At 30.2% G+C, this 144,179-nt stretch overlaps 6 protein-coding genes and 1 long non-coding RNA gene across 23 annotated transcripts in view; 3 read left to right on the top strand and 4 right to left on the bottom strand.

Annotated features, from left to right (window-relative positions):
• The first annotated feature begins 15,558 nt into the window (after positions 1 to 15,558).
• Positions 15,559 to 68,383, top strand: LOC126857315 (pituitary homeobox 1-like). 2 transcript variants are annotated; one of them, XM_050606620.1, is made up of 7 exons: positions 15,559 to 16,484; positions 28,326 to 28,367; positions 45,756 to 45,846; positions 47,743 to 47,866; positions 66,402 to 66,576; positions 67,117 to 67,368; positions 67,874 to 68,383. In XM_050606620.1, exons 1-7 carry the CDS (start codon positions 15,998 to 16,000, stop codon positions 68,035 to 68,037), a joined length of 1,335 nt encoding a protein of 444 aa, XP_050462577.1. In that variant the 5' UTR covers positions 15,559 to 15,997; the 3' UTR covers positions 68,038 to 68,383. The 2 variants fall into 2 exon arrangements, with proteins under 2 accessions (XP_050462577.1, XP_050462578.1); XM_050606621.1 differs by having other exon boundaries at positions 67,192 to 67,368.
• A 10,676-nt stretch (positions 68,384 to 79,059) lies between these two features.
• On the bottom strand, positions 79,060 to 114,323 carry LOC126857309 (disheveled-associated activator of morphogenesis 1). 3 transcript variants are annotated; one of them, XM_050606606.1, is made up of 13 exons: positions 97,455 to 97,777; positions 96,849 to 97,088; positions 91,391 to 91,498; positions 86,160 to 86,468; positions 85,402 to 85,626; positions 84,577 to 85,174; positions 84,226 to 84,500; positions 83,620 to 83,952; positions 82,900 to 83,375; positions 81,978 to 82,414; positions 81,605 to 81,732; positions 81,220 to 81,390; positions 79,060 to 81,088 (listed from the first exon to the last, which is right to left on the bottom strand). In XM_050606606.1, the coding sequence occupies exons 2-13, from the start codon at positions 96,990 to 96,992 to the stop codon at positions 80,822 to 80,824; spliced, it is 3,471 nt and encodes a 1,156-aa protein (XP_050462563.1). In that variant the 5' UTR covers positions 96,993 to 97,088; positions 97,455 to 97,777; the 3' UTR covers positions 79,060 to 80,821. The 3 variants fall into 3 exon arrangements, with proteins under 3 accessions (XP_050462563.1, XP_050462565.1, XP_050462564.1); XM_050606608.1 differs by lacking the exons at positions 96,849 to 97,088; positions 97,455 to 97,777 and adding an exon at positions 113,922 to 114,323; XM_050606607.1 differs by having other exon boundaries at positions 96,849 to 97,777.
• A 487-nt stretch (positions 114,324 to 114,810) lies between these two features.
• Positions 114,811 to 123,708, bottom strand: LOC126857306 (uncharacterized). Of its 2 annotated transcripts, none has more exons than XM_050606601.1 (16): positions 123,464 to 123,708; positions 122,809 to 123,304; positions 122,071 to 122,369; positions 121,697 to 122,001; positions 120,845 to 121,537; positions 120,248 to 120,499; positions 119,870 to 120,188; positions 118,799 to 119,623; positions 117,975 to 118,490; positions 117,632 to 117,843; positions 117,223 to 117,361; positions 116,718 to 116,995; positions 116,123 to 116,491; positions 115,620 to 115,970; positions 115,313 to 115,466; positions 114,811 to 115,196 (listed from the first exon to the last, which is right to left on the bottom strand). In XM_050606601.1, exons 1-16 carry the CDS (start codon positions 123,669 to 123,671, stop codon positions 114,967 to 114,969), a joined length of 5,646 nt encoding a protein of 1,881 aa, XP_050462558.1. In that variant the 5' UTR covers positions 123,672 to 123,708; the 3' UTR covers positions 114,811 to 114,966. The 2 variants fall into 2 exon arrangements, with proteins under 2 accessions (XP_050462558.1, XP_050462557.1); XM_050606600.1 differs by having other exon boundaries at positions 120,248 to 120,502.
• Positions 123,709 to 124,180: 472 nt separating this feature from the next.
• On the bottom strand, positions 124,181 to 131,248 carry LOC126857310 (uncharacterized). The gene is made up of 3 exons (XM_050606609.1): positions 131,111 to 131,248; positions 126,672 to 128,697; positions 124,181 to 125,075 (listed from the first exon to the last, which is right to left on the bottom strand). Exons 1-3 carry the CDS (start codon positions 131,111 to 131,113, stop codon positions 124,744 to 124,746), a joined length of 2,361 nt encoding a protein of 786 aa, XP_050462566.1. The 5' UTR covers positions 131,114 to 131,248; the 3' UTR covers positions 124,181 to 124,743.
• Positions 131,249 to 132,309: 1,061 nt separating this feature from the next.
• On the top strand, positions 132,310 to 133,288 carry LOC126857330 (uncharacterized). Its single transcript, XR_007688480.1, has 2 exons — positions 132,310 to 132,484; positions 132,936 to 133,288. It is a non-coding gene; the product is annotated as an uncharacterized LOC126857330 (long non-coding RNA).
• A 2,298-nt stretch (positions 133,289 to 135,586) lies between these two features.
• Positions 135,587 to 139,209, top strand: LOC126857318 (venom serine protease 34-like). The gene is made up of 8 exons (XM_050606638.1): positions 135,587 to 135,676; positions 136,550 to 136,764; positions 137,066 to 137,275; positions 137,439 to 137,637; positions 138,171 to 138,365; positions 138,435 to 138,586; positions 138,715 to 138,871; positions 138,965 to 139,209. The coding sequence occupies exons 1-8, from the start codon at positions 135,667 to 135,669 to the stop codon at positions 138,988 to 138,990; spliced, it is 1,164 nt and encodes a 387-aa protein (XP_050462595.1). The 5' UTR covers positions 135,587 to 135,666; the 3' UTR covers positions 138,991 to 139,209.
• A 1,121-nt stretch (positions 139,210 to 140,330) lies between these two features.
• LOC126857316 (octopamine receptor beta-2R-like) overlaps positions 140,331 to 144,179 on the bottom strand; it is a 43,013-nt gene continuing 39,164 nt past the window's right edge. For all 13 annotated transcript variants that reach the window (XR_007688479.1, XM_050606624.1, XM_050606623.1 and 10 more), the window contains one exon: positions 140,331 to 144,179. This exon is cut by the window's right edge. The gene's annotated coding sequence lies outside the window, so the exon portion shown is untranslated.

The following is a 144,179-nucleotide window of genomic DNA, read 5'->3' on the forward strand; positions in this document are numbered from 1 at the left end:
TACTTTGTATACTTGCTCTTTCTTTTTATTAGAGATATAAAATTAGAATCATTGCGGATTATATATATTTTGACATTTTTATAATCGACAAAACTAAGAAAATATTTAATTATTATTTTCGAAATTATTTTGAGCAAATGTAAATCACAACCAGATTTTTCAAAAATCTAACGCACACTGTGTTTTAAAATAAGCAAACTTTAAAATCTTGAAAGTAATTTTTCTTATCCTGAAGTACGTATTATTCGTATTTTTTAATTTTTGAAAATATAAATATCTTTAGTCCTTTTAAACAGAGTTAAATAAAATACTAAACTTCTGGAAAAGTATTAATAATTAATTCTTTTTTTAAATGGAATTAATTATAAAAAAAACTGTCTTGATTAGTACTATTGCTAATTAATATACTGTTTATATTACTAAATATTTTCACACAATATTAATTATTAGAGTAATATTATTAGATGTGCATTAATTTCGATCATATGTGTGTCAATAATATTCCAACATACGACTTAGAGAAAACACTTTTTGTAATGTAAGCTTAAACCAACCATCCCAAACCGAACTTAATTCTAATGCGTGTTTCTCGGACAATATTTTTTCACCCACAAAAAGATAAAAGCGAGAGACAACGTCGCGCAAACCTAACTAGCGTGCTTCTGTGTATGACACTACACTACACGTCGAGGCTACTAGAGCAGAGAAGTGCCACAAGAATCTCCAAGTTTGTTAGTAGAGGCCTGTTGCACATCCTCGCTAGCCTCGGGTTACGTTGAAAAACCTCGGCGAGGTTGTATAGGGCTGGGCCCATCACGTCACGAGAGAAAGAAAATGTCGGAAAGTGTCGAAAGCGACAGAGATCCTCTTCTCTCGCCTCTCGAGGTACCTACTTGAGTCACGACACATCGTCCGAGGCTCTAATCCAACTTACACAAAATCATTCTTAGCAACGATTCGGCCCAAGATTTTTCCTGCAAAATATTCACCTAATGCTCTAAATATTCATAATTCATAAACATGGCAAATTATCAGGAAAGTAATTATTGAAAATGCCGTTGTCATTTTCCATATTTTCTTTTCCATAATTGTAACAATAATGTAACAATAATGTTATAAATTTCGTCCGTAACAAAAAAAAGAAAAATAATTTTGATACACTTTTCGGGTAAAAAAACACGAATTCCGCAGTTATTTTTATCACTATTTTTCAAACTTATGCGGCGTAATTCCATGCAAACCAAAACACATAGAAAGCATTAAATCTTTTTTAAAATTAATATCAATAAATTTTATTTTAAATCGAATTATGTAATTGGACATTTTTTGCATCTAAAAACGAATTTCACTTGTAAGTTAACATATCATATCAGAATTTCGAAATTGTATGAAATTAAAAGTACAAAAAGCAGATTTTAGAGTAATTTTAAAAAGAATCAGTTACAGAAACATTTACTACATAAATTTAATATTTATAATTAAATAGAATAATGCAGCAAGAGGATCACGTTTAAAAACAATTGTCAACATACTCGAACAACTAATTCTTTGTTATAATACAAATAAATCATGTATTAAATTTTTTTCTATGCAATAGCAAAAATATATGCGTTCTTTTACGTTTCACTAAGAATCATATAATGATAATAATAACGAGAAAATAATAAAAAGAGAATCAACATAAATCGATTGACTCACAATATACGTCGAACGTATGAGAATCGAATCAACATTCGCTATTCGACAGTTTCTGATTCTACACCCAATCTTCGTGACGTGATGGACATGCCTGATTGGAAGTGATGGTGCGTAATGGGAACGCAGAAGTTGTTCGGGGAAGATGCAATTATACGACTGACTACTTGATTAGTTATTAGGGAGCGCTCGAAACTGTCGAGAGCAAAGATGACGTGGCCTTCCTGTCTTCAATTTTCACGCACTCTGTAATGCTATTATGAAGTGCGCATTACAAGATATAAATGCGCGTATTAATGTAAAAAAATATTTCATTACAAATTGATTGTAATAATAGAATAAATACGTATATAATTTTTTAACGTAATTTTGAACAAAATTGAGTTAAAATTTAAAATTTAAATACATAATTTAAGAGAAAAAATGGCAAAAAGAGAGAGTATTCTACTTATAATCATCATAAATTAATTTTCTATATAGAAAAAAGTCCAGAGATTTTAAAGATTAAAAAAATTAAAAATGTATATAATCATATCTAATAAATAATGCCGTACAATTTCAAATGCATATAAATTACATTTAAAGTCGAATTTATAGAGAAACGTGTATCCGCAATTTTTTTTTTCCATAAAATCGTTATTTGAATAAATATTGGAGAACTAGCGATACACGATTGCGAAAGACGCTGAAAGAATTTTATCGCCTCAATATGTACTTTATCATTATCCTTATCGCCTTACCGTTACGACAAAGATCTCAACAAACGACGATTCTCTCAAGTGTCAAAGGTGAGAAAGCGCGAGTCCTGGGCGCAGTTAAGGCATCTCTTTCGCGCGCCTTCTTTCGTCCTTCACACATTCGCACCTGGATCTTTGATCTTGGGCAAACATGGCCGCTGTAATTTTGTTGTTAGGGAGGCGTGGCACGTGTGATACCATCGTGCCAGATGGGGTCGCGCGAACAAGAAATGCACACTCTTCGGGAGGTTCTCCACCCCTAAAGAGGAATCGCTCGAACGCAACGTAATTTGCGCATAGACATATACGAATGCGTATGTGGACGTGCACTATGTGCATGTATCATACACGTATATTGGTATGTCGATTGTACGCGTGTATGTGCGCTTATGCGCACGCGCGCCTACGATTGTAGTTGTACCGTGGCGTGCATAATTATTTCTTAGTGGAGGCGTGCAACCCATTGCTGCAATTAAAATGCCGAAGAAAGAAGCGCGAGATGCGATAATGAGAGCGGCCAGAATACGAAGTCCCATTAGATATTTCCGCATAGATATCTGAGCCGGATTTAAAACGGTGCCGCTAAAAGATGATGTGGTAAAAAAAAAAAAGGACGCGTCGGGCGTCGATGAAGAGAACCATAGAATCATCACATTTTGTGGGTGCATATCTTCTTTTATACCGTAGACAATGAAATCAACGATTACAGGTAACTTAATAGGATGTTATGCTTGATTATTCGAGGATTTCATATGTTTTGATAAAAATTGTTTTATAGTAAAAAACAATGTTGATATTTGATTTATCAATTACGTATTGATGTATGAATGTTTTCTCTCAAATTGAATCAGTAAAAATGTCAGTGATTAAAACAGTGATGAAATTTTATCAAAGATCAATGACTATTTCACTAATTTTTTATGAAAATATTTACAATTTGCTTCTTTATCTTGTGTTTCACTGATTACGGCATTGAGATTTTGTTAAAAAAATTAATCATTCAATAATATAGTGTAAATTTAGCAAATGTAGTTTTTAAAGTTTTTTCTATTTATGTTTGATTAATATTTTTTTTAAAGAAGCTTCTACATATATAGAATAAATCAGGTATAATTAAATATCTGTATATTGAATTGGATAAATCGATATGTGATGTGTAACAAAAATTATGTATATATATGTTCAGATAAATATTTAATTATTTAAAGAAGATATAATTAAAATCAAGAAAAAAATATTACTATATCTACATTATGTGGATCTGCGATTAAAACGGTTAAGCCCTACAAATAAAAAAAAAAATATATAAACTTTGAATCTATTTCTATGTCATCTATTTCTATATCTTATCAACTTCTTTTTAAGCAAAGATTTTAATTTCATATCGAAAGTGTAAGACAACAGATTCTTGTCTTCTACAGAATTTATGCATAAGTGATAAACATATTATCTTGCAAAAATTATTACAGAATCATACATGCTACATTTAAAATATAGATAAAGCAATTTAAAGTAAAATGAATAAAAAATTTTTAAGTTTAGAAAAGAAAGCCAAGTGCAAATTCTTTAAAATATATCTTGTATAGTTGAGGAATTTGATTGTTTAAAATAAAATTCAGTAGAAATTAATAATATGGAATTAATAATATGCAAAAAAACTAATGATGATAAAAATGCGTAGTTAAAAAAAAAATTTCATTAACAGTTTTGGTTATGATAATGGGTACTCATCGCGAATTGTGAGTGCAACGTGGCGTATCGTCGGATTGTCATCGGTCTGATTCGCGACACGGCGGCAACGGGCAGCACGGCAATCGGAAATTAGAACGCCACAATTGCTCACGCAGAGAGGAGGATCGATTTAATAACTGCGAGACCGTGACTGTCGAGAAATCGGGAACATGGAACAACTTCGATCGGTCATAGCCCGAGGCGCCCATAGAAACGCGTTGTCTCCGAATAGGGCTAATCACGTGGACAGAAGGACTGTGATTGTTGCCGTATCGCAGTCGCTATATCCCCTTAATTGGATCGTATAATGAGCGAATGACGTATCAATCCCCGGCCAATACCAGGCGTGCTTAGACCAAGATCTGACACGAGCGACAAATCAGGCCAATTGACAGCGCGCGAGGATGAGTGTCCGCTTGGTCAGCTCGTGCCGATGCAGAATTGAAACGGAATCGTGAAACAAAGTCGTGATGCGAAAGCCCTGAAGATGCTTTTTTTTTTTTTTAAGCCCGATCCCCGTACATACTGTTTTCAGCATGCATGGGGTGATATTTTGGGGGAAGGAATTCTAAAAATAATCTTTTCTAAAAATTTTCGAAGAATTAGATATTCTCTCTCTATTGTGTTGTGGAGAATTGAAATTGATCTAGCAAGGAATAAATTCTGTGACTATAAATTTGACACTTTTCACAACGCATTAAAATAGATTCTCCATTTTACCAATAGAGATAAATGGCAAATGCTGTTTCCCAAATTGGTAAGAAAAATATATCAGGATGAAAAGAAATGTTGAATACGAAATACTTTTGAATGAGAGGATCTCGTCGAGGATCTCAATTAAAAAAAAAACTGTCGTATTTAAAAGCTGTCTTGATTGCAAAGATTCATATTTTTCATCGGTAGTGTAATTTTCGTCCGGAAAATAGCGATTTTCTCTTCACTTGAGACCAAGTTACAAAAAACTTGAGATAAACCATTCGAGAAGATCACATCTCACCGATCTATTTACATGTATTACGCTTGAAATATATTTTTTTAAGTTAAAAGAAAATAGAAAATTTTAAAGTCAAGAAACCAAAAAAATTCACAACCTGATTCAGGACTCTATCTATTATAAAATATAGTGAAAATTAAAGAGTGATCGATGAGATATAATATTTTCGAAAGATTTATCGATTTTCTCGCCTATAACATTATTTATATCGGATACGCATGCAGATCGAAAGAACAATGAATACATTAAGTGTAAAACTTCACAAAGCGACATCAACGAATCAAGAATAAATGGTCGATCCGGCTAAAGGAACGCTCGCGTCTTCCTTCCAAGGAGGTGCGAGCGTTGGATTGGCATAATCTCTCAAATGTCTCGTTTCCAACGATCGCGCGATGTCGTTATGGAAGAAATGAGAGAGGAGGCTGGTACATAAAGGCCGCAGAGGCACCGTGGGAAAGCCAGAGCCTTAAAGTTTAATATTTAACGAGGGTGCTCTCTTCTCCCCTTTTCGCACCGACGTTCCTCTCTCCTTCTCGCTCGCGATCGGCTGGTGAAAAAAAGTATTACGTAATTTCTTTTGAAGCCGTATCCAGTGCGCCATTAAGAGCGACCGCGATCTCCTCGAACTTTGATGAACTTTAGAATATTCGCCTTAGCTTCGTGGCTCGTGTTACTGTCTCATTGTTAGAGGCGCTTTTACGAACAAGTTTCACGACTTCGTTTTCTGATATTGATGGATAATTTCGCGATATACACCTTCTAATCGGAATAATGGATATATTTCTGTGAATTAAAAACGAAGAAAAGAAAATGTATAAGACATTTGTTATATATATGTTTCTGCTAATTTTCTTCTAAATGAGATGATTTTCTCCGCAATCCAATTTAAATATGTTTAATATAGCTATTTATATAAAAAAGCACTTTAAATATATTTCTTCACACATTTTTTAAATTTATTAATATTTTTATAAAATATATCCTTTTTTTCATTTAATGCAGTTGTATTAATGGACCCATAGAGTTTCAAGTTTTCGTAGTTTAAATAGAGATAAAAATTAATATTTGACATGCAAGCAATATGCAAAAATATACTATAATATAATATTAATATACTAAATATAATATTAATTATAATAAAACAACAATGATAAAAACTAAAAAAGTTTTTTCTTGTTTACATCAAATTATTATCATTAAACGTTTAAATTTTTTCGCATAAAAATAATATTTGAAATGTGTGACTATGAATATTTTAAAATTGTGTATTATAATTAGAAGAAATATAAATACAAATGCGTAATTACGCATAATAATAATCTTTAATAATTTATATTTAGTATAATTAAAAAAATAATTTTTTATGCAACTAATATACACGCCCCGTTTGTTTAAATGATAAACTAATAATCGTTTGAGTAAACACGTAGCAAGCAATTCTACAAAATATCTAATTATGCTAAACAAATTGTTATTTACTGCATATTTTGCTGCACGAGTTTAAGGAAATTTCAATAACAAAGCTTTTACAAAAAATAAAATATGCAAAATTATTGACGACAAAATATGATAATCCTGATGTGCATCAGAAGCAATCGAGGGCGCGCAGTTGTACAATAATTAACGAATCACGCTTTTTCCATCCATTTTACAAAAATCGCTTTTACAGAGATGTTAATCGAACATGTAACGAACGCTGACAAACTGATCGTTTATCGCGAGAGAGAAAATATTCAAATATCAAGCGTCAAAGTGATGCAAATTGTTACATTGTCCGCGTAAAAATCTTTCCCATGATCAGGGCGCGCACATTTCGTGTAAAATAAATATTTCCGAGGAAGTAGAGTTGCGTTAAAAATTATGGCTCAACTATACTTAATAACGCCTTAAATATATCTCTATTGTGACAATCGCATGACTAGTCAACTGTTTTACGTATATGTATGTATATATGTACATATACCCTTCTTCTCATCACGCTACTGTTTAGTTTGACAAGTACCCATATATGGGACCTTTAATAAAAAATATTATGAATAATATAAGGCGAGTTATTACGTAATTGAATAAAACACCGAAATTCAGTTCATTCTCTAGCACGCAGACGGCAGCACATCCAGAATTACCGACCAGATATCTGCTGCCATCTATTGTATTCCTTTTAAACTTAACGTTTCATAAAACAATTATTTGAAATATTTAAATATATGTGTGTGTTTGTGTGATTCAGTGTAAATTGCTCTTAAACATTTTTATATATTATTATATGTATTTCTTTTTTAGATTGTTTGAAAATGTTGTTATTATAAAGCGAGACAATTTATATTTCTAATGATTACAAATTTAATATAGTAAATAAAAATGTAAGCTTATTTATATTAATATAGAAGCAATAAATGTTAGCTATATTTTCTTTTCAAAAAGGTTTAATTTCAAGAAATAATATTAACTTATAAAAAAAAAATAATATTAATTTAACCAGTGAGAGAATAATTTATATATATTTTAATAATGTCAATATAAATTATATTAAAATATATATTATATATTTTAAATTATTTATAATTAAAGCAAAAAATATATCAAAAAAATATAGAAAACAATATAAAAATATGTTGTGTAAAAATAATGTCAGGTAATGGTGAATCTCTAAATTCAGAATTTAATTGAGATCGATGCTGTTATCAAGAATTATCACTCTTTTTTCAAAATCTGACAAAAAATTGTCATTTCTGAATATTGTTCGTTAGAGTCGATGCAACGGAGATCGTAGTTCACTTTTCGAAAACTAGACTAAAGGAGGCACGATATTGCGCCAGTGTGAACATCGTGAAAATCTCAAGTGGCCGTGGATACTCGAGAGCTCATGGAGCGAAGATTAAGAGAAAGACTACCAGTTAGAGGCGATGACTGGCTGACTTTTTTGAGAGGCAAGAATTATCTTGTCGTTCTTCGGATGATCCTCTGGGTGGTCCGCGATTCTACCTCTCTCTCTCTCTCTTTTTACCTCTCTCTCTCTCTCTCTCTCTCTCTCTCTCTTTCTCTCGCATCGGAAAGTTGCAAGATGCGAGGCCAGCATTAATGAACCGTTTTATTAACAAAAGAAACGTGAGAGAAGCTCACATCTTAATCATCGATCACATAGAATATAAACATAGCTATAAGTAATCATACAAGTTAGTTGGATAGAAATTACACACCATAAAAAATAAGTATTATCGAAAATTGTATACACTATCAGATCTCAAATAACCCAACATGTTCAATATTATTAGTTATAATTTATAAATAATAAAAAAAAATCATATTTCTCATAACTCTCTATTATAACGAAGAAAGACTTTTAATCATTTCTTTATAGAGAGAGAAAGATAAAGAGGAATAATTTAAAGATTATTAATTTTTTAATATATAATACAATTCTTTTAATGTTGTATATTATTAAGTAGCACACGAAACAATATTATCTTCGATGGATAAGGTAAAGTTGTTATAAAATATCGATAATATTAACGAAATTCTCGATATTATTCATTCTCAAAGTATTTATTGCGATTTAGGAAGGCGTAATAATCTGAATGGCGCACAATCGAGTATTCATCGTGGTGAAAACGGGACGAGCAAGTTTTAATGATCGGACATCCTTCGCAACAGTTATTCAACTCAAGGACACGCTAAACCGAAAGAGATCCGGCTCGTCCGAAGAAAGGGATCCGTGGAAGGAGAAATGGCAGGCGTCCTTCCTTCAGCAAAAGATACTTAGGATTAATCAGGAATGCTGTAATTGAATTTAACGTCCGAATTCAATATTTTCGCTTACAAAGAGCTGAGAAAGAGAGAGAAAGAGAGAGAGAGAGAGAGAGAGAGAGAGAGAGAAAGAGAGGGCTATGTAGATAAGGGTGTGGGAGAGTCCATGTAATTGGAAAAGCTTGGGATTAACAATTTTGCAAGACTCGGCGAAAATGTTCTCGAAAAGAGGATTGGTAAGGCAACGAGATCCTTTCGCCGGAGCCTTCGCGGTACCGCATTTGAGTATGTTTGTGAGAACGTTGCATGTATGTGCGCAAAAGAGATGGATATAGTTTATCGATATTGGCGGGTGAGCTTCTTCGGCGAAATCTGATTTGAGAAATTAATTTATAAGACTTCTCCTTTACAGGAGAATAAGTTGAACAAGTTGGCTGAAATGGCGATCATGCAGAAATTTATCATAAACACGCACGTAAATATATTTCTTAATGAGAATTTGCAAATACGTATATGATTTATTTTGCTGACTAGAAGAAAAAAATGATAAAATTATGGTAAGAATTTTTAAAAACGAGGGAAAACTAAATTTTGACATGTTATAATTTTTAATAAGAAAAAATTATGAAAAAATTTAACATAATAGACTACAATATATCGATTAATTCTAAAATTCTAATATGTTAATTGTGTAAATAAATAAATGTTTAATAGGAGACATTCAAAAATAATTATATTCAATATTTTTTAAAGAAATATTATGTGTCTCTATTATGTAATACTTATGTGTCTTTATATGTATGTTTTCAAATATAAAAACTTATGCAAATTCACGCAGTTAATCGACAATAAATTTATCGTTTATTCCCGCTGCTATTCGTTTTATTGTTAATGATATATCTTTATAAATTTGATCTACGCTGCTTGATGTGAGTGCAGCTCATGTATGTATATCTCATGCAATGTAGACCAGCAAATATCCTCTCTCAGTGGAACCAAATTGTGCTCTTTTAAAGTTTAAACCTCCTTCAGTAAGATTATACAAGCAACCGAGACTCACTTAAATACTCGTTTTAGTGTATAACCAAAGATTCTTGTAGAATTTACTGAAAACAAGATAATGCGAACAAATGCAGATTGAAAAGCAATCTGGAAAAAATTTCTGATACAATTTAAATTGAAAGCTCTGCTTCAAATTTTAAATACTACGATAATATACAGTGTTCAAGAGACATTGTTATATATACACACAAACTAAATTAAAAATAAAACGAAAAAATAAACATTATATATGCGAAATATAGCTAACTGGACTCTCCTTTCATTTCACTAAATATATAGTTCTATGTTGCGTGCGAACACGGTGCTTCCGCCTACGGTCTGTTAATTTATCTAATTATGATAGCAGGATAATTTACTCTAAACGACAGGAAATTCAAGCCAAATTGCTCTGTCAGGAAGTATAAAATTAGTTATAATACTTTAGAAAAGTCAAAATTTTAAGTAATGTAAGACCATCGCTGAAGCACTGTTAATATTACCGTTAATCCACGCTTAAATTAATTATAAAAATAAAAATCCAATAAAAATAATTAAATTAACAAAAATAAAATATAAAAATAAAATTATACAAATAATTTTACTTTTCTTTTAATTAACATTACGTCAAAGTTTTTTCTATGATCAAAAATATAAAATCTTAATGATAATATTAATAATTTTATAGACGTTACTGTATATGCATATGTATAGGCATATATGTGTGTATCCATAAAGGGTGTCCATAAATTTTTAAAATATAATACTATAACAGAAAAGTTCTCAACAAATTAAATAATAAAAGTATCTAGTAAGTAATTTTTTTAGTTTAAGCAATAATTTTTGAGTTATAGAAGCTTAAAACTGTTGATCACAAGGTACGTTTAGACAGCTGTCTGTATGTGAGTCAGTGTGTGCTAGTTTAATGTACACATGTACACATTGTGAGTATTTCGTTTCTATTATGTGAAATAAATTTAGAGCTCGTGCATTTGCAGAAAATTATGCCGGCCTCCATATATATGACAATGTAACATGTAACAAAGTGCAATATGTTAAAGTGCCAAGGGTATATTCGAGTAGTAGCTTAAACATCTTCCTAAACAACGATGCATCAACAGCAGAAACTTTCCCCTTCCCATCAGTTAGCGCTTTCGCAGCGCAAAGTATACAATAATCTCTCTTGCTACTAGTAGCGAATAAGGTAGGGTCGCGAATAAGGGTCTCGCTCTTTTCTACACGTCTTTCTTAGACCGAGAAAACGAACGAAGAAGTCGGAGATTTTTCAACGAAACAAAGCTACGGGCGCGAGACATCTCCTTTGGGCTGCAAAGAGGCTTGCAGCAGAACTCCCGTCCATTTACGTTCTCCGGCGCACAACTTTGCGCTATTGTGCTGCGCTACAATTGCTTTCTGTGACCATTTACGTATACGTTAAATACTGTGCTTGAATGTCATTAGAGATGGATATCCGTCTTTCGCATGCGTTGATTTAAGGTAAAGATCACTCGTAATATTAATCTCGAAAAAATGTTATAACTTGATTATTATGATCAAGTTTAGAATTTAACTGATTATTATAGAATAGTCTTATATATACTTATATTACTTGATTATTATAGTATTATTTCTTTTACAATATTCTTATTATTATTATTATAATTAATTTATTGTGATTTATTTATTTCAAAACCATCGTGCATCTTTTTAATGACAGATTTTCTGATTAACTTGAAGTAGACTTTTTTTTTTAAATGTTGAAGTCTGTGTGTCGATTATTTGCAAGTTATACATGATGATAAATAATCTCTATATAACAAAAAGAAACTTGCAATAAAAAATGATTTTTCTCGATATTTTTATTAAAAAAATAAATTTTCAAATTGATAAAAAAATCTGCCGTTAAAAAGATATCAAGTGATTTTGAAACATTCTTGTATTCACTTATGTTGCGTATAGTCTATATCATATAAGTGACATTGGACTTACGTTTATGCAAAATTTTGAAGTTCTGTATATGTATGCATATATGTATAGCTACGTAATAAACAAAGTTAACTTTTGTTCAGAAGAATAATTTATGAATTAATAATTTATGATAGAATATAAACTCTATTTATAATGACAACATTATATATATATATATATATATATATATATATATATATATATATCTGTGAACAAAAATCTTGCCAAAATTGAGAAAAATGTAAAAATATATGAAACAAAACAGAATATACAATACAATAATATGTATATATATATATATAAGTATACAAATAAAAAACAAAGGGTAAAAAGATAAAAATTATAAGAAAGAGAGGAGAAAAGAGAAATAAAGCTAGATGAAAAAACGAAGGAAAAATCTCATTTTTCAAAAATGGCTTAATTTTGATTACGGAGTCGACCGCGTTGGGGAGACTTTTGAAAAAATACCGTCTGATGCTATCGGAAATCTCGTCGGGGATCAGAAGTTTCTACCCTCCCTACCACCTCTCGTTAGCAGCCGCTACCACCACCTTCCTATGATCGAATTGGCGGTGTTGGAAAGCTTGCGAGAAGAATCGACCTTAAGCAAAACGGCCTTAAGGGCGTGTATCCATACTCGCTCACCATCGGAGTGAGTTATAAATCGATTTGTATCCTGGCCAATGAGGGTTGGAAGTGGCGTATTCTGATTGGCCGGTACCCAGACCACTCCCACAGTATTAATAAAGGTTTCGAACGAAAGCCAGTTTCACAACGCCACAATCATTGCTTTGCACGATGCAATGTGCATGTGTGTAGGTCAACAATACTAAATATGTAGATATAGTATCTCTACATCTCTACATCGATAATAATTTAAATTACAATTTTATTTAAGCAAAGTTTAAAAAACATATATACTGTAAAAACTTTATTTGAAATTGAAATATTTAAGTCAATTACGTCATGTTAGATTTAATATGTCGTATTTAATTTAAATATTTAAATATTTCAATTAAAATAATAGTAATCAGTTGAGCACATTAGTAAACAACATTTTTCTTCTCAGTGTTAAATGTTATGAAAAGTAGCTTCAAAATAAAATCTATTATAATCATTGATATTCGTAATTGTATTACTGATGCATTATTTAACAATAGAAACAAGAGAGCACATATTTGTAATTACCTGGAAATACCGATAGCTTATGATATAATGGCAGTGCAATGAATACAATCTACATCATTTTCAGCTCATGCTATCAATTAATTAAATAAACAATTTCATCACATCATGAATCCATAATCTGATAAATCTAACCATTATCAGATCTGTGCTAACAACAAATTAATAAATTATTTGTCTAGTTAATGTCATATGTTATATTAAAATTCTAATTTTTTGTGACGTTCCTCTTTTCACGATACATTGTTATACATGATGTACATGAAAAATTGTATAAAAAATATATAAAATAAATAACAAAAATGCATAAGATAAATTTTACTCATTTTTAGCTTCAACTAAATTATGAATTATAAAAATAAAAATATTATTTTTTTATCTTGCACATTTATAGTTTAATTAGAAATATTTGTGTGTGTATATATATATATATATATATATATATATATATATATATATATATAATATTAGCAACAAAAAAATCAATAAGTAATAATAATAATAATAATAATAAAATACTAATAATAAAAATATTAATAAAAATATTAAATACTAATAATAATAATAATATTTGCATAAAGATAATGATACAATAAAAAGAAAGATTGAAGAAAAATATAAGAAGTCACAGGCAGGCTCTTACTTTACCACCTCATGATCCAGACTCGTGTTTATTCACGGCTGGCTCGCATCGCTCGAGCTCTCCAAGCATCTCACGATCGTTGCCGAGCGCGAAAAATCCCTCTTTTCTCCATGGTGAACCGCTCCACCGTAGGCGTAGCCACGTCGAGGCGTCAACGTTGCTAGACCCCACCTTCCTGCTGGTAACTAGGGCTATGTCTACTTGGCTGGCCGTCTCAAAAAGCCGACCAATCCGCGATACGAGACGGCCACTGCCGACGCATAAAGTAGCGGAGGCGCCTTTGTCGCCCAGGTACGCAAGGGATCGCAGGACGGAGGGTGAAAGATCTGGGGAGGGGTGGGGAAGCAAGTCTACGGGCACGACGGAAGAGAAGGGCCAAACGAGTGGGGCGAAACACCACCCTCCGCGCGCGCCAAAGGGTACCTATGTGTGTGGGTGCATGTACCATTCGTACAGCCGCCCCCGGGGGGGGTTTCCTTTCTTCGTTACCCGTCGCGCACAGTCGAGCAACCCCGCGCTGCTCGACGGCTCAGTTGCTTAACACCGCGAGGACGACACGGTTGCGCCACGACGGCGAACACGCTGCTCTCATCATCGGGACCATCCCTTCGAAGCGATCGTATGCCGCGATTTATTGCTACGCTCCTTCGAAAATGACCAAGTCGCGATCGGGTGTTAATTGAACAAGAGTTCATTGCGTGCGCGCTTCATCGAACGAGATCTCTCTTGGGATTTGGACAAACATGTCTTTAGGCTCGTATATACACCTGGAAAATATCTGAGAATCATTCCAAGAAAATACCCAACAGCTCTAACAAACGTGATATCAATCGCTGAAAAGGGATTATATAGACATAGGAGCGATCAAAATCCTGGATATCATCTGTGTTAGAGATGTATGCAAGACATACTACTTGTCGAGAGTGCCGATGAACTTCAAAACTCGCGAAATAGTGTCAATTTTGATCTTCAGATCGTCCTGTTTGCGCGCTTTGAGAAACGCGGACACAATCACCAGGTTTGGGTACGGTGTTTGGACGTCGGTGTCATCCCTATCGTGTCCGAAAAAGAAGTTATCACCGGTTATCTTTGAAATCAATCTTTCTCTCTCAAAGAAAATGAAAGAAGATAGTTTTGCAGAGCATGGAACAACTCACTCAAGCTTGTACGTGCTTTTATGAGTGAAACTTGACTATGCGCGATACTCTCTACGTGTGTTGTTTAGTGTTAATGCCAAAAAGAAGAGACAAAGCTTCGAGTTATATTGAAAAGGCCTCGCGTACACGCGCACAAAACAGTGTCGTGACAAACGACGGACAGAGCAATCTGTACCTGATCACAACGAAATATTTATTTCAACGAAGTGGAGAACACAAGAGCAAGTAAAACTTATACAGCGTCGCGATATGAGCGAAAACAAGTAGGATTTCTTGCATCCATTTAACGAAACCTATTGTTTATATTTACCGACGGTCGACGAAATATTGACAAGAAAGATTTGCTAACGATATCTGTTATCACAACGAAAATAAATCGAATCAAATCGTATTCTGTCATCATAAAGCACCGAGTTAATAAATTCGTTACAAATATTAAGGAATCTTGGTTTTCATAAATATGTATGAAAACGTCATATAATTTATTAGATCTACGTATCTAGGCCTCCTTTCATGCCAATCACATAATACGATTTCAAGAGAATAAAATTTTCAATGGCCTTAAAGCAAATATTTTATAATTTTAGTGAAATACTTGTATGGCAATAACCGTCGCACAGTGATGTTAGGGTCTATCAGTTTTGAAACCGTTATTGCGTTTATTCTGGCAATTTTGCAACGAATCTTACTGAAACTAGCATCAACTTTGTAAAATTGTCAGACATTTTACAGTATATTCACTGATTTCTGTGGTTAATTTATAATCTAATACGAGATTAAGTTAAAGTCCAAGAAATAAACAACGATTCTCTTTGATCGAATTCCTGAACGTCGGAAGAATATTCCGAAGAAACCGAACAACGATCCAGGAGACCTAATCTTTCTAATCAACACGAAGGCAAGATAAATAAGTTCGTTCTCTTGAATTTACACTTTGATGTTGGCTAGCGGTTTTGATCCAATATCCGCCTGTCAGCACTTTCATTACGTGCCTATCGTGAAATTTGAGGATCAAGGATCGACGCAGATCACTTGGTTCCCGTGAACAAGCAAATGAGAATGTCACTTTGAACCCGTGCAATCTCAGTCAAAGGATTCGAAGATGCCGCAGCAGCAGCAACGATCGGCCTTCGCGATTCAAGAGCTGCTGGGCCTAGATGGTACCGGAAATAGAAGCGGAACCGATCGCGGGGGATCCCCGCAAAGTTCGCCGCCCGCCGGTGTCTCGGCCGTTTCCTATGCCCCAGCTGCGCCTCATCACTCAAAATTATGGGAATACATGCCCAGTTTAAATCATTTAGGCAATCTGGGGAATCTGGGAAATCTGGGCAATCTGGGCAATCTCACGGCCTCAAGGATGGCCTACCTGAATGCGCAGGCGGCCGTGGCGGCTGCCTTTCTGCCGCCACCCCATCCACACCCAGCCCACCACGTACCGCATCATCAGGTACATCAATCGGGCCAACTTCCGGCATCGCCGCCCGGCGTCAACCTGCATCCTGCGGCACATGCGCAGCATGTACTTCCCGGTACGGCTGTAACTACGAATCATCATCAACACAGCCCGACTCAACACACACCACCTCATGGTAAGTTGATGATTTTGATTTTGCGATTTCTAGCAGTTATCATTCTATTAAGGCCGATGGGTGAATAAGTTTCAATTAAGAGAAGACGATGAGAATGATAATTTGTACTTATGTTGTGTGTGTAAATAAATAAATAACATATTCTAAAATTTCTTTGATATTTAACATTTTACATGATTTGATGCACGCCAACGGCGTAATGATGTTCATAGCCGCTTTTTTTGCTCATGATTCTTTGTCTTACGCGATTTAAAATCAATATACTGCCGATAAATCAATTCTGCCCAGAGCTTATAAATGGCGCTGCATAACGTATGCTAACTTAGAATTAAACACATCCAGTTGGGCTTACGTCTCTTTTTTTTTATTTAATATAAAATCAAATATCTAAATATTAGTAATTATTGTATATAATTTGAGAAACGTACGATTATATTTTGAACATTATATAATGACACATTTTCATAACTGTTACAATACGGATAAAATATTACTTAACAATAAGAATAATCCCTGAAGAAAATGTTAGATTCTTATGTCCATTTAATATATTCTTTGATTACCAGCAAAAGCAATCTTTTTGCATAATATGCTATATTAAAATATAAATTAATAGCTAATCATAACATAAATGTTAATGATAAAAATATTTAAGACATTTATTTTTGATCTCCTTTATATTATGGTTAGAGTACAATTTGCATAAAAAATATTTAAAAATGAAAAATATATATAATCTATTGAAAATTGATGAAATTGGAAAATAGCCGATTATTCCACATAATTATCACACAAAAAAATCTAACTTTAATCGATCATATCATCATCATAATATATGAGCAGTCCTTTTTTAGGCAATATATTCATTCTATATCATAAAGTGCACGTTAATTATGAACAAGATTGAACTTATGACCCTCTGTTTTATAAGCAAAGTAAATTAATAGGCGTATCGTCGTTCTGGCATGAAACAAGCACTTAACTGCCACTTACAGCTATCACTTAACAGAGAGCCACTCAAGATCGAGTTACCGAAAATCGACACATCTTTGTCGCGCGTCCATCCACGCGCGCCGTCGGCATTGTACGCGCCAAGAATTCCGGGGGAATTTTCGGAAAAACTGTATTCAATCGGCAGCTGCTCTTAGCTATCTTACATTCCCAATACACACAAACGCCCAACCGAGTGCACTCGAATGTCCATCACTCGATCAAAATAGAAAACTTTTATTTGCCGGCTATGTTGATTTGCCACTAAATTGAGCACAAACTGACGTATTTAGTGAGCGAAAAGTTGAACTATTACGTGTTGTAACTTGAAACCATTTCCTCCCTGTAGTGTGTAAACAAATAACAATAACAAGAGGAGTCCGTTTACATATTTTATAAGTACATATATTAGTTTTCTCCGCATATTGGCTATTTTTATTATCAGAATTTGCAATATTATTAATAAAACACATAATATAATATTGGCATGTAATAGTAAAGATAGTGTAAATGACCTCTCTTGAAAAGAGAAGCACTACTTTCATGGTGTTAGAAATAAGAGAAAGAGCAAAAAAAGAAAGTGAGAGACAGAAGGGATAAAAAGGAACGGGAACACGTTGTGGGAATTGATTTATTTTCGTCAGAATAATTCTTAACGTTATGAATAATTAGTGGTATAATGAGTTGAGTGTTAGGTAGGCCTGCAATGTCTCACCAAAACACAAAGAGCATCGACAAAACTGGCTGTCCGTTATACAACTGTTCTCAACTTGCCTTGATGTGATATTGATATTTTAAATGTAGAGAATATGAAATTAAATTAGAATTCTCTATTATTATTATTAAACTATTTACGTAAAATATATTATCTTATAATATTTGTGTGTGCGTGTATGCATATCTAGTATGACACTACAATATAAAGATAATATTACATCCTCGATTATCAAAAAAAAAAGTACATAGAATATATATATATATATATATATATATATATATATATAATATGAAGATTTGTATTTTAAGTACATACAAAAAAGTTTTTTCTTAAAGTGTGCATTAATTTCTTTTTCTATCATATATTTCATGTGTAGATAAACGCTATTTAATATCTGTTTTATATAGTACCTTAGGAAAATTTCATTATTAAATTATTTTATTATGTACACAAAAAAATGTATTTATTTAATTAGTTAATTATTTAATTTATTTAATTATAAATATAATTAATTAAAATTTTTTTTTGTACAATAAAAGTCATGAACATATGTAGCATATTTTGATTTCTCAAAATCTATACCTTTAACATGGTATATTATGTCATCATTTAACATTGGAGATTTTGCGATGTAGAACGAATTTTGAGAACGATTTTCGGGTGTCGAGTTCCAGACAGAACACACAAAGGATCTACCATTCCATTCAAATGTCACTCTGGCACCTCGTCTCACAGCATTTATTTGATGTGCTCCATTCGTTTGTTTTTGTCTTAAAACTTAAACAGGCTTAAAGACGAGAGCACAGACTAAAACTTATTACCGTTAGATTTTACCAACTGTTTAATTTGTTTTTAATAATTATATCGATTTTTGTGTTAATAATTATGTCGACTTATAATTCTTTTCAAATTTATCAAAATAAATCCAAAGATTTGTGTGTCTAACAATTTTATTACATGAATCTTTGATCAAAATGCAATGTCAAATTTATATAGAGAAATCCTAAAAATAAAGAAAACAATCAGGAGTTATATATTTATACAGAGTGATTAAGAAATTTTTAAATTACATTGTGATATATTAAAGAATGATTTCACCAACATTAGTTAAGTTTAATTACGTTAATTATTTCTTAACATTCTCTTCCTTCTTTTCCTTTAAAAAAAAATTAGATCAGACTTAATAAGTTAATATCTAAAGTATTAATTAACTACAAAAGTAGTTATAATCATATAATTTTATTTATAAAGATTATAATAAGATTTAAAGAATATCTGACAACAAAATACATAATTATTGGCATCTCTATAATTATTTAAAATCAAATAAAATTACGATAAACTATAATTTTCTTAATTTCTTAGAGAATATGACACGGTAAAGATTATATTCAACTAAAAAATATGTATTTGGTTGTCGCCCTGGAAACTTTAATATAATGTCACGTGAGAAAGAAGGAAGAAAAAAATATACACGGGAAAATTCTCGCATAGAAAAGCAAGCTATATAACGATGATACCAAAGACGAGTAAGAAAGGAAGAGGAGGACACGTGTGTGTAATAGAAAAAGGAAGAAGGCGCAGGGAAGAGGAAGTGCGTGAGCGGGCTTCTCAGGCGTTGATAGGCAATTTAGTTGATTGCCGACTTCAAACGATCCGAAAAAAGCAGCTTCGAGACGCGGCAATGCGACGCTTAAGAAGTGGAAGGCGCGAATCAAAGGCGATCGCAAATATCGGAATTTTTAAGGCGATATATATCCTTCCTCTTTCCTATAGCTTTTGTCTTCTTTGTTTTATTTATGTCAAATATACATATATAGAAATTTATCATTTTTTATTAAGCTTGATATCTCCTTGATAATTCCTGAAGTTCCTGCACGATGTAATGTCAAAATTCGAAAATTTAATATAATATAATATAATTAATATTAATATAATAAATTTGACATAATTTATCATAGTTGAAGAAAATATTTGCTATCTAAAATGGAATAAATTTGTGCCTCTCGTGTTTATCGCGCATGTCAATGTCGAAAGTATCACCGGAAATTATCGCATTCGTGTATCCGCGTATTTCTCCCCTAGGTAGTCAGTTGTAGACATTCGTCGTCGGTTCTCGCGCAGTCATGTCTCTGACGAAATGGTTTCCTCTGAAAAATCCGCGGAGCGGAAAGAAGGAGCGGAGAGAATGGCAAGCGCGCGATACGAACATGGTGTGCGGCGCGTTTGTAGGAACAAATCGATACTGATTAGTACTTGAAAGCGTGGGGGTGATCGTGTGTCTTTCACATTTTTATATGCACGCCGCTTGTATGCATGTGTACGTATGTTTGCTGCTTGTTCGATGTCGCGCGATAAGAGCGCGCGATAGCTCGAGAGCAAGAAGTCTTGAACAAATTAGCGGGTTTACAAACTCGTCAGTGTGCTTTGTTTCCGAGAAAAGTGCCGCGCGTCTCTACACATAAGAGATCTTCGCGACGCGCCGACTACGTTTGCATAAATTTGTGCGCCCGAATTTGTGATTTTTTGCACGGCCACGCGCAAGTGGCTCGTGATGCAAATTAGCGTGATAAAACTAATATAAAATAAAATTCTCGCGCTCTTGATAAAGTAATGTTTTTATTGATGTGGACAAAAATTTAGTTTCCGAAAACAATGTCAGCTGTTCCACTTTATATAAGATAAAAATGATATAATTCCACAAATAAGATATAATAATAGTTAATAATAATGTATTATTTATTTTATAAATAATATTTTTTCTCTAATTTATATATAGGGTTTATCACACATAACGGTATCTGCATGATTATAGAGGTATTTGCGATAATCTGAAGAAAAAAGTTAAAAATAAAAATTTATCTGCTTTATGCTAATTGCAATTTAAAATAAAAAAATTTTTTGTGTGCAAAAAAAAATTCAAAGTATCTTAAGCTTTTGAGCAAAATTAGAAAATATGATTTTCTTTTTATAACATTGTAAGAAATATTGAAACAAATTTAATGATTATCATTCTTCGTGAAAAATATCAGTTTTTAAATAAATTATATATACTATGCGTGGCAGATTTTAAATTATTTGAAACTAAAATAAATTAAATATAAAACTTTTTTTATTTTTCTTTTTTCAAACGGAATATTATATTATATTTCTGTAATTATATCCTTTGATAGTGGTTGTTAAAACTAATACAATAACCTATGATATGGGGTTATTTAAGATCATTATAAAGGTCAATTACAAAAAAATAATTAAAAAATTTAAAAGATATTCGAAATGATGATTACATCAATATTGTATATAATATCATAATCGTAATTGTTGAAAACTACAATAATGTAACTCTTCCTAATTACTGATTATATATTGAAATATATTAATGTTTACTCTATTTGAATATTGTACGTATAAATGTATAATTGTAAACATAAAATGTATAAATGTGTATATCTATAAAGTTTTTATACCGATAAGATGTAAACGCGTTTCTTTTTTTGTTGTTTAATTGCTTTTTTAATGAGATAATGAATATAATACGGAAATACAGCTAAAAATTTCATTAACCTAAGAATTTTTACGGCAAATAAAAAAATACAAGTTTCGTTTTTAGAATATTTTTCAAAATCATCAGAAACAGTTCTAACGAAAAAAAAAAAAAGGAAAAAGGAAGCAATTTATTCATACAGAGACAGTAGACAAGAATCTGAAGCTGCAGAGTGGCGTCTAAAAAAGAAAATAAATGGCATTTTCTCTATAACGGAGGATATCTTGCATTTTTTTTTTGATATAATTCAAATATATTCCGAGGGTTTTTCATTAATTTATTTCGCAAGAAAATGCAACGCAGTGGCGGTAGCCTGTTTGGCTTATGCAATTGCGCGCGCGCGCGCGAATGCAAATTAAACGAAATTAAACAGTTAATTAAAGTACTGGCGCTCCTAGCGAAGTTAATTGAGATTCTTGGGAGATTTGTCGCGCGGAATGTCTTAATTTAGTCCCTTAAGCGCCCTAACTCGCCTTAACAACTTAGAATAATTGGATAACATTGCCGAGGCGCACTCACCGCTAGGAGGAGGAAAATTTTAGTCTTTCAACATGAACATTCCTTTTTTTTTTTTTTAAATGCGTCGCAATTTGCCTTATGCGCTCAAAGTGATCTTGTTTCAATTCTTACCTCGTAAGAAAAATTCTTAGTCGCTTGTGATCAAAAGTGAAACAAGTTTTGAAATAAATTATATTTATTCTATTTCTGTTCTATTTTATTTTTATTTTATTGCCTTGCTTCTCTCTTCTACTTTTCTTTACTTCACTGAAAATAATAATATTTTTGGGTTGTCAAATTATGAAAGCATCTGAAAAAATTCCTATTTTCAAATACATGTAATAGTATATCAATGCCATACATATCATTTTAATAATTTTTGTTTATTGTGAGTGTAATTAGCAGATGTTAGAATTTTAACTTTATATGACACACAAACTTACATACATGTAAGAAATAAGTAATGAAATTACAATATATAAACCTGTATACATGATATAAAATTATTTCAATAATAACGTTTGTAGAATTCATTATTTTATTTTTCCAATTCTCATATAACGAAAGCAAGAACTCCGTATACATTTTGTAATGCACATTTTAATGATTACATTTTAGTTCGCAGCGTATAGTTTTACCGCAATTATTATTTTTAATAATAATTAAAATACAATAATTAAAATGTTTCTTTTTTTGTCCACCACAAAATCTATGCTATGAAATAGAAGTAAAAAAATTTGAAAATGTTAGTTCTTTTTATTAAAATTATTTCAAGAAAAATTCAAGAATCTCGACATTCTCGCTAAAACAAGGATTGAAAATCAAATTAATCATAATAATCATATGTACAAGTTGCTAATTTGAATACCTCGTATATCTTTGTTCATCATAATAATCTAATTCGCGCGTATTTTCCCCTATTGATTGATATGAGTTTTTCCGATTTGGGCAGAGAAATAATTTTCTCTCATTATACTCTTGTCGCGCCATGTCAATCATTTGACCCTCGCCGCAGTAGTTCATCTAATCGCCTAATCGTATAATCCGCTTCGACAAATCAATTCGGGTCTCCGACCGAAAGCGCCACTTCACGCTCTATAGCTTCTGCCTGGTAACTATGCCGATTATCGGCACACGGAATTTTGTCGCGGATTATTCAACATAATATATTTTGATGCAAAATGACATAAAGCCCTGAATTTATTGATGATGTGACACCATGTAATATCTGTAATATCAAATAATAATTTTGAGTTATTTATAAATTTACAATATATAATTCGCATCATTCAAAGATGTAAGATAAAGCGATGTAATTAAATAATAGCGTTCAAGACACACTTATGATCAAAATCTGTCTCGCCTATATAAAAACGTATGTAATTATTTAAAAGCACAATCGCAAAACGCTCATTAGGTATTTGAAAAATTAGTTATACGGTCAAGTATATCTGCAGATATTTATTACAAAATTTATAATTTATTAATTATATTAATTCCCTTATCATATAAGAAGGTTTAAATCAATAAGTTACATTATATGATCGTGCAAAAATCTATCGGGCGAGCGAGGAGAGCCGCGTTCAATCGTGAATTATCAGTCTGGCGTCGCGACGTCGACGAGCAAACCGGTATCGATCTATTGTCCCCCGGTAAAATCATGCGCGTTAACGGGGTACGTCCTGTCGCGCTAAACTTGTCGGCATTGTTTCAAGGCACCGCGTACATACGGCCGACTATCAATCGGCCTTTTCGCGCGGTGCACTCATCTCGTAAATTCTCACCCTTTGACACGCGCCCGATACGAGTCCCGAGAACTAGCATGGACCGAGGGTGGGGAGAGGGAGGGGAAGAGCACTAGCTATGGCGTCGGCGCGATAGTGGCAACCCTCGACTGGCGTAGAAGCTTTAACCCCTTGGGACCTGCGGGACGTTAATGAAATAACACGGGAATTAGTCTCGGACATTACCGACAAACTATGTCCATTACCGTGCCCCGCGCGCGAAAATATAGCGTCCCACGAAAGCTGAACTTTGGGGGTTGCTGCACCCCAGGATGAAAAATTTTAAAAATTATATTTAAATCTGCAAGCTTTCTTTTTTAAAACAGGATAATTCTTTTTATATTGTGTACGCGTCAAATTATATTTGCATATATAAAAGTTTTTATTCGAAATTATAATACTAATTGTTATTATAAAATTTAGTTAATAAGTGCATTTTATATATAATTATATTGTGAATTTTTTTATTTTATTAAATTCTAAATGAGAAACGTATGTGTGTGTGTGTTTAAGGATATTACAATTACCTTCATATAGACAAAAAAAATAAACAATTTATTATAATTCTTATTCTCCCTTTATTATATAATTTTATTTTCAGATATAACAAAAAAGATATTTTTTGACATAATAATAAATAATAAATATAGGAATATAATTGCAGATTTTTAAATAAATTCGTGAATAATATATAAAAACATTTTTTAAATTGTTCATAACTTTATTAAAAATAAATTTACTGGTTATATGAAAGCAATATTAATGCCGTATCTTATTGAGGGTTGAAGGAGGCAAACTAGAAGGGTCACACGTTTAGATGGATTTAATCTACCCAAACCTAAATTATTGATGAGTCTCGATAAGGCAATGGTGTTGGCTAGTCTAGCAAAATACAATAATGTACACAATACTTTAAGCAATTGATCGATATTAACAGCTGTTCATATAAAATTCTATTTCCATTGCTCATGACTTATTCATATATGATACTACGCGCATACGCGTGCACATTCCGCGGACACCATGTACATATCGTTGCTGAGCTTTCAAACGAGCGCGGGTAAGTCGCTCAAATTGGTACGGATTTCCAGCCCAACACCTCGATTGTCCTCGTTAAAGAGTGCTTTGCGGGCATACGTGAATTCACGCCTCGAACACACGTACGTCGTCGTCGTTGTCCCTCTCACCCTTCATCACCTCTTACCACAACACGTTTCCTCCGCGCTTCTTTTCCCCAATCTCCTCTCTTTCTCGCTCTCCTCGTCGCTTCGTAAAACTTGTCTCTTTCTCCCCTGTCTGCGAGATCCTTTCCTCGGTAATCCCTACTTTGCTAGTACATATACCACCCTTTCCGTTCATCCCTTCGTTACTCATATATCTCACTTCCCTTTTTTCTCTTTTTCCCCTTTCTCTTTTTCATTCTCTTTCTCTTCTTCTCTCTCCTTTTCATATATTAATCTTTCCATTATGTTTTGCGCTTTTGCACTTATTTATTTTTTAACTTTCTTATTCTCTTCTTCTGTTCTTTTATCATCTAATCTTTTATGTCGTTATCATTTTTTTTCTTATTATCTCTTGTCATATAATTTTGTATTTTCTATGGATACACATTTTTCCTTTCTTATTCGATTTCCTAATAAAATATCTCTCTTCTTCTTATATTTTATTCCAGTTAATAATATATTAATTTTTTACCTCAGTATTTTATTCTTATATCCTTACTTCCTTATTTTAGATTCTAAATATTCTAATATTTAGATTTCTAATTAATAAGACAGTCATAATAGATAATAATTTTGCTATCAGATTTATTCAACGATCTAAAAAACTTTTAGTTTGAAAAAATATAATTAAAAACTTTCTATTTGTGTGATATAGATTTTTAATGATACAATTCGCAATTTCTCAAAATTGTGACATGATGAAGCAATTGGGAAACCGAATCGTATATTCAGCGTTTAAAAAACTAAGCAAAATGACTTATTGTTAATCTTGCTTTTATGTATTCGCAGAAAAGGTATTTGTGAGAAGTGTGTTATTAAAAATTCTCAAATTTTCAATAAATAACGAGAGAGATATCCCAGATACTGTGCAGCAAACATAAAATTACGAATAGCGACTCTTCCGAGAGAAATCGCATGTCACGTTATCGAGAAGACACGTTCGAGTAGCGTATTGAATGGACCGACGTGTTCCGCAGCCGTCCGCGTGCACGCCTTCTTCGACCGTAAAAAAGACCCGTAGAGAAGACGCCTTTCAAGGAGTAACCGCAAATCCTAGTATAATACTAATAGGACCATAATAGGGTCAATAGAGCTTAGCCGCGCGACGACAATAAGATCTTGTCAAAATACGCCGGGTAACACGAGCCTAGGAAGCGGATTTTTCTCAATGGGGGTCTCTGCCTGGTCCCCCTCTCTCGCGTCAACCGGTACAAGGCGATGCGCATTATGGGGGTTTTCAAAAAAATCTGAAACCTTCCACCCGGGTGCGCGATTGAGGTTTAAGTTTCACCGCGTTCGGCAACCGCCGATCCCGTGAAAGAAGAACGAATAGGAAAAACCGAAGAATGCCATATCAGCCTATAACACGCTATTCGGATTTCAAGTGAACAATTCCGCACACGATATATGTATGCGATTTATGTTGAATGCGAGCTCGATTTCCGGTGGCGTTTTCATTTTCAGATTATCCGCGTTATCGCGTATGATAACCTTTCAGCTAATTGACGATATTGTGAAAAAAAAAAACAATAACGTTTAATGAGACAATTGCGTTTCCTCTTAATATTAGTATGATTTTTTAATTTATCCTTTAGACCAAATCTTTCGAAAAGATTATCTTCGATCGACTTCATCGATCGTTTTGGTTTTCATTTATACTTTCCTTTATGTGTAATCCTTATTTCGAATAAAATGTTACAGATTTATGCGAAAAATTATCACACGGAAAATATTAATAATTTTGACATGATATGTCAAGATCAAAATTTTTAAAGCTGATAATGGAAATATCTACATATATTTATATATATATTTAAATAGAGCTTGAAATATATGTGATTTGCACAATTATTTATAATTATATAAAGTTATGTTTTTATAAGCGCGAGAGAGATTCAGTGTTTTAATAAACGCAGATTAAAGAATATATATATATATATATATATATATATATATATATATATATATATATATAGGTAAAATATATTTTCGCGCGTAAAAATTTTACATTTACGTTTCTATTTCCAAAATGATTTCCTTCAAGGTAATATACCTTGGTTTTCGTGAAACAAATAAGTTAGGCTTGTTAAACTTCTCGTCAATGTATACCACACCTTTCCACGTTAATTTATCAAGCAAACGCGCAAACCCCGGGTCAAGCTTGGCATCCCCATTTTAAGACGCCGGCTCGTTAAAGTCATTTGAGGGAGCAGTTTCGCTACCATCATCGCCAACCTTCCCTTCGTGAAACGGAATCTATCTCGCAGCCGCCAACAAGCCCCAACTTTCTTAGAAGCCGGGCAAATCTTTTTCAACCCCTGTTTTTCGCCACCCCAGGGTCTACGCCGCGAACGACTTTATTAGAAAATGGCTGCGTCGTGAAGCATCTTAATATACGGTGTTTATTTTCCTTCTAACAACTGTCTTTGTACTATCGCATCTTGCGCTTTTTTATTATACATAAGTGATTTAATAATTAAAATATTATATCAATATATAATATTTCTCTAGTAATTAAAAGCGACATATTTGAGCAAAACTGTAATGTATGTTTTTGTAGATAGAAGAATAAAGAACATTGAGATTTGAAATATCTTAGTAGGTAGTAATTAAATAATTAAATAATTGTCAAGTTAATTTCTCTCTTTTCTCTCTCTCTCTCTCTCTCTCTCTCTCTCTCTCTCTGTTTCTTTTGCACGCTCGTTAATTAGAGTTCGCGTTAACGTATGCTTATTTAAAGACATGTCAAAAGTGGTTGCACTCTATAAATTAATTTCTTGCAAAAATGTAATAAAAATTAATTGTATTTAATATTATTTAATATTTTCTTTTCACATTTATGATTAATTAATTATACCTTGTCATGATAATTTATATTTGTATGTACATACGACAAAAAAATGCTATTTAAATGCTACTTATTACTAATTATATATATATATATATATATATATATATATATATATATATATATATATATGCCAAATTTTATTGTGTAAAAAATAAAAATTATCAATTTTCTTTCTCTCTTTTTTTTCATTGTTAATAAATGATATATCAAAATTATATTTTTTTCTATTTTAGGATTTTCGCAATCAAAGGGATCATTTCCGAACACGAGTCCAGGTAAGATTTTTATAAAAATATTTTAATATCTTTAAAAGATCTTAATATATTTCTAATTGTAAGATAATACTGCAATAGCAAAGCATGATGATCTTACTCATTGTCAGATGTATGACCCAAATAATTTATATGTAAAAAACAAATATGTTCTAAATAATAAATAGTATAATTAATTTTAATTTCTCATAAATATTTATAATAATGCACACGGATCATATCTAGTGAAAGAAATCTAATAAAGTATACAAGTTACATAGACAATAGTAGTAAATTCATCTAGATAAAATGTAGGTATATAGGTGTAAAAATATAATTCTCCAGAAAATCGTAACTCCCTCAGAATTTGACAAGATAACGATAAAAAGATATGCCGACATAACATTTTTATGCGCAATAACATCCACACGAAGCTTTTACGCGTTTTCACGGGACGTACGGAAATTTACCAGACTTCCTTCTCAAGGCAGCAAAAGTGACTGCCAAAATCGTAAACTCATTCGTGTCGTCGCGTCGAATTTATGACGCTTTTCAGACGCGAGAGCTGTGAAAAATTGATCATACCTATATTATGCGTACGGCATATACTTGTTTCTCTTTGTATAGCAAAAAGTAATATTTTCGAGTCGCATACTTCTTTTACAAGCGTGAAATTATGCAAGTAGAGAATTTGCATTAGTTACTTATATGTTAGTAATATAATTATGTTACATAATAATTTATAGTTTTCATTTTTTTGCAAAGCATTATTTTATAATTTGTAGGGGATATCAATTTTCTTCATGAATATCAAAATAAACGCGGGGAATAAGATGAAAAATAATATAATCATCAGGAATAATACCGGTTCATCATTCTAGTAATAATTCTTCGATAATGAGTTCTACAGATGCCATAACCATTATCGCCATATGATGACATCATGTGCACACTAAAAGAGAAAAAAAAACTCCTTACATATTCATGCGCGCGATGATTTCGATTTTTCCGAACCATTAAGCGCGGCCCGTTTGACCCGCAAAGCGATGTCGTTCGAAATAAGATACGACAAGTTGAAAATGATTACCGAGGATGAGTTTCGTATCTAATGGGGACGTGTTTCTGCATTACTTGCTATGGATATTCACTGTCACATCATATAATCAGTCAATTAATTATTATTAGCAATTCTTGGCCATAACACTATTTGGGTATAACGATTAATCTTTCAATATTACTAATATTTTTATCATCATTGACAAAAATTAGATTTATTAATTTCGAATATCTATTATCTCAATAATTATTTATTAGAAACAATGTTGTTCGTCAAACTGTGTGGATCGTGTCATCTTTATTTAATTATTATAATGTTTTATAATTCTATTATAATTGTATTTTGATGTTAAAAAAATTGATATTTAAAAAATTTTAATATTAAAAAAAAATAATAAAATGAGATTTCTATTATTAAATAATATTATTAAATAATTATTTGAAATAAATTTATATCGAAATATGCACGCCTGAAAATTATTATTTTTAATTCTGGAGAAATAAATAGCCCCCAACACACACATCATTTAAGTTATATGAGAAATATAAACGTGAGAGGTAGAAAGATATATCCCAAAACGTGCAGCACCCTTAGAGGCGATTTAAGATTTGACAGCAGGCGTGGAAACGTACTCGAATTTCGAGCGAAAAAAGTCTCCTGTTACAGATTAGCGTTTCAATGTGGGTGTATCCACAGCACCATCAATTTCTCAAAATATTTTGACGTAAAATACAATATATCTATACGAGCCGCGTTGATTAAATGGAGTTAAATTGATTAGATATTAAATTATTAGATATTAAATTGTAGTGATTCTAAAAAAAAAATGTCTTATTTCATTTCAAATTAATTGAAGTGAAAATTTTTGAAGTAAAAATCATAAAAATATGCATTTGACAAAAATTATTTAAATTTATGAAAAATATGTTGAAATATCTTTTAACCTCCCTCCTCGTAATGTATCTCAGTTTTTCGTTAAATAATTAGAGCGCGAAATTTTTCACGGTGTTCACGTATATGCATACACAAACAAGATGCCACGTCAAATCGATGTCGAGTGAAATCTGCGTTTCTTCTCGCGGAAAAACTGACAGGTGCCGGACAGCTGGATTCCACACATATCGTGTTTTTCGCGCATCTTCAATTTTCAGCGGTCTTTTCCAAGTAGCACCGTCGCTATCGTCGGAGAAAAGAGCGGGAGGGGAGGGGAGGAGACGAGGGGAGATAACGCGTCTCCTTTTACCCGCAGAATTCTCCGTGGTATTTTCCTTTGCCGGCAAATTGGACTATTACGAGCTCGCAGAGCTCGTACCTCAGAAGCGCATTTTCGTGAGAACCGCGTATTTTCTCGCCCATCCACTATTTGGGAAATCCTTCACACTACGTTTCGCTTCCGTACTCATTCTTTCTCCCTCTTCTCTCTCTCTCTCTCTCTCTCTGTCCGTCTCTCACCTAACTCTCTCGCGTCTCAAAGTGCTGCGCACAGTTGTTAAAACAACCAATTCCGACGAAAAGCCCCTTGTTACCGGGTGTCTGCCGTTTTGCCGCGGGGTGCAGCTTCCATAATTCTGACGGAAGACACTACGGACTTGTAAAAGAAGTCGCCGTGTGCTCATAAAGACGCGCGATGAAAATTGCTTCACCTGATAAAAAAAAATTAGGCCGTAATCGTTACACTTTTACGCTAAATGTTTTCACAAGCCGTGACGTTTCTGCAGAAAACGATGTTTAATCAGTCATTGATATATTTATCGCGTGATTTTACATATATGTACTTGCGATACATGACATTTCACTTGTTCTAATATAAATTTTATGTCTGTAAAGATTTAATATTATTTAAGGATTTGGTGTTTTAAAATGATTTAGGAACACTGATTTAAGGACATTATAATTTACGCAATAGATTAAATACGTTAAAGGTTGAATTATCTGAGGTATATGAATAGAGAGATGCATTAGTGTTTTGTCAATGTATTTTGCTATCGGAATACACCGCATCAAATGGTAATGCATATTTCCAATTATAATTAAATCAACAAGAATGGCTCTCTAATTATTCGTAGCGTTATCGCGACGATTAATAATTGCTGTCATAACTTTGAATTAAATTCTATGGATTCCGTTCAAATAGGATAATGCCAAAATATTACATATGTGTATATATATATATATATATATATATATATATATATATATATATATGTTATACGTTTTATCAATATATGCTATTATGATTTATTAAATATTATTAAATATTAAATAAAATTATTATGTACACACGTGTGACTCTCTTGATGCGTCATTACGCATGCCGTATATGAAACACACTATTGCAGAATACTTTCAAATGGGCCACCGATTATCCTATGGAAAGGGGGCCACGCGCTATGGAGCGTTTAGAGGAGCCCTCCCGTACTCCGATCCAATCATCTCATTTCCTCTCATATCGATTTCACCGTCCGCTAGAAATTTCTTTCGTGAAAAGAAACGCGGAGAACAGACACGAGGAGGGGAGCGACGTGGCAGGGAATTACGGTGGTAACTCGCGACGACGGACGATGAGGAAAGAGAACAAGAACCTCGGGTTTCTCTATAAACGATTTTGAAATTGTGTGCGTCTCGGGCACGAGACCAGAAGACGGGGACAAAGAGGAAAAAGGCGGAAGCGCCAGGACAGGAAGGGACGGCGAAAATCGAAATTGGGAGTCGGCATATATAGAACGCTCTCGGCGAGCGGGGCAAAGGGAGGGAGGAATGGCTCGTATTTTTCTTCCATGAAAAATTAAGTGCGTTCAGCCATGAAGGAGCTCGTGCCTGATTACTAGCGCCGCTCGAGTGTGGGAGCCTTGCCAATATTTTCGTCGTCGTCGTTGTCCTCGTAAACGCCGTCTTCGTTTTAAGGGTCGCTACCCTAAGCTATGCACACTCGTGTGAAGTTCTGTGGACGTACGCGCGGCTCGCACGATAGGCAAAATTGACTCAATCGTCGCCTGTCCGAGAAATAAGCTTTCCTTTATATCTTGAAGCACGCACACGAAGCAATCCTTATAGAAATATTTTTGACTTCGAAACTTTTGAAAATAGTGATGACAAAAAGAAGATTTTTGCATTACACAATACTTGCCTTTTAAAATTATAAAAGTTTTATATATATCTTTAATAATACATCTCTTTAAATCTAGGCAAGGGTTTGCAGATGTTTTTTTTTTCCTTACTATTTGTGTATGCATAAAATCTATATTGTCTAATGAAAATTTTGTCAGCTGATTAATTCTTTATAGATTAATGGATATGACACTTGAGATGTGGATAGCTTAAAATAAAAAGTAATTATAAATTAGCAAAAAGCAAAAAATATATTCCACAACACAGTGCAAGTTTAATCAAGATATAATAATAAAAATTAGTCAGCATTTTTTTTTATAGCTACATTATGAGATTTGCATGTTAAAATAATATGTAGTAAGCGAATTAAATTCAGGAGAAAACGATTCATCGATATAAATAAAATTGAGTCCAGTTGCTTGCTTCAAGTGTCATTTTTGTTTTCTCTTGTCCGACTTTTTCTCGGTCACCTATAATTAATTGTAACGGCGATAACGATTCATGAGATACGAACGTGCTTGTAGCCGCTTTCTTTAATCTAGCAAACTTCGTTGAAGGGGAGAGGATGTCATGACGCGAGGGTGTCGTGCTAGGGACGGAAATAAGCGTAGAGAAGGAAGAAGAGAGAGAGAGAGAATAGAACAGAAAAGAAGAGATGTAGCTAGAGGAGACAGAGGAAAGTGTACGCCGAGGGCACCCATATCGCAGGAGACTTGACAAAGATATTAATTAAGAATTAACATGCGTACTGAAGCTACCCTTAATTAGTAACAGTCACCGCCGCCCGGAGTACTTCCGTATCTGCCCGAATCCATACATAATACTTGCTAATATTTTATCGGATTGAAAGATGTAATAGTCTTATATGTATAAGAAAAATACGGCTTATTAGTTAAAATTTTCTTTCGTAGCACGCTTAATTCAATTTTGAAATATCCTTTAAAATTGACGATAAAAATTTGAGGACTTTCTCAGGCTTTCTGCACTCTTGCAATTGAGGCTTTTGATTAATCTATTGGCTGATTTATTGGAGGCAGAATCTATGTACGCGTTGAGTGGAGTACGTGAAATTATGACGTCACCGTCTGGAGGCCATTTTAGCTCAGCTGGTCGTAACAAAAAGCAGCTTGAATAGCAGGACGCCATGTCCTGTGTGCCTCGCACCAAAGAGCCGCACAATAGAGACAACAAAATTCGTGCGCGTGTATCAGTGCTTCGCATACCTCAAAGACATGCGTTTTACTTGCGTTTATTCGTACGTACAGAATTATGAGCTTTTTCCAAGAGTATAGAGGAGAGAAAAAGAGATTGATATAAAAATTTCATATATAAATATATAAATTTCACTGGCATATATTATACTTATGCATACTAATCTCCTAAATAATAAAAAAAAAAAGAAAATATGATTAACAGATATTCAACAAAGATTGCTTCTGAATCATTATAAATATAAATTATTTTATATACATATATCATATCTATTTATTTCTATTTAAAAATTTTTTTTATTAATTTTAAATTTTACAATAGCTGCATTCAAATAATAAAAGGTATGCACCTGAATGACTCAGACAAAAAATATTCTAAATTAAAAATATTTTACTTAATAATTATATTTTTAAATTAATAATTTTTATTACATAAAGATTGGGAGACATTGTATTTTATAACGTTTAAACTGTGACATTTTACATACATGCACACACGTGAACATAATAATAATTACAGAGAAAGAAAATGTATTCATATTTTAATATATATTATTGATTATAATAAATATTAAATTAAGACGCAATATTATAGATTGAAGTCGCCTTTGTTTCTTGTGGATTTCAATTAATTATTTATACATATAAGCATTTGGAAAACGCACTCCCTGCAATGTATTATATTACATACTTAATAGTATGTAATTATATTACACACTCAAATATAAAAGACAAGAAACGAAATTAAGATCTTTAGCAAAAGAAAAGGCAAGCTCTGGCTTCGAGAAATATTTTGACATATACAGATGCTACATGTGGTCGAGTAAATTTTTTACGTTGAAGAAGAGGGGGAGGAGGAGAAGGGGAGAAGGAAAGGGTTTTACGTTACACCGTACGGATGGCGCTTTAAAGCGATACACGACTCGTATAAATATTGCGCGCCTGAAAATGTGCCGTCAAGAGCACGTCCGGACCATCCTCGACTCCTCGAGGCGGAATTGCGAAGAAAGGTAGATGGGCGAGGGTGGCGGAAAGAGAGGTACCTTTTACACCCCTGCCTGCCCTCTATGCGGATACAGTGACTACATTGTGGGTTTAGGGTTCATTGTGCGTCCGGCACCACCGGGCATTGTCGCGCTTTTTCGAGGGCCGGAGATTCACACCTTTTCACAGGCGCGATTTTCCACGATGGGCGCGTTCCATTGAGCGAGAGAGAGAGAGAGAGAGAGAGAGAGAGAGAGAGGAGAGGAGGGCGAGTCAGAGAATGGGACGAGAGATCGGAAAGAGGAGGAAGAAACGCGCGATATGCGAATCTCTTATCTATATTCTATATAAATACACCGTTCCTGAGAAATTTATATGACCTGACATTTTGGATAATTTTTTTTTTTTTGCGCACATGACATACAATAGTGAGAAAAATTTCGGTCTTTTAGAAATACATAAAACATCAATTGTACAAAGAAGTTAAAGACGTTAATATATCTATAATCCATTATACGTAAATGTAAGCAAGATATGTAATAAAAAAAAAACATGAATAAATATGTAATAATGATTTGAAACAAATATTGAATAAATTAATTTGATATTAATATCTATTCAATATTACAAATATATTTTCTATTCGAATTGACTAATGCAAAAATCTATCAAATTAGCCAATAATATGCATAATTATTTTTTATCAGTTTTTCAGCTTTAATTGTTTTATAAATGTTTTTTATTCTCACTTTTACGGAGCATTTTTATATTACAAGAAAATCGATTAATTTAGCATTCTCGATTTTGATATTGATCGATACGAGTTATTATCAAGCCGCGTTTTTTTCTGTTAATTTTTCAAGATTTCATTTAACTATTTAATTGCGCTAATTTCGACAAATCTTCTGAAGGATGTATATTTCTCGATTCTTCATGAATTTGTAACGAAAGAAGTTTTAAAACCCGTCAAGTTTCTCTTTTTTTCTCTCTTTCCCCTTTCTCTCTCTCTCTCTCTCTCTCTCTTTGAAGAGACAATTAGACTCTTCTTGCCAACCTTGAGGGGAGTCAACGAGACATTGAAGAGATTGTCCGATCATTAAGTTTCTTCTGTAGCATCTACACCGACACCTCTTACCAAAATAAGAGAACTTCTAATTCTTCGAATAAAGTGTCAAACAATTGGCGTGAAAGATAAAATTAGAGAGAGATATCGCAGAAAAGATATTTTAAAAATCCTTGATTGTGCAAGAAATATTAAATTATAGTGTTTTTAATTGCATTTTCCGTTTTTTTATTAAATATTGATTATTTTATCTTTGACGTGTATTTAAGGTTGTCAAAAAATTACTTAAAAAGATAAACAAAAGAACACTAAATTTGCCTGCCCATCCAAAAAGTTATTGTACAGAGCAATATTTTTATAGTATTATATATTTAAAGTTACATATTATTGAAAACTCGTTAAATATTAAAAAAAATGTCAATGGATTGTCATAAAGCTGCCTTTTCTTCTACTTCAGCTTGTATTTAACGGTTCGCGAGCTATGTTTAGATTAACATGTGCATGAGTAACTTTGTCTGGCGCCAGTGTACAAAATATGCAGCGTAAGTTCAGAAATATAAAGTTACATCGAAAACAGCCGGCAGTCAACACTTTCCTGAAACGTTGTATATGCTTTTCGAATGCCGTGTTTTACGGCGCTTGAGGCAGACTACTTTCGGAGTTTTGTCGCAATGTCTGGGACAAGATTGGTTTACACAAGTGAAATAGAAAATATTAATTAAGATTCATCTAATTAGACATTGTATTATTTCAAGAAACAAAAGTAATAGAATCAAAATAATGTAAAGAAATATATATTAAAACTATTTAACGAACAAACGAGACTTTCATAAAGATATACTATGCATTTCAATATTGACATATATTTCTCATTCAGTAAAAATGTGTGCTTTTATATTTTAATCAAAAGTTTGAACTAAGTTAATATTATAATTATTTTATGTATGAATAATCCAGTGAATTTAAAGCTATAGCTATTTTTATTATATTTTTATCGATTTCACTTTGCATACTTATATTACTTTTATTATTGTTATAATACTTAAAAATCATATCTCTTTTTATTTATATATATTTTTTATTTATATAACACAATTCAAGAAAAAATAACTTTTATTTGAAATCTTGAAAAAGGATAAAATACAACATGCATATAATAGAATAGAACATATACGTATGGTAATTTGTAAAAAAAAGGATACATTTATTTTTAAGATTATGTAATGAATTTCTTAAATTTCGAAATTTTTTAAAGTTTTGAAAATTTTATATTACTCTACAAAACTTTTATTAATGAAATGGTTAAGTCTAGTACTTCGACAGATAATGATAACGGCACAATATATGCAAGCGTACACTATCCGCATAATTATGAATTCATTGAATCATGAAATTTCTCAATTATATATTCAGTCAGTGTTTTCGACATTTAATGACATTATTTGCGAAAGCTCTGTTGTTTATCATGATTATTCCATTTGCGATCATTGATAATATTGTTTCAATTAGAATAAATTATCTAAATTAACATTAATTAACAAGAAACATTATATAACCGTTGTGACGATTTATCTAAACCTCCGTTAAAAGCTATTTGAATTTACAAATAAGGAAAAGAGTAACTTTAATGAAAGCAAAAAATACGATTACAAATTTTTGCTTAGTTATTTAAAAGTATATATTTAAAACGCAATAAAAATGTTGATGTAAGATACAAGTCAAGGATTAATATGCGACATGATTCCGAATAATTATGTACAATATTTATTCGCAAATGCTATTTAGAACCGCCCTCGACAATTCTCGTGGATTGCTTTTTCTGACAGTCCTTAAAAAATATCGCGCGTCAAATGTGTCATGCGTCGCCGAGTCCGGTCACTAGGCTAAACTTTTCACGATATACCGTCGACAATTTCCCCGGTCATCGGCGTAAAGTCAATGCTCATTGCGAGACCGGCGCGAGGATGGCTTCCGACAGTGGGTGGACAGGAGGTGGCGGAAGGAGAGAGAGAGAGAGAGAGAGAGAGACGAGGAGAGTGAGAGGAATTAATGGGGACGGACTGTAGAAGTGGCTATAGCCTAGAGTCGTGTTAGGGCCAGGGCCATTAAGCTTAATGACATAATGAAGTAAATGGCTGTGCATGCCATGCCACGGCTGGGACTATAGCTTATAACCGCCGCGCCTCCACATCCCCGCGCAATATACTGCGTGCCAGGAATTCCTGACTTATGCCGGTACTGCCCAGTCGAAAGGGGTAGCCGCGTAGCTCTCTCTCGCCCTCTCTCTCTCTCTCTTTCATTCTTGCCGTCGATCTCTCTTTTTCTCTCTCTCTCTCTCTCTCTCTCTCTCTCTTTCTCTCGTTCTGTTGGTATATTACATAAGGGGCGCTCTACGTACCGCTGTACCGCACACGTGCTGGAAGTGAATTTATTTCGGGGATTGCCAAGACGTCAGCATCCGGGCGTCCCCCGTTTTCTCTGAGAGACTATTCGCTAAAAACCGCATCTCATCCCCCTGCCCGTTTGAATATCCTGTCCAAGGTATGTGTTGGCCTTGTCGATACTTCTTTCGCATTTTCTGGCTTGAAATATTAGAGAAGGTTTTCAGGTTTTATGGGAAGAAACTATATAAATGATTAACTGATTGTGCTGTTTATTTTGTATATTCTTTTTATATATATATATATATATATATATATATATATATATATATATATATATATAATATATTTTTGTAATAATTTTTTTCTCTCTCTATTAAAGTGAATCCTACCTGAAATAAACTAAAAAATGTAGATTTGATAATTTAATTCACTGCATAAAGTTTAGTTTGTGAAAAGCTCTTTTTTGAATCGCTAATTGGGAAATTATTAATATCTCGACTTATTTACTGAGGAAAAATCTTGAAATGATCTCAAAAATCTGTCATTAGTAGGCAATGCTAGAACATCCTTATATATATATATATATATATATATATATATATATATAGTTATTACTTATAAATACTAAAAATATAGTTACCATATAAATGTAAATTATTATGTATAAATTATTTCTGACATATTTTAACAAATTTCGATAAGAATTTCTATCCAAATCAGTTTTCATATATAATAATATTCTATTAAATTTCATATCAAAGGATAAAGCAACATCACACACACCACACGATTGGATAATCAAAAAATTCTTGAGTTTCCTTCCATAGTATTCACGAACATGGACAGAAGCTAAGAACATTGATAAAACATATCTTGTTTTCATGCAATCAACACTTCGTTCTTTGTTCTTATTTGACATTTGAATGCACAGACATCACAATATTCACACTATTCTTTAAGGCTCGAATTTCGACCAACACGAGAATGAGAATGGACCGCTACGCAAAAAAGAAAAAACACGAGGTGTGAAATTCGTATTAAAAGAAAAAGAATTAAAAGAATAAATGTGTTGTAAATTGAGAAAGGTCGAAGGGTTCCAAGAATTACTCATTGAGGCTTGGAATTTATTATTATTCAATTTGGTCTTTGATTTTTACATTTATCATCGCATTCAAAAGCATACTCTCTACTTGAGAATCATCAATTAAGAATCATAAAAGACCTCGCAAAAAAAAAATATAATAAAATTTATTTAATTTATTTATAATTTAGTAATAAATATGTATGTATACTCCTAACAATAAAATTCTACAGAACATAATTTTTTTTTTTTTTATAATGCGCAGAAGATAAGAATGATATTTCCGATATTTGTGAAAACCATTTTACAAACATTTAAAATAAATATAAAAATAAAATTCATATTCCACTTTTGTTTAGATTAAACACATATATAATCTATCATAGAAACTTTACCCCTGTCGAGACACACTTAGCACCAGTTAATCGGATGTGAAAAAAATCGCAAGCTTTAGCGCGGCGCATGACTCTCCAGAGAGCTCGACGATCGAATCGACCAAATTAATTCGACCCCAAAAACATCGCGGGTGCATTAACAACTTACCCTAAAGCTACCGGTCGGTCCGCTACAAGTGTTTTACACACACTATAACATGGTGTAGAAAAATTGGCAGGGTGGAGGGCCCCTAATCTACCGAAGCATCCCCCGGGATGTATCTAGACTTCGTCTACGCTTGAATACGCTCCATTCGCCCTTCCGACTCTGTAAACGACTATGTTACACGTTTCATGTATTCTATAAATAATTCCCAGTTCGATGGATTTTTAAGGAACGCTTCAGCGATTGGTGCTTTGACGTTTCTGGACATACAGTATCAGATGTGGCATTTGTTGAAAATTAGTTTAAATATTCCTTGATATTTATGAAATTATACATGTATCAATTATATTTAAAAAATTATATGTATTATCTTTACGGTAAACATCAAATATTCCAAACATATAGCTATTATTTTCAGTAAAGATTTTTTGATCTTTAAATTTGTTACTGAAGTTTTTTTTAGTAAAAGAGAGGCGTTACATTTTGATAATTTTTCTATTTTTAATTTTCTATTTTAAATGTGTTAATATTAACAATTTATGCATTTAATAAACTGTGGAATACGTTCATATATTAAATTTTAATATTGTATATATTATCTTTTTTAAATCATTTATTTATTAAATTAACTTATGCTAAGAATATTTTTTTTTATTTAATATAATGCATCATACAATCATATATATAAATATAATTTTTTAAGATTATTATTGAAAAGTTTAAATATTTTTTACAAAAGGAAAAGCTATTGTATAATAGGTTTTACATGATATTATTTATAAGGCGTCTTATAAATATCATGTAACAAAATTGTTTAAATTGTGAATTTGACTCATGCAAGGAATTACTCTCAAATTTACTTCCCTTCACATCCTTCAGTCATGCCATATTTTGTGATCGATACAAACTGGGAAAAAGAGAGAAAAAATGAAAACGTTCAGATTGACACGCCTTCGAGGTAATTTTCACGTAAATCTACAAAAGGCCATTTATCCCATCTTCGCGGATGGGAAGGGTAGGCGGAGGGCGGAGGAGAGCGGAAACGAATTTTCAATTACCGCGTACAAAAGGGCAGGTAATTCCCACTTTAAAATGTCTTCGCGTACATACCGCGAACGGCGCGGCGAGAGTCGGCCTGAAAAGATTTTCAAATTAAATTTCGGGATTAGTACCCGGGCTTAATGCGGACAAGTGATAGCAGAAGATGTCCCAAGGGTGTGCTACGCGCTACCACGACCCTTCTAACACTCTCATGGGACCATCATACACACAGCCCACTATGCAACGACACGACGATATGCCATCTTCCCTCGCTCGTAACACTTCACGCGTTTCCATTTGTTGGATGCAAACTCGTACTCCTCTTTCCCATTCTCTTCTCTTTCCTTATCTATCTGTCTATCTTTATCTCTTTGAGATGTGTGTCGATTTTCGTTCGTGAAATGCTGATCTGTTGAGAGGGACAGGAGAGTCAGAAACGCACACACAAGTCGTATAAATTGCAATTCCATTATTTAAAACCGACAGTCGACCATGTTGTATCTAGTTCAACGTGAAAAATAGCGGAGCAATCTAAAGTAATTGATCGGTTTATTTAGAGCAAAATTAATAAAAAAAAAGATATATCGAAATCGGCATGGATTTCCTAAACCAACATGTTTCTATTTCTCAGTAATTGAGTGCTGCGTTTTATCAGAGCTGATGCGAACTTGATCCGCTTAGTTTACTCTCATCAAAAGTCTATAGTTTCTAATAGTTTCATAACATTTATTTCATCGCTTGTTCATATGATAAATTAATTTGTATAAAAATTCTTGAAATTCGACAGTTTTTTTTTATTTTTTAAAAAGATAATTTCTTAAAAAAAAAAAAATATTAATTTAAAAATTGTGATAATATGATCATCACAATCTGATAGAACGGAGCTTCACTTTCTCTAATAAATATCTGTAAAAATATTTTTTTAAATTATTATGCTAGAAAAGGACTAAGCTTTAAGAACAAAACTATATGTCGATTTTGGTATCTTTTTTTTTAAATATGAGATAAAATTAAAAATATTCAATATAAAGAATTTAGTCACTATATTATGATGAGAGAGAGAATTAAGAATTTTGTATCGTCATATATATATATATATATATATATATATATATATATATATATATCTCCCTGCATACAGTTTATTACATATATGACGTTCAATTAAAATTTTATTTATTATCTTGTCCTTATCGGAATTAAATTAGATTTAAATATATGTAACAAATAAAAAGTCGATAAATAAAATATTTGAGATATTTCGATACTAAGATACTTTAAATATTTTGTAGATAGTCTTTTATTTTAAAGTTAATTTCGTTCTCTCTCTTAATCACCCTTTCTAGAATGTAGACCTTCATTCTTTCTATCGAAACATCGAAGGACACACGCTCCCACCAATCGGTTTTTCAGATAAGAAATACAATCATCTGCGGCGCGCAGCATATCGGATTAGAATATCAATTATCCGGAAGGCTAGAGAAAGCTGAGCTCTGAGAGACCGGGTTTCGAAACGAGCGATCCGAGACGCGGGGCTTAAGACCTTAACAGCTACTAAAGCGAAAACCTGTTTCTGTCTCGCTCTTTGGCACAGGAAACAAGCCGTGTTAGACGAAGGGGTATTTTGAGGGCCGCCATTGGCCATCCATGCTCCTTATCGTTGGTTGCCTGGTAACCGGCCTGGTACCAACACGCGCCCACTGACGACACCATCCCGGCTGACGCACACCATCAACCCCACGATCGGCGGCAACCCTCTCCGCAAGCCGTCTACGCACATTCCACCCCTCCTGCTGGCCTTTCGCTCACGCCGATCGTGGCGCTCGTGTATATCTCCTCGGGGTGTATCTAGAGCCGCGCGTAGCATGTATACTTTACAGGGAAGCCCTATCGCTGTTTTAACCCTCGGAGTGTCGACTTTTTAACGGATTTCCAGTACCTAATATTTACGTAATTCGTGGACAAGTTAACGCGAGCATTTATCGAGGTATACGTGGTATTATAATGAGTAAATATGCAAATTCTATTTTAGAAAATTGCAAAGTTAAAAGTTTCCCAAATTATTGAATATTTAAATTGATGGATTATTAGTTTTACCAAAGTAAAATAAATTTTGACATTAACTTACATTATACAGATCACTCTTTTTTGACATATGTACACTGCAAAGTGTACGTTCTTCAGTAATAGACGCTTTGAATTATATGATGCTCTCTTGTCTTAAATTATACGACTTTGAAATATTATAAAAATAAAATGTTTAGTAAAGAAGATTTAATCCCAATAAGTTTAATCTGACATATTTTTTTAAGATCATGAGTCTCAATAATTTTCAAAAAGTTTTCATTAATATTAAGCATTTATCCTTAAGCTATTAATTATTCAATATTTATTTAAAGATTTAAATATGTGTCTCATTTCTTTCTACAATATTAATTTTTAATTATTATTTATTTGATACAAAAAACACAAAATTTTCTGAATCATTTAAAAATATTTACATAAAAGTGCGATGTTATCCTACGCAAGCAGGGCGATTGATTCGACGCCTTGAGGTAAAATGAGCGCACTTAAATACCAGAAAACAAGAAGGCAACGCAGAACCAGGGGCGTAAAGAGGCCTCTTTACAGCACTGAAAACAATGCATCGCGCGCTGCTGTATACTCTGAGCTTGAAATATTTATTTTTCCTTTCCTTGGCCGCCATTTCTCCTAACTGTTTTACACCGCATACAAAATGCACTTGGCCGCATGCGCCAACTAAGCGTTCTCGACCGTGATAAAAACGCAAAAGAAGAAAAAAGAGATAGCAACGCCGTTTATTCGCAATAACAATAATAAAGAAACACAAATCTCTCGGTGGTTAATACCCGTCAGAACATTTCGCAATGAGACTCACTCGCGTTGAGAATACAACTCGTCAGCAAATACAAATCTGCACTGCTCATTATACTTACATAGTGCAATGATTGGGAACGGCGAGAGATAAATCGCTATTAAATGAAACACAAGATAGTTTGTCTCGAATTGTCTCGATGAATCACATGGATGCACTTATAATAGTTTTTCTAAATAATTAAAAAGCTACTCATTGCACATAAATAATTGTGTAATTGAAGTGTTTTTATTGCAATAAAGATGCTGTGTGTGACTGATTTCTACCTAATTAATTTATTTTTGTTAGAAATGACCCGAAAAGATAGATGAATTGAAACATATATCATTTATATTATATCTGTAAATTACTATATGTATATAATATAAATAATTTTGCGCTATAATTACTGCGCTTTAGCTCTTATTATCTTATTATCTTTGTTCTTTTTTATGTTACGTTTATCCAATTTCTTCTCTTTTCTTGTGAAATTACTTCTAGTTTCCCGCCGAAGCAGTTTATATTATTTTCGATAAAAAAATATTTTGCTGTCTCTTTTCATGAATACTTTTTTTCTTATACTTATGTATAGCAGTAAATTTGTTATTTTTCTATATTTACTTGCGTTGTTTATTCACGGTGCTTAATCTTGCGAACATGTCATTTAACAATCAGAAAAATGAGCGAGCTGCATAATAATTTGTCTATAAAAATGTCATTGAATTTTAACGAAAAGATCTGCCAACTAGTTTCCTATATATTAATGCTGACATCAGTGAACATTTCAGACTCCAATTAGTCGAGGGACACGCATAATTGGAATTAAGCTCTTAATTACTAGTTAATTAGCCACCGGCGGTGCCGGTGACAGCGGGAATAGTAGTAACGAGAATCACCCTTAGAGAAAAGCTTCATTGTACGCGCGGGCTCCGCTTTCGCTCGTTAATTCGACATTAATTTACAATTGATAATTATTTTTGGCCAACGGATTTTGTTCGTAACCATGGATGTTCCGCGCCGTATCAACTTGCCGCACTAGAAAAATTACCGTTTAGACATTTCAGAGAAATTTCACAGACAACGAGCTCTCCTAATTGCAACATGCAATTTTTTTTCAATGAAAATGCGCGCATAGCAGATAATTATAAACTGCTATAGTTAATTGTTTTTAATTAAAAAAGACTTTATGAAATTATCTATTAACATTTAAGATGAAAATAGATGATTTATATATAATCTCGTCTCTGCTCATTTTCAATATTTTTATATTTTACTTTTTATTTATAAATATAAAAATAGTTTCATATAATATTTTCATCCTATTTAAAACAAGAAATATAATAATTAGATGAAAAAATAAGAAATATAATAATTAGATGAGAAACATGTAGAAACGTGTTATGTAATGATTGTGTAATGAATGTGTTATTAAAAGCAAAAAAAAATTTGAATGTATGCTCTATATAATGTTGAATATTATCTTGTAAAGTAATGACTTTATTAGAAAGATTTATTGGCAAGAAAGTAGTAATGTTAAATATAAATGAATTAATTCAGGAATAAAATAATTAACTCAGCTAGGTCGACATTTTTATCGTAAAGTGAAATAAAGCGGAGAAGAGGATGAACTGATATGAAAAAGCAATCGCGGAAATGCAAAACCCGCTCATTTTTAGGCGCGTACCAGATTGATATCAGAGTCCAGAGAATCATCGCCAAGTCTGCTATAATAGGTAATTTGATACGCGATGCATACGCGGTTTCAGCACACAGAGCCGTATAATTATCAATTACAGATAATGCTATCAAATAATGAGCTGCAAATTCAGTAAAATATTAATCTCGACACGCTCCGATTTTTGTAGCGCACGAATATTAATTCGAATTTAATATTATGTTCCATAATTATATTTTTATTTCTTATCTTTCATTAAAAGAAATTTGAGACAAAGTAATAATTATAATAGACACATAAAAAAAAAGAGAGGCATTTTCATATTTTATCGTTTTTTTTAAAGTTATGCAAACATAATATATGTTCATGCTTGTTTTTTTTTTTTTATTATAGGTGTCGGACACAACATAGAATCTGGGAAGGACTTCACAGTGGACGGACTCTCGGGTTTCAGCAAAAAGAAAAAGAAAAAGCGTCGTCATAGGTGAGTCTCTGACAGAAACTTCAGCCTTGTATTTTCCATCCCGGATCGCGTTTTTTTTTTTTTTTTTTAAATTATTCAATATTTTGGACGGGAGCATAGATTTTTGCATAAGCGCATAATTATAAACATAAGGAAATTGATTAGTCCATAAGCATATGTGAAATAGAAAATGGCTCAATCAATTTTCTTATGCTTATGTGTCTATGCAAAAATCTGTGTTCCTGCCCTTTGTTGTATAATCATAAAAATCTGCGCTTATCAACTTGAAGTCGGCAAATATCTTGTGACATATAAAAGTTTGTTTTATACAGTGATTATACTGTAATAGTTTTTAATTGATTTCTTTGTTTTGATGTAACAAAATAATTTGCGTTAATACAAAGTCTAATTTTAGCATTCAATTGAAATTTGAAACGTAGAACAAAATATTACAAATGCATCTCTTTTTATCATTATATTATACGACAAATATTATTGAAATTGAATCAGCTGACGATGTAAAATTGGACATTTAAATGCAATCACATATTTGCGGAAGATGATTACGCAGCGCTTTAACGATTAGAAAACTTAATTATACTTTTAGAATTTAGCTATATAATATTCTCTCGCCGTAATTATAGAGTTCACGTAATAGATTTATGAAATATAGTATACTATCTTCTTTCATATTAGAGAGATTAATTATTTAGACGTTTGTAAAGATAGTTGAATTATTATAATAACAAGCGACATAAAGATTTATCACATAGGTGCATTCTTAATCATAATCTCATTGATGACTTTAATTTAATAACACAGAATATAAAATCATTTCGTTATAAATAGAAATATCATCAATGAGATGTGTTCTTTCGTGTTGAAAAATAAATACTATTAGAATACTATTTACAAAAGCATTTTCTAATGTTACAAATTTCAAATAGCTTATTGTGACATGGGATTTCCATTCCAAGATCCGAAATCAATCTGGTAGAATTTGAAACGATTACGCGGCAATCTTTAAACAAGCGTACAACAAAACCGAGAACAAAATTGTCGACGATTTTCGCGTGTCCGCTTAACGAGCCGATGATCGTCCGGGAAATGACTTTCAATTTCGAAGCTTTCGTTCGGCCCACAAAGGCAGATGCCAGCTCGCTTCTCCGCGCAACCTACAATTTGTCGAATCGCAAGACTAATTGGACATCTTGCCGTCAAATTCGCTTCTCCGCTTTTTGTCGTATCACGCACATATGCGCCTTCTGACTGTGAATATTCTTCTATCATCCACTGTTCATCGTATTGCGGAGTTATGCATCTTGCTTATAAAAAAGAAAAGAAACCAAGTAATCATCGGTTACTGACTGGTTGCTCGTCTCTCATGTCTACATCATGTCTACATTGACGAGAAACGTGTTTCCGTTTGTTTAATTAATCGAGAGCCAATGTCGGGCTTTATATGTACTTGCAGCCACTTAGAAAAAGAAAATTAGCAACCGTCAATTATTTTCAATTTGTTTTTATCAAGTTCTTATAATATTCTTATTAAGTATACAATATTTATTAATATTTATTAATATATTTATTAACGTTTATCGATATGTATTTAAAATATCCACTGTATATTATATCGAAGAAAAAACTTATGACAGTGCTTGTGTATTTCCAGTTCTAACTCTAAGAGTTAAATTTTTAGATACTAACACAATAATTGGGTATTTTATAATATAATAAATTAAACATGAACATTTTTTAATCATAAAATAATTGATAAAAATTTATACTTCCAATTGATTCCCTGAACACAAAATATACTATAACACTTATGTTACGGTCTTTCGCGGGAATAGGGGTAGATTTAAGGTAGAAGCGCTGTAATGGCATATAACTAGGTTCATATGGTTGTTGCTCCAGGACGATCTTCACGTCACAGCAGCTGGAGGCGCTGGAGGCAGCCTTCAAGGAGGCCCATTATCCTGACGTCTACGCTCGCGAAATGCTAAGTCTGAGAACCGATCTACCTGAAGACAGGATACAGGTAAGCAGGAATTTATCTTTGCATATAAGTTCTAATAATTTTATTTATTGCGATGAAGCAGCTTGTCATTATAGTAATTATGAGCAAGTAAACTAACATTATTGATCAAAATTAAAATATTGCTACTGGAGATTAAATCCCATTAATCACGAAACCACCATTTAGAAGATATCCACTTGTTACATATATGACTAATTTTCCAGAAATTTATGTAAACAGAAAATTATAAGAATTGAAAATCCAGACATTCAAGAAAGATTTAGTCTCACAAAGTTTAAAGTAAAAGTCGCTTGTTATGTAGAATATAACTCGACAGCCAAAACAATGAAATAAATCATTCCTCTTCAATTATATTTAAAATTATTGTGTGTGTTCTTTATGATATAATTCAACTTTTATACAGTATCTCTACTCAAATTTTAAAAATTAAAAAAGTAAAAAAAATTTCCTAAAAATTCCTCGATCTTTTTTCCGGATATTTATATTGAAAATTCCAGAGAAAGGGAATATTATATAAAGAAATTTATAATTCACAACTTGGCTTATTGGCGGATTGCTAATTGCTTACAATATAGGAGCAAAATTATCTGCAATAGACGACGGTTCATCATCAGGGATTAAGTATATCCGCGACCATAAAAGAGAATTTTCCAGACCTGATGGTTTTAGTTACGGTGGGTTCATGGAGTATTATAGTAGGGTTGAGATCGGTATTCGCATGGCGGACCCGGAACAAAATCTTCCTTCTCCTCTTTTCACTCTTTATTCTTTCTTTTCCTCTTTATGTCTCCTTTCTATTTGTTACGCCTCGCGTTCTCTGTTTTTCTCTTTCCCAACCGTTTTCTTCCCTATATCAGCATTTCCTTTTTTTCTCTTTCTTTCATCAATGTTCTCTTCCATTACTCGAAACAATATCCGCAGATCTAATGCAAATGTATAAAAATGTATACTTTTTATTCGGAGATTGTTTTATTTGAAGCTTCTTGAAACAATTTCGACATACAATGATACCTAAGTCAAGATTATTGCAAATGCTAAAGTGTCATGGCCTAAACAAATAGTTTTCCTTTTCAATATTACTAGCAATAACGCATTAAGGGTCTACCATTATTTTGAAATATTTTCTTTTACGAATATTAAATATATTTCTTCATTATATAACGTTTGTCGATATTAAATGACACGGCGAATTTTGAAAATTCATTGAAAATCCAGATTCTATTTTTATTCTTCTGTCGTAGCAAGAAGGAGAAAAAAAGCCGAGAGAAAATCAAATATTACAGCATAGAATGTTCACTCGCGATGGCACGATCACGTGCACGCGTATACCGTACATCAGAGATGCCCAAGTGTGGATTCGGTTAAGAGTTCCCCTTGCACCGCGCTTGTACATTCTCACCACCACTAACTTATCACGCTTGTCGATTCGCATCGTAGACTAGGGGAAGTGGGAGTGAATATATATAGTGGGAGAAAATGGCCCGCGGGCCACGACTCGGACACGATTCTGTATTCTGTATGTACATACGTGAATGAGCGTACAGCCATATATATGAGCGCGAGCGTATACACGTATACATATATGTATGCAGTAAACCTGTGTGTACGCGGCATAGTCGGTGATTATATTTTGATATAATTCGAGAGAGTGAGAGGGCGGCCGTCGCGAACGGCGGGGGTAGCTGGCTGATGGGCCAAATAGGATGAAGGCTGGAGGGGAGGATTGGAGAGAGTCGTGACGGCACGGGGTTGTCGAGGCTGCCTGAAGCGTGCAGGCGCGTACACACAGAGCACAGAACGTGGAACGACAAAGCGGCCATTACAGGATGGGTGCGGTCCCGCGGGCCAATCAGAGAGTGGTGCCGGGGACTGGTCGGCCAATCAGGACGCTTTCCACCCGTCTTTTGTTTCTAAATTTGCTCGTGCGACGGGGACACAATATAACGAGGCGCGAGACAGAAAGAGGAGCTGATAATCGTTAACGGGGGATATTTTTGCTCGGGGAGCGGCGTCTTTCTCCCACCATCGCTCTCAACCCTCATCCCTGCCGCGCGCGCTTTGCCCTTTATTCCTGAGCCTGTTTTCGTCTCTCTTGGACTGAATTTACGAGTCACTTAGACGCCACACAGCGTCTTCGTATATTATTTGAATTTCGAAGTTTTCAAACTTCGTAAAGTGTCAAAAAAATATTATTCTCAAATTAGTTTGGAACTCACAGATTAAATTTCAAAAATATAAGCTTATTTTTTATTTTAATTTTTTCCATATTTATTGTTTTACATTTCTTAGAAAGCTAATCTTTTTTTCTAATGTTAATTACTTTACAGGGTTTTTATCTTTTTATCTTTTAAGTTTGTCAACTTATACAACATTCAATAATTTGACAGCAAATTATCTATCGATCTGAATGCATCTAAATTTTATTGTGTTATGAAATTAACGATTAGCGGTTTCAAATACATTGACCTAATCTCCGAATCAATTAATTAGTTATATTTATTAAACTTTATAAATTGCTAGTTATTGCTATTTAGGCTGTTCATTAATATACATGAATGTAATTTATGAAAATTGCTTTGATAAACATTCACTATTTGTAAATTTTTTGCATAAACTAAAAAATATAAAAGTTGTAATCAATCAAAAAGTACCAAAGACCCGCTTTAAATTATTTTCAAATCAAGTAATAAATTTTTATAATAAGCCGATTAAAACGTAATAATTCATAAATCTAAAATTATATAATAATATCTAGGTATTGTAACAATATCTGAGTGATATAATCGTAAAACTCTTCGCTGATCGGTTTAATTGATCGTTTGAAATAAATTCGAAATTCACTTTACATGATTGCACAAACATTTTGTAATTTTGTATTATTACCGAATTCTGCTAAATATATTTTTTGCGTATTGATCATCATTTCTATTACTATAATTACAATAACGTTAATAAGTTTGTCTCCGTTTTTGCCAATGTTACTTCCTCACAGACTAAAGTTACAATACCGAAGAAAAATAGCAATTGAAACCTCCTACAGCGAAGTTAATCGAAATGTCCTCACCAGACTGCCACACTGGTTCTTTGTAATCGACAAAGAGAACTTTATGCGCGAAATACCATTATACAAAATAAATTTGTAGACATTTTTTGAATACGGTAATTGCAATAGAAATATTTTAAGCGTATTTAAAATTATAATTTTAATTTAAAAAAATTTGATAAACTTTAAATAGATTTATAATTTAAATTAAATAATCAAATCTTTTATTTATATTGAAACATATGATTTATACTGAATTTCTAGTGCAATATCTTGATGATAGAAATATTTTGTCATTTAATTAATATACAATTTATTACTTAGATAAATATGTCTAAAGATTTTGTTAATAATATATTATAATATATAAGAATAAAATTCTCAAAGCAATATATAACAATTATCATAAAAAGAAAAGAATATTGGATTTTTTAACAACACAATACTAGTATGATATTAAATATAATAAATCAGTGCTGCAAGCATATAATTTAAAAAAAAAAAAAATATACAAAAATAATATGCTGTTATTTATGTAATGCATTAAACAACAAATATAACATAGTTCAGAAAATAGAAAATGTTTCTTGATAACTTTACATTGAGGTGCGTTACATTATATTATATTATTACAGAGCAAATGTGTTTAAATGCTCGGAATTTGTGACGTACAATCGGTTTCCCTGCAAATGACACGAGGGAGGTGATTCGTTATAGCGATCGTATTCGCAACCTAGTGTGTCTGATTGGCGGGTAGAATCGCGGGTACAAACGGACATAATTTCGGCGATCCGGAGGTTACAGTTTCTTATAGGGAGCGCGCGAAAATTGCACCCTGTCCTTCTACCAGTTCTTGCGGCGCGATCAATATAGGAAGGGTCCCACGTTACAGAATGATTTGAATTAAATTATAACAAGAATGAGAATTGAGCTATTATGCTTATGATTAGAGTCGACTATTATGAGAGAATGAATCGGCTAATATTTCACTTCATATTTCGCATATTTCTTGCAATATTATTTTGTATCCATTTTTTTTTTATAGATTACAACTAAATGAGGACTGCGAATTTTTATACGTAAATGAGAAAAGAATTATTTTTTAAATAATCTAAAAGTTTTTTGAGAGAACATATTACCTTAAAAAATATTTTTTTATAATATTTTTATAATATTTTTTATATTTAAATAAAATCACGAATTACGCGCGTGCTTGTGGTTTTTTAAATTTATAGGGTCATAATTGATCTCGTCAAAATTGATTCGCAGAATTGATAATGTAAAGAGATTGCAAAATCAGTGCGATATTTTCTTGCAAGGACAACGACGGTATTGGCGATGGTATCTGAATGATCTATTACGCGTAACGAGATCGTAAGCTCGTTAAAAGGAAGACGAGGCATAGGATTACGCTAGTGTTCCGCCGTAAGCGGCCCATTAGCAAAGAATTTTGACGTGATTCACACAATCGTCACGCTGACCGAAGAAAGCAGAAGGATGGAAAGTCGCCTTCGAGAGTCGAAAAAAAAAAAATTATTTCAAGTAGCAGAGAGCGAGCGGTCCGCGATACGCAAGTCATCCACAGAGCTCTCGAGGGTTCTCACCCGGGGTTTCACGTGAGCTCTCTGACAAAAGTGAGTTTCTCTGAAGGAATCCCCCTTCCTGACAACAAGGCCCCATTGTCAAGGCCCCGTTTGCGCTCGGGCGCCATTGAAGATTCGTTAGAACGGCTTGCCAGGTAAGAGGCGCGAGTCGCTTCTCCGACAAGATGTTCGACATTTCCTTCTCATTCTGCAAGATCACTCTCTGCCACGTTCTATAATTCCGTATCGCTCCTCGATAATTAACAGTTCTTCCTAAAGCACATTATTGTGCTGTTTAAGTTTTTATAAAAAGGGTCGTATATTATTAAATATTTTTTAATATGACCTAGTCTTGACTGTTCTTCCGCTTTTCCTCATGTAATATATTATATATTACTATTTAATTGTATATTTTTATTTTTATTGTATATTATAGTATTTAAAGAGAGAGAAGTATATTTGTTTCAGCGAGAATAAATTAAAGAAGTTAAGTTATTATGATTCAAAAATGCATTTCATTATAAAATATATTAAAATTTGAAGATTAATATAATTGTATATTTTTTTTTAAATTTAATTTAGAACGAACTCCTATTACATATTATTACTTTCTATTTTTTATTACAATATTTTTGCTATGTTTTTCGTGACATTATAATATAAATAACTAATATCTGAATTTTAATACTGACTTTTAATCATTATGATCAATACAGGGTAACGTCCAACGTTCCTGCCAGACTTTGAAATTTTATAAGAAATTTAATTCTGAACAAAAAGTTTCCTATGAACATGGGTAAAAAATTTTTTTTTTAAATTAACATCCAAAAACTTCTTAAATCACGATTATATTTTTACAAATATCAAGAAAAGTATGCGTTTTTTAACAAAAAGTACCGAAACAAAAGTTGTAGAGAATTAAATTATCTTTCAAATGAGATTAAAATGATTGAGGTACGTTTTATAGATTTTGAGATAACTAGTTTCAAATGTACAAAAAAGTATTTTGTCGGCTATCGACGGTAAAGCTTTTTAAAAATACTCTTCATTTATGCTGTTATGGCCTTAGCTAATTTTTAATGTTTCTCTTGCTCGTTGATTATTCCACTAAAGAAATTTTACTTTTCTGCATTATTTAAAGCAATCGCCATAGAAGGATAAAAGGAAGAGCAAAAGATGAAAAGAAAATGAAATAAAAAGAGCTTTTTACTTTTTAATCGTTTGCACGATAAAACTTTTCGTTCAGAATGAAATTTCCTACAAAATCTCAAAGTCTAAACGTTTCGGCCTACCCTGTATAATATTTGTGATAATAGAAAATTGTATACAACAAGAAAAATTGATGATGTGATGGATTCCAGACTTTCCACGATCAGATATTAAATAACTTAAAGCAATATTTCATCGGGTTTCTCTCGTAACGTAGCTCGCGTTAAAAGTTAATGTCACGCGTCTCACAAGCACATCGTGTCTTTCACTCTTCGGAAAAACAACAACCGGCTGCAATCTACAAAATGGCGGCTTGAGCTGGCACTTGCGGAGGCAAAGCGAGTATAGCGTAGCTCGTAAAACGGTGCAAGCGGCTTGTTCGAAGTTCAGTTCCGTCGAAGGAGGACCTTCCTTCGACGGAACTGTAGCTTCTGCTGAATGTGTTTGTTGCGGCTGCAGCTACTGTATTATTTGTATGATCGAGCCAAAGCTAACACTAAAGCGGAAGTCGTTGTGCCTGCTACAGTTCTTCTATAACAACCGTTTCTAACAGTATGCTATCGAAACAGTAAATATCTGCAGACAAATTCGTAAATTCTCCTAGTAAACGTTGCGAGTGACGAATAAAATTTCAAATCTCTGCAATGTCAGATTTTTACATATGTATTGAAAATTTTTATGAATATTTATACATATATAGCAAAAACGCGTGAACGGATGATACAGAGTTCCTTATGATTCACAATCAAATTATATGTCAATACAAAGACTATAAAATTATTTTTTTTAATGAATATGAATTTAGAATGCTTGTATTGAATGCACAAAAAATTGACAATTATTATATTTAATGTTAAGGAGAATCTTTATGGAATACTGCGGATGCAAAATTATAATCATTATTACATTGTTTTTAATTTGTATTGTTAATATGCTTCGTACAATGTTCATATTGTACATCTTAAAAATATAATACTTTTAAAATCTTTACAATTATAAGATAATTTTTCAATTATTTTTTAATCACTTTCTAATCAATTCAATTTTATGTAAATTACTTATTATTTTATGTAAATTATTTACCAAATTATAATATTTTTTATGTAAAAATTTAAATTTGGAAAAAAATATATCCCTTAAAGATATTATTAAATAAAATTATTTCTTATAATATAAGAAATAATTTTATTTTAATATGCATTGTAAGAGGAGCGTGTAAAGTTTTCTGTAATTTTATAAAGTAGTTCTTTCCGACATATCAAATACATCCGCTGTATCGCATGCATCGTGCATTGTAAAATGAGCGTTTCCGGTATCGCCGACATTTCGAATGGCAGAGCGAAGAGAAGAAAACTCATTGGAAAATACATAATTTCTCGGATTGACGTAACGAGGAATCGAATTACGTTCGCGCTACTAAGTCTTTCTCCTCTTCTTCTTTGTTCTTCTTCCTCTTTCACCTATCGCTCATCTTTCTCCATTTCAACCTCTTCGATTTCTATCTACAACGTTCCCGCGATTCTTCGCCTCGTCCTGAACTTTATAGGGAAAATCTTACAGAGGACTCGCACTAAGGAAGGGTAATGGCGCGTAAACGGCTCAAATGACCCGCGAATTTTCAGCAGGCAGACAAGATTTCCTACTCGTGTTTATGTTTAGTAGGCACCCGCAATCGTAAATCGCGGAAAATTATGCCGGGATATTACCATTGGTACGGGAAATTTATGGTAATTTGCAAATCGGCCGCGATTCTCTTTCTCCATCGTTGGTATTACATGACATGCTTGACGATGACATTTTGCACGATTCTTCTACAAAGATTGTAAAAGTATTGTTTTTATTTGTTATGTTATCTTCCTAATATTTTACATTGAAAACTATTTATACTGCATATATTATTATTGTCGCGAAAATCACATGGAAGATTTGTATGCATTAGATTAATTATTTGACATTAATTAATTATTACTTGATATTAATTATTATTTGATATTAATTTAATATCTGATAATATATATTTGTTATTTGATCAATATGTAAATAACATTGTTGACACAAATAATTTTGTGTATATGAGTAATAGTTAATATTTTAATACATACAGTGAGGAAAAAAATTATTTGTACATTCTCTATCATTATAGAATATAATTTAGTAAAAAGAAAAAATACTTTAATTAATCTTTTGCGCTTCAACTGCTATAGAATTTACATCCAATATTATAAAAAATTGAATATTATTAAAAATGAATAAATGATCATCATCAAAATACGCAAAGTGCAAAAGATTAATATATTAATAAAAAACAATGTATTCTCTGATAGAAATATTCTGCAATAAGAGTTTTTCTGCTTGGTATAAAATTATTTTAAATAAAATAGGGCACTGCGCAAATACATTTTTTATTTCATATTTTTATATAATTATTTTTATTCTCAACAAAAACTTCTACAGCATAAAATTTGATGAATAAATTTTTATTTAAATTATTCCATAAAGAGGTCTTAGAATTCTATTATATCTGTTAAATTTTTTATTTGTGTTATATTAACGTGATTAATCAAGATTATATTTTTTATAAATTTCATGCTAAAATGAGATTATTATCAAATTACGTTTACGATTATTGATCATAAATAATCGTCCAAAATCGTGCGAAATTAGTTGTTATTTTAATGCGAACAGATGAACACTGGAAGTATTTATATTTTCTGAAAAATCATTTCTTTTTACGATTGCGAGAATCATGACAGGTGGATATCCTGGATAAGAACCTTATAAGGACTCGAATCCGGGTATCTAGAGAAGACGTCAACATCTCTAAAGGTGCGGTTAACGCTGAGTAAATAACACTGAGACCTGAAATTAGCTATTTCCGACTGAGTAAAATAAATATTTTCACATCGGGCCTTTGTTAAAGGATTATGAAAATTTTTCGAAGCTGAATATATCTGATCATTTGATGCTCGTGTGGCCTGACTGCTTTGAAAAAGCATTTGTGACAAGTTCCGTTCCACTGTAATTTTATATTACCCTTTGAAGGAAAAGAATCTCTTGAATTATGATGTTAGTTTTCTACTAATGTTACATTGTGCATTTTATTCATATATAAGTTACATAATGCTATTTTTTACTTAATTAAGGAATTAGATTAAAAACAGTGGTAAATATAAATATTTTTGTTCTTCTTCATCAAATGCATTTTCATGTTTTTTGTATTTTATCTTTATTTATCTCTAACAGATAGATTTTTGGAAATATTTAATACTTGCTCTATAATCGATAATAAGACATTTAGATATTTAAAAATGGGATGATAATAAGAACTTAATAAAAGAATATAAAATAAAAAAATTATTATCATAATTAATGATCCAGTAAAAAATTATACAAATGTTACAACTCTTAGGATAGAAATTTTAACGTATTAATATTAATAGTAAAGCGTTGCAATTATTTATAAAAGTGATAACAGAAATTTACTATTTTAAATAAATTTAATATATAAAAAAAATTATATTTTAAAGATTTTTATTATTTAATTATAGGAACTATTCTCTATTCTTATAACTTACAAAAATTCATTTTTAAGAAATCAGCGCATATTTAATATGTCCGTCCGACACAAATTAAGTAACGACGACGTACACACACACACAACGACATCCAGGGAATTTTCGACGCCGCTGACCGATTATTGATTTTATCTTTTGGATGTCTGCAACTAACTCATGTAGCCGGTACATTTGTCTGTATGCGTATACGTGCGTATATGTACGCGCATGATACCGAGGGGTTGACAAAGCTACGAATGCATTAAATACTCGAGGGTGTAGTGTCCTCGGATCGCACACGGTGACGCGCACGCACGTACAAGGACGATTCCTAAATTGATTGCGTCTAAAATCTGACAAAAAGATTCCCCCGTCCCTTTCTTCCGACTCGATCTCATCGCGGAAAGATCTTTATAATAATAGGAGCAGTCGACATGGTCGAAAATATAATGCGCGGAAAAGATAACCGTATGCTTCTTTTTCTAGACTCTACTTGTATACTTTTTCCTTATTGGTTTTTTTCGTCCTCGAATTTTTTTTATATACCGCTTCTATTGTTCTTCTTTTCTTTCTTTATCCAAGCAAATTGTTTCTTTTGCACAAACTTATTCATGATAGTCCACTTGCTATTCATATTTACAACAGAAAATAATACATGAATTTTTGAAAAAGTATACAATAAGTTATTTTTAGTTGCATAAAACATACATTACATTTTTACGATTTATTATATATATATTAATTACTATGCATGTAAACGCCTATATGCATACATTACTTTATAAGAGACATAAATGACGACAAAAAGTTTAATTCAATTCGAAAAGAGTATAAAATTATGGAGTAAAATCATATATATAATAAAATTGTGATAAAATGTAATAAAATATATTGCATAACTGATTCCGATTGATTATATGATAATTTTATTTTGAATAATAAAAATATTATGTATACATAAATGTGAAAATTTTTGCTTTATTTGCTTTAGAATATTTAATGATTTGAAAAATGAATATTTTTATTTAAAATATTTCGAAAATATATATTTGAACTGTTTAATGTTACAAATACATGTATCTTGCAATTTATAATGTTAAGAGATTAATAATTATCTTTTATCTTTACTTCTTATAATCAATTGAAATATCTGTATAAATATAAAAATTTTTACATTGCAATTAATTGATTGAGAGGTAATCTTGAAGATTTTGAAGCACAAAACTGAAGGATCAATCTTGGATGTGTTTCTAATTTACATCTTTACATTTTATAATGAAATTAAGTAATTAATACATGTTTATAAAACCCAATATAATATATTTTAATAAATATGAAATAAGATGAAGAGATCTCTCATTAAGTCAATATCTCCTAAAATCGTAAGTATACGATAAGAATATTATTATACATAAGCTCTTTCGTACTTTGACCTCTCTAAATTATAGCTTAACAACAATTCTGTTCGCCCGTTCACAAAAATCAATCGAGAAAGAGAGTCGTGTTGGCGAGACCGAGCGCTTGTCGAGGAATCAAATTAAAAGCGAATTATAGGATACGCGCGCATGATTCAACGCGCAAGCATTCCCATGACGGAGTGGTCATAATCTCTGGATGTGTATGGCGGAGCAACTATCGTTCGCGCATAAAGTCAGGGCGTCATCACCCTCGCGTCCGTGGATCACGCAGCCCCTGTAATAGGGTTGCGGCCGTCGGTGACGTTAGGCTCATGAATTTTCTATCCGTTCTATCGTCGTCGAAATGATTAGATGATTCTCTTGGAGAGGGTGCCTTTTCGACTTCTACGTGTTTAGCGCGGAACGGTGACAAGTGGCATGCATTCCCCTCCCCCAATGTGATCATCTATTATTTATATTAATCGGCAACCCTCTGGCCGGCAATCCGATGCGACAGGAGCAAACGCGTGCATCTTTATATATTTGCGTGCACAAATGGAAAACTTCTATGAATAAATCGCGTCTTTTCTCACGTCGACCATTTAATGCGTCATTCGAGCAAATTCTTGTAGTTAATTTGCCTTGTTACAAAGTTCAACAAACTAATTAGTAATTAGTAATTAAATATATTTGAATAACTTTACGAATAACGAGACACGAGCTACTTTTATAAAGCCTCTTTCTCTATCTTTATATATATATATTGTGTAAAAATGTTATATTTCTATATTAGAAAATTAATTTTTTATTTAATAATTACATTATATTTTGAAAACAATATTAATGAAATAAATAATTTATGTTTATAAATAATTTATCTTTTTAATATATATTTTTAAAAACTTTGCATATATGCAAAGTTTTTAAAAATATATGTATACATATAATATGAAAGATTAATTACAAATAATTAAAAAAAATTAGAATAAATTTTCTTTTTTTTTTTGTAAAGAAGCTTTTGTTACAAAATCACATATGGTAAAGCAAGAAATCTAACTTTTACGATATAATCAATCATTTTATGTTTCATGTGTAGTTGATATGTATGACTAAATCTAGTTTAAGATTGGTCACGCGGGATGACAATGTTTCAAATCATTATTATAGTACTCGCGCAAGGGATATCTTGATGATTTTTAGAACGAAAGCTCGCCGACGTGTCGCTGCCGATCGTAAAACCACCGACAAACAAAGCGGTGATTTCCGGATGGGCGCGTTTCACCCCAAAAATTGACCAATAATGCACATCGCGGAGTATCCATCGAGTCTCTGGCCGGAGCTGGTGTACCGGGTGGCAAATAAATAAGGGTGCCCAGAGAAAATCGGGGATGCGAATCGCGGAATATCCGGCAGTTTGGGCGTTGCGCTGCTGTCAACAGGACCGCTTATAAATTCTAATAATCCCCGCTCGTGGTCGGAGGAAAACATAGTGAATCGGTAGGGAATTGGAAGAGAGGTCGGGCAGGGAGGAGAGGAACACGACGACTTTGAACAAGGGAATGCGCTGCCGGTAGCAGATATAAATCTCGCCTAACCGAATTAAGTTAGAAGCATGGACCGAAGTTTCGCCACGCCCACGCCGCCGATGAAACGCTATCGAAACCGAGTATACGGAGTGAAAATCGAGAACGTGGGAGAGAAACAAAAGTACGATTGTGGCTCGCGATATATACTAAAAAGGAAATTCAATTCAACGAAAAGACATATTGCAAACAAAAATGTCAATTAGGTAAATGCATCTCGTTTGAAAAATTACTTTTGTATATTATGTATAAAATATAGAAATAATGTATCAATTTTTAATATTATATATATATATATATAAACACGAGGTTATTGCAACTAAATCTCTAAATTTTTAAAAATGTTATTTTTATAATATTTCGAAATCGCATATCTTAGGAATGAGCTTTTTCTTTCATTTAAATATATCGAAATTTTTTTTATTTTATACAAAGTCACAATGCACCTTAAGATAATGCATAATCGACACGTACAAAGAAACAAATTTTAATCGTAGAAATGGCTTGATCTTGATTATCCCTTAAATCACGATTCACGCACCGCTGTGGCCGGCGCTATTAATTTATCGCGGTTCATTACTTCAACGCGCGATCGAAGCCGGTTCACTTGTTAATGCGTCTATTCGTGTCTGAATTATTTCCTGCTTATCGACGCCGAGTGATGGGTAAACGCGCGCACATCCCTCTCTCGGGTCACCCTCCGCTCGGCAAGTGTCCCATGTAATGATGCCCTGACGCGTGCCGTTTCGCAGTATGGGGCCCCCAACGAGAGATCCGTCCGACTTAACTATTTACCAGCCGCTGGTCAAGTAAGGGGCCACGACTAGGCCTCTGGGTCTCTTATGCGCGTATTATGCGGCAAATAAGTCATGCGTTTTCGAGGGATGTAACCCGCGTTTCCTTTCCCACCTCCTCCCCCTCGCTTATTTGCCAAGATTAATTAACTTACGGGACCCCGATCGAGATTGTGGGAATCCACTCGAATCGCAACTGAACTTAGTTTTTTTCTTTTTGTATTTTATTAAGTGACTTGTATGTGTATGCAAGAATGAATTTCTTTTAATATAAGTTTTATTACAAAAAACAGGAAGTTTTTAAAAATGTTAATATTTTCTTAGATTTCGATGTATATATAAATGCAGTCATATATATTTTTTTTTCGTTAATTTAAAACAAAAATATGTGTTTCATCATTATATCACGCATGATATTTTCTCACAAAAAAAAATATGTAAACAAATATAAATATTTTATTTATATTACATTGAACAAATTTTGTACAGTTATTATATTTAATTCACATTTTAATTATTTTAATTAATGAATCACAGCACACATTTACGATTTATTAAATTATTTTACTGCGATGGAGAGATATTTCTTCTATTTGATGTTACAATATACCAGAAATCGATGATACATATGTTTAATCTTTTAGAACTATAATATGTAATAACTGTTTATATATTATATCTGTGCATAGTTCAATATAGCACCAGCGCTAATAATAATACGAAAATTATATACTCGTAAATTATTTCGATATTTCATAATATTACGCTGCTTATGCAGCAGATACATCGGACTTTTCTACACATAATATCATATTACCACGAGTAATGAGATTTTATTGCATTTCGCGACTTTATCATTCGATTATTTATATACACACACATTATTTATATACACACAGTATTCTCTCGTTTTTTTAATATGTATTATTTAAGATATATATTGCGTTTGTCATTCTACACGTTAAAATATTTATTCTTTATTTAGAAGTGAAAAAATCTTCCATATATTTTTAAGAAAAATGATAATATATTAATGAGCATCCACTTAATTCAATGCTACAATTTCTGATGCTCGTTAATGTATTCCGATTATCATGTTAACTTTTTTATTAAAAAAATCCATGTATAAACATATTATTTTATATAAAATAATTAAATTGATATAATTATTTTTATATTATTAAGTTTTTGCTGATACTTCACTAATTCTGTGTATTTCTCGATTATAAGAATATTATTATAATTATTATAATATTATAATAATACAAATTACACTAGCACTCGCGTAAGTGCACCATCGCGATATTTCTTAATTTTATTTTTGCGTTTATTATCAAAAACTTCAACAAGCGGAATAATTTAAAATTCGTAAACATTAGCGTTTCTCACTGCAAATTATGCAAAGCAGATAAATTTTCGTAGCGATAGACATCCAATACATCGAAAGTATCTACAATATAAGAAGCATAGCAAAAAAAAAATAAGTGTGTATGAAAACATGTCTAGAATGGAGGAGAAAAGTTGTATTGAAAAGACGAGACGAAGAAGGATCATGGATGCTGTATGGAGGTGTCGTTTCGTAGCTTCGGGATTGGAAATCGGGTATTTGGATTATCCTTTGGCATCTCCTAGTATATCACAAGATGCTGCTGAGTTAGGGTAGAGGCAGGGTATAAGGAAGGGGTGCAACGAGGCTGCATTGCTGAAGCAGCAAGACGGTGGAAGAGGATCCTTTATGATCGCCTTGGCTCCGAAGGAGCGAATAATTCCGACAGAACACTCCCCCGCCATCCTCTCTACCGTTTTTCTTTCTTGCTCTCCTCCACTCTCCCTCCCACCCTTACTCTCCTCTTCTTCTATACTTCCTTTATTGGCACACCCGGTATAATAAGGAGCGTTTGTATTTAGTCGGCCATGCGCAGTACTGCCTGTTGGCGTATCATCGATCAGACCGGCGACTGACTATTGGATCAAAACAAGAGGATGAGAATGGAAATGGGAATAAAGAGAGGATATACCGTCTGGCAGAAGGGACAACGGAGACAACCGAAAAAAATAGAAAGGGCGGGACATGTCGTGGGACTGAGAAAGTCGTCGCGGAGCGATTTCTAGCTCAAGTTAGACATGCCAACGGGCGGGATTTCACGAGGGTTGAGGAAAATGAAAGATGAACCTACAGCTAATCCTATCCCAAAATTAAATAATTAAAATATTAATATACAGATATATGTATATCTATACATGTCAATTTGAGACAAAGAAAATGGATATATAGAGACAATGTAGAGGGAAGATAGGAAAAAGACAAAACTTTCACATGCTCACTTTTTATTATGACAGTCGAGCTAGACGTTCATGCATTGAAAGGTCAGCATGCATTGAAAGGTTGAAAATTCGGCGTCAAATGCTACTAGCTCGAGAACTCTTGAAAATCTATCTGACCGCAAGCTTTGTGATTCTTTGCTGTGAAGAGCAAGATAGAGAAGGTAAAGTTATGGAAAATCGCCGTAGATGACTTGTAATCTTTCGGAGATCTCAAAAATTCTGAACATTTTAATACGCTATATCATTTATTGTCGTGTCTTGAAATTTGTTATAAACATTTGTTACATAAGCCAAATATATTAGCTTGATCTTCTTTTATATAGACTTCACACATATTGAATATTAGTGCAGTTTATAATATAAAAAATTATTTATCCGTATATATTATACTTTTTACCCGCAAAACTCCAAAAGAATTTTACGATTAACTTGCATTAAATTATTGTTATAAGTCAACCATAATTAACTCAATAGAAACTATTGCTAAACAGTTGTGCTTATATTCTTATTAATATTAATATCTCTCAACCTCGATTATTACATCTCATGAAGATTTTGAAGGAATTGAAAGAATCTTGTTAATCGCATGGAATATTTCGATGGAAGAAAAGATGAAAGTTAAGGAATGCCATTTGTTTCCTTTCTTTCTGTCTTTGAAAGATTTGCAAAAGACATACATATATATATATATATATATATATATATATATATATATATATATATGATAAGATAGGGTGATACTGTCCTAAGGATAATTGGAGATCTCGTTACTTCCCACCGGTAACTTCAATTTGCGATCGACCGATAATGAGATATCGAATCCTGGTCTTATATCTCCCATCTTCTTCTCTCTTGTCCCTCTTTCTTTTTTATCCGATGTCTTAGCCAATGTCTCGTAGCTTTCTCGGCTTACGTTCAAACAACGACATCAAGGTGTATTCGGTATCCCGCAGATACTTATTAAACACCCTCTTACTTTTTAACACGACAGTGTCAATGTTATCATGTTACGATGAAGAAATGAGAATCTGTATAATCTGTTTATACATTTGTAACTAACGTATCACAGCTGATTTTTTCTTTTTTTTTTTTTTTGTAAAAATTGCAATAATATTAAAGTTAAATTACTAAACATTCATAAAAAGTAATACAAATGATACAGAATAGTAATATACAATTTTATCTTTTTAAAAAAAAAATTTCAAATTTATTGAATTTAATGCAGAAATATAAAAATGGCATACTACTATTCATTTTAAAAGCAATTTATAAGAAAATACTTATATTTATAAGAGCATCAATAATTAAGCAGTTTATAAAAGCGTATTAATAAATTCAATTTTTTCGTTAATAAAAACGAGTTGCTTTGTTATCAATGTTTTTGCGTGAACGCTTGTAAATCATGAAAAACCGCGTTTACATTGAAATCTAAGCGGAAGATAATTTTGGGGTGGCAGCGCAAATTGACAGGGCGACGCGTTTCCATTCATTTAAATTACGCACCAATTCTGCCGCTGACTTTGGCATTGTTGCTGCAAATTGGTCTACGCCCTAGCCTCCAGCCTCCCTCTTCTCTGTCCAATCCTACATACGCTTGCTGAACAAACCGATGCCTGTGTCCAGCTTTTTAAATAACAGCCAGGCACTATACTACTCGCGTATATACAGAACGCCCTATATTAAGCGCTTTAAATTATGGATTATTTCACCAATTTTAAATTAATTTTTTCTTTATAAAAATATTGTAGCAGTTATAGGTTTTAAGTGATAAATGATTGAAAATGAAGAATATATTAAAAATTAAATTTTACAGGAATAATAAAATAACTTATAAATAAATAGATAATCAAATTTATTTTAATTGATTTTAAGTATAAATTTTAGTACAATTAAATTTTAATGTGATCTATGGTCAAAAATATATTAATAAATTGAAAAAGGCCAAAATCATACCTGTTTTTTTTTTTGCTACAATAATCGACTTTTTGAAAGTAATGATTTTTAAACATTTATTGTTTTTTATTATTCCGTAAATATTAATTTTTACCTTGCTTTATGTATCTTTTTGAACAAAAGCTAACGAGATCTTGCTAACATAAGATTAATTTTGTTACCGGAATCATTATTTATTTAATTTGACTGGTATATAGTTACTGGTATATAGTAACTGCACATACATGTATCTCACAAAATTGCTGTTATGTGCGATTAACACACGGATTAATGAGTTTATCAAATAGATACATATATAAAATTTGTCGAATAAAGCAATGCTTGTTATTTCTCTTTATAACTTCTGAAACGTAGCTCGTTACATGCGAGCGTGCGTACGGAGAAAGCGACACGCGTCTTCCCCATAGGAGGCGAATTATCAGTATTACTAACAAGTAACCTAACAGGCATGAAAAATAGGATAGTAGCTTTTGAGCATGATAATTAACTGTACAACAGCATTGTGACACGTGTCATGCGAGTGCAAATTGGATAAAGTAACTGATCGTCCGGCACGATCATGGTAGTCCAATTAAAGAATAATTTAAACGAGAAAACTAATGTACAAATATTTTTTTAACGCGAATACAATATAGAGACAAATTAGGCATCTCGACGATTGAATGCTTTGTTAGCAACCGTAGAGTTTAGATCTTTAATTAATGTATGTTGACGTTGATAGAGAAACTGTAACAAATTAAATCAATCTTTTCGTTAAGGAACTAGAAAAATTTAAATAATCAATAAATTGAAGTTACATTTATTTATTTATAATATATTAAACTACTAATAAACATTGCAAGTTTTTCCGCTTTTTACTCCTGTAAGTATTTATTATACATACAATTTTAATTTTATGAATTTCTAATTAAAACTGTGTGATATATTTTGATTACGACATATTTTGCAAAAAATATTAATAGAATATACAATAAAATTAAAATTGATTTTTTTTTTCAATTTTCAAACAACTTAATTAAGAATTAATTTTGTTACATTTTCTCATACATAATGAAAACATGTTTTTTTCTAAGTAGCTATTTATTTTGTTCCAGGTATGGTTTCAAAATCGGAGAGCAAAATGGCGCAAAACGGAGAAATGTTGGGGCAGAAGTACTATAATGGCAGAATACGGTTTATATGGAGCGATGGTCCGACATTCCTTACCACTTCCGGAAACGATCTTAAGAAGTGCCAAGGAAAATGAATCCGTTGCACCGTGGCTGTTAGGTAAGAGAGAATGCTTCTTCTCTGACAGAACTCTTAAATTAGTATTTTTAAATACGTGAAAATTCTTGAATTTTTTTTTTTTTTTAATTTGGGCCTAGAATTAGTTAATTATCATGACATCCGCAGATCTCTTAATAAAATTGGATAAGATTGCACACTAACATCGGTAATTTTATATTTTTTTATGTATGTAAAAAAATGTATATTATATAATATGTATAGGGCAATATATATCTCTATGAAAATATAAATAAAATATAATCTTTACAAGAAATTTTTATCATTGATATTTATATCAATAATATAAATTTATATATTTATCATTTTATTGATTATTTCAGTAAGCATTTAAACAATAGAAAAAAAATTTTTTTACATTAATTTTGCCATGCATATCAACAAAAAAATAATTAATTAAAACATAATAAAAAAATTATTACCATTAAAAATTGGAAAAGACCTTTCCGTCTTGATAGAAACACTCAAGATTAAAGTGGCCCAACAAATTTCGAATATTTTTTTTCTGTTGGTTTTTACCAGCTCAATCGTCTAAGACAAGCAGCTTTAACCAAGATTTCGAATGTAATCAAGAACTGATTGACTGTGGACCTGTAGGGATGCATCGAAAGTCGCTCGAGGCAGCAGAGCATCTCAAATCTGGCGGAGAGGACAGCGGTAACGATCAAAACGGAAGCGGAAGCAGTCCCAATCATAATCACCATCAAGGAGGACCAACCAGTTCGGAAAGCGGACAGGAGAGTCAGGATGGTATGGGACCTTCATCATCTACGAGTAAGTTCTATTTCGCCTAAATATATATATTAAATCTAGAAAAAATTTAGTGGAAATACAATTGATAAATTTTATATTAAAATACGTTCAAAGTAAAATTACAATTTTTTTTATTGTAATGTACTATTACTATATAAATATCTAATAAAAATTAATATTTGTGCGTTTTAACAAAAGAAGCTAAATTAGAGATTTTAAGATCGACAGTTTGAAATGGATTATATTGTGAAAAGATATTATATTAGTATATTGTCCGTGAGACTTTTGTATTTCCTCTAAAAAACATTTTCTAAGAGATGTCATTATTAACAAAAAATTATTAACATTTTTTTTTTATTATATATAAATTTTTAAACACTTTGATAAAAAGTGAAATATAATTCTAATATATAATAAAGAATGAAAATAGAATATGAAGGGGAAATAGAATATGAAAATTCAATAAAAATATTAAATAAAAAAATAAAAAAATTTCAAGTGAGTATACGCGTCATTGTGTTTACAGGTGTTGTACAGGATACAGAGCAACTAAGAAACGAGAGTATTGCCTGTTTAAGAGCGAAAGCGCAACAGCATCAGCTACAATTGAGCCTGCAACCAACATCGGCACCGCCTGGCGGATCGTATCCGTCGGCACCACAATCCAGCACATTGCACACCTCGGTTTAATCACAATTATATACAAGCTCGTCTCTCCTGATAGTTCCGTGTCCGATATTTTTGCTGTTGATACGGAAGCGCATCGTCCTGCCCGGCAGACTGTCATAGGTGAATCGGCAGCATCGATTTCAAAATCAGTGATATTTTTTTAAGGAGTACATTCGATGAGGATCCTTTCAAGGATCTTACCATATAAGGATCTTACCGGGATCACTTTTGAGATTAATCTCACAGTCAGACTGCAGCGATCGTTGATGATCTCGAATTGATTTCCGATCGATACGATTCTGAGATAATACTACGTTCCTCGCGCCGTTTTCGCGAATTTTTGCAACAATTGAGATTATCCGAATAAATCTTTCGTGAATATTAAAGAGAGATATGTACAAGCACAACGAAACGTGACGAACCAACCGATCGAGCGCCTGTTTTTGCGTTATCATGCCTCGCGCAGCAATTAGACAGGCCTATAAATCGACACGGATCCGTGTAAATCCACCGCAACGACTTGACGTACAATGATAAAACACATTAAAGGGTATCCTCATAATGAGTTTCAAGAGAGACACGAATTGCCGCCGGAAAGAGAATGAACAATGAAACTAATTGTTAAGTTTAATCTTTATCAACGAAGTAATATAGCCTACTGACGATTGGTATAACGTACAATGAAAGATCATAAGAATTACACGTCGTCAACAAATCTTTAGAGAAAAATCTTTCCCTCAAAAAAAAAAAATAAATAAATAAAATCGTTGGCGAAGGGCGAGGCTTGATTATTTCCCGGTTGGTATAAATCGAGAACCGGCAGATAAGAGTGAACAAAACTACCTAAGTAGAATATAATCGCTTTTCATAGTGCGACAGTATATATGTATGCATATATGTGTGTGTATGCGCACATGTAGTATGTATGCACAAGAGACAGAATGAAGAAGCGTGATAAGAAAATTTTCTCCTCAGAGCGTAAATTTGCAACGAATGTTGAGCAACGCAAAGAATGAAGGAAATAGAAAGAAGGAGAGAGAGAGAGAGGTTGTATGAAATATTTAGCAAAAATAACAGATTATATAAACACATCGAAGAAGATAAGCCCGAAGACTTCATATTATACATATACATAACAAGCGCCCCCAAGACTTATAAATTTATGACAACATGCAAGCATCGAAAGTTGAATCGACCGTTAAATTCATGTGTGTATTTGAGAAAAAGAGAGAGATATTATATGTGTAGATGTATATAATAAGCAGAGCAAAATAGAGAGAGAGAAAGAAAAGAGAGAAAGAGAGAGAGAGAGAGGAGAGAGAGAGAGAGAGAGAGAGAGAGAGAGAGAGAGAGAGAGAGAGAGAGAGAAAGAGAGGGAAAAGAAATGTAAGCCAGAGATTTATTAGCGAAGACTTCCTATATCTAAGTACTTAAAGAAAAACATAACTGTTGTCAAATGTGCAATATATCGATATAAGTTCTAGTTCGATAAGATATACTTTAGTAACAGATACGTCTTACGCGAGGTGGTTGCGATAGCGCCGGTGTCTCGTCGGGCGGTTGTTATATAAACGAATTTTGCAATATGCCTCATTGACAATTATACGTATGAATTGAAAGTTCGTGAAATTTTCGCTCGTCTAATTATTATGCTTTTTTGTTCCTGCTGCAAATAAACTCATCTACGTCGTTGCACCGTTGTTTCGGGGCGCCCGCCTGCTGTATATAATTATATAAATAAAGAAATACACACACACGCACACACACACACACACACACGTGTGTGTGTGTTTGTGTGCGCGTGAATATAAAGGGTGACTAAAATTAAATGTTGCGAGACATGCTGAGTCGAGCGAAAATCTTTTCGCGAGTTTGCACTTTTGCAAGATCTTCAAATGACAATATTGAAATACAAAAAGAATATTTGCTTTATTAAATCTTTGCAGAGCAGAAAACAATAGATATTTTTTTTTTTATTGATTGCGCTATGTATTACTTATTTAAATCTTTATTAAGGCGGAGTCCGGATCATTTATGACTTTTATCTTAAAAATATTTTATTAAACTGATATGAGAAAAATAAAACAAGTACTTTATGTGTATATTATATAAAAATGTCAATAATTTACATTTAAAAAATATTTTTCTCTCTTTTTCTTTTCATCATTACATACAAACAGCACTAAAATAATATTTAAAAATATTATACGAATGTTCTTTTAATAACAGATTTTTTGGTCAATTTGGAGATTAGAATTTGGATAATTTTGTTTTAGCGAAAATATCGAAGATCATTTCTTGCAAACTTCAAAATTTTTCATCCTATATTTTTGTAATTAAGCCTTAAATATTAAAATTTTATTAAAATAAACTCTATCTAAAATTAACTAAAAGGAATGTAGTTGTGTTAATCTTTTAATTTTTTTAACAAAATTTAGTTTAGCAAAAACTCTTCTTTTTCAATCACTTATAACTCAAATATTATTAATGTCTTGACATTTTTTTTGTAAAAAAATTATCTTTAAATTAGCCAAAAAATCTGCTATTAAAAGGACTATCCAAGATGTTTTTGGAACATATCTTGTATACACATAATTGATACAGCCTCCGCCGTATAAATATCACGCTGTTCGAAAATTAATGCACTTGGGAATTTTTTGAGTCGATATAAAACTTATTATTCCCATGTATGTTCATTTGATTTCAAACGTGCAGTATACAAATATCATAAAAAAAAACTTCGTCTAATTACTAATATAGCAGTTCACACATAACTTATTGTTAGTAATACTATTTTGTGCTTTTAATTAGACTTTAGATATATGGACATGAATTTTTGACTTTCTTGCAAATTAAGATTTTCGCGAGGACTCAGAAACGACGATCAAGTCAACGACACGAAATTTTGTCTGGCTTAGATCCAATTGTATACACGTAATATATTATTTAAAAAATTTGATTGATGAAAAACGAAGTAATCACATGTTTTCTAGAAGAAAAGAACAAGTCAAGAATCATAATGGAAATAATACCGCTGTTATTGTGAATACATTTAACGATGAGCTCCGGATCTGCAGCGAATTCTCTGTATTTGAATGCTCTAACGCATGCATAGTAGTCGAATAGTAAACGTAAGAAATAAAATTTCTGAACAAATACGCATTTTTTAATTTTCATTACCTTGCTTAAAAATTATAAAAAAAATATTATTTCTGCTAAGAGAAAATGAAAGATTACGGTCAAAACTATAAAAAAATTATAGTATTATAGAATAGATCTCTGTTTCTCAAAAATCAATTTTTCAAATCTTGTGCATCAAGATATGGGTATGAAAATATTTTGGAACTCCTTTTTCTCTATTCTCTCGATTATTATCTCTTTTGCTTCCATTTTATTCAAAAATATTTTGCACATATTTTTTTGATATTTATATTATTAGTTACACAATATTTTTATAACATTTTTAACATAAAATATTAAAACAAATTAAAATATTTTACAATGTTCTTGTAATTTATTTTTTTAAATTTTTCTCAGAATAAATTTAAATGGATATTATTATTATTGTATTATAATTTTATTTCTATAGTTTTCTTTTTAATGTCATAATAATTCCTATAGCTCTAACAATCTTACTTGTTGGCTGAAGTAGTAGAAATCCGAGATTTGAAAAACGTATCTCTAATCGCGTGCCCTAACCGCGTGTCCTACTCGCGTGCCCTAATCACGTGCGCTACTCACGTGTCTTAATCGCGTATCATAATCGTACCTCTTGCTACGCATTTTGACCAGTATATGATCGTCTATTTTGCGTAGCCTATATCCATTCTTCGGGCCAGTTAGACCTACCTTTGTTGCTCCTGGCCACTTTCTGGATCGATCTCTAACTATAGATCGAGAAAGGAGATGCACACTCCTTTTATTGTCGGTTATTTATTATGGCCGGCAGAGAAGCGCAAGAACTTTCTTGCTCATAAGAAGATAAACACCTTCTTTTGCCGAGTAATTATTATCATCGGCAGATGTGCGTGAATATTTCACGCTCGATGACGATCGTGCAACTTTACGATCGTTCGTTAGATATTTATTTTAATATAACTTTAGTTTAACTGAGATAAAGCCAAATTATCAATCGAAAATTTGATTAAAAAATAATGATAAATATATAAATTTAATTAAAATTTATATATTAATATATAATTTATTTAATAATATAATAATGGATATATAATATATAATAATATATAATATTAATTTGTACAATAAGAGATAATAATATATAATTTATAATAAAATAAGATTGATTTACACAATATTTATGTCATTTGTTATCATATTAGATTAATATATTAATTAATTTCATTGATTAATCATTTGGTCTCTCAGTTAAACCAAAGTTTAAGAACAAAGTCTACAAACAAATTCTACAAAATGGATGAGCTGTAAGAAATTAGGATGAAATCGCCGCGCGTTATAAGAATGATATACTACGACACGTATAATTAATAAAACTACTACCGTTTTTTATTCAGTAAATTAGATAAAATTTACGAATTGAAAAAAATATTTTCTATAATCTTTCTTCTTTAATTAAATTAAATTAAATTTATTTTTACAATAGATGCATATTAAAAAGAACTTATTAAAAGTTATTCAATTTAATCTGTTTAAGCTCATTCATTTAAAAGTAACGGATTTATTACAATCTATAATCTAGAATCTACATCTACTATCTCTACGAATCCGTTACTTTAAAATTAAATAAAAGTTTATCACTCACCGGCACTGATGCGCAACAGCGGAGATTTGGTCTTGAGACTACGTTGTCTGTAACATACAAACAAAAAAAAATCTAAATTATAACAGTGCACAAAATATAATTAATATTTCAAAAAATTATTATTTTACGTGCCAAATTATAAAAATTATAAAAATTTAAATCGGATGCATCTGCTTATCGTACACATCGGATTTATATCCGATACGTACGATAAGTAGATGCATCCGATTTAAATTTTATAATGTGGGACGTAAAATAATAATTTTTTTAATAATAAGATATTTTTCTTCAATAAAAAAAACATCGGACTTATATAAAAATTTTCTTTCTTCCTAATTTCCTCTTGTCATTCAAATAAATAAATTTATTCAAATGCTAAGATTAAATTAATGTACGCAATTTTTAACAACCAATATATAAATAAATAATTACCCTTGGGTTGCTCCGCCGGTGCAGGATGCCTCTCCTAGGCCTCCTCCTCCTCTCAGGATGTTAGGGTCGCTACGTTGATCTGTAACATGCAAATAAAAGATACAAATTATAACACAGCTCAAAATAATTTAAAATAATATTTTAAAATATTTATTATATGTATTGAATTTTATATTCAATGCATATAATAAGCAAGATTAATAAAATAATTTTATAAATTTTGAAAAACACTATTAATAACTCTATATTAATAACTAATAATTTCATATAAAAAGTTGTAATCTAAAAGTACAAATTTTTATAAAATCATAGTTTTTATATAAAAATCTGTTTCTTTAATTTTCTCTTGTTTAAATCATATAAATAAAAAATCAAATTTCGCGATTAATTGTTTAATTTAACTACATGTATGCAATTAATAAGTAATTAATATGCAAATAACAATTTATTTACCATAGGGTTGCTCCATCGGTGCCCGATGCCTCTCCTAGGCCTCCTCCTCCTCTCAGATTGATTCACACGCGCGATCCTTTAAACGGCACTCCCGCACTTTTATTAAAAGATACTTCCGCACTTGTACGCGCGATACTTTGAACGACACTCCCGCATTTTCGAATTTCCGGCACAATGACGGGACACGAGACCGACGCCGCGACGCGAAAACCGTCCGCGGCACGTTGACGGAACCGACGCCACGATAAGCCATCCGCGACACGATGACAGCTTTAACGATACGACGAGCCGTCCGCGGCACGAAGACAGCAACGACGGCGTTGGGTGCTTGGTTTTCCCCTTCACAGTAAACCTTTAGAGACCTTAAGGCTCTTAAGGCACCGTCCAGGTACTAAGCTCTCCCACCACGGCAAGGTTACACCCTAGGAGGGTATTATACGTATATAATTTTGCAATATGATATATATATATATATATATATATATATATCATATTACAAAATTATATACGTATAACGTGAGATTATATTTAAGAATAAGTAATGTAATAAATTACTCTCTGTATATTATTGTTCCGTATATCGCTCGATATTTTCTTACGCCTTTTTAGAAAGGGAGAAAGAGAGGGAGAGTGTGAGAGAGAGAGAGAGAGAGAGAGTTAATTATTAATTATAACAAATTATCTCTCGATCCTTGTCCCGATCACGTTTAAAAAAAGAATTTGACGTCTCGAACTACTATATCACTATTCAAATGTCGCCGTGCGAATGATAAGTGGGAAAGGAATTGAACAGAACGTTTCTCCCACTACCACAATACTATTTAAGTGTCGTCGTATGAATGATAAAAAAGCCTTAAAACGTAAACAATAGCGAATGTTTACGTCGCCAAAACCGAATATCATATTATTAATTCGCTGCCGAAATATTTTTCGTACTGTGATGTATATACAAACGGAATATTATATTACACAGAAATTTTAAATTATAAATTAATTATTAAATTAACAATTAATATATCACAGCGCTTATCGTTAATTACTCGGATCTGCGATTCGACTATTTTATTGGGCGATTCTCAATCCGAATCATATTTAAACCATCGAAAAATTGAACGATAACGCATTGAATAAAATATATTTAATTTTAAATATTTTTAAAGAAACAATTGTTATTTAGAGAGAAAGACAGAGGGAGAAAAGAGAAGAGGAAGAGAGAGAGGGAGAGAGTTAATTATTAATTATAACAAATTATCTCCCGATCCTAGTCGCGATCGCGTTTAGAAAAAGAATTTGATGGAGCGTCTCGAACTACTATATCACTGTTCAAGTGTCGCCGTGCGAATGATAAATAAGAAAGGAAATCAACAGAACGTTTCTCCCACCACTACAATACTATTCAAGTGTCGCCGTATGATAACGAAGCCTTAAAACTTAAACAATAACGAATATTTACGTCACCAAGGCCGGATATCATGTTATAATTAATTCGCTGCCGAAATATTTTTCGTGACGTATATATATATATATATATATATAATATATATATATACAGAGTGTCCGAAAATTCGCACAACACCCTTTAAGGAAAGGTGGAGGGTGTTATTCTGAACAAAAAAGTCCTGTATCATATTTTTCTATAATGCTTAATAAAAGAGTTATTATTGAGTGAAGTCTGGCCTATCATCGCCGATCTTTAGCTGGACGCACGATCGGTGAGCCGCGCGCCTGGTAGTGTGCGTGAGCGCTCAGATGTTTATGACAGCTCACCGACGTGCGCCCGGCTGAAGATCGGCGATGATAGGCCAGACTTCACCCAATAATAACTCTTTTATTAAGCGTTATAGAAAAAAATGGCACAGGACTTTTTTGTTCAAAATAACACTCTTTATGTTTCCTTAAAGGGTGTTGCGCGAATTGTCAGACACCCTGTATATATACAAATAGAATATTAAATTACATAGAAATTTCAACTATTTAAATTAACGATTAATATATCACGTAAGGCATGAATGGAACATTACGTTACTTATACATGAATTTCTTTCCTGTAAGAGATCCGTGCGAAAATTCTGATTACCACCGAGTTTCTCGGTTTTACCGTAGTTTGCGACAAAACTATTAACGCGTTAAAAAAAGATACATTTATAATCTATTCAGATTTTTTAATCTAAAAGTTGACTAAATTTATGTTAAAAATATTTTATAGTTTTTTTTCTCATGGCAACTTTATGAGTAAACACTTAGAATGGAATAAAAATTATTTAAGAAAAGCATTTCTTATTAAATAACTATTCTGAAATGTCAAACGCGTTTTATAACTTTTTAATAATATATATTTTACACGTATATTACCCCTTGGTGTGGTAATTTTATTTCTTTTTGTCGCTTAAAGAATACAAATAAGATTTGGAGATATTAAAATTTTTATGCGACACGTATGCGAAAAGACAAATTTTTTTTCAACACGTGCTGTTAATCTAAGAACGTCCCTTTTGCAGAACCTGATATTTATTCATCCCGTTCGCGGAAGATCTCGGTACGTTTCTTATCTGCAGATCACTTTCATCGGCTGATTCTAATATAACAGCCAAGGTCCTAATTGCATCATACTGTCTCTAGACTACATGCCGAAGAGCGACGATGAACTTGGACAAATATTTTATAACGTGCGTGCGATCCATTGCACTTAGAACATGTCTTGGAACGTACGACTGATTTCGTTTAGTCTGAGTTTGCCGAATTAGATTGTCGCTGTCCAGGTACCGTCAAAAATTGATCGCGATCAGCTCGAATTTGCCCCTTGCAGTGTCAATTAGGCCTATTATGAAAAAATTGAAAGCGCAACGGCGATTTGCAATCTCAATTTACTTAACGATTTTGCAATTTACGCTTTCCAACAAACATATATATTTTGTACAAGTTACAGTAATTGTAGACTCTGATTGCCTCTATACATGCGTACATTTTAATACGTGCATTAAAAATAAAATCTTGAAAACTATTTCTTTCTTTCCTTTATCACGTTTAAAAGTTTTAAAAATCTTTTTTAATAATTTCAAACAATTGTAAAAAATTTATTTGTTATTCAAAATTGATAAGATGTCTTTATTCTCCCGCATCTGGGCAAATTCTAAGCATGATAAAAAGATTGAGATAATTAAATAATTAATCACTCACAGTCAAATATTTTAGATGAGCAGCGATAATCTCTCCTGATTAATTCGTTACAGCTCCTACGATGATCTTCGATGATCCTCGATGATTGTGAATGTCTTCCTCGATACATGGACGATGCGCACCGATGATTCACACACGCGATAATAAAAGGAGCGAATCAATATGTCGGGCGTCCTAACCAATTCGACGCGATCGATATCGGTCAATAGATAATACCAATCGATAATTTAAATTACTCAATTATTACCGACCGTAGATTCACTCGGCACTCCGTACATTATCGCGCGCGATACTACGCAAAAATTCGAAATGACGCGCCATCATGGACGCGCGGATATTTGGCGCGCAAATGTCGTAGATGAGCGCGATCGCATATCAATGAAATCCGCCGCGGCGACGAAATCTCTCTCTTGCTCTTCTGCATGCTTCTCGATGCTTCTCGATAACCTGAATGCTGAACGACACGACTACATCGCGTACGTCGCGAAATATCTGCTTATTAGAAACTAATTAGTCGTTGCTTCGACGGAGCATGGAATGCATCGATCACGCATATCGAGAAACACGGTTAATTACGATTAATCGCGAGATCGCGCAAGCCGATTAATGATTAACAGGTGATACCTGCCACTAAAATCGGCATCCTCGACGTTCGCCCGGATGCGAAATTCGTCCGGGACGGATTAAAAAGACGCGAAAAGACGGAGCGGTCGCGATTCCGACTGCACACCGGCGACGCACGGCTTCGAGTAATGGTCCGGTTCGAAATTGAGTCACGTGACCGCGACTAATTTCACACGACTACGCGACATAACTCCCTAGCGGTTAACACATAACTATACGTACATATAATATTTCAAATACTATATTAATTGGATGTTATATACAATCTATATATATTATAATTTCTCTCTATAATGTACGTATGTACACTGTGGCCACGTTATTTCTCCCGCATATTTTCTCATATAAAGTTGAAAATATTTGAAACCTACTCGCACATCTAAATATTTGTGCACTATGACTGTTGATTAAAAAAATATACCGCACTATCAAGCTTAGTGCAAATATTAAGTATATGTACACATGTATACTTATAGCATATGTGTACTATAGAGAGAAATTACAATATATATTTCTTAAATTGTTATATATAACATTCAATTAATATGAATTTGAAGCACCGAAAGAGAAAGAGAGAGAAAGAGAGAGAATTAATTATTAATTATATCAAATTATATCTTCCTTCTTTGTCGCGATCGCGTTTAAAAAAGATTTTGACGGAGCGTCTCGAATTACTATATCACTGTTCGAGTGTCGCCGTGCGAATGACGTCGGAGTCGTGGCACGTAAACACCAGCGCGCTAATGTTTACGTCTCCAAGGCCGAATACCATACTATGTTATTGTAATCATTCCCTACGGAATATTTTGCGCACTATGACATATATATGGGCGGAATATTAAATTGTAGCATATTAAAATACAAATGAATTATTTATTAAACGATTATATAGCACGGAACTTATCTTTATATTAATTACTGGATTCTACTCGAATTTGATCGTTTTATTCTGCGTATTCTTTGTAATTACTAATAAATTTAATAATCTTATATATTGTTAACAGTTCAATAAATTTGAAAAGATTTTTTTAATAAGTAATGCAACATTAAATCGATCACATTTATTATTTATTACCTAATACATGTATTATATTTATTTTTTCTTCAGCAATCAGGTCAAACCCACTAGAAACCAACAGAAATTTAAATAAAATTTCTTTCCATAAGTATTTTACTATTAAAGATATTCTAAAATTCGGAATTTCTTTATTTTTCGTGTCATTCATATGTGCATATACACTATATGAATACAATATATGTATATATCATTAACTTGATATAAAATAATAAAATAATTAATTTTTCGCTTCAAATAAATTAAATAATAATAAATTAATTAAATAATTAAATTAAATAATTGTTCTCTTAATTTTTTTATTATTTATTTTTTAAATGACTCCTCATATATCATGAAGATTTATCAATATTAATTAATAGAATTTTTATATTTTATGAAAAATTTTACAAGAAAGACTAATTATATAAGATTATATTAAACTATAAAAACAAAATAGGCATCGTGATATTGTGTTACCATTTTTGCAAAGGAATGAAATAAACATTATGACTTAAAACTATTAAGATTTTACATTTAATTGGTATATTTCTTTATATATAGATACATGAAAGATATCGATGATATATAATATATTAATTGGACATTGATTCCTGCAGAATGGTTATGCTTCGAGCATCGAAAACATCGATATATTGAATATTTACAAAAGTACAAAAGCTTACAAAACATCGATTACTATACAGCAAACTCTTCTAGTCACCTTTCATAACTTCCTTTTTCTACACATCGAAAACTAGTTTTAATGGCGGCATAAAGCCGATATAATATAGTTTTCTATTCGTCTAAATTGTAATAATCGTATCATTTTTCTAACTTAGAAAATCAGACTTTTAGTTTTCCGGGAGCAATTAACTAGCTATATATTCACTGCTTATCTAGGCCTTTTATGTATTTATTAATAACGGTAGATATTATTTTAATGGATAAAAAATCATTCCTTTTGATCTGAATAAACAATGTTGTTTATTGTTTAAACACCACAAATTTTACGTATTCTTACGAGGTGTTAATTATCTTATTCTTATCGCATTTTTTTCGTTCAAGATAAAATTATTGATTCTTATAAATAAAATAAAAAATGTATAGTACTAAAACATATGCTACAGATGATTTGCTGCATTATTTTGATTCAAACAATGGACAGGAACTTTATGAATGTCTCGTCTTGCTTTAATATTAGATTACTATTGCTAGCAAGATTTTGTGAAATTAATTATGCTTAATTGCTGTTGATTTTAATTAACAAAATATATATTGCAGCTTGTATTCCAAGTAAAATTTGCCTTGCATAATTTATTAGAGTAATTAATATACAATATTAATAAAACATTGTATTAGTTTACAAGTATTTTATCTGCAAGCCAAATTAGCACCTTTGTCAATTTATATGTCTTTCAATTGATATGTCTTTTATAAAAAATAATAAAAAATTATACGTATATGTTTCTTTAAAAAAGCATATTCATTCAATATGCATTATTCCGTTATATAATTATGTATTGTTTTCCATTGCAAAATTATTTGTATTAATCGTATTTTATCAATTTCACATAATTTGTAATTTAAAAATATCTTTCTAATCAAAAAATTTTAATAATAATTGCAAATATTCAAAGTATGCTACTAATAATCATACATTCAACTTTTTATAAATGCAATGTTTGTTTCAGAAATGTTGATGTTATTTTTACATCCAATTAATTTTTTATTTTGCAAAGGTATTATATATTAAAGGTTAATTTTTTGCGCAAAATTTTTCTAAAAATGTATAAATATTAAAAATTTCGTCCGATTTGTCAAATCCTTATAATGTGCATTTTGTAAAGAATATTATATAACATTAATATATTTTTAATATTAATATAAAATTCCTGTAAGCGTTTTTCGTAATGGTGTTTAATTCGTCGTGTAAAGTTTTCGCATAAAAAATGTCTGTATTCAATATATTAATGTACCAAATTTTACATAAAATTTGCTGGACAAACCTTTATGTATCTTTCCGTATTATATGTACGATTGGAAATTACATGTGTAAAAACGCTTTAGTAAATCAACATATCTTTTACGAATGATATCAAATTATTAATGAGATATACATACTTGTAAATGATATTGAGGAACATTATTTGTGTTTATAATTATAATAGATTACCTACATAATTTGTTTTCAAAATGCGATTAATTCTTAACAAAAGATTTTGGTGAGAATGTGTTAAAAAATGATTTATTTATCGAGTCTTTTTTCAGGGTTCATGGAGGTTCTAATGGCGTTCTCGAGAATCTTCCTTATGAGTGCTATGTCTGCGTGTTTCTTGACCACTGGGTGTAACAGGTCGTCGTTTTGATCTTTTGAATTTGGCAATATCTTCGCCGAATACGTCGCCAGTTCGAAGAGCGGATATCAAGTCATCGAATTCGCCCTTGTTGTCATTTTGACCGTTACTGTTTGCTTCGTTCTTTTTGGTCAGCGATATGCTGTTTAAAATACCTTCTCGCGAATTCTTCCTTTCTATTGTTCTCTTTCGAAGCTGCAATAATAATTTTAATGTCGCGAGAAAGTTTTGTGAAATTATATAGCGAGTAAGATAAAGTGTTAAATATAAATTAAATATAAACGATATGAATATATATTTATTAATTGCAAGATAGAATTGCTTACTTCCTGTTCCTGTTTTGCTCTACGTTCCTCTTCTTCAACCTTCTTTCTCATGTTTTCTACATCCTGTCTCGCTTCAGCCAGAGCTTGCAGGAAATTTTCAAAAATGCCGAAGAATTCATCTGGTTGAACACCAGCCGAATCCTCACCAAATAATCTCACTGCTCGATCAAACTATTTCAATAAAGAAAGATTATTTTATTAAATACAATTATATAATTGTCATATAGAAAGAGATTCAACAAAACATTATAACGCGTGATATATTACAGTTATATACTAAGTAAATAACTTACATTACTTGTTATTTTCATATTATTGAGACAAAAAATTTTCCCTGAAACTAAAAGTTTGCCATAATCATAATTGATATTACAAATATTCTTACTCTAGTCTTCATGTCTTGGAATAAGTCTTCAGCCTCTGCTAATCTACATGTGGCTTGCGCCTGGAAGTCCCTCATAGCTGGTAAAAACATATCACCCTGAAGTACCTGAGATTGACCTCGATGAAATTCTGAAAAATAAATAAAATAAAAATAGCACAAACAATATAATTAAAATCATCTATTTTCTTGTTTCATACATTCTCACATGCTTGTTAAAAACTATTACCAATTTTGTAGAGATACAGAGAAAAGAAAAATTTTATAAATAATAATAAGAGCAAGTAAAGAAGTTCTTAAATTATTTCCAATTACTTGTCTCTTTTTATTCAAATTCCAATTAATTTACAAAAGTCGATTATATAATTTTTATTACCTATTTCTCTCTGAACATCCTGCAGTCCATTTTTGAGATTAGCGACCTCCTTTTGTAGGTCAGCCATACTGACTCTAGCTGCTGTCCTAACATGCGGCATATCCTCTTCGATATCCAAGACCTCTCTGAATCGAGCTTCGAGGATTTGCACGAGATAATGTAACAAAGTTGTACCCTTGGAGCAAGAAGACTTTGTGTCAACTAGACGATTTAAAGAAGCCAATCGAAAGCCGCATGCGTTACCCCGCGCGTTTCCGCGGTTTACGTAATTTCCTAACGCCAAGACTAATTCCAAAAGTTTTCTGAGTCTTCTTGATCTGGCCACTTGCCGACTTGCTTCTAGAACTGCTCGCATCCTCGGCGTCAATTCCGCGATGCTAGCCGCAAATTTCTTTTTGTAATGCAGAGAACGCAATCTCTGCTCATAATGCGGCACTCTAAAAACAAAAATATATGTTTTGTTTATGCATGTTTTATTGATTTGCACATGAAAAAATTTGGGTAAATCTTGATCTCGATGTTTAAGTAAATATAATAAATAAGTTTATCTTTATAGTAGTAATGGCTAGGAATGCTGCACTTATTTCGAAATTTTTAGCGAAACCAAATAGTAATACTGATCGTAACTGATAATAACGAGCAAATATAAATAAAAAAAAAAATAAACACATAAATAGGATATAACAAAAAAAAATGATAAAAGTAAGTACAATAATTGTGATTACTTAAAATGCATTTTCTATGATATATGTCAAAAAGAAAGTAATTCGTGAGGTGTAAATTAATGTCAAGATTTATCAAAATTCGAATTCATGAATAATTAAAAGTCCAATCAAGATGGCTCAAAATAATCATTACAATATTTTTCAGTCTAATAATTTAAAACTAATTTCAAGTTAATAGCATTGAAAATGCAACGCACTTTGATATTTGATACAAAAAATTGTCAGCTCTGTTCTGCAATTCTTTCTGATGGATATCTAACGAGGCGGCCTCCTCCGAGGATGGTATGTATTTGAGCAACTGCTCCACCATATCGATATGCAAAATATTCTGTTGATCCATTGACAATATCGTCCTAGTGATTTCATTATCAGACATCTTCAATTTCGACAATAGTATCGTGCAGTTTTGTGCCCTTCTCGAATCGATCACTGACATCGTTTTCTTATTTTTTCCTAGTGTCCTTAAGTCTTCTATCGAGCCCTCCGTGGAGACACCATTCTTTTGATATGCGCAAAAGATTTTGTCGATGGACTCGAGATCCATTACATTATAAAGTTTAGTATCGTCCAACTCGGACCATATTGTGCCTTGCAATTTTTGCTCAGGTATTTTCGACCAGTTAAATGACTTCAAAGGATTACTCGGCTGAGGAACGTTTTTTATTATCTCCACCTGAAATATTTAATTTAAATTATGCAAATAAAATTATCTAATTAGCCGCAATTATTAATTATATTTTTCGACGCATCTAATTGTATGATATATTACATTACGTAATACATATAAAAAATTGATTGTTTAGTTTAATGACATTTTACATATATATAATTATTATTAATAATATATAGTTTTTTATATAGTTATTAATATTATTTATTATTATTAATTATAATAATTTAAATAATATAATAATAACCTTCATTGGTGGAGGAGCAATCGGCATTAAACAAGGAGGGGGTGGTGGTGCTAATGGAGGAGGTGGTGGTGGCGGTGGAGTAGGTTTTGTCTCAACCTTCTCAAGTACTTCATCTTCCACAATTTTCAAAGTAGCTTTTGCATCGTCTGGTAAACTTCCCGAAGCTACCAATTGTTCTAGACGCTTTCTTTCAGATTTCTCGTTGTTAATTTGTCGTGACAATGTCTCAAGATTATCTTGCAATTCAGAGATTTTTTGTTTTGTTTCTATGTGCATCGACGTCTCTTTCTCGAGACGTTCTTTGATTCTTGCTAAACTAGCCTCCATATCTTCCTACAAAATAAACATTAATTTAGCGATGGTTATATAATCTAAAATATTTTCATTAATTATATGTTCAAATTAACAAAATTATTATAATTAAATTATTACAATAAAAAATTATTATAATTAAAAACTGAAGAAGTTTTATAATAATTGAAATAAGTTAGAAAAACATATATATATATATATATATATTTATAATTAAAATTTTGCTACTTTCAAAAAAAAATAAAGAATTGATTATGTCTGATTTTTAAAAACAATATTGATTTTAAATCGTACTTTCTCTTGAGTTCTCAGATCTAATTCCTGTTCTTTCTTAGCTAGTCTTGTGGACATATCTAAATTTTCGCGCTCCAACTCTTCTGCCTTTTTTCTTGCTGCTACAAGTTCCTCTTCTTTTGCGAGAAGATGGACAATTTCTTTTACATTTATTTCGATCGGAGCTACATCAGGATTTCTTATCAAGCCTGTCTCGTTGCTTTCGGATTGTAGAACGATTTGCTGAACGATTCGATCGAACAACAACCAATGTTGAGGATGTGAACCGTAATCCACTAAAAAAAAGTAAGCAGCATTATGATATATTTTATATATCTTATCATGACACAATCTGTTGATCCAAGAACTTACATGGCAATAAAAGACAATGTTCAAGCAAACTAAGAAGATGAGGATAAGCAGCAGTATGACTGAGCTTTCGTCGCAAAAGATCGAACATGGCACTAGCACTCTTAGTATCCACATGCTCTTTCTCAAATTTCCTGGCAAGTTCCTTCTCGTCTTCATTTCGTACCATTTCAAAGAAATCAAGATGCCTATCGAGTGTCTCATTTTCATATCTTCTCAGTTTCTCGATGATAGGCTGAATGCCCAGCATCAGTAGCTCGTATCTCAAGTGCAGTCTAAATTCTAATGTCACCTGACCCGGCCCATAGTTTAGCACGGCATTAATAAATGACATGATTGCCGTCTTCAGGGACAGATTGTCCTTATAGGCGCCAAAGTTTTTATCGAGATTATTAATTATACATTGGAAGCGCGTTCTCTCGGAATGATATTGTTGGAAGTGCAACATAGCTTCTAGGACCTTGCGGTGACCTCCGGGCACTAAACAAACTGCGCCGAGGATCTCTAATACAGAAATTTTTGTCTTTATATTCTCAGTCGCCAGCGACTGTGATATCGTGTTAATTGCCGTTGGATGCGCCAACACATGCGCTCTACCATTCTAGAAAAAAAAAATTAATTATATATAATGAAGAAGAAATAGCGGTAAACATTTAATTTCTTTCGACGAAATTAGAAGTATAAGAGATTAATCAATTAGTTTGCACATCTTTATTAAAAAGATATAAGAAAATTAAATAAGTTGTTTATTTGATTTTTTTAAGACAATATAATTTATGCATATTATTAATAAATTTTATTACACAACTTAGTAAAAACGGAACTTACCGAATTATTCATTAAAGCTTTTAAACATCCTATGACACTGGTATGGAGATTGCTATTGGCCGCCTCAGCATTCATGGTTTCTAATACTTGTAAAAGAGCATTTAAACCATCTAATTCTATAAATCTGAGAACGAAACTATGCGGCTGCGTTCTCAAGGCAGTCTTTAGAGCTTCGGCTTGACGCATTTGATTCGATATCTCCTCATCTTCCTCTGGAAAAGGACTCTGCAAAGAATATTCGATATGCTTATCATATATTATTATTTAAAAAATAAAATTTTGAAAAAATTTGCGATATAATTTTTATAATTTTCTGAAAAAAAATTATTAATATTATTAACTCTAAATAGTCTAAATAGTATTGCGAATTTATATACGCGTAACATAAAAATACATATTTCTAGAAGACTATATTCTAGTTAGCGATTTATTAATTTGTTCAATTTTTTTTTAATTCTTGATTCACATTAGTAAGAAAACTTTTAAAGCAAAGTGCAATTGTATCATTACTGTAATAAATAAAATTTGTAAAAGAATCACAAAATATTTATTGCAAATGTTTATTGCAAATATTGATATTGTATTATTAAATACTATATCTTAATTTGAGTTAGAAAATTTTAATATATTTAGTATACTAAATTTTTTTTGTATTACAACATTAAATGCAGTCTAAAATGTCGAATACATTTTAGAAAAAAGATGATCATGTGTCAATAATTAATTATCCATTCTATTAAACAATCTTGTTCACTTACGCTTGCTATCGTCTTCAATCTATTGATATAGTCTTCGGGATCGCCGCTCAGATCAGTTGTCCGCAAGCCCCCGTTCTCCAACGTACCATTACCTTTTCTAGAACAATATATCTGCCACTTTTTATTTGCCGGAAGTGCTAAAACCGCCTGTCGATTGGCTTGGGTTAAGTCTAATTCGTCGACGAGTTCGAGGAACATTTTATTTAGCTCTTCCTCGGCCGGCATTGGCAAGGTAGGTGTCATCGCTTGTAGCGTGAGCGTACCCGTGTGTTCCACAACGCAATACGTGATTTCCGGTGGCTCGTCATCCTGCAAAAAAGAGCAATTGAATCAGTTCTACATCCTGGCTATTACAGATCATACATGTAATACTGTCTCAATAAACATAAAAAGATACAAACTGATTTATATTGTATATATATATATATATATATATATATACTATTATATGTGTTTATATTGCGTAAATTATATTTAAAAAATTAGTTACGCGCACATATGTGTGTACAGACTTTCGTGATAGCATCGCGATCAATAATGCAACTTGCTGTTGCCGCAGTTCCTTGCGCTGTGTGTAGATTTCACTTTCAACTATAATAAAAATTGTGAAATTTTTCATATATTTTTCTATTGAATAAATTATTGTAGTAATTTGATTATAATTTGATTATAATTTGATTAAATGTTTATGAGAATGAAAAAGAGTTACAATCGAGGATATGCAACTAACACTTAATTTTATTGTGTTATGTACAAATATATGTAATAAATTTTTGAATTTTTTTATTGTCGCGTTTATAAGAGAATGTTGTCTATGATTCTATGGCCACGGTATATATAAGTATACAAGATATTAATTTTATATGTATGTGTATGTGTATGTGTATGCACATATTAAATTTGTACCGGTTTAAATTTTCAAAATTTATTTCACTTTACGGTCGTTCTCATTTCGTTTTATTCGCAGTCAACAAGAAACGGCAGCAAAGGTCAGGAGCGCTGAATTCCTAAGGTACTTTCACACGTGACTAGAAAATTATTTATTCCCGTACTCGGGTCGATTCTGGGGTTTATTCTTTGTAAACATTATCTCTACGTGGTTGTCATGACATATATTACATATATGCTCGGCGGAATCGTTCGACGTTTCTCTCATAAGGATTTTGCATGCGTGTTCTTCGCCTCATATGAGACAGACGCCTGCACGCACGTGACCGCTACAACACGAGGAACTACAATCAAACGTGATACTCAACTAGCGTGCACGTGAGAGAAAAGAAAAATTCATGTCATTAACTTATATTTCTCTCTTTTTTAATTTATCAATTTTGTTAAAAAATTATTTTAATAAAAAAAAATTCTATTTTTATAAAAATTGTAAAAGCATACTTGTTTTTATGGTTTTAGTATATTCTTTTTCAATAATAAAATATATTTTTAAGAATTTTTGTAAAAAATTGCTTTTTTTAAACCAGAAATGTTTAATTTTTGTAAAGATTTTATTTTTATATGTAAGTATTGTGTTATTTTAGCTGCAGAGAAAAATTTATATCTAGCGGTTTTTTTACACTGATATCTTTGTTAGATTTCATATAACTTTACAAAGTAAATACATATATAATATTTATAGTTTCTATAATTTAAATATAATTACTTTTCTTTATAATTTCATATCATTGCTTTATATATTTTTGTGATTTTTTTTTGTAAAACAATTTTTACTTTGATTAAAAAGAAAGATATATATTTGGAATCTTTCTTTTTTAATTTTTGATATGTTTATAAAATCTTTAATATAAAAAATTTTTTTTATTCTAGAAAATGATACGCTACAGCATATGTTTTTGTAGTGAGAAGAGTTCGTTATTGTGAAAAAATATTATAAAATATTATAAAATATTATAAAATATTAACATGAGACGTGCTATGATATTCCTACGTTCCGTCAGGTAATAAAATGAATCAGTGGCACTACAATAGGTATTAGACTGCAATTAGGCTCATATTTTATATCCCGTTAGACGCGTTGCAAATCGCAATTTACAATAGACTCACTTGGCACATTGCAGATGCTAATCTAATCGTTGCGCGTTGTACGTAAGTCTTTATTGTCCTCCGCGAAAATTATGCTGTCATGCTGGTAAAATGAAACAGATGGACGATAAATAGGAAATAATGCGGATGCTGCTGCTGAACTTCGTAGAACATATTGTAACTATAGGAGATTATGCTTTATTTTTTACTCCTTCCTTTTCCAAAGTTATTTGTAATCTTGTCAAGATTATCAATATAGTGTGTTATAAAATGTTTCTAAGCAATCTGGTTATATTTTAGATGCGTGTTTTAACTTTAATAAAATAAAATGCATTTAAGTCTTGTTTTATAATATTCCAGTCTATTTATAGACAAATAATATTTTCAATTAAACGTGTTAAACAAACCTGTTCCCTACTCTTTAAATTAAATTAATATCATCATATTTTACTTTTTCTTATATATTTGTGAAAATTATTCTCTTCTCGATATATTTGTTTTTTTAAGATCTTTTAACTCCTCTTTTAGATCTTTTTAGTTCCCCTTGCTATCGCGTGTGAAAACAAACTCGTAAAAACTGTGCAACATTTTAAAAACGATATTATCAGCAAAATACGACTTCCGAATCTCTATCTTTACTAACCACGCCTGACTAGTTCCCAGAAAAGAGAACTGGATGTCCTTACGAAACGATCTTTGTCTCTCCTCTTTTTTTATTATTCCGAGTTAAGTATTTTACTGGTTTTGCCCTTGGTTTATCAGAAAAAAGACTACAGAATCCTAAAGAGTATTAGATATATGATTATATTCGCAAATAAAATATAGTCGGTCTTCAGCCAGAACCTCTTGCGGCGTCGAAAAAGTAAAAATCAATTGAGATAATAAAATCTGCAGATCACAGAACCGACCAAAGCTGACCATTTGTAGATTATGTTATGTTTCTGGAGGAAACGGTATATACCGATTTTCTTGGCTCAATCGACCATCGCGGTCACGATGTCAAAGACCTCGAATGTTCGTGTTTGCACGAGAGGGACATGCCAGGTCTCATGACGCTGCAAAACGCCGTTAATGCTGTCCTTTTTTTTTACATATGATATATATTTTGCAAAAATATATTATTTATTAAACAAGAAATAGTATTTAAATTAAGTTTGCTGTGAACTTTTTTTGCACCGCTGCTTTTTCCTTTAAGAATGCATTTATTCTCTACGAAATTATTACATCATTAAAATTATATATATACGTGTTTAATATTGTAAATAATACAATTTGCAAATATATTGAAAATATATTGAAAATTATTAATACTATTAAGTCAAGTATTTTAAAAAACTACCAAAATATTTCATGAATTATAAAATGCAAATATAAAATAAAATTTTGTTTTTTATTTAATTTTGTATGAATTTGGCTATAATTAGCTTCTAAATTTTATTGTAAAGATGTGTATATATATAATGGAATCTCATAATAACGCACTGTACAAGGCTTTGAAATGCTATAATAAGGTTACCCGACATTACGATGATATTTACTGTATTTAAAAAAACATACACAAGTGGAAGAAAGCAGCAATCTGAAAACTAGAATAGGACATGTGCGACTTTTACAAAGGTCGGTGATGTCAAGACACAGTGCTTGGCATGCGGAAAGGATTTCCTAGTAACATATCTCACTAGGTTGCAGATAAATGAAGATAATTGGCGAGTATCACGGAGAAATCTTTAAAGTTGTTGCAACGTTGTCCAATCTTGATCATAAATTTTGCACTTGCATGACGTGCAATGCACAATAGCCTAAAGCAACTTGCACGAGAAGTTTTTTTACGTTATAGTTAGATTTCTGTCTATTAATTTTTCCATCGAGAATGTAAACACACAATCACGATTTCTAATTGAGAAATACGCTTTAATAGCAATGAATAATCAGGAATAACAATAGCTCTAAGAAAGTTTTACATATTATAACAAAACTATATCTTCATTCAATATAGTTAAAGGATTTTTTTACAAAAATATGCAATTGTAGTGTATAAATAAAATTAAAATTTATTATCAAATTAATATAATATTTTTATTTTATTTTTATTTGTTAATATTATTTTTTTTTATTTTCATAAAAATAGATAAAGCGCATAGAGTTATAAAATGCTTTTCACGTGTGGAATCTATTGATTAACAAGATACGTATTCTTAAAATAGATTCTATTGATCAGAATAAGAACACGTTTACTTAAAATAGATCTAAACAGGTATAAGTATATTTATATAGACTTCTCATTAATTTGATGATAGTAAATCGCATAAGAGATGAATCGAGAGAGTTACAGTTAATAACTCAATCCTTTTCACTTTCAGTCGACTTTCAAATTAACACATGTATCTAGCTTGACGGAGAAATGCCTCGACATATTTACTCGATATGCATGTATTCGCATATTTGAGAAAAAGAAAAAATAAATATTAAGAAGGCTTAATTAAAAACTTATGTACATATCAAACATTCTTTATAATAATATTAATAATATATTATATATAATAATATTATATAACAACAATAATAATAATTTTATTAGAGCATGATTTTGGAAATTAATGTCAAATTTATATATTAAAAAATAAAATTTTAATTTTAAGTCAAAAAATAATTTGAAGATGTGTGTCTATAATTAAAACATATCAATATTATTTTATCATTAATATTGACAACATTTTTATATTTTAATAATATAAAGAATATTAAATTGATTTATTGAATATTATTCAATCATAAATCACAATTTATCAAAAAAAAATTATCTTGATGCTTAATATTTTGAGAACCTTTTTTTAAAATAACAAATTTGATAACAGTTGTTCCAACATATGGTTGTTCAAACATATTTCCTTAAAGTTTCCTTATCATCAATCCTACATTTTTGTTCACATTTTCTTAGATTGTTAAAATTAATGCAAACAATACATATATTTTATTTTTGACTTTTTTTAACACACAACAGCAGTTACAATATTTTAAATTATTATTATATCTATGACAATGAAAATATCAAAATAGTAAATATCAATTTAATTTAATAATTCATATATTATCTATATAAAATTAAGTGTGCGACTAAAAAGAACGATCTAGTCAACATTTTTTAAAATTCTATTAATGGTTATATTTATTTATGCAAAATTAATCAAAAATCATACCTGGAGGCAGCCGCAAAACGATTTCTTCACTCGTGATGGCATAGTCTGGCAGCGACCAACAAACTCTTTTAAAGACTGTGAACTTTTCACAGGACAGCTTGGAATCCTCTACAAATCATAAAATTATTCTCATGTAGTATTCAATATAATTACATAACGCGTATACAAAAAATGTCAGTAAAAGGATCCTAAAAATTTACATAAATGCGTAAAAATAATATATTTATACATATTTATAGTAAATTCACTAGTACTATTGTCGTCATAATGCTTATTGTTCTAACTAATAGTACTTTATTGAGTTGCAACAAAAAGCTCGTTAAAATAAATTTAAATATTTTTCTATGAAAAATATTTAATTTTATGTTACATGACAGAGATAGATAAAAAAGAGATGAATTTTTGAGAATTGGGTTGCAGATTTTACGGTCCTTATAACATGTAACATAATACAATATGTCATATAACATATGACATATCAAAACATTATTAGAAAACGAGAGTAAGTAGTAGGAACATAATAATAACCGTCCATTTGACGACAGTTTCGTAACAATTGTTGCTTCATCTTCCGGTAGTTTTAAAAATGGGACGTTCTGCTTTATCGCTACACAGTTACAATATAAGAATATTACGTAAAATGAGAAAAATAACAAAAATTTTTAAAATATAAGTCTGATTTAATATTATGTATAGGAAAAAAAATGCAAGATTACTATTGCATATTATTTCGCAAAAAAATATCTATATAATATACATATATATATTTTATGAAACAAACTAGAATATTTAAGACTATCATGTAAATAAAATAATTTTTTGATTTTCTACTCTCTGTATACAGAGTGGCCCACGTAAAGTATTAAACTATCTCATCAATAATTTTTGATTCGACAAATATTTTTAAAGTTATGGACTTGTAATCCTTTACATAAAATACCCTATACTAATTAATAAGAAATTATGTTTTAATAATAATAAAAAACTCAAATTTTAATTAAAACCGGAGTTAGTTTATAATCAAATATTTTTTTTCAATTAACAATGTAACGATTAATCATTATATAACAATCTACAGTGATCGATTCTAAGTGAACTTAGCAAAAACGATTTACTAACAATCAAAATTCCTTTTCGATTCGATCACCTACGTGAAAAAAATGCCACCTTCCACTTTCAGGTTTTGGGCAAGGCGCAATATCATCAACATTAGAAGACGACGTTGGCATGGCTTTTCAAGATCAGTCAAATCGTTTTTTTTTACACGACACAATCAGATAAGAGACAGATGCCCGGGGCCCCGGTGCGTTTTCGATTGTAATCGTCTTTACGATTAACCGCGATTTTCACTTTTGCGTGCCTTGGAGAGAAAACCGTTTCGCTCACACAAGCAGATAGGAACTCGAGAACTTGAGCCACTAGTCGATTCTGTCGTCTAATACTCTACCTTATCTCTACACATTGAAATTCTTATCGTGAAGGAAAAAAGAACAACGTCAATTATCGTGCGCCAGTTATCGCGTGACTATGCATATCATTGTGATGTCCTCAGAAATCAGCTGATCGCCAGTCACATAAGTAGACAAAACGCTTTTAGAAGTATTTATTTTTACGTGATGTGAACGCGACGTATATCTCTTTAATTTCATTAGCCTCTATATATTTTTCTCTATTTATATTTGTTTCGCAACATGATAAAAGATAACATTTAAAGTTAAATTTCAAAATTTATAAAAAAACAGATATGCGCAAAAATAGAAAATGCAAAAAATATATTTGTGCAGTAAAATAAAATTTAAAATTCAAACTTTAGAAATATTTCTTTGTATTTTATATAATTTAACCTGATTGTGTAATGATCTTAAAATAAAACTTCTTTAGAGTATTTAATTAAAACACTCAATATTATCAACATTGATTTTTTACGAAATACATAATTGTCAATGAGATATTCCTCGATGTATGATCGATAACTTAACGTATACTTCTCTCGGTTATTTCTATTCGTGAATAATAGTAATCTTTCTCGAGCCGTTACATCGCGGTTCGTGTAACAAGAATGTCGAACACATCAAAGCACTGTACGTGATTATGTAAACGCGCACGATACTTCTTCGGTCTGTGACACATGATTTTCAAAATACATACAACGTGTGAGAATGAATGAAATGCTTTTTGTTCATTTAATGCAACTTAATTACAACAATAAAAAAAAAACGAACATAATAATGTCTGAAGATTTTAGTATATTATCTTGCAACTTATTTTGTATAAATGTTTCAATTGGGAACTGTACTCTTATCTTCTTTTTATGATAAGCTTCTTACCGCAATATTGTGAAACTCATATTGCAGCTAATTGACCTATATAATAAATCGACCTCTTATAATATAATTTTCTCTTATATTTTAAAAGCTGAAAAAAATGAGAAATCAGAACTCTTGTAAAATTACAAATTAATATCAGAAATATACTTTTCACTTCAAGACATTCTTTACGTAAAATATTTTTTAATATCGATAGTTTTTTCTTCGCACACGCTCATAGTGCCATATATATATATATATATATATATATATATATATATATATATATATAAACCTATCTACATATATCTGAATCTTTGGAGAATCGAAGAAGTTATTATTTTTAATGCAAATTTCGTTGTAACGGCGTTTACCGGAAGCGAGTACACAACGACGGAAGCGAGTCACGGACTTGTAAGCATACTTTCCATAGCTTTACGGTCTCTAATCCATCTCTTTAAATTACTTCCTCGTAAAAAATACAGGGATACGCGAACTTACGTGCGTCATGATTCCCAACTGTCATCATGTTATCAGTTTAAGACAATTGTAAACATATGAAAAAAGCACTATATCTTAAAAACAAGGCAATTTTATTCGATCTTTTACATCTTTAATAACTCAGAGAAAGAAAGAAAAAAAAGAAGAGCATTGATGAAGAGCAGAATAAAAAGATTTTTTGATATTATTATTATAAAAATATTTATTATTGTCAGGTTGAAAATAATGCAATCTTTTTTCCGATGCGAGAGTCATCAATTTACCGCATTAAATACAAATTAATTATATACCTCTAGTTCTTTATTTATTATCAAATATAATTTGTCATAAATTATTATAAAATTTTAATATCAAATTACTAATTTTATTTTCATCAAAAATTCAGTATATTTACATCATTTCAATGTTTCCTTTTAATAATATAAATATAACTTGTATTATATAATCAGTTAATTTTCTTTGAAAGTGCTGACAGAAACTGCTTATCTAATTAAATCTGATTAGCTAGCATTTAGATAAATCGTGTAAATCAATGCATGTTTTATTAACTCAATTCCTGCAATGATACATATCTTGAAATACTTGGTTACAAAAATAATATTAAATTAGCGTAAAGGGAAGTGTGTTAGATATATGCTGCAAAAAGAGGCATAATAATAACATACTTGAACGTAATAAACTCATTATTCACTGCCGCGATATAATTACATGCTATAATTATTGTGTTTCGCGGCGCAAGCAAGCGTTTTGATCTCGCAGATATCATTTTAATGACGCGTGCATCATTTGGATCAAATAATCGCGCGCATCAGTCGTAATTAATATACGATTTATTTATGGCTATTTCGTGACACTTGGAAGCAGCGCAACGTGCTAGATTTATTCCATAGTTTACAAAGAAATATTTTTAACTTTTAAATTTATCCTTAATTATATCGAAAAACAAATTTAAACAATTTTGAAATTAATTTAATTTTGTATAATTTTGTGAAGAGCCAATCTGTAATACATCAATATATGCATTGATCTTGCGAATTATGATCGAAATAAATGCCTCCTCGCAATTAGGTCAATTCACTTGAATAATTATGGAGCAGTGTATTATGACACCATACTTTCAACTATGACGAAAGCATCACGACATAAGCATCTTCTATGGATAAAATATGCGAAATGTATTCAGCATATAAATTAATATTTTTCTAAGTACACAAAGTATAACATTACTCTTCTAAATATCTATATCATACAATAAATGCTATTTATTATGATTCCGTGGCTAATTACAAGTCGAGCAAAGTGTATCATTTTAAAGTATTTAATTTTTATATACTTGTGAGTCTCTTAACAGACCATTTATATAATAACATATGCATATATATTGAAGCTATTTGAATATTAAATATTTTTATAATATTTATTATATTATTAATATTAAAAATTTTTATATATTTGTGAGTCTCTTAATAAACCATTTATAAATAACATATACATATATATATTGAAGCTTTTTGAATATTAAATATTTTTTACAAAAAGCTAAGATTTTTTAAAACTCGACTTATAAAAATTCGGCGCTTAAGAGGTTAAAGAGATTAAGCTTATCTGAGCAAAAATTAATCTTATCAAAAAATCTGTAATATAGATAAACATAAAAAAAAAACAAGTTTCTTCGCGTGTAATTAAAATACATACAAAACAGTTGCCTAGGTTTACAAGAGATTGCACGTATTGTGATTACGTATTCTCAATATTTGCATGCTAATAAATTCATCTATAGTGAAACACTTGTAACAATGAACAATGAAAAATAAGCTAAATTACCGCACATTATCCCTTTCTATTTCATACCACGTTTGTCTCTTTCTCCTTGTCAGCTCTGATCTCGTCTTTTTCCTCTCTCTTCTTTATGAGTGTACTCTCACCAAAGATATTTGAGTGAAACTTTAACGCGCCCTTCCCCCTTATCGACATCAATTGAATCATTGATTAATCGATCTATCAGCTGTCATAAAAATGGGTATTGAATCTTCTATCACCAATAAAAATAACTTTCTCATTAGCTACTGTTATTTTCTCTTTCACTCTCTCTTTCTTTTTTTTTTTTTTTTTAAAGTGTTTCCCATAGTTTATATGTGTTAATTAATAATTGAATCATAATATTAAAAATAAAAATTGCAGAATAGAAATATATCAAAGTAAAATGTAATTGTATGTCTAATATATAAATCGATTTTATATTAATACCTATTTTAGACTTTATATTAATATAATTATTTATGTTAATATCCGTTAATTTTTTAAATTAATTAAAAAATTATTATTCACTGCAACTTTTAACTTTTCAAAACTCAGCACATTGACAGTTCAAAAATATTCTATTTTTTCTTTAAATTAAGTGATGCCAAACGTTTTCTCTTGTGCTGTCTCTCTCTTTCTCTCTCTCTCTCTCTCTCTCTCTCTCTCTAAAATAGATAGCATAAAGATAGGTGTGTAGTAAATCGTAATCATAAAGTAAACGGTACTTTGCCTGTTTTTATAATTGCGCAATATTCGATTCTTTTATCGCAATTTAGAAATGACAGTTGCGTCTATGATGAAGCTAATGACGCATATAATATGCAGCCTAATATTTAAATTATACACATTACCAGATTCAGCTTTCCCATTTTCTCCAGCATAGTGTCCATCTTGAATTTTCGTCGATTAGACTCTTCTTCAAACGTTTGCCCTTTCAAACCGCGAACTGAAATGTCTTGTGCCGAGTATTCGTTCGAAAGTTGCTCGCTTAGCATGCGAGGATTACCAGTATTTGTCGATAAGTACAGTGAAGTTACATCGTGTCCCAGAATAAAGCTTATAGCGCATTTATAATATTTTAATGCTTCATTCTGTAAAGATCATGGAAATTATACGTGACGTTTAAGATCTCTTTTTTTATACATATGTAGTCCTTTTGAGCGGATAAAATATTTGTGGTTTTTCCTAAATACTTGCAGAGTTAAATATTGCAGTCAATCTCAAATTATTTTTGGAAATAAAATTCTAGATTTTGTTTTACAATAAGTAGTAATTGCAATAAATTTTTATTATTATATTTATTGTCATATTATAAAATCTATCATCATTTTTATCATATCAATCTATCGATCAATTTATTGATTAACTTATTGATCAGTTTATTGATTACTTTGATGTCTGCTTTTATAATACAATTTATTTCTAAATTATAATAAAAAAAATCCAGCAATATTAGCTTTTTCAGAAGACTTGTTTCCTTCCTGTTCGTCAATTCACTGTTTTTCCCGGAAAAGAGAAGATTTTCTTGTAGTTTCTCTCATTGAATCTCTTCATTCATTTCTAACGAAACTGAATTGAATCTTCATTAAAACAAAATTAAACGTTTAACGCATCACAACATTGCCAATGTAAATTTTTTCACTCAAAAAAATATTTTGCGCTTGCTTATAATTATTGAAGAGTCCGATAAAAATACAATAGATAAACGAAAATTTGATCGAAAAAGCCCGAATTGCAACGCCCGAATTTTCTTCTCTGTTTCGATCAAGATCAGCGGACGATCTCGGCTGCGAAACGTTCTTGCTCGCGATTGTAGGTTGAACTGCCAGGTGAAAACACAACACCTCTTAACCTGCACAGGTGCACATAGAAGTCCCCCGACTGGGCTCTGGAAAGAAGGGGGGCCTACTTGCGCGCTAGGATTCTTCGTCACGAATACTTTGATCGGCGCGGACCTGATGGTGAAACCGGAGAATATCATCGGCGCGATCCCCATTCTTTACAAGCTTCGAATTTAGATGAGACAGATATTATCTTAGAATAGATGGGAGCCACATTGGCCGGCGAGTGATAAGCGCAAAGGAGAGTCGAAGTACGATACGCACAAAAATTTGCTCTCGAAATATCACCTCGTTTCGGACACTTTCTTTTACGTGTAACATTAATGAAAACATAAGATATGCGAAAATTCCGACTCTTTTGTGATTAAATAACTTTCTATCGTTATCACTAGTTATAAATGAATAGAGACAGAAAGAAAGTGCGCTGGATTATTAATGATATATCTTTATTTTATGTTATATTACTTTGTTTAGGTCATTTTAAGTTTACTCAAAAAAAACTGTTATGGAAAAATGTCCATATGATTTGTTTTGTATGTGAATATAATAATATAATTTTTTTAAATATAAATTTTTGTTTTAATACACAATTATTACTTATGACCTATGATATTAAATTATAGATTTAATCTAATCTGTCTATTGTTAAATATACTTGTAAATAATATTGCATATATGTATAAAGTATAATTTTTGCAAGTATGTTTTAATTATTATTTACGTGTGGCGTTTTTTTTTTAAATAAATATATAGCTTAAGGTAGAAAATATATACATAATATTAATATGCCATATATTAATACACAATAATATATATCTATCAAAATTTAATGAGTCCTCAAAGTAAAAAGTCTTTAAAAAATTCTTGTTTTTGCATATATTATAAATAAAATAATAAACATGTCATACACTTGGCTTTAAAAAAAATAATTATTATAACTGTGCCTATATTCAATTATTGACTGTACCCTCATCTTATAGATCTGCGATAAGAGCTTGCTATACATTTACAAAAGAACTTGCTATACATTTTCTATGTTGAACACATCGTAAAACATGTGAAAGCTATGAAATAAATTTTGTTCGATTGCCGAATTTAGTGCGATAGGAGGCAATTTGATTGCCTATAATAATTTTAACATCACATCAAACTTATTAATTAATCATAAAAGACACAAGATTTTTTATATTAATAGATTATAATTTTTTCTCTTTATTGCTCACATCAACAAAATCGTGGAAAAAATCTCATTATAATAAAGGACATTATTAATTATTTGAAAAACGGATATATATCAATTTTTTAAATCTCACTTTTGCAGATTATAATTTTAATTTATTATTAAAAGAGGCTATTCAAAATTTACATTATTGTCAAAAGTGTGATATAATTGCATAAAAAGCGCAATTTTTAATAAAAATATCTATAAATCTACTATCTATATATCCAAAAAAATTTCATTTTTCAAATTTTTAGCTAGAAATTAAAATCCTACAGTTTAGTATAAAGCAATGAGTTCAATGCTAGCCGAACTTGATAGAGGCAAAATTGAGAAATTAGAATCGCAGCTAACTGACTCGCGTGTTATTCGCTGCATGTACGTGGCATGGGAAACGGATTTGCGTGAATCTTAGATCTTCAAACCCGAAACCGCGTTGTTGTCATCATTGGTATGACGCACAACAAAAAGTTCGTCCTTGCTTGCCCCGCGGCAACAGCCTTGCTGGCAAACTACACTCTTGTCTCGTCGTCGCTGATGCACAACGACTGGTTTTTCAGCGGGAAAAATAAAACGCATGATCATCAGAATTTTTTTCCCCTTCTCTACGCCATTCCTTCTGCATGGTGGAGAAGCAAGATGAAAGTTTATTGCCATCTCTTTCGCCAGATGTACTTCTACCTTGAAGATGTTCTATTGTGATAATCGTATCTTCAGGATTATTAACGACTGTGAGAGTCCATGCAATCGGATTAATGTGAGTCAACCAAATGCAAATGATAACATGAGCTTTGCCAAGGATATTCTTATTTAGAAAAATCTTCTCGCTGGTCCAACAAATATCTATCCGGTGCTTGAGAATTTTTCTACACCGATCTCAGCTACTAGTACTTTATTTTTAAAACGTTCAACATATTTTATATCTCTCTTTCCTTGAACTTCTATTATAATTACATTCTGATTATATTCCTACTAATCTCTAATTGACTGATTTTTTGACTAACACAGTCTTGGAAAATTTATGTTTCTTTAGGTATAATCCATTACGCATATAATTATCAAAAAAACTAATATTTCAATATATTATTTTATTTAATCGTGTTATTAATTTAATTTAATTTCATTATTTTATTTAATTTAATATAAATATAAATTTATATACATTATATTAGTATTTATTTATAATTAAAAAATTTATTTATAATTAAAAAATTTCTTGGAAAAAAATTTTGGTTGACTTTTTTAATATAAGTAGCTGTTGAATATATTTGAAAATATCTAAAATTTTCGGAATATATTTAAAAAAATAAACTATAACTTTTTATCGTTATTAATGATGTCTATTTTTTTTTTATTATGTACATAGTACACAAGATTGAATTGTCATGTCGCTGGCATTTAGTTCTTTATCGCATACCTTTGCTTCTCGTTCGAATGGGATACTCAGAGACACTCACGAGGCACTGTTCGCTATGTTAAAGCTAATCGATTGCATTGGTTTGCTTACTTGCTTTATCACGAGAATGTATATAATGTTTTAATGGGCACTCAGCATTAATGTTACTTGGCATACATTGCCGGTGAAAACAAATTAGAGAAACTTCCGCAGGAATACGCGGGACTTTTTTATCATATCTCTGGAATGGATTTAACATGAGAATGAGATGCGAATTTCATGCATCTTTTACAAAAAACAATCTCAAGCATGTCTTTTATATATAAAAGATGTACCTCTTTTTATAGAGATCTAGATACATCATTAGTATCTAGATATATCAATTAACACGGTCGATAACTGAAATGATTTGTAAAGATATTTCATTTTGATATAAAAAGATCGATTATCTAAAGAAATAAAACTTTGCATTAAAAAACTTTATTTTGCAGTTTTTATTTATTTGTTCATGTACAGGTATCCTCTCTCTGATATTATCAGTTATATATCAGTCTATAAAATGCAATTTCAATTTTACATTGCAATAATATGCTATAGGTGCTGAAGCTAATTGACTACGCATTGATTTGCTTATTTATATATTTATGTAATTAAATACTTCGGAAATTACACAAATGTAAAAAGAATTTTAAGGATGCGTAATAAGTAATTACGAGTTCTCGTAATCTATTCGCTCGGCAATGGCTATCGCGAGTTTGTCTGCTCGTGACATGTTTCACTGGTGATTTGCAAGTTTAACGTTCGTATCGACATCATTATTTATATATAACGACAATTTGTCAATTCTAGTAAAAGCATAGAATGCTACAGCGTTGCGTGCAATTCAAGAAGCCGTCTGTCAATGATTTATGAAAGATCAATAACTGTGTTTTAAACTATATACTTAGTTTTATTTAAACAAAACAATGATTCTGAACAGCGTACTGACAGCGCACAATAAGCAAATGTAAACGAAAAAATATAAATATACAGAAAAGATAATACAAGAATAAATGAAAATTGATGTGCAAAAATTATGATATTTTAAAATCGCATATCTCAAGAACCAAGAGAGAAAGAGAGAGAGAGAGAGAGAGAGAGAGAAATGTCACATAATTCAAAGCGTGTATTACTTAGGAATGTATCTTCTACAATATATATAAAAAAGAAAGTGAATCGTGAGGTGCAAGTTGATGAGATTTATCTTTTTTCTTTATCACGACCGCCTCTTTTCCCTTTTTCTTTTTAACGCGTTATTTTTCGGTGGGTGGTCTTTCATCGTGGGTGGGAAAACAACATCAGACATTATATAGAGGATGGAATGTACATGTATAAATGCATTTTCCGCGGCGTCTTAATTGATGTCAACTATTGCATGTATCGACCTACTGAGGAAGACCCGTTATGCAGTATCTTCCTGTCCCTTCCGTCGCAGCGGTATATCGTCCTCTCTGTCTCGCTTTCGACTTTAGTACGTCCCCGACACGTAACCGGACGATCTATCATCATCATGTCTTTGACAGAATGTTAATGTAGGTTGGTTATGAATGGATGCGTAGATCTTATTAGAAAGTAGTGGAAATATTCAAGAGCATTCTAATCAAACTGCGATCAGTTTCAGTTAATCTAAATGGCTTATTCAGGCTCATTCAAATTAAATACAGTTTTAAGTAACCCGATAAACAATTTTTAGGTGAAATGTAATAAATATTAGTGTAGTAATTAGATTATATGATCAATTTATATTAATGAACATATAAATTTCACGCACGCGTTTCTTTATGAGCGTTTTGTCAAATATTTGCGTATGAGTTCAATTTTAACGCTTCTTTCTAACTTATTTTTTCCTATAGTGTCAACGAAGACTATTTAGAAATTCACATGCCATTTCTGGAATATTAGCCGCTTATACTTCATGTCCCGTTAAGCATCATTACATATATATATATATATATATATATATATATATATATATATATATATAATTCTAACGCGACTCCTATAGAATAGAATCCGCCTATGACACCGGTGGCTCGTCTAGTATTCAGCGTGGGTAAGTTCGCAGCTGCGTAAGTTCATTCATGGATTACTTTGCCATTCCTTTCTCGTTCGTATTATACCGTTTCCTAATCATATAACAAAAACGACCTCGACCATTTCTTTTCGCGTTACACACTTTTGCACTTTTTAACTACGATATTTATAAGGATCTAACGAGTCCGGAACGAATGCTGGTGTTTTTAGGAACATATAGGCTTTGAAGATTGAGGTGTATATGTGTATAATGTATGTAAAGTACATACTGTTAGACATCTTACTTTTCTATTTTTCTTGTAAAAACAAGCTGTTCATTTAGCACTTGTAATCACAATAAACAAAATATGAATCGTTGATTATAAAACTAATAAATTACATATATTATATTTAATTATTAAAGGAATAAATAAATCAAAAATGTAAAATAAATTGTTCTTTACATTAAACTTTGTTTGCAAAAAAAAAACATAATTTTAAAAAAATCAGAAAATTTTTTTTAATTTGCATAATTTTTAATGTGTGTGAGACTATTTTATCTCTTATAATATGACGTTCTATCTGACTATGCAACCTCCACGTGGTACACCTTACGTGATGCTAATGCCAGCGGCACTATAACTTTCAAGCCTCGTATAAAGACTTATTAGAAAAAAAATTATTACAGTATTTTAAAAAGGAAGAAGCTATAAAAATATGCTATCAAAAATGAATCTGCATTTAAAAATTTTATGGTGATCTTTATGTGACCATGACAATGTTATGCAAAATCATAATAACATTGCATTTTAATACGTTACTTAAAAATTCACTGAAAAAACTTCAAATAACATTTTTTACTTGTATAGTGCATACATTTACTCGCCGAAATATTACGGTGAAATAAATCACCCTATATATTCAATATATTATATATTTTTACATTTTATATTTAGTTTAACAATATTTTTATATATTAAACAATATATTCCAAAGTTTTATATTCAAAAATTTTATATATTAAAATCTCCTGATTATTAATTGACACGTTATAAAATTATAAATTAGAATGTCTAAAATTCATGGTTTTTAAAATATTATTGATTTAAATTTTGCTTATTTAAATATTGCTTATTATGTTTTTTATTTAAAATATTAAATAGTTAATAATCTGTTAATGCTTCGATTAAGAAAAAAAAAGCTATCTATCAGAGAAGCTATGACCTTCCCAGAACATGCTTTGCATACATCGGACGACAAATCGTGACATACTAACCCGAGAGATGCGTTTTAGAATAAATTTTATAGATAGACACACGCGCACACATGTTAACGGTGCTGGTCCGATATGGGACGATATGGGACGCATTTTAATTCGCTAAACATGGAGAGGAGCTGGCATGCGACCAAGCATATAAAGAAGGCGACTAATTATGATTTCATGGCATGTAAATAATTGCACATTTGTCATGAATATTTGAGCCGCTTTAAGCAGCTTATCCTGATATCTTTTTTAAAATTTGTCAAGATATTTATACAGAGATTTAACTCTAATTATTTGCCTATCATATGAATAGTTTCTTTTTCTAGTATTGTGCTCTTTTTCATAGAAAAATTGTATATTTTATAGAGAAGTTTTTATACAAAAATAATAGTATAAAGATGATCTTATATGCATATAGAGAATCTCATAGTTTTTTATTTACATAACATTAAATTTTTATAATAAATTTTTATTTAAAATTAATTGTATAATTTCTGGCAAAGTATTTATATTTTTTTTAATCTATATATTTAACGTAAAAAAATTAAAATTTGACATTTATATTTATACAAAATGAATACTTTATTTAAGGTAAATTAATACGATAAGTTGAATGCGTATATATATATATATCTTCATATTTTGAATTGTTTGTAAATTTAAATTTAAAATTTTGTTTTCTTATGTTAATACTTTTCTCTATTTTTTTCTATACATATTATATATACACTACTCCTCGTGTGACACTTCTCCCATTGCCTAGATCTATTGCGCAACTCGATCATTTCATGCGAGTTTAGATATCTCCTTCAGGCTTACAAATGTAGAATGTGCAGTCTCCTTATCATCATAGAAGTATGCCAAAAGCACTCCTAAGTGTAACGAACGAGCTCTACATTTACGACTTCTAGAACAGCCGACAAAACATCAATTTATTATCGTAGTGGGCTTGTCAATAAAGATAATATATATTGGTTCGCATGACTGTGACAAATTTGCAGCTGATCGCTTATCAGCATTCGTTCTGATCGGCCATCGCGGCTTATTGCTTCTCAATTAGTGCGGTAAAAAAACTGCAAATACTCTCACGAGAAGTAGCGCGCCTACATGCATAAAGTTTTCAGAGTCAAATCGCAATCGGAATGCAGCAAGAGCGCCGGAAAAAATCGCTTGCCTAGATTGGCGGAGCTTAGTACAACAAGAATCGTAAAATAGCTGGTCCCACTAACCTAGTACGGCATATGAGAAATATGAATGCATTTATACCACACCTAGAGATCTCGTAAAACTCTTTTTCTCGCATCAGATTAAATTATTCGCGTTATCAAATCAATTGATGCTCTGATTATTCCACTTATCCCAGCTGATCTAAAAAAGTCCATTCTATTATTATATTAATCTGTTCGGTGCCAGTATAAATGATCTGAGTTTCCATCATTTTTTTAAACAATTTTTGATAGCTAATTCATACACAACATAACTAATAATGCAAATATACATTTGTATATATTATATGTACATGAAGACATAACATATATGTAGATATTTAGAGATTTTATTAATATTTTTTTTATAACAATTGAGAAGATTGATGCAAATTAAAATTAAATATTTATTTAAAAAAATAGAATTAAAATATCTACTATAATATGTTTCATTCTTTTTTTTTTCAAGTAAAATTTTATAAAATATTGTTGCACAAATATATTTGAATCAAATTGATTTTTTTCTTTGATACATTTGTGTCGTTGAATTTACGGAATAATAAAATGCTAAAAATTATAAATTAATTGTGCAAAAAAAATGAATATTTGAAAAAAAATGTACTTGTGTAATTATATAAGATCATATATATAATCAAATCCGAAATTTGGCGCGATATATAATCTGGCCATATATAATTAAATATGAATTTTGACGATATAGTCTAGTTATTTATAATAATATCCGAAATTTAATGATATGATATTATATAATTTTCGGCTAGATCTGATTACATATGAAAACAGATATGGTCGAATATGATTATATAAAGATATAAGATTATATCGCGTCAAATTTCGGATATTATTATATATGATCTTATATAATTACATAAAGTTATTTTTTCTCGGGAAAATGTAAATTTTTGAGATTCAGATCAATGTTATGATTAGTTAAATATGTCCCAATAAATCATTCTATACTTCAAGACAATAGTAGAGTATTTTTATACTTCATGGAGATCAAAACATTATTATAACAGCTATAAGTTAAAAACCGATCTTTTTCCGCTCCTTGCAAATTTGCTCTGACAATGCGATCCAAAAGTTTTGGCAAGCGTTCAAATGCATTTGATATTCACTACATGACTTGTAACTATCCCGTTTCTTCGCGTCATTCGATTGCTTCTGCCGCATTAATACATTCCCAAGATTTTCTATATTTGAGCTCGACCCAAATTGTGACGAAAATGGAGAGAGAATCGGACAAAACCCAGTTACTTATTATTGAGTCGATTTACACTTCCGCGTTTGCTTAAAAAAAAAAAATAAAATAAAATAAAATAAGATTAAAAAATTCCGTCCGAATGCATATAGCCATAATTTAAACCTACGAAATGTATGCACAAATCTCGGGAAAAATCGTGCAAATAAAAATTCATAAAACATATGCACGCACATAACGCGCTTTTGGTCTGGGATGAAAAAACTTTTGGCAGATGCTATTAGCAGTGTAGCATATCGCGTGGCACGTGCGTGTTAGCGCCATTAGCGTGCTACAAGATGTACTGATAATTCCATATTTTGCACTAATAAGTTTCCGCCGTAATAAATATTCTTCGATGCGGAAAGCTTACACTTATATTCTTTTGCAATTAGAAAATAATTATATAATTGCCAATTATGTAATATATAGAATATAATTGCAAGAAAGATTGTATAGCTAGTATATATAATGCAAGCAACTGTAATTAATAATTAACTTTTTTTATTAATAAATAACTTTTTTGTGCAATATTAATAATTATGTTTACTAGTAAAAATAATTAATAATTATAAAACAGAGGAATTAAAATTTAATTTCCTTCTCATATTTCTTCAAGTACACACATATATATATAAAATAGTGACACACAATTGATATAATTCTAAAAACAATAATATTATACAGGAATTAATTAAAATCTGAAAATAATTTCTTTTTGTATTTAATTTTATTTAAAAAAAATATATATTTAAAAAAATATTAGTTCTATCAAATATACATTGTTATTTGTTATATTTTTAAGACAGAAAGAGAGAGAAAGAGAGAAATTATTGCGATATCTTTATATATTAATAAATAAGCAATTTAAGTAATCAAGTAAAGGAAAATAAATAATATACTCTTTGTACACTATATTTGATTTTTTTATAAATTGTATGTGATATAATATGACGAGTTAAATACATCATTAAAAGTAAATCCAATAACTGTTGTAGAGTTTCATGCGTTGACGACGAAAGAATTGGTTATTTCCGGTTGACAATTGTCATTCTGACTGATAATCATCTAATATATATATCTGTTTATATTAGAAAATAACTGCTAATCACACACACACACACACACACACACACACATTTATACATGAAATATTGCCCTGGAGCGAACCCAGAAATGTACGCAATGTTCTCTATCCGTCATTCTTTCACTTTTTTTCCTCTTTCTCTCTCTCTGTATCAGTTCAGATTCCAAGAAATTTCTCTCAGCACTGTGCAACCATTACTACATCAACACTATAGATATATGCACCGTCTGCTCTTTCAAAATATGCATAAATCTTAGCCGCTATAAATAGAATACTTGTCAGAAAATGCAACTGTATAAGTTTACTGACATTTATACTATCAGTAAGCTACAATTTTTCATTTTTTTTTTAAATATATTAACGCTCAATTAATGTGTGAATGCGTACTTAAATTTTTGACACAATCAAAATATTATAATAATATTATTTATATTAATCTTCAACATATACTGTACCTTTGAATTTTTGACTGTAGCTACATCGTATATTCTTATCCAAGTGCAAACATTAGGCAATTAATGTCACAATTCGTACTATTTTTTAAAATCAGCATCACTCGTGAACAATAATATTCTATTTAATTTAGCAATTCACTCACTTTAATCATAATTGCACCATCACAAATTATTTTTACGTCATTAATTATTTCATATAATTACACTTATCACTACACACCATATATTTTTTTCTCGTAATGCAAAAAAAAAAAACCAAACAATTACTTTCAGCGACATATCACATGTTTTATCAACCGAAATATATTGGTAACTTAGATATTACGTAAACGCAGCCTTGCAACTGATCGTGAGATATTTCCCACACACTTCCATAAATTTTCACCCGCGAGAGACATCCACGTGGTGAACCGAACACCGAGACAGCCAAAGGGAGTCTCCGGCAAATTTCGTTCAGAACGTAGGGCATACAATGTATGTGTATGTGTGAGTGAGCACGTGTCACGTGGCCCTTATATACATAAACGTGGCTCACAAGGGCTTAAGGTAGCAATAGTGGGTCTATTGTCGTAGGTACAATACTGCCGATACTGCGTTCGTATGTAGTGATCGTTGATGGAGGGTAGTTCTTGGCACGATTCTCTTTCCATGGGGGAACTGGACCCTCGCACTGTGGATTAAACATCTGTCCAAGATTCCTCTCCCCTTCACCCCTCTCCGCCACTACCATCATCCGGCCCATTGCCTTTAGATGCGGTCTATATTTCTTTCATACCTCACGACGTTTGACTAAACGTCTTAGATTAGATATGCAGGTTCAGATTTCAAAGTGATAGTATGTTTACATAGCTACCTTCGTTATCTTTGTTTTATTTGGTTTAATCTTTTCAGCAGTACAAACGATAAATATTTTAAAAAGAATTTTATAAAGATTTAAATATTTAAAAAAGACTATGATCTTTTTTAAATTTTTAATATATTTTGTGTGTTAAATAAATCAAATTTTAGTTTTATATACAAGAAATAGAAATTACAGTTTATAAAATGCTGCTTTCCTCTTAAATACATTTAAAATTAGTTAGTTTTTTTTCTCATTAATATGTAAAATTATTATTATCGACGTTTTTTTAATAAATTGTCAATTATCTTCTTGACAAAATGCATTCCCATGATCCCTCCTTAATAAACCGTTAAACAATTCTAATTACAACGTTGTACGCGCGTATAAACATCGATCTATAGAATGATGCGCGAATTAAATTAGCATTGTATTTCTGATGAGCATTCGATATTTAGTGTGACAACGTGCTCCAGGCTTTTTTTAAATATACGCATTTATTTACATCACAATATGACAATATTTAGAGCAACAATATGGTATATTGCAATCAGTTATGGATTTTAGATTATAACGAAAGAGATAGAGAAAGAGAGAGAGAGATGAACTACTTGCATATTCACAGCTTGAGCGTGTCGCTCTGTATTGGTATAATGCGCAATCACGATCATCCCGACTCTTAGTCCTAATTGCTGTCAATTGCTGCCAATTGCCGAGCGACTATACTGTCTCTACAGTTATATTATAATTTGCGTTTCATGTAGGGATGACATTCGAATCTCATGTTGCGTGCGTAATGTACGAGTTTACTAGCGTATTAATTATAATAATGATCGTTCTAGCGATAGAGTAATCGATTGATATAAACAAGTCCACCATGATATTTCGCTTTGATGTTTTTCCCTCTCCACGTCGTTGATAATTATTCATCAGTAAGAGAAAAAAATGATAAATTATATGTACGTTGCAATTTTATACATTATTAGCATAGCGATAATTTTTTGATATGTTTCCATGAGATTTAGATTTATAAATTAAATCTAAATGTTCGTGATTTAATTGTTTTATTAAATGTGTAATTGTATTAAATATAATACACATTTACAATATTAAAATATATTAATAAATAAAATAAATTTTACATATTTATACATAAATGTTTAGGTCCTTATAATGACGATCTACAGATTAATAATTTACATATGTACGCATATAATATTTTGGCAGACATTATCCGGATTCTCTGACTCATTCGGAAATGAGATCCTTAAGACGTGTTAGGATTCGTCTTTAGGGCGCGTACACACAAAGATTTATGGAAAAAAGTCATGTAAGAGAGCTCACGTGAGTAATCGATACTCGGTATGAATGAATTACGAGCCTATTTGCGTTGACCTTAACCTTTCAATGGGATTGCAAGACTAATTCTGTATATGTATTACTATCACTATGTTAACATTTTCCGACACAAAGATATATAAAATTGTCCATAGTTTTTCTTTATATTTGATAGAGGTACTATAATAATAAAATAAAATTATATATAATTTTTAAATAATTATATAGCCTTTCTATTTTTTATATTATTAATTATAATATCAAATGATTATTTCCTCCATTCATTTATCGTTCTTAATATTATATAACTAAATTTTTACTTTATTTATTTGTAACAAAAACAATATATTATTGCATAAAATTATATTTATTGTTCACATAGAGACACCTTTAATTATATCATATTTAATATTGTTTATATATACTCTTGAATCCAATTTTAAAATTCAATTATTCCATATACAGGTTGCAAATCAATTACCTGACAATTGGTGAATTTAATAAACTGCATTAAGAATTGGTGGAAAATTTCATAAAATTATCACTCCCTAGAGCTCTAATAATTGCATCAGTTTTTCTCTTTGTAGCCGAGATCTTGTGTGAAGGAAGCTTAAAGGGCGTGATGTATACGCACGGGGAGCTAACAGCTGTGGTCGATAGCCACATGGCGCTCTTTACTCTCGTTGAGATGTGGAGCTATCGATTTTATCGTGCAATTTCGCTAACGAATGAATAGATGGACATTGATTAAAACGCAGCTTTGTCATTTCGATAAGTTAGTACCTCGTTCTTATTTCTGTCAACGGCTCGCTCAAAAAAATATATGGATTCTTATCACGGATAACCATCGGGTTTTAAATAATGCTAGTCAATCTCCGCGTAACCCATTTATCATTACTTTATCAGCAAGAATTCCATGACTAATGATTTCGATCATAATTCATCGGAATATGCCGTATAATTCTTATTTTTTTAGGAACAAGTGGGACTTTCTTCCTCGATCGGCGATATCATTCAAATTAAGATATTGATAATCTTTTCGAGATTATTACACTTTATCAATTAAGGTAAATCTTTTGCAAAAATTATATCATGTATTATAGTGGATAGAGTACAATAAAAAATGTCAACAAACATACATGAATTACACATAGTACGAAAAATTGAATATAATCAGAAATAAAAATACAATACTGTAAAAAGGATCGTATTTTAGAAACTAGGTGTCTGCAATATAATTTATAGTGCACGTGATTTAGAGAACTCCATCCACTATAATATGAAAATCAAAGAGAGAGTGATCGGTGAAATCGGCTTTATCAAGATGTTTTTTGCTTTAACTATTTTTTTTTTGTTCTAAATTTTCAATATTACATATATAACAAAAATAATATTCTTTCTTTATGAATTATGTGGCTGAACATTATTCATGATAAAGTATACTTTTATGGAGGCGCGACAAAAAAAAGGTGTATAAGGTCCCCAAAATAATATGAGACGACGCGTAATAAAACATGAGTTTAGCCTTGCGATGTATCGGTGTAGCGATGCCGAAAATAGTTCGTGTAGAGGGAAAAGATGTTGAACACAGACGGAAACCACTGAAAAGTTTATACGGTTTCCTGTAAAATCGTTTCTCCAAATACATATTTAAAATCCCCATACGGTGACATATGTCCTTTTTCATATAGGTGAAACATTCTATCAATTTATACATTTTCCTCTTCTAATCTATAATAAAAATAATATAATAAATATAATAATATAATAAAATATAATAAAATAATAAAAATAATATAATAAAATATAATAAATTAATAAATATAATAATAAAAATAATATAATAAAATATAATAAATATAATAATATAATAAAAAATCTATAATAAATGTGTTTTCATTTCACTTTTTACTACTGTTTTAGTAAATGCTTTTTCCATAATGCAAATAAAATGTTTTATTATTAACGCATATTTATAACATTTTTAATGTTCCCAATCAAAGCGACAATAATTATGATCAAATATATATGACATAACAACAGCATTCTGCGTTTGACAAGCTTGAGATGCATCGAAACTTTAATTAATTGACGTTATACGATTTCATTGATGAAATTAATATATTTCGCAAATATATCATTATTATTTATATATCAATTTTTCTCGCTGAAAAGATTGTTGTCTCATCTCTTATGGTTTTATCAAAATAATCATAAACACATATACATATATTATATATTCATGTATAAAAACTTCACTCTTTGTTTTGCAAATATCGATAATATAACACATTAAATTTTAACTGATAAAGTTCTATAATGTAATCATCAATACACTGCGATATCTTCATATCATTTCGCAAGAAGCTAGAAAAAGGCGGAGACGAATTGCATGTATGCTGCACGCATTGGACAAACTTCAATTGTTCAGTGCCGAGAATCAGCATAACGACAATAAGCAACATGAAGCTACATGTAGAATTCGCGTAGGTAGTTACTGACATTTTCAAATGTCAAACTTTCTTACAATGCGCTATTTATCATTTGGATTGTAACTATAGATTTGTGTATCGGATGCTGAGTAAAAAAAATTTTTTTTTTTTTAAATTTAGCTTTTAAAGATGAGATCAATAATACTTTGCTAATTAATTATGTATGTATGTATGTTATTCCAATAAAACATTTCTATTAACATTGCTGTATCTATAATGATTATTCTGCAATGTATTTAATTAATAATATTATTTTCCATGTGACATTTTATACATTTTTACTAAAATGTAATTTTTAAATGACTATTTAAGATATACAATTAAAATTGTATTTTATTATAACATAAAATTAAATACGGACAAAATACCTCGATTAAGAAATTAATCAATTCTAATAGACATTTTTTTTATTAGCAAATACTTAATTTTCCATATCTGTGCAGAACAATCAGCAATTTTCGAATATTTATACATAAATATCCACGTCATATATGACATTTCATCAACACCATAGATTGCAAATCATAAAAAGACGTACGTGCGCAGAATAAAAAAGTATATTTTTTAACGTATCGTCTCTTCTTCCCATGACATATGTGATGATTATTTATCTAAACTATTATTAGTTAATACTTTAAGTTATCTTCAGTTTTAGTGCGTAATCGTTGAAACACATTAATAAATTTGATTGTGTTAGCTTCATATATCGTGTGTGCAAGTTGTGTCAATCATAAAATATTGATTTAAAATTGGAGAGAGATATGCATGTCGCATATCTACATTATTTAAGAAAAAAATTAATTAATCAAAATCGTATTTATAATCAAACATACTGATAAGAAATCTGAGGTGGCATGCTAAATGTGGAAAATAATAATAAAAAAATTCAAAAATTATAAAAAAGTTTCAAATAAAATGAGTATAAAAAAATTATAACAAATTAAAACGTTATTAATAGCTACATTAAAATAATATAAAGAAAACACTTATCATAATATTCTTATCTTTATCATTATGATATAATAACGACATATTACAATAACAGTTATATCAGTTGTCGCTACTATCTGATTAGATGATACAAATGTGTATTACATTCATTTTTCTAAATAAATAATAACATAACTCATCTCGCCGGACAAGGTAACTGCCTTACTAAGCACAGAAGGGATATAATTAAATATTTTTTAAATAAATTATAATATTTTTATTAATAATAAAAAATGTATCATGAGAGTGTTTAACTATGTATATATATATTTTTATTTTATACATTATTTTTAACATTTACGTAATGTTTAAATATGGCAACATGATCTTTTTTTTTTATATATATCATACACGCTTTAGAAGACTGAGCAACATTATATTTTATTTCTCCTCTAAATATGCAATTAATTCATGTTCAGTAGAGCAGCACCTTATTCACGAAACAAATGGCTGTCTGAAAATCACGGAGGGATCATAGAACCTTACCAGGTCTCCTATAGGCCGCGAAATGTGCAAATCTTCTGATCGCGCCGGTCAGGACGCGCCGATCAATAAGAAGCAAGAAGGCACATGTCCCGGTGACTTCTCACACCATGGTGGTCACAAGATCAACATCGCGCATTTCCGACAGCATCGCCCGACGACATCACGCGTCGTCAGCGAGCCGAGCCGCGGGCGATGGCAGTTTTAGCGCACCAGGCCTTGCCGACGCTTTAAATTTACGACGCGACAGATTTCCGCTGCTTTACGGAGGATTTATGCGATCATATGAGAGGCTGAGGCTAACGATCGGATGGAATCGTGGCAATGATAACGATGCCGACGTCAGCGACGAGGCGGGACACGCAGCGCGAAAGCCGAGAAAAGCCGGGACACTGGCCTGAGATCGGCGGGACCGTCGACCCGGTGCAGCGATGGCTTTTATTACGCGACGACGCACTGCGCCGACGTCACAGCGACGACGACGTCGTCGTCGTCGTCAAGGTGACGCGACGGCGCGCGCCGAAGACTCTTCTCACGCGCGCGTACCAGCCGAATCGATTCTTTAAATACAGCTCTCGAGATATCGAGGTGCAAAACGAGATTTCGTGGCGCGAAAATTTCGAGCGAGTTTGTGCATATATAAAACGGATGTTAATCTAGAAAATATGTGCAAAATATTATGATAAAAATATTAAAATATAAAGTTATATATTGTCCAAACTGGATAAGAACGAGACTTATGAGATTAATAGATATTATTTAAATATTGTTTAATTATTATTCTATTTAAATATTTATATATATGTATTTTTTGATATAAATATATTTAATAACATATACATAATAAATATTTGTATGCATTTATAATAACAACTTAATTTAACTTTATGTATATATATATATATATATATATATATATATATATATATATATATACATAAAATACATATTTTAATATCTTAACGTTTATGCCAATTTTTTTTAAATTAAAAAAAAGTTTCTTAAAGTAGAAATTTTTAATACATTATACAATAATAGCAATTGTATATTAATGACATTTTTTAAATTCATTAGTGTTCGTGTAACAAACGTTTTTAGCTAAATTTCTCAAGTCCAACTTTTCACCATACATTCTTGCTTCCAAAATTGTTAATCGATTCTTGTATATTACAGCCAAACAATGTTTTTTCTCCAGATTAGTGTGTTTTCTTATTTTAAAATGATACAATTTATCGACTTTTATTTTAATAACATTTTTAGGTACAAAACCTTCAATACCTTGTAAAAAATTAGAAACATATGTAATAATTATATAATTTTATATATGATTATTATACATGATTAAATAATTATTTATATATAATTAAATAAATATCCTTACAATATAGACTTACCTCTGTATTCATAAATCTTGATGGTATCATTATTTTCTACAAAAATAAATAATGTTTCGACGAGTCCTTCAAAATTCAGAATCAAAAATGATTTTGGCAGACGTGCTCTTATTGTCTGCAAGATCTTTGTTTGCGAGATGTCATTTTTGAACAACTAAATAAAACAATATAATCAAATAAATATATATTAATATAAAATAATATTTAATTTTATGCAATAAATCCTAATTTTCCATTGGCATATATAAATAGTCATATCAAAATTAATTGTACAATAATAAGTAAATAAAAATTTTTTTAAACTTACAAATATATAATCCTGGCTGACTTCTTTGTCGTAATAAATGTATTCTTCTTCTTTATAAATACCTACTCTAAAACTTAACATGCTGTTACAATCGAGACAAGCTTTTACATGAGTATCATTAGAAGATTTTCCTTGTAATTCGTAAATCAAAGATTGATTAACCGATATCATTGAATCAGTATTTGATATCAAATTTAATTTTTTATTCTCATTCTTATATAAAATAAGAGTCTTTAATATATCTGATTGAATCTTTTCTGGAGTACTTTCAAGATTTTCGTTAGTCATTGCTACAAAAACATCTTGATATAAATCCATAATATCGCTAACATTACCAAGTTCCAACACATGCTGTAACAAAGAAGGTAAAATAAAAAATAAAAAGAGTTTGAACTTAATTTAAGCAAAAATTTTATAATATTTTATAATGTTTTTTATTTTGTCATTGTAAATTCATTATTGTATTAACTATAAGTTGACAATTTTATGACAAATAAACTCACCATTAATCTATTATTTTCCAATTTCCAAATATTATTAAGGCTTTTACCGCAGGTGCGTTTTGCAATGGTAAGCAAATATAAAGGACGATTTGATTTAAAAAAAATCCATTTATCAATTAATCCAAAATCTGATACTTCGTCGATCACTTGAAAATCAGTTTGAGTGTATAGTATAAGTTTCATACGACAGGTATCATAATTTACTAATATATAATCGAAATTATCTAATTCAATAGTACGAATATCATGAATATCTCCTTCAAATTCTTGAATTTTTAAGTAATCAAAAGTATTGAATTTGTATATCTGATTTACAGCATTGCATTTAAGCATGTCTAAATGCAATGCACACAAGTTATTTAGATCCATCTGCACAAAATAAAATTATGTTAAGAATTTAATCAAATCATAGCTGTAAAATTAAATTTTTATGCTGATTTTAATGTAGAACAAGTTTATGAAGATAATAAATGTTATAATAATTACCAAAAAAATATCTTTTTACTTGTTAATTATTATTGAATGTTATCATATAAAAATGCATTTAAAAAATAAGATATTATAAAATGTCTTAAAATAAAAATATTTTTCTTACATGTGTTTCATCGATGACATGATCTATTTGAGGATGTTCTTGTGAGTAAGCAGTTGATATTTCCGTAACATTAATTCCATTTAAAAATTCACTTCCGTCAATATTTTCTTCAAAATGGATATTTCCATATATTTTCCACTTGCCAGATATAATTTGTTTCGCTTTATTTGTTGTTTTAATTGCAACGCCTTGCCAATTAATTAAATTTATTCCATTTAGAAGACCTAAAATTCTGAGACTTTTATCAAGAACAACTGGAGTTTTGAACATGAAGTTTCCTAAAAAAGTAAACAAATGTTATTTATATGTATTAATTGTCTATATAGGTCTCTTTGAACAAAATTCTGAATCAAATAAAAATATGGAGGAGAAGAAATAGAAAGAAGGAAAAGAGCAAAACATTTTGAATGAAGAGAGGAATTAAACAAAAATGTCTAAGCTGAGCTCATTATTATTTTTGTGACACTACGTACGACTATAAAATACATATTTGTCAGTTTCTTACCGGTTAAAGTATCATTGGCGATTAAAGAAATAATTTGCTTAGGATTAAAATTATTGATGAGATATGCATTAAAATCATGATACGTATAAACATTTCCTCGAATCTTTATGTGTCCCGAAATATTTTGATTGCCGTGTATCTGTAAAAGAAAATTTATAATTTTATTAATTTATTATTTTTATTTTTATTATACGGTATTAAAATTGTAATATAAATTGTGTATTTGAAAAAATAAAATAGACAAGTGTATAAAATAACACAATTTTAAAAAAATCATCAAACATCAATTAAAATGCGAATATGAATTGTACACATGTCTATGTCAATTTTTTAAAACATTTACATGCATATATTTTAATCACTAAATATATATGTATAAAATGATAAAATTCTAATTTAATGTTTATACCAAAAAAGTGTTTGTATAAATATCCTCTAGATAATAGTTGTTAATATGTCCTGATATTTGTATGTTTTTAACGGTGGCATTAGCACAATAAAGTCTATCGATCATGATGGACTGTTTCGTATGCAATGGAATCAACATATCCATTTTTAAGTCATTGACTTGTTCAACTTTTACGCTTGCTTGAAAAGTCGCATTATCCAGTGCAATCCGTTCTAAAACATAAATCGTTTCTTATTATACAGAAAGATATTTTTATTTATTTAACAAATTGTTAAAAAACTTTCAATTACTATATATGTTTGTATTTGCATATAATTTTTTTATTATATGTAAATATAACTACCTGAAAAGTAACTAAGTTTATTAAGAGCAATAATATTCTCTTGCAAATCTTTCATATCAACTTCCATGATGGTTTTTGATTGTAATTCTGTTTTTACTACAAGAGCTTTTTGTATGTAAACATCCTCTTTAAACGTAACTTTAATATTGATCGAGAAAGGTTTATCGATATAAACAGCATTTTTGTGAAATGTGTTCAAATCAAAATTATTTAAACTGCCATCAATGATAAATGCACTATTGAACGTAATTGAGCTTTTAAATATTTTTGATCCAGACACTGTAATATTCGCATCATTTTTAAAGATTACTCTCTCCAAAAAACTGTCAAACATTGATCTTTGAATTGATCCATTTGTATTCAGTCTTGTTATGGAAGTGATTTCATTGAAATAAAAGTTACCGCGAAGAACATAAGAGTTATTTCCAAGTGATTTAAATCTATTTGTGAAATCATGTAAAAATACATTTCCAATCCTGCCAGATGTATTGAAATTTTTTAAAACAGTGACCCAGCCTAAAAAGAAATTAAATTTATATTAATAATCTGTTAGTTATGATATCTGTTATAATTATGACAATGATAAAAATAATCAATAAAAAGAAAACAAACGCAATTATATAAAAGAACAAATAAAATTTTATTGCAATGATATATTTAATTTTAATAAACAAAATAAGAAAAAGTATAATATAATATTTAATAAATATATATGATTTGCCAATATATTAATATAACAATTTTTAAATGTTTTAAAGATCATGTTTGAGAATAAAATTGTATAGAAAAATTTAAAAACTTGTATGTATATATATGCAACATACCATTTATGACAACTGGTCCTTTCAGTATCTGCTCTTTATTAGGATCTAAGATATTTTCTACAAAGTGTCCATTTATAAATCGTGTCTTCAAAAACTCACACGTAACATTTTCAAATGTTTTGTAGCCTGTGAATGTAACATTCCTGTCGGCTTTCTGTACAGCGTCAATAACGAATTTCGATAGATTTAAACCGTTTACGAAGCCAATCACTGTTAGGTTTTTAATCGATATATTTTCATTGAAAATTACAGTCCCCATGCCATCTTTCTTGTAAACATTAACGATGTCGTTTTCATTAATCAAAGATGCTGTTAACATCCCTGTCACTCGAAGTGATTTTATTGACGCATTTCCGTTGAAAATATCATCATAAAGTGCTAATAATCGATTTAATTTATTCAATGGCATTCCATTGATGATTTCTGCGTTCAAGACATTGGTTTCTAAATTGTCAATTATTAAAGTGCCTGTCAAATTCTGTTGCGTAGAGATTGTTAAGATGCGTTTACTCAAATCAGTGTAATTGATATAATTAATTGTGTTCGGCAAGACTTCATCGGCTATTAATGTTGAGAGTGTCAAATTTTCGAAATACGGTTTTTGGAAAGTTTGATTTAATTTGTCAAAGAAAGCAGTCTGCGTAATACTTTGCTTTAGAGTATCAAAAGATAAGTTATCAATGATACATGATCTAATAAAGAATAATACTTTGTTTAGGCAAGCAGAAGCAACATTTTGTTCGCCGATTATATAATCTTCTAACTTCTTTAACATGCCAAAAGTTACATTTCCCAACATGACATTTGTCGATATTTTTTTCAAATCTAAAATAAATAAAATAATATTATAAAAATAAAATTGTAATAAAACAAGTATTTTTATAAGTGTTTTTATTTTATAAATATATTATTGCAGAAATAAAATAAAAAATAAAGCATTAAAAAAAAACATATTTGTTTTTTATATTATGTATAAGAAAAAATGTATGTATATGTACATGTATATTTAATTTTTTTATGCATGCAGTTAATAATTATAAATAATGTTTATTAACTTCAATTAATACTTACAGGGAAACTTTTGATCGGTATTTAGCGTCACAAATTCTGAGAATAAGTGATTATTAATTTGTCCGGATTTAATTATTGCGTTAGTTTCTATATAAATGTCATTCATGAATTTTTTATTTCCAGTTATTAATGCATTTTCTTCAGTTTTCAACAAAAGATCATCAAAATCTGACCACATTTTAGCATTAATTGAATCTTGGAGTACAATATTTCCCATCACAATCAGATTTTCAAAGATAACATCTGATGAAAGCGTATCAGTTTCATTGAGCAACTCTTCTATGTTACTTATGTCAATACCCGTTATATTGCCGTCAATCTAAAATTGTGACATAATGTCTTTATACTTAATTGCGAAATATATTTATCAAATCATACCTGAAAAGTTCCACCAATCTCCAGATTCTCAAAAGTAATTTCATGCTCAATGGTTTCAAGTCTGCTAAGAATAATGAAATCATCAATACTTATATTATTTATTGTATTAATGTTCAATAAATGTGTTGTAGACAGGTTGGCAAAATCTTTTTCACCCGTAACATTGATAGAATATTTATTATTAGTTAGAACGTAATCTTCTGGGTATCGTAAATAATTCAGATTTTTTACATAGACCTCATCGGCGATAAGCTGCTGAAAGAAATTATTTTTTATTAAAGAAAAAGTTGTAAAAATTTGATTATGGTATACAGACCGTTTAATAAATCGTCATAAATCATAAACAAGCATTGATTTTTCGCAAAAAGAAAAATAAGATATTGTATAAAATAAATCGCTATTTTTATTAATTATATTTAAAAAATATTACTGTTTCTTAAAAAGCTATTTTGCTTGAAAACTATAACTTGAAGCATAAAAATAAAAAATTTTATAATAAAATTTTAAAAAAAGAAACTCAATAATATATGTTGTTAAAGTAACAACACTCTAAATAAAAAAAAAAGAATTTATGATTGTTTGTAATTATTGCCTTACCCCTTCCACAATTGTTTCTCCAGGAATAAGTATTGATTCATTTTTCCATACTATACTTTGCATTAGATTCTTCCATTCAACGTTATTTATCTCGGAAAAGTTTAAGTGTCCATTGATTTCTAATCGTTTCAATTTCGAAAAATCAGTATTGTTATAATTTTTAATTGTAGTATCGAAAACAATTTCTTCCAATGGGACGCCATTCAAAGAGAGAACCGTCAAGTTATTAGTATCAATGGAAAGAAAATATTTTTGGCCGTCAATAACAGAAGCGTGATTTACAATATTGTTTGTTGCGGACGAAGTTGAAGCGTTGTTTACAAAAGCAGCAGTTATATTTTTCGCATGCAGAGTTCCAGTCACTAGAAAATTTCTATTCAATTCAATATCCGAGGATAAATTAATTGTCGTCGAATTAGTTGTATTTTTCAAATCCAGTAAGATTTGATTAAGCTTCGTTTCAAGTTCTTCTAGTTTCTTTAAACTTGATGTCACATTTGACAACATGTCTTCCATTTCTAAATCGATTAAACCGACTTTGACAGCGCCATAATTTACATTTCTTTCTATTGTAGCATTCGACGCATCCACTTCTGAAAAATTCCAAAATCCTGATATGGAATTTTTAAAGTAACTCTGATTCAAGTGTGCTTCTGTCTCGTCAAAGACGACTTCCTGTTTTCGAAAAATCTCCTGAAAACATTTTAATTTACAAAAATTTTAAATTATAAAATTTTTCAATAAAAATGATATTTGAAATAAACATTTATAATTATGTATGAAATATATAATTATACATAAATATAATACATAATTATATAAAATATATATAAAAAAAAAAATTATTCAAACCTCCAACAGAGCTCGTGTCTTTAACATGCTTTTCGTCTCCCTATGAATAGGATGTTCTAATTCACCTAAGGCTACTTCTATACGTACAAGTACATTTGCGTGGATGAATCCAACTTTTGGAATAATGATGATTTTTGACAGATCAAAATTATTCAAAATTTGATTAGGTAAAACTACTGTCTTAAAGTTTAATCCTTGCCAAGCCAAAGCAATTACTGACAAGTTTTTAAGTTGAACCAATAACAATGACTCATCCCGATATGTGCTCAGTGGTATAGTGGTAATCCAAGCAATTTCAGTAGTGTCTGTGAAACAAATACTATTAAATGTTTTTAAAAAAATTACATTTTAATTAAAAATTATCATAATATTACCATTAAAATGTAGATCCGTTTCAATATTATCTTGAAACTCGTTCTCGGAAAAGCGAAATAAACGCATTTCCTTTCCACCAATTGCTAGATATTCGATGTAACCACTCTCGAAGCAGATAAAGTTTGTGAGCTTGTTAGACTTAATAGTTTCAAACTTTTCAAGTTGGCATAATTCATGTTCAATTTTTGATTTATATAAAATAATGCTGTCAATTCCTTGAAAGCCCAACAAGGAGCGTCCGTAAATCGAACAGATTTGAATATCAAATGCTTTTGGAACAAATAACCGCCGACAAAGCCTGCACAATATAAATTTATTAGAAAATGTGCTGTATTTATAATTAAATCATCATTTTGCACATTAAAAAATAGAATTTTAATATACATAAAGCATTTATCTGTACATAAATAATAAATGAAAAATAATATTAATTTTTTTTAAAAAGAAATCACAAAAATGTCTCTCTTTAAAATTTTTATATAGAAACATTCTAACAAAAAAAGTATTAAAATTTATAGGCATAAAAATATTATTAAAATTATTTAATAATCTATTTTAAGCATTATTCTTTTTATGTGTTTCTGCTATAAAGTTTTTTTTGTATGTCGACATATGTTTTGCAAAGAAGTCTATCGTTGTAAATCTTAAAGAGTTATATAGCGTCTTGTATAATACAATATTATGAAATGTAAAAACAGAAACAGTATGTAAATATATATAAATAATTACACAATTACCATATATCAATGCGATGACTATTATAATCAACATTGAAACCATAAATATCGATTAACGATTGTCCTTCGGGATATACATCATTGTCAAGTAACAATAATTCATGTTGATTTTCTTCTTGCATGAATTCCATGTCTTGATATTGTTTTTGTACGGGCCATGTCGAATATAACGTATACGTATTTCCAAAGATTCTATACCAGTATAAGTAATAGCTTTGTTGGAGTTCAACCATTAGAACTACCATTAAATTATTAACGTGATTTTCATTAAATGTTTTTTCGGTATTTAAATTAAGAACTTTAAATTTTAATATATGTCCTTCAGTTATTATGTTTATAGTATGTTTAATTAATAAATCATCAAGATCAATCTCGTAGAAGGACAATGTTGAATTTTCAGCACTAATAAAGTGAGAGGTTTCCGTTTGTAAAAATTGCCAATTAACGTTATCGGGCATATTAAATTTGTGCAATGAAATATTTGTCACAATAATTTCTGAAAATAAGAGAACATTCTTCTAGATTACTGATATAAACAACCAGCGTAAAAGAAAATTAGATTTATTTGCACAATAAAACAATAAATATTGCATATTATTCTATATAAAAAAAATTAAATTTTTAATACTAATTTAATAACACATTTGTTAATCACCTTCTCGATTTCCAGCTCCAGTGCCAAATTCATATTCCTGCCAAATTGACGTTGCATCTTCGTGATTCCGTGCTCGACGAAATGATCTTGTATTAACCAGTATTTCATCCAATGTTTTAGACATTTCTTCGATATCCTGACATTTTGTGTTATTCACAAAAATCCACAGAAAGAGGAAACATACGATAAGATCTTTACTCTGTAACATTCTGAATGTCTACTGAGAGACTTGTCTGTGAAATTCTTTCATGATTGATATCTTGTAAATATCCTTATACGACCCATAATGTTTTGATTATTCATTCAGCTAATGCTGACAACTAAAATCCAATATTCTTAAGTTTATCTAGCTAAACGTTTAATTTCAAAATTAAATAAGATATTTTATTTTCTAGCTTGTCTAAACTGTAATTTTTTATTAATAATTATATATTTCCTCTTAAATCATAATTTCATTAATAACATAGTCTAATAAAAACAAATATAAGATTATATATTTGCAGTTAAAATTGTAAAAAAAAGAGTTATTTAATATTATATAATAAGATCTTTAGTTAATTATGTATACTATATACAGTATATATAAGTACATATATAAAATTAATCATACATGATTATAAAACTATTTAATAAATTTTCAATAATATAATTAGCAATTTTTTCGCAATAGCAATTCTTTTAAAAATAATTAATATAAAATATTTTTAAATAAAAATATTTAACAATTAAAGTAAATTTATTTATAATTTATTATTTTTTTCTACAGTCTTATGTATGTTGTATATACAAAGAGTTTAAATAAAATAGACATACTTGTGTAGACATTATAAATGATTTTTCTAAATTCTCCTGTCTTCTGGGTATCGTATATTGTCATATGATATTTCAGCTGATTTAAATCAGACACAAATCAAACAGAGACACAAATAAAAATCATTATAAAATAAGATTTGAAAAATTGTCAGCAAAGTATACAATTTTTAAATTATAATAATTTTAATAAAAAAGAAAGCATAAATTAAAAGAAACATTAAATGGGACAATATAAAAAAATATAGGTTTAACTTTTTTAACAATACACAAAATATATTAAATATTGAAAAGTATTGCTGAATTATATTAAGTATCAAATATTATATAACAACGAAAATAAGAGAATACGTATATACATATATTAAATTTTTTAAGCCTCAAAAATATGAGTACAAATATCAGAATCTGATGGATTAGATTAACATTTACATCAATATAATGTTTATAATAAAATTGTTCTTTAGAAATTACGGTATTTTGACTGGTAAAAATCTTGTCCTATCGCCAACTTTCGGTTGGAATCTTAGATTCACTTTTTCGCTGTCGTCATCACCGACTTCGAGAAAGGTATTCCAATCTACGAGAAAATATAAACCGCTTCTTCGCTTAGTTGGTAAAACGGGATCTGGTGCACGAGTGGTACCACCAAAGGATTCCTCTAATGCCAGAAGATTTGCATTTGTAGATGTCGATGACATTGGAACGGGTGATATCAATGTATCCAGAAAAGCTGATCCATTCTTCGCGGAATCTGGAGCTATCGACGTGGTCATCGTCGTCGAGGAAACATCTATAGATTCTGCCGACAAGATCCGTGATAAAATGCTGTTTGACATTTCGCGCATTTTATATTGCAAGTGATTTTGACATGCCACATAATAAAAATAAATATATGAAAAACGATTAGAAGCACATAAATCTTGCGACTGCCAATATAAATCTGAGAAATACAAACAAAATTTAAAAAAAAATTGATGACGCTAAAAGCATAAAATATTGATGAGAATATCACATTTGTAGAAAACATTAGTAATAGCAATCCTAAAAAAAATCTTTCTAAATATAATATAATTTAAATAGTTTTTCCAACTGATTATGTGCTATCAGTTTATGAAAGACTCAAAATAAATTAGGATTCCTTTCTTTCTTGTAAAGCGTATTTTATACGATGTATAATTAAAAGAAAATTTTGCATAAAATGACAGTAAAATTAAAAATTACAAATAATATATAAGATTTCAAGAGAGTGACTTTCGACTTTTGTAATTAAAATATGAGAACTTTTTACTATGGTTTCTCCATATTTATTGCATTAAAGTTTTTGAAAAAAAACAAACTGTGCGCACATGTATGTGCGTATTTCAAGAGTGAAGTAAAAGTAAAAAAACTTTTGTTTAATTATTAATCATGAATAGCACTGATGATAAAATCATCTGAATCACGAGCCGATTCGTGTATAATCACATGTATCCAGCACATGCAATAGCATTTATAATTTACATTACTTCGAAGGCAAGAAATGTAGGATGAAAGTTACATACTTAGCTGACAGTAATATATGTACATATATGCGCATAAGAAAAAGTTGGCGTGCAAAAAACTGTTGTGAAAATCATCGTTTAGAGAAAAAATGCATGCCAAAATAAATCAAATTTTATCTGGCATTACATTATAATATCATTTCATTTAATCCTTATTTTATTATAGGGACATCGTAATTTAATTTTGATTACTTGAATAAACTTTACTCAAGTCTATTATTCAATGAAAGTAAAGCACAACATGAACGATTCATTTTACAAATTAATTTACAATTCTTTTTATATACGGTTAAGTATTTTAAAAATATATATTATATTATCAAAACTTATTGTATCATTAAGATTGTAAATTTTTGGTCAATTTAAAATATATAAATAATGGAATAAAACAAACAATTAAATAAATCTTAACAATTAAACAATTAAATAAATTATTGTACAGCTAACAATAACTTAATTAAAGTAATGTTATTAACTCACTTCTATCTATCCCATCTAAATTACGCAAAAATAAATTAAATATTCAATTAATTTATATCATGTTGATATTATAGATATTTCTGCTATCATTCTGTAAAATTTTTTCCTCGTAATATAGAATTAGATTTAAGCACTTATAAATAAGATATAAAGCGAAAATTGAAATAGAAGCGGAAGAAGAAGACATGCTGAGAGAGATGTAGGAGAGATGCAAAATATAAAAATAGCAACCCTCCAGAATAAGTCTATTTAACCAGAAGATTGTCTAAACATATTCCCCATATTAATTAACATGCGGCTGATCCTTGTCACACCTTGCATAATCCGTTTAACCCAAGAAGTGCCCAAAACGGATACCATAAATCTTTCTATACCGGTAGTTGTTGTCGTGGTCTTCGCGAAATCTTCATCGCCAATAGTGGTTGTCTCAACAGTTTCTTCCGAGTTTTGTCTTTTCACTTCATTCTTTAAGTCTTCATTATAAATTTTAATAATCTCTTCTATATGTAACGGATCTGGACCTTCTCTTAAAGTTTTCGTGTTTACGAGTAGATCATCAGCTGCTTTTTTCACATCCTCCGCACTTGTCTTCCCCTCTTGAACCAATTTATTGACAATGTCCAATAGCTCGTTGATTTTCATTCTCTGTTTCTCATCCTTTACTTGGACCTCGTGAGGTTTAAACACGTGGACCTTGGTTGTGTTTTTCGGTTCTATATCTTCTATTTTTGGTGCTGTTTTTACCTTGCGAGAGATGAGACCTATGTTTTCCAAAATTTGCCTCATGTTACTTGGAACAGCCTCAATCAACGATGGCCGTTCCGTCGATGCCAGCATAGATTTTTTCTGCCTATTATCGTTGATTCCAAGACCGAATTTTGCCAAAAACTCTTTCATATCCTCGTTTTTTATCCTAGACGTCGGCAAAGGTTTGAAGTTGGTATAAGAATTTGTGTTCACGGTTGGCCTGGGCATAGACGTAGTTGTTATTAGATTGGACGTTTGCAGACCAAATCGTTGAAAGAGTAACTGTACATCTGGCGTCAGATTATTCATTCCTTTTCCAATCTCTAGAACAGGATTTTCAAAAGTGTTTTGAGCGGTTATCGAAGGTGAATCGGGTTCAACGGCCGTCAGACCGAAAGTTGTTTTATAAACTAAATCGTTGCTATTGAAAATCTCAGATTTGTTTTTCAGATTGTCTTGACTTTTTTTGAACACCTCCTCTACATTCGTGGAATTTTCCGGTCGAAGTCCAATCGAGGCAAGTAATTCCATGACTTGTGGCCGCATCGTAGTTGTTGTAATTTTACGAAATCCTCCAGAATTTAAATTATAAGTAGAATTGTATTTTAATTTTTCCAAAGAAGTAGAAAAAGAGGATGTTGGTGTTACATAGATAGAAGTTGGCTGCTTGGCCAGTTGTATTTTTTTGAAAGGTGTCTTCGAAATCTCTGGAGTGCTCTCGATTTTATTAATTACAGTTGGTGCTGCGTCTTCCAATGATATCTTAAAAGACGAAGCTTTCGCTGAAGTCGTAAGACTTTGCATAGTACTTGTTGGTGCGTTGTAACGCCATTGATCAACAGATAGAACATTTTCGTTATACTTCAAAGGACGAGATGTTGTCAAAATATTCTCTTTCTTAGAACTCGTCTCCACTGGTCGCATCGTTGTTGCAGTTGTACTATATACTATATAGACTTCTTCATTCTTGGTTGATGAAGATTCTTCCTTAAACACTGGTCGTCTAATGTCAGGTGTTTCGGTGATCGCTGATTGCTTTTGCAGATTATCTAAGTTAAAACTAAATTTAATTGGTGCCGATTCAAATTTTAGAGTTTCCGTCAACGGCAGTTTTGTATGCGCCTCCGAATATGTTTCTCTGTGATTTTTATATTGCGTTTTCTCGGGTGGACTTTCTTTCTCCGAAGCATGCGTCACTAAATTTTCAAAAGATTCTATATCGTGTTCCATTTCCTGCGTGGGTGTGCTGGATTGTATTTTTTCATTTTTCCACACATTAAAGTCTTTCGAACTAGAAGAGGAGTCTGCGATTATTTGAACTATCGGTGGCTTGGTATATAAATCTTTTATATTTTCTTTCGCATCTTGTGCATTATATGGTAACACTACCATTAACGCTCTTTCGTAAATCTTTCTCGCTTTCTCGATTGCTTCTTTATTGTGTGTAATTGTATCTAGATTTTTGGACTTTGTAATGTTTAAAAGAATGTCAACGATTTCACGCCTAGTGAGTTGCGGCAAAGATGAGTTCTGACGAATCAATCTCTCGACTTCGTTAATCGTTCGATTGATCGAATTCTCGACTTCGATCCTTGATGGAATATCATCACCATGAGTTAAACCAAAAACGATCAGCATGCACAATAACACAATCTAAAAAGAAAACAATTATTTTAATTATGTAATAAATAAAAAAAAATATAAGTTACACTATAAACGTAAAACATAATATCAGCTGATTCAATAATTAATGTATAACGCATGTCTAGCTCCGCAATATTTCAAAATTTTTTATGTATATTAATTGTGTCTTAAATATATTTTACCATTACAATATTTTTACTCAATTTCTAGAAAAAATTTTTTTTTTGTAGAGGAAAACCCAAAGAGGAGATTTACAATTAATTAAAATATATTAAATATGAATATATTAAATATTATTACATAAATTATTTAAAATTTATATTTTTTATGTTAAAAGATTTTATTAGATGTTATTAGATATATAATTCTATTTATCGTAAAATAAATATACCTTTAAAAAAAAAAATAAAATTTTAAAATATTTAATAATATTAACACGTAATTAGAAAACTAATTTTTATTTAACCTTAATATATCTTTTCTTCAAGATATTTGCATATACTTACGCAAATGCCCTAGATATAAGATTTATCCTATACATAATAATTTACTTGATGGAATTGCTTTAATAATACATAAGCAACGATTACGCAATTAGGCCAAAGAAGAACAAGTCAAGTATATATGTCAGTAATATTTTTCATATTCATGAGCAAAAGTTGCAAAATGAGTCTTAGCTGATGTCAAAGAGCACAGTTTGACTAACTTTCACAGTTTCTATCCTTTCATTTTAATATCTATAATACTCCTGATTCCTACATAATTTACATTTTGTCAGATGTATGAAATAATCAAATTTGCATCCGTGAAATAAATCTGCAGAAATTTTTTAATTGATTTGTGTCGAATCTTTCAAGTGTTGAGTATAGTTAAAGTATAGTATAAATAGTTAAACATAAAACTCTTATCATAGATTATATTTTATAATCCATGCTGAATTAAATATACTTTAAATCGCATTGGTTCTAATATTTTTATTGATGGAAGGCGAGGAATAAAGTATCTACACCGCTCATACATTTATTTCATTATGCAAGTTGTAATAATAAATTTACTTTTACAATATATAGCATGTTTTGTTCCTAACAAGCAATTATTTCACAATATTATAATAAAACTGCTTATTTCATGTAACAGAAAAGAAAAGGTAGTGCGTAATTATGCGTTATGAGACATGCGAGCAATAAGCTCTTGAAGATAAAACTAATTTCCGTCTAATCGATGATAGCAGAAATTTAACATGTAACTCTTTTGGTATTTTATCATATTATTAGCCATTGGATACAATTTCCATTTCCCATAATTATAGTATGTTGACTCGTGATATTGCGACAGGAAATCGCAATCGTTACGGTGAATGATCCGAAGCGGAAAAATATGACTCCAAAACGAAAATACTTGCAATAGAAGAGTAATCTTCACAAACCTGATTGGCTTTTTCAAATGTTTTCGTTATTTTGCGGTTATATTTTCCAACATTGAATCGCGCAGGGACAGCTTGAGAAATATAACGATCACGAATATATGTTTGAAAAAAATTTGCTTAACGAGTGTAGAGAAAAAACGACACCGGATAGAGCCAACTTTCACAATCCGATGTCATGCAATGTTAAAAAATGTTCACCTCCGGGTTTTATTGCGAAAGATTATAATGTTTATTAATAGATGCAAAATGTAACAGATCAAATACAATTAATAATTAATGTGTATCTTCATCCTTACACATGTATACGCAGGCAGATGTATAAATTAAAAAAAAGTATTGAATAAAGAAATTATAATATACCGATTTTCAAAGAATAAATATGGTTTATGATTGAAAAATAAGAATTGACAAAATATTTATACAACAATAAATTATGAGCTAATTATTAAATTTTGTATATACTAGTATTAATAATTTAATAATAATTAAAATCTCGTATTTAAGTAATATTTGTAACAATGTTACACTGTGGCTGTTTTATATTTTTATACAAGAACATAAACCTCAAATATAAATATAGCGCGTTACTCTTGACAATCATCGTACAAATATAATTATTATTTACAAAAGTATATAATTTTGTAACAATTATATTTGCCGCACGATCTTCAAGTATCTAAATATTTTTGAATTAAATGTTATCATGTTTAACGCGCACAAACAGTATATTCACCATGTTAAAACATTGTGCAATACAAAATTATAAAATGTCAATAAAAAATGTTTATTTTTACTTTACGCTTAAAAAAAGTCATTTTTTAAATTTCAATTTTAAATCGATTTGTCACAGTATAAATCACTTTTGCTATTCTTTGCAATCGATGCATTTGTCATCGCACAAATATCAAAGCATCAACATAATGTTGCACTAAAACTTTTTATGTTTTTAAAATGATAGAAAATGCATCATTTACTTGATGATGCTCGAAAACTCACCATTATGCTAACCAATCGTCCGGACACGTAGTCGACAACTGACTGAACGGCTAAGACCTACTTTCAAACTCTCTCTCCATCTTATTTTCTTTAGCTGCCCTGACGCATAACCGCACGTCGACCTGTTCACTTTGCCGACTGAGCGGGTTATTAAGATCAAAATACATTAAATTTCAGAGAAAAACATCAATGAAATAATTAAAAATATTAATGAGATTAATGCTGTTATATTTTGTCATTTTTCAATGCTATATAAATTCATTAAAATATACTTAGCGTGACTAAAAAAAAATTGTTGCACACTGCTAGATATGTAGATCTTTGCATTGTCAAAAAAGTGATTTTTGAATAAACAACGGTTAAAATCTTTTTAATAAAAAATTACTCAGTAACTTTATTTCTTTCAGTATGTCTTTTACGAATAAATTACCTTCATTTTAGAAGAATACATCATTTTGGATTTGAAGCAGCTGCTTGATATTGACATTTTGTTGATGTTGTTTGATTATTTTTATATATTTCAATTAATTGATGAAGATATTAATTAAATTAAACTTATAATTATTAATTATAAATTATTTTACTTTTTAATATATTTAATCAATTTTATTTGTTGTCCCAATTAAACAACATATGTCAAAATCAAAATTATCGGAATTTTATTTAGTAAGAATTATATTTATTGACACAGCATTGATAGCATCTTTAATTATTATAATAATTATTAAATCTAATAATAATTTTACATTGTTTATAGCACTGAAAAATAGAGACAATTTCTTATAAATGTCTAAAGACTAAAATTCTAAGAAATAATATAATTGACTGACATTTCATTTCTCTTAGAGTAAGTAAAATAATTCTATTGATACACTTTAATGCGTCATTTAATTGTGCGCAATTTAAATAGTGGGAACGTGTTTTACATCATAGATATACGTGAATATCTAAATACATAAAATGTCCGCGTATTTATTTCCTTTGAGCAATTTTATGATCAACGATACTGTTTGTTATTACTAAAGTAATATTAAAACACTGCTTTATCTTGAATCTTAAAAAAAAAATATTTAAATAAAGTTATATAAGTCCTAATAAACTTAAGAATTTTCTAGATTAGATAATGTTTATGGTATCTTGGCCACGATTTTTATAGTATAAATAGAGGCATCACATAAAGATGTAAAGTTTAAACCTTGGATATTTTATTATAAATTTGCAGCAATGAAGGTGATATACCTAACTTTGCTAATCGTTTCAATTGTCATAATTTCTAGTATGGCTCATGAAAGTAGTCAAAGTATTGAGGATCAAGAAGAAATACAAAATTATACTAAAATTGCCGAAAAAATAGCCGAACATCAGGAAGATCTGGTATGAAAGTTTTTTGTGTGTATAATAGAACTTCCTTCTTTTTATATTTATATTTTCATGTACTTTAAAAATAGTATTATCATTAATGACAATTTTTTTAACATACAAATCACTCATTATTATTTTTATGATTAATTATTTAATTATTTAAAACTGTTTAAAACCAAATATTTAATTTGTAATGTGGTATTTATAAAACCTGTATATATAATATGTATGTATTCTTTACAGAATAATTTCTAAAAAATATATGAAATAGAAGATCAAAAAGAAAATAATTTATTATGCATGTTATAAATTAAATATAATTCTTTCTAAAAAATAAGTTTTCGTAAAAAAAGTATTTTATATAAATTCCAGTGCATAAATTTTTTTTTTAGTTTGTAAGATGTAAAAATGTATATCGAAAAATTGGGAATTAAATATTAATGACTTTCTTGCGTTATTTCAGAATACGGACTGCTTAGAGCTGTTATGGGAAGAAGTTAACAAGCTTATCTATTTAATTTTTTGGGAACAATTATAATGGTGCCTATCAAATAGTATTAATAATACTATTTAATCAGCAGATATTTTAACTAAAACAAGCATCTTGTAATGATATGATAATATATCATTCGATATTGTGAAGAATTACATGAAATAATGCCTTTTGTATCGGAATTATGTAAAAATATGATATATATAATCATCCTTCTTTCTGTTAAATAAAATAAATTCTGTTAATTAAAATAAAATATCTTGTATTAATAAATATCAACACTATGTAGTACCAATATTACTACAAATATGTTATATAGTAAATTTCAATCGTTTATTAATCTCCTTTAATTGCAAATCTTGATATATTATATTTTAGTATAATATATAAATTAATATTTATATTAATGATATGTTCTAAGTCGCAACAATGTTATATGTTTATAAAAACTAATAATTATTATTATTTATATAAAAAAATTTATTTGACTTAATTATTATAATTTTTATTGAAAAGTAATAGTAATGTGATAAATAAATAATAGTAATGTGTTAAATTTGAATCCCATTGAGACAACCTTCTTGTAAGTAATCAAAATTTTTTTTGCGTATTACATTTTGATCGTAATATTTTAATTTATACAAAAATCATGAAAATAGAAACATAATCCAAAAAATTCTAAATTTTATCATATGACTTCATTTAATCTTATTTAAACATTATTTTAAGATTTAGGATAAAATTTCTGCTTTAATATTATATCAAATAGCAATATCAAAAAATATAAAATACGGTATAGTATGGCATAAAATATTTATATTCATATTAAAGAAAAATCTATTTCGTAAGTCACGTAGAAAATAAAATTATTATCTGCATTCTTAAATACAGAATGCTCAATTCTATGTGATGTTTAAAATTAAAAAATATTACATTGTGACTTTTTCATATTGCAGGAATATACGTGACAAATATTTAGAAAAAAAGTCAAGTAATAAATACGCAAAATGCTAAATTATAAAAAACATTTTAAATTCTAGATTAATTATTCATTAAACAATTTTGCAACTTTTCATTATGCTAATTACTTGAATCTACGTTTTGATTGCCTCGTTGTATGTTCTCAATCTAAATTATATTTAATTGTTAAAAAGTAAAATGATAAAAATTGCGGACAAAATATATTTGTTTCTATGTATTGTTCAAGAAATAATTATTGTTCAGAAAAAGAGAGACAGAGAGAGAGAAAGAAAGATCATTACTTTTCTGTTCATCGCGCGAATAATAACAGCTGCGGCACGTAAATATTAGCGCGCTATACATGTATATGTCATAGTACGTAAAATATTTCGGCGACAAATTTTCAATAACAAGGTTCAATAACACTGTTCTTGGCTGCGTATAGCGCTCTATTGTTTACGTGTTACGGTCTTGTCATTATCATTCACACGACGATACTCTACACGATTATACTCGAGCAGTAAAGTAGTGTGCGAAACGCTTCGTCTATTGCCAAATTCTTTTCTAAATCCAATCAAATATAATTCACTATAGTTATTACAATTAATATAATTATTATAATTAATATAATTAACATAATTAATTATTATAATCAATATAATTAATTTTTGATAAATGAGATAAAATTGTACTTGAACAAAAAATTTTATCAAAGCGATCATTCGTTATTTTAAGTGAAAATCGAAGTAATTGTGATAAAAATTATAAATTATTATTTTGTTACAATTCTTCAAGCATATCAATTCTTACAAATAATAATTATATATATATTTGACAATCATGATTTTTCGTTATTTTAGTTTTTTTTTTATCTTACGGTTTGTGTAATGTTGCGTATTACAACCAATATACATATATTAACAATAAAGAAATAACATTATTACTGTAGCGAGTAATGCATGATTTTGGCTTATACTAATTAAATTTATTTTTGTCTTTATATATAATAAAAACAGAATAATATTTTTTTACTTATTAATTCATCATTTTTATTCATATGCGAAAAGTAGCATATGTTCTACTTTTATACCGCATCTGCAAAGATAAGATATCATTATTGTCATAAGCTGTCATTAATGATTTTTTAATGTGTTTTAATGCGCAGCAATTTCATTTGAATATTATTTAAATATATTATTTTATAATAACAAGAAAATATTTTACAGAATTCTTGTTATAAAGATATTGCCATTCTACAAATTAGCGAATTAATTTTGATTAAATTAAAACTTATTTTTTCGTATTAGAAAATTTTGTTTCATTATTGCTAAAATTTTTGTCAATATATTATATATGTTAATAATTAAATTTTATATTAAGATAAAATATTAATTTAATAACATCTTATGCATACATTATGTTTTATATATTTTTTTAAATTTTAACAGCCTAACGTCAATCAATAATGCCTAAAAAACATTATATATTTAAAATATTTTTGATATAGATCTTATCAAACTTAAGATTACATTAATGTCATTTTGAAGTTATTCGACTTTGCAGTAAATCTGCTCGCAAACTGTAATTAACTGTAAGATAAGGTACCTGAGATATTATCAGTTTTGGATGTATTTTATCTTTTTGTTGGAATAAAAGCAGACATTTCTACGATATTGCTCGTGGTTGTTTGTCAGAAAGAAGTTAACTTCTTAAGGTGCCAGAATATTTTAACAGATGTACCATGCAAGCAGGTATTACAAATTGTATCTATAAAAAAATTTGCATATATATCTTAGAATAACTAAATTTGAGAAATTATAAAAGAAATTGTACAAGTAGACATCAATAACTAAGCAAATTTATTTTTTCTTGTAACTTGGTAAGCAAACTTTTAAATAGATTTAAATAAAATTTGAAAATTTAAAAAAATTATTCATATCTCTCGGTTAAAGTATCAATTTATAAACTATCAAACTAGCTAGAATTATTATCAAACCGCAAATATTCATTAATAATTTATGATATAAAGTAGTCTATAATTTTAAATGCTTATTCTTGAATTATATAATAAAAAATTACGTAATTATTATAACAATATCTTATATTGAAAATGTTATGTTTAATGTTCTTCTATATTTTTCTACAAATTTATTTATTTTTTAAAAAATATTTATTATATAATTTTAAAAAATAAGTATAATTTAACTAACAATAGTTTGTGAAACAAATTTTTTCTTATCTTTTATCAATTTTAATAAGTTTTGTAAGAAACTTGATAAAATTGTCGAGATCTCGTTACAGTATCCAGGCGAAACGTTAAATTTTTATATCAATATATATATATATATATATATATATATATATATATATATATATAATGTTTAAGATTTAAGATTATGTACATTAAGCATATTTTTTAAATATTATTTTATAATATATATTTTAATGTTTAGATTAATAATAAATTAACTCAGATTAATAAAATCATAATAATTTATGTTTAAAATATAATAGTATAACAATATTTTATATATATATATATATATATGAATTATATGAAACTTTTTATGCAAAAATTATTCGAATTGTGTAATGAAAAAACAATTTAATTATTTTACAATTAGTCAAGATCTTATTTGGCTTCCTGCTGCCGCTCTCGTTGCTAAATGGAATTGAATCTGCCTGCAATTACTTTCAAAAGTTAGAAGCTGGACAAACATATTATGTGTATAACCCTGGCTTTCCCTATAACTATAAAGGTGAAAATCATTGCACGTGGCAAATGGAAAGTCCTTTTAATGTCAAAATAAATTGCAGTGTTGATATGCCTGCGTTTGTTGTAAGTTTGTAGATAAATATTTCGTTCAAGATTTATGTACGAACTTAACGTTAATTGAGAATTTTCAAGCAAAATACAACTTAATAAGAAAGAATAAAATAAAAAAAATAATTATTTTTTTAATTTTTTGTAATGTAATATGATTTTAGTCTGAAAAATGCTTTCATTAATGTCACAAATTTAAAAATTATAAAATAAATATATATATAAAAGTGATTATTTTACTATATTATATTACATATTATAGTACATATGATATATTTTATTATATTATTTTATGTATTATTATTTTATTCTATAGAATGGTTGTACTCAAGATACTCTTTCTATCCAAATTGCTGGAAAAAGTATGGAGAAATACTGTGGTTTTGGTTCAATCATTCTTGAAGGAAAAAATCCGATTATAAAATTGGACTCACCCTATAATACGCAAGGAGGTCGATTTTTATGCGAAATTCGAGCAGAAAATCCGTTTGATGAAAATAATTGCAAATGCGGTTGGAAGAAAGTAGTAAGTATAAATTGTATCTCGTAAACTGCTATTTATTAATAACTTTGTTATTATTTATTTATTAGCTTTTTATAGTCTATAATTCAGCATAACTGTTTATTAAAATTACTTTGATTAAGAGTTTAAAATAAAATATTAACTATAATTTATATTACTTGTTTAGACTAGAATTGTAGGTGGTAACGAAACTGGAATAAATGAATATCCTATGATGTGTGGACTCGTCGATAGCACTAATAAAATAATATATTGTGGTTGTACCATAATATCTCAACAATATGTAGTGACAGCAGCTCATTGTATGGAGAATAGAGATATCAATACGATTGGTGTTATTGTTGGTGAACATGATGTAACCACAGGTAATTATTAAAGTTTCTAATCAATGCTTAAAATGACAAAAATTTTTTAAACAAACATTTATGATAATAAATTACATTAAAATCTTGTAATATTTGCTTGTTTCTAGTACAAATTTATTTGAGAATGTTATAATTTATTAACAAGATAAAATATTTTTAAATATTTAATGCAAAAAAAATAATTTTTTCATAAAAAAAATATATTTACTTTTTATTACAAAAAAATATTTTTTCTACAAATATGGTATACTTTTCTTATGTCTTTTGTTATCAATCGAAAAACTATTTGTTTTTCTCGTTTCTTATAAATGCATTTGGCACAATGCTCGAGCATGACATAACAGAACAATGTTACAGATTCGAATAGCTTCTAGTAATGAAAAATATGTAGTATCTACGTCTGATTGAACAATTAATTTTATGTGATAATTCTAAGGAAAACCAAAGCGCTTTTTCAAATGCATCGAAAAGTTCTGGATTTTTCTAACGCTAGAATATTAGTTCAATCTTGAACAATATCATTTTGCAAATAGGTAGAGAGACCAATGCAACTAAATTGTTCCGCGTGAATAAATGCACAATGCATCCTTATTACAAAGACTTTCACAACGATATAGCTGTTTGTAAGATTAGCGGAAACATAACATATAGTGCTGAGGTTGGCCCAGTCTGCTTACCATTTCAACATAAGCGAGACACGTTCGGAGGTGCCATTGTGGATGTGTTGGGTTAGTATTTTTTTAATTATTTTTGTAGTTATTGATCAATTATTCATTCCAATTTCATATAACTGTCAGGTTGGGGTTTGCTTGAATTTGCTGGCGCCAAATCGACTACGCTACAAAAAGTAAAATTAAATGTGATAAATCCTATGAAATGCCAATATTATTATCCTGACCTAACTGATAAGAATATATGTACTTATACTCCGGGAAAGGATTCTTGTCAGGTAAAATAATAATTTTTTTTATTAATAGTTATTATAATATAAGAGCACAAAATTATATATAGTATTATTCAAGAAACATAGTGAACAAATTATTTCAAAGATATAATTCCATCTTTCTTTTGCCATAGATGGATAGTGGTGGACCTATCTTATGGCAAAATCCTACTACACTTAATCTTGTATTAGTTGGTATTACATCCACTGGTATTGGTTGTGGTTCAAACGAACCTGGTATCTCAACACGTACAGGAGCTTTTATTGATTGGATAATGTCTGTAACACCTGGTAAGAATTAGCAGAAAAGGAATTAGAATAATACAATAATTTTATTACGTTAAAAAAAATCGATGTAATATATTTATTGTTTTTTCATTGTAGATGTACAATATTGTAAAGTAGAATGAGTTTTGCATGGCTAAAAAGAAGAATTGATTTGTAGAATTATGGATCTGTATCACATACTTTCTGCATGTTTTTGCGATTATTTTAAAATATATTTATAAATGTTTATAACGGGCATTAAATATCAATTATAGTAAAGATATTTAATTATACAATTGCTCTGTGATTGAAATATAAGGTTTCAATTAAAATTGTATTTGTCATAATAAAACATTAGCAAAAAAGAGTAAAAATGTATAATTTATTTTATTATTCTAAAAAATATGTCCTCAAAATCTAAATATAATTTTCTGATAGAATTAAAGTTATTTAACTTTTACAATTGCATTAGCTCTTATCAAAAATGCTAATTAAAAAATTGTATAAAGATAAAACATTGCTGGCCAAGTTAAATTTTTCACATCTATTATTTTGACATTTATGTTAAACTTTATTTGCATTTATTAATTATTCAAAAGTTATTTACTATAGCAGATATTTACTATAGCAAAATATGATGCAGTTTAATGTAGATGCAATAAATGCTTTCGTTACCGGAGCTTTAATTACTAAACCTCTGATGATCTTGAACTTAATATAATCTTAAATGTTGTGCTTGCGAGTCGCAAAAACACAGAATATAGAACAAGGAAATATTGATATAATCATATCTGTCGGAAAGATATGTCTGCAGGCATGTCAACAGTTGCAAAATTCAAAATATTGGCTCTCCACAAATTGTTTACCTTTGTTGATCAACAACCTCCTCGGCAGCTCTTCCCTGCGCTCGGAAATGGATTCCTCGTAAATGGATACAGCGAATAACAAATATAAACCATCAGAAATAGCTTTCACGCAGAGATAAAAGGGACGCGACAATATAATAAAAAATAAATATATTTAATTATGTATAAATATAAATAGGGAAAAAGAATATAGAAAAAATACTAAATCAATTTATTATATGACATCAAAAACATATTTTATTAATAATGCATGTGTTTTTGAGAAAATTAAACTCGCGATTAAGCTCAAGAGAATAAAATTTGCAGTTGCAACTCTAGATATTGTGACAAGATTAAAACTGAAAATCAGATATTTTTTGACCGTATAAAAGGGATGTTAATTTCTTTTATGGAACAAATTGTAAATTTTTAGGAAACGGAATAAAAGTGAATAGAAAATATTTGGCAACACAAAATATTCTAGATCTAAAATATACTTACTACAATTAGTGATTGTTAATGCACATTAGTGACGAACTATTAAACTTGAATTGAATAGTTCACACAGTCTTATCGTGATAACGTGATAAGAACAAAATAATAAATTAATAATAGATATAATAAAAGGTATACAAATATAAGATTTATATTTTTAATTAGCAGATATATGTTTCTTGATTTACAATTAACTTGTAGTACATTCAACATGCTTTGTCAAAATTTGAATGGCATAGTTTTTTTTTAAAATACGAACAAGAAACCGCAGTTTTTCTATTATTATGCATATAAAGTGTCTGTTGTAACGTGACGTTGATATATTCTTGACAGAGATGATATTGGTATATTTCGCTATAAATGTTAATTTAATATTAAATATAATTTTTCAGATCTAAGCAGTCACATTCGGAATATCTTACTTTTCAACGATCGCTTCTCTTTCTGCGATAGCATTCTCAAATAAAATGGAAAATCAAAAGCAGGTAATGTAAAAAATTAGATAAAAAATTATAATGATATGGTGTATTATTATATAACGCGCAATAATAATTGATATTATACTATCTTGCGACATAATGAAAAAAAAATGTTGAAAGAAATTTGTTAATTTCTTTTTACATTATTTATATCTATAGCTTATGTTTTCTATAATTTTTACGATCACTACACTGTCTATTTGATTGTTAATACGCATTTTAAGATTATTAAATATGTTACCAAAACAGGAAAAAAACATTGTTTTAATATAATTATTGCACAGCTAGTCTTTTTGATAATTATTATTTATCTTACGAAATAACACACACACACACGCGCGTCCACACACACACGCACACAAAAAATATTCCCATGCAAGCAAAACTAGGCAGAACTGTATTTTTAAATCGATTAAAGAGAAAATGTCAAAAGATAAAATTAAATGGTTTTTAGATGCATCATCTTTTGATGTTTTTTATGTATTTTTATTAGATATCTGCAAAAATAAAAAGTGATTAATGCTTATAATCATTTTATAATTGTTAGTAAATATGAAATATTAATATAATTTTTAAATTAACAACTTTTTAATAAATATCTTTAAAAACTAAAAAATTGCATCAATTAGTGCATCAAAAATATAGTGTTTTATTTAAAAAATATATACAACTGCATGCATACATAGAAATGCATAAAAATGATATAGAAATGTAAAAAGTTTAAAAATATTTAATTGTTATATTTATTTTTTATGATTTTTTTAATAACCGTTTTAAAGATACAGTTTCATCCATTTGCATGGGATACCATGTATATTTACAAATCGTATACAAATAACGAATTATAAAATCTGATAGTTCTTAATTTTTATCACAGAAGAAAAGCGAATAACGTATCGTAGTCTCGTGTAAACAAACATCTATATTAATCGAAAGACTGAATATTATTTTTGTAACAAATTATTATCAATTTTTTTTTTATCTTTTTCGAAATTATTACAATACAATTACGTCAACGCACAATGTAAGAATTATTAAAATTAATATTATACAAATGTAAAATAATATATTGTGTAATGTGTGTTCTGTAGTGTAAAATATATAGAAAACAAAATATTTACATCGTAACAAATTTGAGAGATGATACAATAAAAACTAAAAACTACTGCGTATTATTTTTGAAAGAAATTAATAACAAATCTTTTTCTCATATATTTTGTTACATCGATATAGAGAAAATGACTTAATAAAAGAATATTATTGCATCGTTTCAGTTCTTTTCTCCGACAAGAGAAGTTTTACTTTCTAATATGTAATAATAATTGCGCTTTACGAGTCAAGTATCGGTAAAAAAAAAAAAAAATAAACTTATATATATCCCATGAAATTGCTCTTGCGAAAATTTTTCGTTATATGTATATAATATTTCGAACATGTTGATTCAATTCTTTGTCGATAATGCGATATTTTACTCTCCATTTAAATTCAAAATAATGTACATTTTCTTTAATGGCAATATTGGGGTAACAAAGATAAGCGATTGTTATAATTCTTAGTCTATTCGACATTTAAAAGAAAAATAATAATAACAGCAATAAACTCAGAATACTAATTAAGGGGAAAAATTGGCAGATAAAAGCCAAAGCGCGGGTATTCGCGGACATATTATTGTTAAATTTTATTAACAAATGTGCATTAAAAATGTATGTTTCGGGGCGCGTTTTGGTCCATCTTCAGCTTGGGTATAAATATGTAAAACTTAAATTGAAATTTTAAAACCTGACATGCACATTTGTTGCTGCAGTTAAATTTCAAATTAAAATTAATAATCAGAAAGAAAAGCTCGTTAAAACCCGCGTAAAAACCAGAGTATATATAAATTAGTGTATAAATTAGACAACATCCAAATACCATCACCCCACGTATGTTCGTCGGCGATTTATTAATAATGACCTAATAATACATTAATGTAGCTATTAATAAAATTTAACAATAATAAGTTTGCACGCCAATAACCGCGCCTTGGCTCTTATCTGCCACTTTTTCCGTGATTTAAGTGATAAAAAAACATTTTAATACTATAAGATATAATGTTTAATTTCTATTTAAAGAACTCAATTCAAATAATATTATTTAATTGCTTATCTTTGACCAAAATCAAAATTATTTAATTAAAGTTTACGCACGCCAAAGATTACTAAAATAATAATACTTTTGAGCATTTCATTGATATCGTATATACATAAACAAATTTCATAAACAATTTCATAAAACATAATTACTAATGACAATAATTGCCAATTAGCATAATATAATACTATCCGATTGCATCACATTATATGTTCAAGTGCCACTGTATCACTGTAGAGCAAAAAATTGATGGACACGCTATATAATTTATCGCAGTCGCTATCTTTGTAATATTGCGTCGATCATACATTTGCACACATCTTAAACGATAATTAATCTTGTTTACTGAGTGTTTGCTATCATTCAATGATCAGTGCGACAATTAACAAAGATTGCATTATTGTGGATTCTACATTTGCATGATTAAATTCTAGATTGGAATTTCAAATAAAGTGGAAAAACAAGATACATATAAATGATTTCTTCTTCTTTGTTGAATGAACGAGGAAACGGATGAATAAAACGTAGATTCATTGAATTTGAATAAAGGGCTAGGATTACAGTTATCATTGTTTTGTTCATCATTCTGAAAAACAAGCTCTTTCAATCGTTCCTTTCTTATCGCTTGGCTGATCGAAAGAAATTGATGTTTGCGTGTTGCTTATAAAACGAAAATTTATTCTTCGAAAATATAGTGTATTGTTAGAAGAAAAGATAAAGAAAGAGAATAAGTATTTGTCTAACATACATGCATAGCAATAAATAACTCGTAAATTCTGCTAGTATATCACTTTTGAATAGCAAATTCGCAAAACAAAAAAATTATTATAATTCTTAAATAATACTGTAACCGGTAATCGGTTCTCGATCACCGCAACAAGAAAAAAGAAGCGATAAAATTATTTACATAGTTATATTTATAAATTATTTATAACTAAGAATCATAATATTGCATTCAGCACCGTTTTATTCGATAACAGAGCGTTAATTAGAATTTAATCTTGACATTATCCATGGAATAATTCGATTGGCCTTAAGTCACTGAATCGTATTGACCATAACATAGTGATAATTTATTCTCGTATAATATGTATATTAACGATACTGTAATAATACTGTCGCGACTTAACATTACACTAAATACGTAAACTTTTTTGAAGCGCAATAACTTCTATAAAAGTTCCTTTGACGTGCAAAAGTTTTGCTTACAACAATTACAAATCCTGAGAAAGCCTATAATACTATAGTCGAACAAAAACTAATTTTTCTCAGATTTAGGAAAAAAATTAATCTTTTTTTGTAGTTTTTTTATATTAAACATAATTCCAGCCTCTTAAATATTATATTACGTTAATTTATAATTTTGAGAAATTTGAAGTTAAA

Source organism: Cataglyphis hispanica, chromosome 21 (assembly GCF_021464435.1).
Source record: "Cataglyphis hispanica isolate Lineage 1 chromosome 21, ULB_Chis1_1.0, whole genome shotgun sequence".
Classification (NCBI taxonomy): domain Eukaryota; kingdom Metazoa; phylum Arthropoda; class Insecta; order Hymenoptera; family Formicidae; genus Cataglyphis; species Cataglyphis hispanica.

Coding starts and splice junctions, on each gene's coding strand:
- LOC126857315 (XM_050606620.1), top strand. CDS start 15,998: ATGCCGCAGCAGCAGCAACGATCGGCCTTCGCGATTCAAGAGCTGCTG. Junction 66,577..67,116: donor CGTTGCACCGTGGCTGTTAG/GTAAGAGAGAAT, acceptor GGTTTTTACCAG/CTCAATCGTCTAAGACAAGC. Junction 67,369..67,873: donor GGGACCTTCATCATCTACGA/GTAAGTTCTATT, acceptor TTGTGTTTACAG/GTGTTGTACAGGATACAGAG.
- LOC126857309 (XM_050606606.1), bottom strand. CDS start 96,992: ATGCTAAGCGAGCAACTTTCGAACGAATACTCGGCACAAGACATTTCA. Junction 85,175..85,401: donor AAGCTTTAATGAATAATTCG/GTAAGTTCCGTT, acceptor TTTTTTTTCTAG/AATGGTAGAGCGCATGTGTT. Junction 82,415..82,899: donor TTTTTGTATCAAATATCAAA/GTGCGTTGCATT, acceptor TTTTGTTTTTAG/AGTGCCGCATTATGAGCAGA.
- LOC126857306 (XM_050606600.1), bottom strand. CDS start 123,671: ATGTTACAGAGTAAAGATCTTATCGTATGTTTCCTCTTTCTGTGGATT. Junction 123,305..123,463: donor TGGAGCTGGAAATCGAGAAG/GTGATTAACAAA, acceptor TCTTATTTTCAG/AAATTATTGTGACAAATATT. Junction 118,491..118,798: donor AGGACCAGTTGTCATAAATG/GTATGTTGCATA, acceptor ATTTCTTTTTAG/GCTGGGTCACTGTTTTAAAA.
- LOC126857310 (XM_050606609.1), bottom strand. Junction 125,076..126,671: donor GACCACGACAACAACTACCG/GTATAGAAAGAT, acceptor TCTTGTCGGCAG/AATCTATAGATGTTTCCTCG.
- LOC126857318 (XM_050606638.1), top strand. Junction 136,765..137,065: donor TTGATATGCCTGCGTTTGTT/GTAAGTTTGTAG, acceptor TTTATTCTATAG/AATGGTTGTACTCAAGATAC. Junction 138,366..138,434: donor TGCCATTGTGGATGTGTTGG/GTTAGTATTTTT, acceptor TATAACTGTCAG/GTTGGGGTTTGCTTGAATTT.